This window comes from Sphaerodactylus townsendi, linkage group LG11 (genome assembly GCF_021028975.2).
Source record: "Sphaerodactylus townsendi isolate TG3544 linkage group LG11, MPM_Stown_v2.3, whole genome shotgun sequence".
Classification (NCBI taxonomy): Eukaryota; Metazoa; Chordata; class Lepidosauria; order Squamata; family Sphaerodactylidae; genus Sphaerodactylus; species Sphaerodactylus townsendi.
This window is the reverse complement of record NC_059435.1, coordinates 33,755,888-33,900,066: the sequence shown is the minus strand read 5'-3', so window position 1 is coordinate 33,900,066 and position 144,179 is coordinate 33,755,888. Positions and strand designations below refer to the sequence as shown.

The 144,179-nt window shown below is 41.4% G+C and overlaps 1 protein-coding gene across 5 annotated transcripts; it reads right to left on the bottom strand.

The window, feature by feature from the left end:
• Positions 1–42,907: 42,907 nt before the first annotated feature.
• On the bottom strand, positions 42,908–143,455 carry NEK10 (NIMA related kinase 10). Of its 5 annotated transcripts, XM_048511656.1 has the most exons (39): positions 143,426–143,455; positions 142,661–142,757; positions 137,465–137,575; positions 137,107–137,167; positions 135,826–135,959; positions 134,544–134,642; positions 131,013–131,097; positions 129,153–129,194; positions 127,992–128,070; positions 127,601–127,668; positions 125,786–125,865; positions 123,804–123,890; positions 122,663–122,887; positions 120,224–120,363; positions 118,704–118,765; positions 116,603–116,680; positions 115,226–115,290; positions 113,580–113,682; positions 113,071–113,199; positions 111,508–111,645; positions 107,942–107,987; positions 107,002–107,123; positions 105,636–105,738; positions 94,616–94,691; positions 86,902–87,031; positions 85,646–85,716; positions 82,861–83,074; positions 81,696–81,879; positions 80,011–80,097; positions 72,239–72,287; positions 71,283–71,320; positions 70,632–70,772; positions 70,001–70,005; positions 62,582–62,707; positions 51,410–51,520; positions 46,820–46,928; positions 45,163–45,215; positions 45,015–45,070; positions 42,908–43,769 (listed from the first exon to the last, which is right to left on the bottom strand). In XM_048511656.1, exons 3-39 carry the CDS (start codon positions 137,536–137,538, stop codon positions 43,721–43,723), a joined length of 3,519 nt encoding a protein of 1,172 aa, XP_048367613.1. In that variant the 5' UTR covers positions 137,539–137,575; positions 142,661–142,757; positions 143,426–143,455; the 3' UTR covers positions 42,908–43,720. The 5 variants fall into 5 exon arrangements, with proteins under 5 accessions (XP_048367613.1, XP_048367608.1, XP_048367610.1 ...); XM_048511651.1 differs by lacking the exon at positions 70,001–70,005 and having other exon boundaries at positions 62,582–62,682; XM_048511653.1 differs by lacking the exons at positions 70,001–70,005; positions 70,632–70,772 and having other exon boundaries at positions 62,582–62,682.
• Between the last annotated feature and the right edge of the window lie 724 nt (positions 143,456–144,179).

The following is a 144,179-nucleotide window of genomic DNA, read 5'->3' as shown; positions in this document are numbered from 1 at the left end:
AATCGCACATTAGATCATGCAATGCTTTTGTCGCACCTTGTTACCAAATACACTAGGAGGTCCCAAGATGTAGACTTTTATGCTGCCTTCATTGACCTGAAGGCAATGCCTTTGACACAATATCAAAGAGAGCGATCTCTGGGTACTAGAATTGACTTCACACAGGGAATAGATAACAAACTTTCCTCTATCTGATAAGGCAACTCTACGCACTGATACAAACTGTAGAAGTTAAAGTACTTCCGTGAGAGGGTCTAATTACAGATCTTCTATTCCAGCGATATAATGGTGTTGAGAGCAAGAGTTATGTGTACCTAAGCGCCAACCCTTTTCAACCTTTTCCTGAAGCGACTTACCATCAGCCCTTAACTTGGGAATCAATATTGGCCATGCTCCCAAACTAGGGACAAGGCATATTTCAATACTGCTATATGCCGCACGACACTTGTCCCTTTTATCCCGTTCTAAGGTCGGGACTTAATAGACTGCTGGAATAGGTGTGGAGAATACTGTGTAGACAATTTGGCCTTGTTATCAACTACCAAAAAACCAAGATTTTTAGTTTTTGCCAAAGCGCTATAAAAAAAAGCAACAAAGTGGGCGAAAGTTAACCACGGTGCCAGTGGGAGAGGCAGGTCAGTCGATATAGACAATACCTGGGAATAATTTTTTCCTATAATCACTCCTGGATTTACCCCATAAAAAAGCTGCTATGGCAGCGGCTACTAACAGCTTTCTATGCCATTTGTGCGCTTCTATTATTATGGAAAGGGCCATGCCCTTGTTCCAGCAGCAGTCAAAGTTTTTTAATTCAAAAATAGGAAGCTTCAGTTGCTATATGGTGTTCCCTACATTTGGTTGAACGCATGATGGATGACTCTTTGAATATGGTTCAACTCAAAATTTTACTTTCGTAAAATCCATGGTGCCTTCCAAATTATAAAGTATGTTATCGCAGCTCTCTCTGCTTAGAACTGGGGCCAAAATTCATTTGCAGTCTACAGGAGCTTGGTCGAGAGCCTTTAAATTCCCTGGCTGCACTTGCATTATATACACATAATGGGCACTCTCTGGTTCACCTAATACTTCATCAGATACCCAGAGTGAATTCCATGGTTCTCGCTGATAGAGAGGGAAGATCGAAAGAGTCAATTGGGTGTACCCCTTGACTCTCTAACTCTAACTTTAACTTGTTCCGGAGAGTCGTGATAGGATTATTGAAACAAAGGTTGGTGAGAGAATGGAACTGTTTAACTCTGGCAGTGAGGAAGACTTTGTTCACCTTTGCATCTATCGATCCCCTTGCAACATAAACAGAATGGCCTCCTATCTGTATCATCTGATCCTGATCAGAGAAGAGTTTTTTCTTTCGCTGAAGCTGCAATGTTTTCCCTTCTGCCATACTCACAGAGGTAAAGATATAACAACCTAGAAATGTGCAAAAGGGTGTGTTCATGTGGTGCAAATCAATTAGAAACATTAACTCACCAATTATTCCGTTGTCCTAAATCGGCAAGTATTAGAGTCAAATACTCCAGGTTGCTTTCTATGATACCTAGCGAGCTGGATGAACTAAGCAGACTATTGTTCTTATTAAATAATTCTGATGCTACATTCTGTGAAATGGCTGCGAACTTTCTGCTGGAAATATCCCACAAGCAACAGTATATATGAATCAACTTAATTTGTTATATGTTGCAAGTTTGTATTTTGATGCGATTTAGATGTGATTTTATACTTTTTATACTGTTTATGCCAAATAAAGGCTAAATGAATGAATGTATTAAGAACATGAGAACATAAGAACAAGCCAGCTGGATCAGACCAGAGTCCATCTAGTCCAGCTCTCTGCTACTCGCAGTGGCCCACCAGGTGCCTTTAGGATCTCACATGCAGGATGTGAAAGCAATGGCCTTCTGCGGCTGTTGCTCCTGAGCACTTGGTCTGTTAAGGCATTTGCAATCTCTGATCAAGATTGGTATCCATAGATCAACTTCTCCTCCATAAATCTGTCCAAGCTCTTTTTAAATCTATCCAGGTTAGTGGCCATCACCATCTCCTGTGGTAGCATATTCCAAACACCAATGACATGTTGCATGAAGAAATATTTCCTTTTATTAGTCCTTATTCTTCCCCCCAGCATTTTCAATGTATGCCCCCTGGTTCTAGTATTAGCTATGACTCCTTTGAACCTGTATTGAGCAGGAAAATTAAGTTCCTTTCTTTCCAATTGATGGTGTCAAAGGAAAATCTTCAGTATGGTGGGATGTCCAGCTGCTTAAGCCTTTTGGAGGAATGAGAATGGAGAAACTTTTTCTGGCCAAAGAAGACAAGGTAGAGCCAAAGGGAAAGGGCAAAAGTAAGGGGTGTGGTTTGATGTAAAAGGGATGTACCAAAGGGGAAAGAGGGCCTAATTATAGTCTATTGTCCAGGACCCAGTCAGACCTAAAACCAAGCCTGACAGCCCCATCCAAAGGGAGAGGGAACCCACTCATGGGAATGGTGTGTGGCCTGCCACTGGATTTGTCCTCCCTGGGGCACTTGCCTCAGTGGAGGGGTGCAGTGTGACCTTCCCTGGTGCTGAAACACAATGCTGGACACTGTGCCAGCATCCCAGGGCCCCTGCTACTGCCACTGGTGTAGCAGGGGCCAGGCCAGAAGTGTGACCAGGGACGAGCCAAAGTTGGCTCCCTTCTGACCTTTGCTGGTGTTATGTCATTGGCTTAATAGTAGTGAACAGGTCTCTGTTCACTACTGGCAGACAGGGTGTGACCTCACTGGTGGGTGCTTGAGCATCCCTACTGAGGATATCAAGGACTGAATTTGCAAACTTCTTCAGGCAAATCATGTACTCTGCCACAGAAGCACGACTCCCAGAGACAACAGTCGATCTTGCAGACTGATGGAAGACATACAGCTATCCGAACCAATCGCTGGAGGCTTAGAAGACACATACAGGAGCCCTATTATAGTTCTGCAAGGGCGTATATATACTAGAAAGCTAAGTGCATATGCAAATACTATCCATTAATGCACAGCTCTGAAAATGAAGTGCCAATGACCTTAATGTGCCCTTCTGTCTAGTTTTCAAAAATATTCTGATCCTTGCATTCTACGTCTTATTTACCTCACTGTCTGAGCAGTCCCTTTCAACAGATTAGTTTCGTTTTCAGACAAGCCATTTATTTTTCTCAGCATTCCCCATTTCTGGTGCCTTTTTCCTGACATGTTTTATTCAGATTTGTTTGGCAATAAATGCCCCTTGCAGCAGGCTGGCATTCAGAAAAGGAGTGACGTGCTGAAGGTATGTGACCTGGGATGCCATTAATTCTAGCCACACCAATGCTCTCTCTTGCTCTCTCTCGCTCTCTGTGAGCGCGTGCATGCATACAGCTTCTCTCTATCCAAAAACACAGGCAGGATGATCCTGAATGCAAATGTTCAGGTCTGACAGTTTTCCCTTTTGTTTTCCAGATAGGAAAAATGAGGCCAGCAATTTCAATAACAAAAAAGTCATCTGCATTCATTGACAGCTCCAGCTCACTGGCCTGTGTCCCTGGCAACGCTACCAGCTTTATTGCTGTCTTGGTCAAAGATCTGAAGTTTGGCATATATTATTTCTTGGTGTCCTTTGTCTTTGGCAACCAACACTGTCTGAATAGTTTAACCAGTGTATTAAATAATGACAACACACATTTCAGGGAGGTTCTTTCAGCTGCTGGTTCCCCGTTCCTTCAAGATGCTTGAGATTGCATACCAGACGCAGCCCCATTTCATCTTCATAACAAGCCTGAATAGTAGGTCAATTGCTTTCTCAAGGCCAACAGTGCTGAGCAAGAATTTGAACTCACATTCATATCCTCAGTAACGTTATGGTTTGTAAGCAGAGCAAATTATAGAGGAAAAAATTATTTCCGTAATTATGCCAAACTTATTCTGGTTGAAAAAAACCAACGCACAGTTCAGTTGACTGATTTGATTATTTACCCTTCACTTCTCCAGGGGAGCAGAATGGGACTCATCAGCTGTTGGCAAGCATTAATTACAAAGCAGGATTTAACTCTTTCATTTTCAGGGAAGCCAGACTGGAATGACTCACCTGTGTTTGGCCCGTGATGTCAGGCGCCAGTGAAAGCTTTTATTGTTTCAGGTTTGGCTGAGTTTGAATCAACTGCAGGTGTTTGTGCCATGTCCCATTTATGACAAGAAAGCCAGCAACAGAGACAGACAGACAGACAGAGATGGGTGGATGACACATTTGGCACAGGCATGGAGCCAGGCTGGGTGCCCTATTGGTTTGGCTGATAGAGTCCAGCAGAGATCATGGTGAATGCACTTGCAAAAGGCACGGATGGGCTGCAAGTGTGGTCATGATGGATTTTGGCTCTGGTGTGGCTACCTTGCTTATTTATCAGATTTGTCCCAGTATGAAGCTTAGCAGTGGCATGGAGTACCCATGGGTATTGCTTGGACTGGGGAGCCTAGTGCAGCTAATTTGGGCTAGCAAGGTCTTACACAGAAGTGGGCCATGATGCTTTCAGAAGGATCTGCAGCCTCATCTATTTGGGGCTAGTGGGTCAGGCATGGACCAAGCAGTGAGTTATTCTCTCCGTGTATGGTAGAAGAGAGTCAAGTTGTCTGAAAGATGCACAAAACAGCTTAGGTGAGTACCCTGGGGTATCATTTGGATGGCAAAGGATTAACTATCAGAGTAGGCCTTCATCTTCAGTGCCTTCATGGTTCGTGAAGCCTTCATTGATAACCCGTAGACCTTGCAGCTGGTGGGACATCTTCAAACTTCATGAAGGCTTGGCAAAGAGGAACCTAAGCAGTGCATATGTGATGGCTCAAGGCTCAGAGCTAGAGTTGCCAGGCCAAGTTAGGAAATACCTGGAGATTTTGGGAGTGGAGCTTCAGAAGGGCAGGATTTGGGGAGGTATAGTAATCAATGTGGTATCATGCCATAGAGTCCACCATCCAAAGCAGTCATTTTCTCCAGTTGAACTTATCTCTGCAAACAAGAAGGCCTGATTGTTCTGCATTCCACCAATCTCTCCCACAGCAAATCTCTCCCCTCTCTTGCATGCCACCTTTTCCCTCCCCCCTCCCCTCCCTTCACTTGCATGCCACCCTTCACTCACTCCCCTCCCCTCCTTCCCCTTTCCTTGAATGGGGTTTGGCTGCAAATACCACAAATCTTTGATCCCTATAAATATCTACTTAAATAAACGTGCCCTTCTTTATGACACAACTGAAGGTGTTGGATCTCCTTATATTTAGTGTCTATAGGCAAAGGACTGGATTTTGTTTGGATGGGCAGCACTGTTACCTTTACTTAATCACACTGCATGAGGTCTCCATTGAAGCTTAAAAATAAGATTTGTGAAGGTATCCCTTTGGTCTGACTAAGCTTTGCATGAAATATCTGGGTTTTATGTGGGGATAAGTTTGGTAGGATTTATGATTTCAAATGAGTGATCATTAATATGAGCAACTTCTAAATGGAATGCAGTCCTTCATTTGACCTAGGAACATTATCATGAGATTTAACTTGGGCATCTGTTGAGCTTCACTGCATTTCAGACATATTCTAATTATCAGACAGATACAAATTTTGCACATGAAGAAGAAAGTTTTCATTATTTATAAGGGGTGGGGGGTGGGGGTTGTGCATCAAATCCCACTGTCACGCTGCAGTTAGAATCTTCAACTGGGAATGGGAAGACCTGGTTTCAAATCTCCCCAGCCATAAAGCTCAAGAGATGGGCAGCTCACTTTCTCTCAGCCTAATTCAGTTCACATGAATGCTGCCAAGAGCTCCATTGAGAAGGGGAGGGGCAGAAATTAGAATCTTCAACTGGGAATGGGAAGACCTGGTTTCAAATCTCCCCAGCCTTAAAGCTCAAGAGATGGGCAGCTCACTTTCTCTCAGCCTAATTCAGTTCACATGAATGCTGCCAAGAGCTCCATTGAGAAGGGGAGGGGCAGAAATTAGAATCTTCAACTGGGAATGGGAAGACCTGGTTTCAAATCTCCCCAGCCATAAAGCTCAAGAGATGGGCAGCTCACTTTCTCTCAGCCTAATTCAGTTCACATGAATGCTGCCAAGAGCTCCATTGAGAAGGGGAGGGGCAGAAATTAGTAAGTGAATGACAGCAACTTTAAAAGGGGGGGGGGAACCAAAGACTCAGATACAAAGTGGGAGCCCTAAGTAATTTCTGGAGCTCTTAAGTAGGCTCAGTTATACAGAGGACCAACTTTGTTTAATGCCCAACTTGTAGATCATGCGGGCTGATTTTACTACGTGAACTAGAATTAGGCTGTGCATATTTCTAATGTGAGGTGTCTGGGATAAAGTGTTGGATTGATTTGGATTGGGGGTGCACAGATTCAGTCATCCACTTACTGCAAAGTTTTTTGATTAAAACACTGTCGCTCAGAGAGTAGTTGTGATGATAAAATGTATGGTTTGTGAATGCATGAGTCTCACTGTAACAAATTCCTGAAGAATAAATTGTGACAGTTTAAAACATTCCTAGCATTTTTATTTAGAAGAACATTTTCCTGCCTCCGCTCCAGAAACCTTCCATTTTGTCCTGTTCTTTCAGGAATGGTGCAGGTCATTCAAAGATCTACAGTGTTACATAGAATTAGTAGAATGTGTTTTTCAGAAGTTATTGTACCCTGTTGTATTGGCTTTCAACAATAGGTAGGGAGAAGGAGAAGGAGAAGGACATGCACCAGTGAAAAGACAATCAAAGGTATTTTCTTGTTAATTAGTGATTAGGCAACTCCTTGTATTAGTCAACAATCCTCCGGAAGAACAGTAAAGAAACTGAATGTTCCAAAATATTTAGGGCTCTATTTGGTCACCCAGGTGTGTCAACTCAAAATGCTCCTCAATCTGTAACTATTCATCCAAGTACAAATTGTAATCATAGCAATTTTCATCAAGTTCCCCATGCAAGAAAACCATAAGATTTCCTCCTGTTATTTATTTGTTCAGCATTTTTGTCTTATCCTTCCTCCAACGAACTCTGAGAGGATACATCATTCTACCCTGTTCCATTGTATCTTTACAATGCTGTGAAACAGAGTTCAGACAGAGGGAGAATGTGTGTGACTGGTCCCAGGTCACCCAACAAGCTTCCACAGCAGTGCAGAGATTAGAAACTGGGTCTCCCACCCAGTTCTCCCATGCTAGAACTGAATATTAAGGGAGACCAAAAAAAAGTCTTACATCAGATATGATCAAGGCTATCAAGGTGTTCATCAGTAAGTGAAGCCATGCTGCATGAATGAGTACAGCAGGTGGCCTCTGAAGGATTAGGCAAAGAAAGCCAAGAAATGGAATTGAGAACAGCTGTATGAAAACTGACACGCCGAAGTAAGCAACAGGAATGGAAATTGCACAGCTGGTTGGGATAATTTTGCCAGTTTCTCATGAAAAAACCTTCAGTTCCATCCACAGCCTCAACTCTGTAGTGTCTTCAAACTCAAGCTGCGTTTGAAGCTCTCCTGTGGTTCAGGATTATGTGTTTGCAAATCTACGCATTATTGGGTGTTGTGCTGTCACTGTGCTGTAACATTTATCTGCAACTGGATCATCCTGTATGGATAACAGAATCCAGTTATGAACAGTTGCTATAATGCCACTGTAATACAATATCCAATGAGGTGAGGATATATCCACTATCTCTTCATCCTCTAAAGTTTCCCGCAGCCCCCTTCTCCAAGACTGCATACCAGAAAAATTGGGATTGTGGAGGCAGATATAATTATAATTCATGCACCTAGCACATGGTACCACAACATACCCATGCATTTGGCTTGCATGTGTGAACATGTTTTGTTGATTAGAGTTACATAACTGTAAGGGCCAAACTACATGTTACGTCTACCACCATGGGGACTTTCAGTAGGAAGCCAGCTGAGAGTTCCCCACGGCAGCTTAATTCATCTGCCTGATCCAGATTGGGACCATGTTATGGAAGAATAAGGAGCTCATGTTTCCCAAACTCAAACAGTCACACAAGAATTTAGGTCCCTGCAGCTATTCTGAATTGATCTCCCAAAGGGAGTTTTCATATGGCTTCAAGTTCATATGGTAATCACATAGTAGATGTAACATGTAGTTTGGACCTCAGAATAGAAGAAAACTCATTCTCACAACTGGGAATCTGACAGCACTAATGCAGAAAATTTGAATTTTTAACCAGACATAAAGTTAATTTGGAACTGCACATTTCCCCTCCCAAATGGTACAGTTTGTATCTGGTAGCAGATTTCCAAACTCCTTGCTCTCCAAAGCATCATTCTGCCCTTGCAGCTGAGCCAACTGAGGGTCATTTTCCAATCCTAGTGTGTGTGTTTTTTTTTTAAAAAAGAATAGGTTCTGTGGTTCTGTTCCTTTGAAATATCAGGCCGTATAAATCAGACTTGTTTGCTGCAAAGAAGCAAAACTGAAAGAAAGCTAAAACCTTCTGAAAAAGTTTAAAGCAATGAAACTGAGAGGTGGCTTCACCCAAATTATTCTGAAGTGTGATGTCTGTCAATCTGGTCATATAATCAAATGGTATATGCCTTCTTGGCTTTTGTAAAGTGGATATCACTCCCTATTATTTGTTGCTCCAAATTTTTGTTTCTTATTTTATTGCAGTGTGTACGAGAATACTGATCCACATTAAAGAACGGATTTTCTTGTCTCCTTCTGTTCATTACATTGCATCAAGTGTGTACATCCAATTGTGTTAGCATATTGCATGGCTCCCACAAATATTTATTCGGTACCTATTCCTTCCAGTACCAGCAGTAACGGGTCTCCTTAAATCAGTTGCTGGGGAGCACCGGCAGGATGATGCTGTTGCAGTCTTCCTGTTTGTGGGCTCCCTAGAGCTAGCTGGTTGGCCACTGTGAGCAGGATGTATAGATGGACCTTGGGTCTGATACAGCAGTCCTTATGCTAAGTATCATTCGTACTGGACTGCCCATACAATATCTACCACATCAACTTCAGTTACAGTAAATATGGCTTTTAATGATTGCTTTGAACATGCAATAAGGCCCAAATTTACATACACTTGTTCTCAGTATCTATGCATACACACAAGCTTTAATGATGCTGCACATTTGAGGAAGGATTGCTATGAATGGTTCTGTTCTGTTGGCTTGGTGAAGGTGATGTAGTTGAATAGGCCTATCTGATCATTCTGGTTATTTCTTTGGTATCAGTTTGATCTGCAGCCATGATCAGGTGATATTCTTTAGCTTCATGCGATGAAAAACTTCAGTTGCCCATTTCTGTACACTAAGCCTCTAATTTCTGAGAGGACGTTTTTGTCCTGGCCAGTTGGCAGTCTTATGCTTGGGTTGTCCTGAGCCCCTGCCAAAGAAAGTTGTAATTTTCCTTAATGACTGTAGATATTACTTCAGTAGGGTTTGATTGTTAGGAAATAGCTCTGTGCTAGGAAATAGCTCTGCCAAACCTAGATGCATTTTGGTGAAATATTCACACCATTTGGCTAAAATGAATGAAATGCTTTGTGCTGGTGTCTTGAAATTGTGGTAACCAGATCAAATGTGTTATTCTTTTTCCAAATTTGTTATTTTTTATTATTCTCTCAAAACAAAGACTGCAGTTATATTGTTTATAGGTCAATGGTAGAGTCCTGCCTGTTGCAACCATAATATTTCAAAGATCAACATTTTTCAAAACTTGGCGTGTACAGCAGACACTTGCTTCAAGGACCACTAATTTGCCTTCTGCTTTATTGTTACCAGTCTCCAGGTGAGGCATGGAGTCTCCAGGTGAGGCATGGAGATCTCCCAGAATCACAATTGATCTCCTGACAACATGGATCAGTTTCCCTGGAGAAACGGGTACTGTGGAAGGTAGACTCTGTGGCATTTTACCTGTCATGAGCCAGTCCCTGGGCAATGAGGACTCTAACGTAGAGCCTGAAGACACCATGGATCCAGAACTAGTTCTCTGTGAGGAGGAGCAGGCAACAAAGCCAGATCTAAGTCCTTCCCTGCCTGGTGCCATACAACTGGGAGAGCCATCAGGAACCTCAGATGAACTGAGTAACAAGCTGCACAAAGGAGGCAAAGACTACAGTGCTGCAAAAAGGAGGCCACGGCTACAGTGTAAAAGGAAAAGCATTCTTATTGCTGCTCAGTGTGGCAGAAGGCTCTTTAAGCTAGAGACATCTGCATCTGAGGAGGACCAAGTCTCCACAGATGCCTGGCCCCATTAACAGGGGTGCCTCACTTATGCCTGTCTTGGGCTTAGCTCTGCCAGGGTGCAATGAGCGTGCTTCATTGGGAAGCTCCACACACCCTCCTGTGTTGACTCTGGACTACCTGACTAAGCCTTTGCTTGCTGCTTGCTTTGTCTCTGGACTGTCTAGCCGTGCTTTCACCTGCTGGCAAATTTGACTCCGGACTGTCTGACTAAGCCAGCCTTTGTTCACTATCTGCTTTGACTCTGGGACTGCCTGACCACACCTTAGCTGAAACCTGCCAGCGACACAATATCCTGCTGAGGTCCTTCCTCTTTCCAAACCTCAACCCCCCCCCCCCCCTTAAGTTTTCACATCTAAATCTCCAGGAATTTCCCAACCCAGAGTTAACAAATCTACTCTGCTTCTGAGCCAGTCATGGCCATTTCAGTGTTACAACCTCTTAAAATCATGACCTTTGAAGCAGCCTGACATTTTGAGAAACTCAGCAAAGAGAAAATGTGCATTATGTGCATGAAGGAAGACATTTGCATGCCCTGTACTACATGTTGCATTCAGTTCACCAATGTCTTGTAGGGAAAATCTTGCATCCACATTTGTTGCTTAGAACCTGAAATTTGAGGATGCCCTTAAGAGTCCCAGTGTTCCCTCAGGTAGGAAAGACATCCTTTTCCCTTTGTGCAAACTATTTGCCATATTGGAGTGTTCTGTGAACATAACTGCATTCAAAGACTGTGGACTGAAGGCCATGGTTCATGCACAAAGAACCAGGACATTCTGTGCGAAGTTGCTTTCCTGTTGGAAAGATTTGTACAGCTGAACAAAAGGCTTTGTAACGAGAGTGCTTTGACGGCAGCCAATCTTTCACTGCTTAATAAAGAATGGAAGGGAAACAGAAAATTTCCCAACAATTTGGATGTTGCGTACATTCACAATGCATTTCCATCACTCCAATTTATTTTCATCCGAACTCTTACTTCTAGGTCATTACGTCTGGATAAGATGGTATTCATGCAGTCAGTGGTAATATTGGGGAGTGCATTCATCAGCAATCCACACATTTCTAGGCTTTCCAGTAAAGAGAATTAATCATTTGAGCCCTACACAAAAGTATTAGGTGATGGCATGCTGAAAAACGAAGTGGAAGTGGAAGACACAGAAGAAACCATTATGATGGTAAAGAGCGTCAGATGACTTCATATTTTACAACTCAGCACCTGACCCTGACCCAAGCGAGCAAAACTGTTGATCTATCTTTTCTTTTTATAAAGGGCTTTATTTTCCAGTTATTGTAACCATTGGAATTTCTCTCCAGACATCATCATTTGTGCGGAACTGCATAATGTATTGCCTTGCAGGTGTAAAAGAACTGGCAAGACAGAGAATTATGCTTTGCAAACTTCGTAAACAGAGTTGACTGCAGTGGCGGTATGGGAGAGGCTTTGGGGTACTAATATGCCCTTGCAATGCTACATCAACAGCTCTCTGTCAAGTTCCTTTATGGCCACTGTGAGCAGGATGTTTAGATCGCTAAAACGTTTAGGTAGCTAAAACGTAACCCCAGCAATCTCCCAATTACAATATTTATTTACTTACCTCATTTCTACTCTCCCATTCTCCCCTGTGGGGACCCAAAGCAGCATACATTGTTCTTGTCGCCTCCATTTTATCCTCATAACAAGTCTATGAGATAAGATGGGCTGAAAGCACATGATGAGCCCTAGGCCACCCAGCAAACTTCCATAGCAAAGAAGGGATTTGAACTTGGGTCTCTCAGATCCTAGTCCCTCAGTGTAACCTAGGAGTCTCCAACCTTTTTGAGGTGGCAGACACGTTTGGAATTCTAACACAGGATGCAGGATGCAGTTACAAAACAGCTCCTACATGAGGTGGAGCCAAACCATAGAATGTCAGAGAGTGAGTCATGCTAAGGTTGCCAGGTCCTCCCTGGTCACTGGTAGGGGATGGAAAGGTAGAGTGGCCAGCTCTGGATTGGGGAACTCCTGAAGATTTGGTGGTGAGGCCTGGGGAGTACAGGGACCGCAGTGCCATAGAGTCTACCCTCCAAAACATCAGTTTTCTCCAGGGAAACTGATCTCTTGTAATTCCAGGGGATTTCCAGGTCCCACCTGGAGGCTGGCATCCCTAGGTCATGCATAACTCTGATAATAACCCATCAGCTTCTATTTCAGGAAAAAAGTTTTGTTTCATAAGGTACCTTTTTAAACGAATATATAATTTTTAAAAAATGTTCACGTGCACACAAAGCTTACCTTTAGACTCTTGTGTTATGGTAGCAGGTGTTGCAGAAGCACCTTTTTAAAAATCTGCACAACTTACAGACATTCATAAGCCATACAGGGCTAACACCCTGTCTTGCCTTATCTGCTTTCTAAAAACACTTGGTAGGTGCTAGGAAAGGTGGGCCGGAGTGTTCACTGGCACCACTTTGGGAATCTCTCCTAACCTAATAAAGATTTTTAAAAGAAAGATTTAGAAGGCTAAAGCCATACAGAATAGGCCCACAAGAATAAGGCACAAAATATCTCTTGTTGTTACTTTGAGTTCTCAGCTAAAACCACTCCATCAATTATATACAACTCATTCTGGGCAATGATACTTCTTTCATACTCACAGGCCTCAGGTGATAACTTTCTTACTGTCAGCTCCTGATTTCTCAACAATACTTTAACCCAATGTACTATGTTAGGAGAAACAGTACCTCAGGGACAAGATCTTACAGCACAAACCCACATGCTAGCTTTGTCCCTCTATCTGGTCAGGGAATATTATGACTAGACCTAATCATGTCAACCATTTTTGTTATTTTACACATGAGCTCATCCTCCAATTAGAGATGCCAACCTAGCCTGGAATCCTCTGGGACTTTCCACTCATATCCAGATAGAGTTGCCGGGTCTCCACCTGCCATTGGTGAGGGATGGAGACCTGGGTGGCCAGATCCAGCTTAGGAAACTCTTGGAGATTTGGAAATGGAAGCTTCAGAGGACAGGGACCTTAGTGAGGTTCACCTTCCAAAGCATACATTTTCTCCAGGGGAATTGATCTCTGTAGTCTGGAGATGACTATAGCAGGGGATTCCCTAGTTCCTCCTGTAGGCTGGTTTCCGTAAATCCAGACTACAGAGATCAGTTCAGTTGGAAGAAACAGAAACGTCAGAAGGTGGTCTCTATGCCATCTCCCTCCTCTTCCCAAATTCTACCCGCAAATCTCCAGCAAGTTCCAAAGCCAGAGTTGGCAACCTTGCCTCCAACATGATGCCACCATCTGCCAGCTATGCCCTTCTGCAGTCTGAATAGGACAAACAAGTGAGTCCCTGCACAAAAGAATAAATGGATGCAAATTTAATACGAAAAAGAGCAACATTTGAAAATATGAGAGAAATTTCATTCTTCCAGGATCCTCTGTTGTTGACCCGAGAATTCACCTTTCTTCAAAAAGGTAAAGTTCAAAGGGAGACGCCAAATACATCCAAATGACTGAACTGATTATGTTCAAATAGCCTGGGCCTCTGTTATTCCACAAGTGCTTTTTGTTTGCACTCAGACTGTAAAAAATGTTCCTGGGCTATACCCAAGGCACTAGATCTGGGGTCCTGTTATTGCGTGTTCCTCTATATGTAAACATTCTCAACATATAGAAAATGAAGAAGGGTTCCAATATGCAAGATTGTTGTATGCAGTTTTAACTCCCCACAGGAAAACATTTAAATGACCCACTGTCCAAAAGTCTGCCTTTCATTTGTGTGAACTCAGCCATCTGCCTCAGCCGCGTGATATTTACGCCTGGGAAACAGCTAGATACAGCGAAAGCTCCCTGTGCAGCCTCATCCCGTGATTTTCCGGGAGCAGCTTGGCCTCCAGCACAACAAAGCATCAGCAAAACATTGCCATAAGGGCTCTTTGCAATCGTCAAGGCAAGTGGGGGATGACCCTGGCTTGTTCTCAGTCGTTTCCTGGAGAAGGTTCCTGTGAATCCCAGCACTGGGGTTCCATATTTTTGCAGCAGCTGTTCCTTTGCTACTGCTGCAAGCTTTTGTTTTCACTTTTAAAAAAATCTTTTATAGTTTTCTTTTTCCAAGCTGTACAATCCTTTTTTTCTTGGCACTCCAACTCAGGCTAATATTAAGAGGCCTGAATCGCCAAATGTTGCTATCTAATCTTCCCATTTTTAAGGACAGCTGAATCATTCTGGAAGGTCTCCATGCAATGCCTTGCTGCCAGCTGACTCACCTGCTTGTGCTCCATAGCTTTAGGTGTTCTGATCTCCGCATGGCCATCAGAGAATGCATTTTGCCAAAGAAGAAGCATATCAGACACCTGTTTCAAAAATCCTGGAGTTCAAAATAGCACACCAGATTTCAAGTGCAAAGGCCTGTAAAACAAGGAAGGTTCAACTGAATTCCAAATGTTTCACTGCATGATAAACCTGGCAGAGTTTATGAAAAATAATAAATCTTCTACTCACTAGTACCATGTAAAGTTCCTGGCCTTACAGCTGCCAACTTCCAGGTGGTGGCTGGAGATCTCTTGGTGACTGAGAATATTTCACCTGAATAAATGGCCACTTTGGAAGAGGACTGTATTGTATGGCTTTATACTCCACTGAAGTCCATCCGCTCCCCCAAAGCCTGTCCTCCTCAGGCACCACCCCAAAAATCTCCAGGTATTTCCTACCTGGAGTTGGCAACCCTATCTTACCATGCTAACCTGATCTTGACAGATATCAGAAGCTATTCATGATTGGCCCTGGTTAGTATTTGGATGGGAAACCTCTAAGGAATACCGGAATTGCTATGCAGATGTAGGCGATGATAAATCTTCTCTGTTAGTCTCTCCCCTTGAAAATCGTCATGCATCGACTGCAACTTGACAGCATTTTACACACACACTCACCCTCACCAAGTAACCTTCACTCACCTTAGAAGCTTAACTGTTTGAGTGTTCCTGAGAGCCAGCTGAAGCAAAAATGAATGCTGTACCTCTGGCAAAATCTAATCACATTAAGATCCACCTTACTTCTCACTGGCCATATAATTTTATTTAGGTTTCTTGAACCAGAAAATGCCATAAACTGCTGGAGATCACAGTAAGCAAAAAAAATAATGTATATTTTGTATGTAGAGATGTCAAGGAAAGTAACAGTGTGATGTACCAATGAAACTATAGTGATGTACTGTCGATGGCTTTCATGGCTGGATTCAACTGGTCGTGGTGGGTTTTCTGGGCTGTGTGGCCGTGGTCTGGTAGATCTTGTTCCTAACATTTCGCCTGCATCTGTGGCTGGCATTTTCAGAGGTGTATCACAGAGGGAAGTCTGTAACACACTATAATGAGTTTTAAAACAGTGGAAGCATATGCTGTCTATTCAAGAAAACACCTATCTGTCAAGAAAACATCTGCTTTAAAATTATTCTAAACTTCCCCTCAACCTTCTATTTACTCTGGAATGCCTTACTGGCAATAAAGTATCCAAGGATGCCTTCACAGGTACCAATTCGTTAGCATCTCTGTGTAGGAAAAAGAGAGTGCCCCACCTGCTGGCCATTAAAACACTTCACATTCCTTAATGATGAATTCTGGGCTTCAGAATTGTTTCCTTTTAATGGCTCAGGTACAAGTTCACACCATGTCAATCTTCCTCAGATTGGGTCCCCACCCCCCCGCTGCCGCCCCACTGTTATTCTTACATCCAATTAATAGTTTCTCTGAAAATTGACATTGGATTGGACAAGCAGGCAGTGTCCTGCTTTAGGGGTAGTCTCTAAAGTAGTCTGCTCCAGAGATGGTTTTCTACCCAAGCCAGGGTGGCTCAATGCATACATCAACAGTTCTTTTAGCTACTGGCATGAGAGCTGTTGGGTCTAGGGAATGAAGAAGAGAAGAAGAAGAGTTTGGATTTCTATCCCCACTTTCTGTCCTGTAAGGAGACACAAAGGGGCTTACAATCTCCTTTCCCTCCCCCTCCCACAAGAAACACCCTGTAAGGTGGGCCCAAGTTTACCCAGCTGGCATATGTTGGAGTGCACAAGCTAATCTAGTTCACCAGATAAGCCTCCACAGCTCAAGTAGGAGTGCAGGGGATCAAACCCGGTTCTCCAGATTAGAGTGCACCTGCCTTTAACCACTACACCACACTAGCTATAAGGTCACAGTTAGAGGATTGTGTTTAGCTCACAGGGACATATGGAAAGAAATGATTATTCATGTGTCCATGCAAATAGTAATGAATAAATAAAGTAATGAATAAGACAGCACATTGCTGGCATTGCTTGTGGTCAGTAGGGAAACTCAACTTTCTCATGGCTTTGTACCTTGACACACCTAAAAGCCTTAATTAATCACAAAAAAACTGGATACAGTTTCAGGCAAGCAATGGTATAATAATGCAATGTTAACTTTTGATCCTGGGTGATTTTCCCAATTATTACAGCTCATGGAGCAAAGAGACGATTCAAACACAAAGAAGACAACTTGAGCCAAGCCAGTTAACCTCTTCTATTGGCAGGGCAAATAACAATCATAATAATTCATGAAAAATGGGGTTGGTCGGACGCCTCCTATTATTCCTATTATTATTATTATCAGTATAATGTTACCGCTGTTTTAAAGATTTTAATAACTTATTTATTGTGTTTTAAGTTGTTGTACACCGCCCAGAGCCCCTAGGGGATGGGGCGGTATAAAAATGTAAACAATAAATAAATAAATAAATAAATGAAAGGTGATAGATTAGAAACCTATCCTGTCATTTGAAAAAATCAAACATGATGAGACAGATCCAAATAAAAAGATTTTCCCATAGATCTGCAACCAGCTGTGCACCAAGACCAGCCTGGAGTCATGTCTACAGGCCCGCATTCTTCTGGATCACATAGTCTTATTTGTAGCATACTGCTTCTTGAACCATGTAGGTTGGCCTGCCCTTGAATTGGGAGATTAAATGATATGTCTGTCCAAGGCCCTTTCCCAGATGAGAACATCCAGACATTTGGGTCTGAAGGCCATGTTAAATACAGAAAGCATTGGATGGAACAGATCAGTTCGACAGTGGCATATGTTTTCAGGTTAGCAGTAGCCCATCAATACATTTCTATTTTTTGAATGCTAATCTGAGAAATGGTCCATAAAAATGTTGATTTAGAAGTCCATGGGCGGTGGTTGTTATCCTTTGGGAGAGTGGAAGAGAAGCCATCTATTTCCTAAGGAGAAACTAAGGAGGAACAAAATAGTTTTAGCACTGGACATTTTTACATTCTCCAATGCCAACTAGTAGCAAAAAAAGGATTTGGAAATCTGCCATGTTATATCAACATTTTTCAGTGAAGTTGCAGTGACAGTATTGTCACAGTAGAACCCTGCCCCCAATGGAGACTCATTTTCCAAATCTGCATGAGCTACACCAAACACTTGTGTCAGGGAAGAGCCCTCTCAGAAGTGATAAGAGATCTTTTCCTTCACCTCCTACCAAGCCATATGCTTTCAGCAAGACTTCAGTATTTCAAAAGCAGAGATATCAAGCCTTGGAATAAACAGTCCAAAAGCCCCGATAGTTAGCTGCAGAGCAATCCTGTAGGCTTAGCTCGGCTTAGAGGTTTTATTTGCCTTCTTCCTGATAAAGCCAATCTGGTGCCTTGAAGGGTTAAAGAAGCCTACAGAGTATGGTTAAATAAATCTAATAAACACCAGTTAGTGTCAGCCTTTCCCATGCTAGTCTATTATTTCCTGCTTAAAAAAGAAAACACATTTTAAAGTTAATTTAAAATGACAGTTTTCATTCTAATCACATTTCTTAATGTGCCCAGAGGAGTCCCCATTGCCAGCCTGAAAATTTCTCTGTCAAGAAGCTCCATCCAAAGAGAGCTATCTGGGACTGGGAATTATGATACCACCAATTCATATTGCATTGACGTGCCAGGAGATGAGAAGGCCAGGTGTGGGGTTAGCTTGTCTGGATATTTGTAAGACATCAGTTTACTACTGAAATAAAGTTTGGCAGTGCAGAATGTGAGAGACTCGAATACCTGGTCCTGCCAGGTTTGCCCAGTTTCCACCTTTGTTGTCCACCACTGCTCTGAGCTGTGATGAGAGAAAAGTTAAAATGAACAAAAAACAGCATAATGTGCACTATGACAAAACTTCTGGCAAATCCAGAAGTGACATCACAATGCACCCAATGCCACTGCCCCCCACCCATTTCCCCACCCCCAAATCTCCTATCCATTGCTAGGCCTAGCTTAGTAGCTGGGTCCTTCACTCAAAAGCTTGGGACAAACCATGGCCTCTTAGCCTACTTTTCAGGCTGTTAGAGCATCTCAGCTATTTAGAGGAAACAAGAGACTGAAATTAGGTGAATAAATAGAAAACCTGTCCACAGTGTGCTTTCCATGGAAGCAAAGAAACTTATTCCAAAGTAAATTACTTTGCTTTTTACTTCCGTTATAGTGTGCCTTTCTTGCTGAGAGTTAAGGTGGATTGCATTAAAAGAATGCAATAAAATAAAATCACACAATTAGGTTGTTTCCACATGGGAACAGGTTTGTGTGATTTCACCAGCCCATACAGCACAGCAGCACAGCAGCAATTATACTTCTGCATGGCAGGTTTCCCCACAGTTCCCTGCCCCAGTCTCCTGCCAATATGATGATGATGAAGATGATGATGATGATTGTTGTGGATGTTGTTGATTTCACAGCTGCCAGATCTTTAGCTGGTTGTTTGAGCCTCACCCAGAGGGCTAGGAAGTTGTAATGTATCAGTGTAGTATTTGTGCGGATCCCAGCAGGGCTGCCTTCTGAATATGACAGATGTTAATTTTGTTTATTTGAAGATGTTTCAAGTCCTGCCCTTGTGTTTTCAGAATGGTGCCCAGGGTACCAATACCGGTGAGACAACCTCAGCTGGTTTGTACCATGGACGCTGAAGCTTGATTTTCAAATCGTGGTATTTAGTGACCTTCTCATGTTCTTTTTCAATGGCCCTGCTGTCACCGGGTACTGCTATGTTAATGATGGTCACTTTCTTTTCCTCTATCACTGTGATGTCAGATGTATTATGTGCCAACACTTTGTCCATTTGGATTCAAAAGTCCCACAGGATCTTGACCTTCTCATTTTCCATTACTTTCTCTGGACAATGATCCCACTAGCTCTTAGCTGTTCTTATGTTGTAATTCTTGCATAAATTCCAGTGGATCATCTTGGCCACTGAGTTGTGCCTCTTTTTGTACTCAGTCTGAGCAATCTTTTTTGCAGCAACTGAGGACATAGTCTACAGTTTCATCAGCTCTTGGCAGAATCTGCACTTTGCATCATTCAAGGATGTTTCAATTCTGGCCTTGATCAAATTTGTTCTAATGGCTTGCTCTTGAGCAGTTAAAATTCATTTTACAAAACGGTATAAGCAGTAATTGCAAAGAACCGCTCCTTCATATGCCACTATATTGCTTGTTCACATTTTAGGACAGCAGTAATGTTGGGGTGTTGTGGGGATTCTGGGCTGTATGGCCATGTTCCAGTAGCATTTTCTCCTGACGTTTTACCTGCATCTGCATCTGTGGCTGGCATCTTCAGAGTGATTCTGGCTGTGAAAACCTTTTACAAAGCAATAATACCAAGAAACCCATGTAACTTTATATTTACTCAGCTTTTTCTAACTGACTCCCTTTCTAGACCAGAGGTGTAGCAAGGGGGAAAAACACCTGGTGCACTGGTGCGTCCTCCATTCCCGCCCATGAACATCCCTACCCCATCCCGGAATGCCCCTGAAACACCCCCAGAATGCCCTCACCACACTCCCACAGGGGTGCGTGCCTGGTGCATTGCGCACCCCCTGTCCTCTTGGAGCTATGCCTCTGTTCTAATGCAAGAACTAAGGAATAAAAATAGCCATGTAGTAATGAAAGGCAGGTATGCTGAGAACTTTGTCACAAATATACTTATCAAACCAAATTACCTTGATCAAGCTTCCTTGTTTCCACAGAAAGTGAGCTTCAAAAAGCTCACCTTGGTTGTTTTTGTCAAAATTCATCTCGAGCGCTATGATGAACAGATCTGGATACGTACAGCAAGTGTTTGTACTACAAGTCCTTGGTAATAAGTAACAAATAAGTTGCAGCATGTGGCTACTTTTGCATTTGCACAGGTTACTTGTCCACAAATAAAATCTTCCAGGTTACCAGATAAGAAACATGTATCCCCTGGCATCATGTTTGGATCATTAAATTAATGTACTTGTTAAGCATGGAATCACTTGCGCTCCAACCCCTCTTTGCATCTGTGCAGTTGAATGCACGTTTTAAATTACCAATATTGGCTACATTGATTTCTGTACCCGTGCAGTCAGTAGCATCTATTTGAGATTAAATCTAAAGAGCTGATTTCAAGATTAGCTAGGGTCTTGGCCCAATGAGCCATTTAAGTAATAAGTTGCAACTGGGCATACTGCAAACTTTGACTAAACATAGTTGCCAAGTACATTTATCTTGTTCTGCTCACTTGATTGACATGAGATGAACTGAGGAATAGGGATGATCAATTAAGTTCAGCTTCAGAGGTCCTGATTCCTGAGCCTGCACCTACAGAATTTACGTAAGTAAACAGCAGATATAAGACTTCCGCTGTTGTGGCACTAAAGCATGGGAGACTTTCTCTCTTTGACCCAAACCATCTTTAGGATTTAGGCATTAGGTGAAAACAGTCCTCTTTTCCTGGACCCTATGCTTATTTTTGTTGTTTCTGTTAAGTTCCACAATCTTTTTAAACTTATGTTTTAATGGTGATTTATTGTAAGCTCGTTCTATGAACGTAGGGATGGTTTGTTTTATTGTCAGCTATTCTATTGCTTTTGATAGTTGGAAGCTGCTTTGGGTTTATGGTATAGTTGGTTGAAGGTTATAAATATCAATATTAGTATAAATAACATTTAATTCTAGTCTGTATAAAACATTATATAATGGGGAAGGTGCCTGTGGTCTGAAGGAATACTTCCTGCTCCTCAGCAATACTCTTGCTCCTATTTCTCTGCCCACAAGACTGCATTCCTTCTACTCTTCAGCCAGTTAGATTATTATTGCTAGAGAGCTCATTAAGGATTTTTCACTGATACTATACCACCCATCATATCTTGGGCCTGAAAGGGGAGAGCAAGGATGTAGGTAAAGGGGGGGCTTCCTTTAACCCCCCCATTACATGTCTGAAGCTCCGCCCCCCAGTTTGTGGTTACTTGTATATTTAAGTGTTTTTTCAGTTTTTGGCCTGCAGAGGATGCAATTTTTTGGCTAGCAGCACCAAAATTTCAGAGATTTTGTGGGAGGCTCTCCTGATGATACCACCCAGGTTTGATGAGGTGTGGTTCAGGGGGTCCAAAGTTATGGACTCCCAAAGGGGGTGCCCCCATCCCCCATTGTTTCCAATGGGAGTTGAAAGGAGATGGGGGCTACAACTTTGGGGGTCCATAACTTTGGACCCCCTGAACCAAAATTCACCAAACCTGGGTGGTATCAGAGGGAGAGTCTCCTAAAGATACTCTGAAAGTTTGGTGCTGCTAGTGCACTAGTCAATAACCCCCTGACAGCAGGCACCCCCCATAATTTCCCCAGATTCTCCTTTTAAATCCATCCCCTTTGGCATGGATTTAAAGGGAAAATCTGAGGTCCCCAGTTTAAACATTGAAAGTGATGCTGTTTCAGGGTGGGGGAGAATCCACTCTAAAACAGCATCACTTTCAATGTTGACACAACCCTGAGGGATCCCCAAGTTCTCCCTTTTAAGGTGGGTTTAAGAGAATCACTGGGCTCCCTAGTTTAAACACCATTGAAAATGATGCTTTTTGGGGGTGGATTCCAACATCACGTGGCTTGCCCATGGCCCCAAAAACTAATATTATTTTGCACTGGGCTCAGGCATTTTTTTTTTCCATAGCTTCACAGCCTCTGCCTGGGGGAGAGGGAGGGCAGGAAAGGGACCCCTGCCAGCTGCCGACCTGTGCAGCCCAGCCAGGGGCAGAGGGCATGGCTTGAAGTCTCTGCCATCCTGGCCTCCAGAAGAGCTGCTTTTATAAGCACTGAGGCCAGGGGAAGTGAGGGAGCCCTGAGGGAGAGTGGGGGCCCCTCTCCCAGGGGCAGGTGGGGCGTGGTCCCACCCCGAACCCACCCCATAAAAAATCTATACCTATGTCCCTGGGGAGAGGCAATTGGGGGCAAGCCACTGATGTGTTCTTTGATGCACAACAAGCACATCACAATTTAATCTGACTCAAATTTCCTTATTTGCTCAGGATCTGCCCTTGATTTTCAAGCTTGTGAAGCATTACAGACAGCAGCAAACCTAAGCCTGTCAACAAATGTTCACACAACAGGGAACCGATCTAAGCTCTCTGAGGAACACACCTGGACCGGATGTTTCATTTTTATTGCATTTGGAGAAGTGCACTTCTTTTTAAAAAAATCTCAACTCCTCTTGCAGTGAAATGAATAAGGGGTCACTTATTACTCTGTGGGCAAGTAATTAGAAAACACGCTTCTACTGGACATTAAACAAGAATACTAATGCCTATTCTCATGATTTAGTCAGAACAATTCACCTGCCTCAATAATATGCCAATATAAATCAAAGTCTTCAGCAGCCATTCTTGTGTAAATGTCACCAATAAAGGATAAAAAAGCTAGTTCTTTAACTGTTTGCTGATGATATTTGCATGAGAAAACTTGATTACAAGAATGAGGCTTTTGCTAAGCCTCACCCCCCGCCCGAGCCCCACAATTTGGCATTGTGGGTTTTTTATTCATTCCTTTCTCTCTTCCAAATCCTGTTCTGTTTGATCTGAAGCTACATCCCACCTACAGTACATTTTGTGATTTCTGAGGCTGTCACTCCAAAAGTATGATTCATTTGTTTTCATATTTTGTCATTTTTAATCCCACTGTTTTTAAGACATAGCTGGGAAATATGGCAGTTGATGGGAAGATCTACAGGAAGAAAGACAGTCACACCTTGTAGCTCCTTGGGAAAGAAAATGCAGGCTGTTAAATGAAAACAGGACATGTAGATCTGCCCAAAACTCTCTTCAAAGACTCCATTACAGGGAGTGTATTAACATGAACAACTGAAATGTCAGGCACACTTCTTCAATGTTCCATAACATTTCTGTTTGAATCACACTGTGTGGCATTAAACAGGAGTGGCTGCTTAAATTCCTGAGGGATTGTGGAGTTAGGCATCGTAGTAAATAGTGATCTGGGCTAGCAGAGCTTGGCATAAATATTAGCAGCATGGTCTTCGGCTTTTTCACAGTCAACAAAACAGCACACTTCAGGTCTGGATTTGTGTAAAGCCAGCCATGTCATGGTCCTGCCAACACAAAACAGAAAATTCTAAAGCACACACCATAACTGCAAATATATAACAATTCATAGTGGATCTGAATGCCGGTTGAAAATCTTCATGTGGATATTGCAAGTGATTCAGGAACCTTGAGGATTCCAAAATTTACCATTTATTGAATTGTGTACAAAATTTTCACGTAAGAGTCTCTATACAGGGCGGTTATTATCTGATCATAGTATATATATTTATATATACATTGAGGAAACAGAAGAAATGGAACAGGACCTCTTCTAGATTCTGTCTTTGGCCTGAATGCAAGACTTCTCCTTTACATTGCAAGAGTTCATGTACTCTGCATTTTGTGAAAGACTCACTGATGAAATTTTGATGAGTTCTATATGCATAACTTTTTGCATTCTGTTTTGTTTATTCTACATGCAAGATTGTCTTTATTTTTGTCTGTGTTTTTGACTTTGTAACATAAAGCACAGTGAATTGTCATATATTTGCTGACACTGTATGCTTTGTCATTTTTGTTTTGTTATGGCTCTGCCAACAGCTTTTGTAACAAAGTGTGAGGCCCTTTCCGCATGGGCGCTGTGTGGGGGTGTGTCAGCATAAATCATGCCGACACAACCCCCCCCCCCCGGACCAGTAGGGCTGCAGGCGGCGGCACAGCCTTCACACGGAGCTGCGCTGTAAGCTGAGCATGAACGCTCCGTCTCCCTGGCTTCCAGCGCGTACAGAGAGGCCAGAGGACCGATCCATAGGCTGGAGCAGTGGCTCTGGAGTTGCAGGCAAGGGGGGTCTGCAACGCGCCAGAAGCCAGGAGACGAGGTATGGCGTTCAGCAACAGTGGGAGGGGAATGGTGCCTTCCAGCCGCTGCCATTCACATGGCAGCGTTTGGAAGATGCTGCTTCCAAAAAACCTCGCTCAGGGAGCAAGGTTCGGAAGCAGCGTCTTCGCACCGTTTGGGGGTTAGCAGCACCGGCCATGCAAACCCTCCCCAGAGACACAGTTTTTAGCATCCCTGGGGCGCTGTATTCTGCCCGTGCGGAAACAGCCTGACATTCGACAGGAACAACCACTAAGAAGTACATTCTAGCATAGTGGAACTACCATAAATATGCCAAATAATGCTGATCCCATCAGTTCATGTAGATCAGCCAGTAGTCAACGACACTGGGATCAGAAAAGACCCCATACGGTCCGCAGCAACAGATACATTGAGCCCTTCGGGGATAAGGCGGCCTATAAGTTTAATAAAATAAAAATAAAATAAAAATACATCTATTCACTGGGATAGATCTCATAAACAGCAGTAGATTTAATCAGTTCCTTTCTCTTAGAGTGATCACTTCCTCCAAAAGAACTATGCTTCCTCCACTGGAGGAAGAAGTTACTGAATTCTGTCTAGAAGGATACTAAGAAGAGTGAAACAGAAGAGTGAAAACAGAAGAGTGAAACAATAGCATGTGTGTGCCATAGACTCAAAAACATAATGACAAATATCAAAAGTAGGGATGCCAGCCTACAGGTGGGCCCTGGGGATCTCCAGGAATTACAGCTTATCTATAGACTACATCTTCTGGAGAAAAGTGATGCTTTAGAAGATGGACTCAATGGCATTATACCTTACTGAGGTCCCTGTCCTTCCCAGGCTCAATCCCCAAATCGCCAGGAGTTTCTGGTTCTGGAACAGGCAACACTATCCCACCCCCACCACCCACAATCCCCTGCCAGTATCCAGGGATTCAATATTTTTTCTTGTTATTTTGATTTGCAAGTCTGTGGAATGGTTCTAAAGATGATACTGTTACTCTGGTCAGCTTGCTGGAATACTGAGTTGTTTGTTTCCAGAAACCTTTATGGCATAGGACAAAGACCCAAAACAAGATACAAAAAATTTAAAAACAACATACAAAGCAAAATTAAGATCGTTTGTTTATGACCATGCATAAAAACATGGCCATTTGCTCTAGAGCCGTGGTGGCGAACCTTTGGCACTCCAGATGTTATGGACTACAATTCCCATCAGCCCCTGCCAGCATTGCCAATTGACCATGCTGGCAGGGACTGATGGGAATTGTAGTCCATAACATCTGGAGTGCCAAAGGTTTGCCACCACTGCTCTAGGACATAGCTGGGTTCATTGTTTAATAGATAAACTGTCTTCTGCTGGTCTGTCCAGCACTCTAAGCCCATCAATAAGGTCAAAGGAACTTTGTTCTGGCCCAGTTATGAAGGGGGCAATAACACAACAATGGTGTACAGTTTCTGCAATTTTTACCGTGCAGATGCGAAAACACTCACTATGGGAAACACTGAGTTGAAGAGAAGACTTTGGACAAATGAAATGGTGTCCTGAAAACTTACTAATGGAACAGTAAGCTTCTTGGGAGTGCAACTAGTGGCATTGCTTTAATTATGATTGATAGTAAACAGATAACAACTTTGTCAGTGCAGAGGGGTGGTTAACAAGGAAGACCTACAGATTCAAATATGACACTGCTTGATTAATCTCTGCTCTAATGAGAAATATTGACAATTCAGTCTGTGAAACTCATTTATGCCCCAGGAGAGTAGGAAAGGTATATTGTCATGCTGTCAAGAGTAACACTTTACACAAACACTGAATCACCTGGGAGTCCTAAAATGACTACAGTATGCCAACTTGGGACAAAAAGATGTATATGTGGTTATTATGCTGCCAAGTGGCCTCTAAATCAAAGTGCTACCAGACTTTACCAGAAATCAATATAAAGGTTATTCGTCTACATCTACAGTAAAAGAAAAAAACATTCTTGCTAATATTTAGCAGGAGGAACTGTGGGCACATCTTCACTAACTCCCACCAGCACTGGAATTAAATTTCCACCACAATTGTACTTTTTTGTGTGTGAAATGTAATCTCCACCAGTGGGTGTCTTATGCCCTTTTTACTCCTTTTGTGATTATTATTTGGAGGAATTCTGCTTGCTGATTGATACATATATACCAGTTTTTGGTACTACCCCAAAGTATATTCAGACTGCTGAACACATTTCTGTAACTTACTTCATGATCTCATGAGGACTGTTCTGCAGTAGCTAATGTCATCAAACCCATCAGAGTGGCTGTATCCTCTACACTATCTATTCATATACAATGAAGTCAGTCAAAGAGTGACTCTGCTCCTGTCAAAATGAATTCCTAGTTTTCAGAATCTGTGAATCTTGGAAGGTCTCCCCTTTGTTAATCCAGAAGCAGGAATACTTAAATCGAACATATTGTGAAATCATTGTTATTTTTAATCCATCTCAGACTGTGAATGATTTAATTCTAAAGCAACATAAGTAAGTAAATAGTACTTAAACCAAAAAGAAAACAATAAATCAAGATACTATGAGTTTAAGTGAAAAATCTGGCTGGATCCAGCCTATTGTTCACATGCTGTGCCTATTCATACAGATGCTAGTCTTTGTACAGAATAATTCCTGTATTTCCCATCATGCTTCCTTCTCATTCAGAAACATTTTCTAAAAATAAACCAATCTCATTCACTTTCTGAGAACACACAGGATTCCAAGTTGACCCCAAAAGATTTAATGAAAATACATCATTCCAAAGCAAAAATATGACTCCCAAATGTCTACTTCTACTGCAATGGATTCTGATACTCTAACCCCAAATGTGTTATCATTCCTTGGAAAACTAACTTGCAGTACACAGCAGCCACCAGAAATCTCTAAAGTGACACCTAGACTATGTCAATTCTTGGAGCAGGCTCCTGAAACTCTCTGTCTGTAACAGTCTGTCTTCATCAGCACAGAAGCTGTTTTCTTTCTTCCCACTAGATAATAATACATGTGTCGTCCACACAAATGCCTTCATATGCCCTTTTCTTTCTTTCCATCTGCCTGTCACAAGCTTTACTTCAAAATAATAACTACTGCTTGTCACCAGTGACTTTTGGTTGAAGAATTGTAACCTAATGGGCCCTATATTTCAAAGTAAATTCATTAACCACAATAATTTCAGTTCTCATTGGAAATTCTACCCTAATCTTAAACTCCATGTTGTGTTGTATTAGCGCTTGCCTTTTAATACCGTTGAGGATAGGTATTAAAGATAGGACTGCTAACTCTTGTTTTGAAAATTCCTGGAGATTTGGGGACAGAGCCTAGGGATTGTAGAGTTTGGAGAGAGGAGAGATTTCTGCAACAATGTGATGCACTGGGGTCCATCGTTTAAAGCTGCCATTTCTTCCAGGGGAATTGATCTTTGTACTCTGGAGATCAGTCACAAGTCCAGGAGTTATACAGGGCGAGGATTGCCAGGCAGTGCCTAACAGCTTGCAGGTGACATAGGTAGCTCTAGGAATCCCAAGAAATTCTATGACAAACTATAATGCTTCCACTGATTACTAGAGCTACCCTGGAAGATACACAGACTAGCTCTAGGAGTTGTCAGAAACTCTGCTAAAACTATAAAGTTTGAGATTCCTATAGCTATCTGTTAGTCACTTCCAGTGACAATGCAATGGCAGCCCCATCTGGAGGTTATTAACCCCAGTTAAAGGGGTTAATTCATTTATTTATCAAAATGGTGGCACAGTAATAAATTAAAGAGGGCAAAATTTGCCGCTTTTGTGATCACTCAGGAGAACTTGCTGATAATGTCCTTCTCTGATGTCTATTGGTTGTTATAGCATCACGAGTGGAGTATAAGCCTCTCATGATTAAGGAATTAATTTACATGCTTGGACAGAATTCCATTTGCATCTGCATAATGCAGCTGTTAATATTCACAAACATATTCAAAAATAATAAGTCATGTTGTCATGTGAGTCTGAACTGGCCATTGATCCCAGAGATTCCCTGAAAAAATATATAGCATGTAAACAGTATCTTTGTTACTTGCAGCGTTTGTTCTACCCACATACCCATCTCTACTTTTTTTTCTTTTCGTGTTCAGCATATTTAGATGTTCCCAAAATAAGAAATGATCCCTTCTCAGGGGAAGGAAAAGTAGAGAACATTGTTGGGTGATATGAAGCTCTGAACTGCAGATTTTACTTTCCCTAACTATTGGTAATCTCCTAAAGAGCCAAGTAATTAGAGCTCCCTGGACATGCCATGAAGCTTGAGAAGATCCTTACTTCAAAGCAGTACCCCACACACCAAGTCTTGTAGCCTGCAGGCAGCACAAGTCTTGTAGCCTGTAGTCCGGCACAAGATGCCAACCCTGTGTGCATTGCTGAAGCACACACTTCATCTGTATCCATTTTCATACAATAGGCAGCATCTGTTACAACACTATACCTTTCAACACTTACAACATTAAACCTCATCTCATGGAAAGTCAGAAGCTCGGTTGTGACCAAATACCCCTCTTCTTCCTGTGGAATATTCCACTGTAGGTGTGGCTCTTCAGGAGCAGACCTACAAGCAGAACATTCCACTGGAAGAAGAGGGGTATTTGGTCACAAAGGAGCATCTATCTTTTGGTGAGACAAGGTATAACCATTAAAAAAACCCTGTAGCATAAAAACAGCACAAAAACTGAGCAACCTAAAATAATCCTGGTAAAACAGTCTTGATACCAGAATCATACCAGATGAACAGTCTGGCAACTAAAACAGAGTAGGTACGTAGGACCAGGTAAGCCTTGAGGAGAAGAACATTCCACAGTTAAGGTGTCACCATTAAAAAGCCTGTCTCTGGTTGCTACCTGCCTCACTCCACTTGAGGGTACAGATAGCAGGGCTGTCAGATGGAGACTAATGCACACAAGGGCTCAGAATTATTACGGTTGCCCTGGCTGCCCAGTTTCTGTAAGTACCTGAATAAGCACTGGAAATTAGCTCCAGGTAGCATTAAAATTAAAAGGGATGGTAATTGTGCTGGAGCAATCCTGCTAACACCCACACCCATTGAGAATAAACATTGCACTAATTGTACATTGTACTAATTGTTTATTCCAGAGTGAGGCATTTTATTCAATTAGCCTTTCCCTCAGCAAGACTGAGTGAAATACATAGCCATCTCTGTTTGGCCAAGTGGCATTTCCTTACAGCTACACATTTTACTCAAATGAATGTTTGTACCAAGGTTAATTTAGATATTTTTCCTAGAGGAAATGAAATCATTTAGTATAAACAGACCCAAAGTTCACTGTGCTGCTGTCCACTCAAGGCATGCCTGAAAAAACAAGCTGGTGAATCATCTGTGTGTGCTCGTGAAATGTTCTCCTCCTCGCTGCTATTACAGAACTGAGACATAGACACACAATCCATCACACCTTCCGAGAAGAAAGTGGTTTTGAAAGTGAGCCGCCCAAGGAGCAGGACCAATTGCTAACTACTTGGCATGTTTTTTTTCTTAGAAATTTACACACACACACACACACACACACACACACACACACACACACACACACACACACACTGTTCCTTTTGGCTGCCTTGAAATGAGATGGGGAGTTTTCCCATCAAATGAAAGTGGAATAAAAATGTTACTTCATAATGAATTTCTGGTTTGGTTGGAAATCTTTATTTATGGGACTGCCCATTATTACTGCAATAAATGCAAACCAGATTAATTCAGTGATATGAAGCATTTAGCAGTGAAAAGAATGAAGGAAAGTCAATATGACTGCTTTCATGTGATACATTTACTTGCTAGACCTCAAGCAACCATGAAGAAATAGGGTGAAAGTGACACCATTCAGATGGAACTTTTAGAATTGCTTCCTTCAATCAAATAGTTTTGTCTAAAGATACCTCATTATTTTGCCTTTTGTTAGGCTTGCCACCAGATCTGAAGATCATCTGTCATCTACCCAGTTAACTGATTAATCATTGTATATTTTTATATTTGCAGATTACCAAAACCTCAATAGCTTTAGACACACTCCGAGAATATTAGACTTTCAATTTTGGCTGACAGACTTACCTCATTCCTGATATACAAGGACCAATCTCCACATTACATTTTCCCTAGGTCAGGATAAAATATATGTTCTCAAGTTCCACACTTCCCAGTCACACTTAAGCCTGATTCAGAACCAAGGTGCAGAGGGAGATGGGGCTAAGACCTTCCCCTACATTATTTCCCCAATCTGAAATTATCTGGGACCTTGTTTGTCTCATTTTTTTAAAATAATGTAAAGCCCATCAGTACACGAGGCCCCAAGGGGCAGAGTGTCTCCCCAGGACAATTTCCAGTTATGAAAACTGTGTGGAGTGGAAGTTCTAAGTCTCTTCTTCTTACAGCTATAACCTGAATCAGATCCAGATCTGCCCAGGAAATGTAGAACTCCAGGACATATCTCCTGACCCTGAGGAAAACACAACTGCCAATTACGCACAATGTGCTTGCTGTGTGATGGGGGGTGAATGACCGTTGCAGCATGATTTCTTGTACTGACCTGTTTCCTCAAGCCCCACTTCCACTTTCTATTCTCTCTGTGGCAAGCGAGATCATTTTTAGCATGACTTTTAATTTGCTTCACTGCCAGGGCTGGGAGATTTGCCAGCGAGCACAGCTTTGCCCAGGAGATCTTCCCTCTGCCAATGGCCAGGCTTCCCTCTCCCTTGAGCCTCTTTGCATGCCTTTCCCGTCTCTTCTGCCTCTTCCATGTTGCTGGCTACTTTGAGTAACAGAATAGAAGCTCACTCACACAACACCAACTTCTAAATCTCTTGGTATTTCTAGATATAGATATAAAGAGAGCATGGAAATAACAGCTTCTGTCCTTCAGCAGGAGCAGCACCAGCAGCTGGAAGTGTTGTGTGAAGGGGAGTGGGCGAGAATATCTGTTTTTGAACAGTCCTCTTCTTTAGCAGCCTGTGGTCCAATAAATTGCTTTGCCTCTTTTATGGGAGGAGGGAGGATTATTTTTGGAACAGTAAGATCAACATAAATGCAGCTTAAAGGACTAAGCCAGCAGTGTTGACTACTGGGTGTAATGAGAACTGCTCCTCTTGATAGGCAGAGTTAAGAGAACCAGGCCTGGAGAGCACTCTGCAGAACCCCCCCCCCCCCAAAAGGAGGGAGTGCCTCCTTTCATTTAAAGAGAGAAATGCGAGGAGAACTCTCTGCAAGCCCACTGTAGTCCTGAAGTAACTATTCCATGCGTTATGGGTCAATATGACGCTGCCATTTTAAATGCACACAGGAACTGGGAAAAGACAATTCACTCCCTCAGACCAAGGTGAATCACTACAAGAACATCTGCAGTGATAAACAATGTTATTTCTCTGATGTGTGTATGGTATGGTATATTTCTTTCTGAACCCATAATTGGCCCAGTCATCCATTCCCATTCAACTGATACATGTTATATTTTCATATATATGCCATACATTTTTAAAAAATGTGTGTAGTGACCTGTCCTTGTTATTTTGTGCTTTCACATCCAGTGGTGAACTCTGCAGAGTATCTGCTGGCCAGTGCTGAAAACAGAAAGTCCAACTAGAAGGACCCTTGGTCCTTCCCCGTGAAGCTCTTCTTCTGAAGTCTCCAGGTGACTGTAGCTTCTTCAGAGTTGCTGCTCACAGTAAAAATAGGCAATTTCCTTTGAAAATATGTATTTGTTGGCTCCCACCCCACTTTTCATCTAATACACAAGTTTCTAAATTAATGTATGTAGATTGGGAGCAATCAAGGGAAAACAGAACTGACTGGAGGTTGAATTGTCTAGCCAAATGAGCAAAGATGGCATCTAGGTCATCAGAGGCCCAGAAACCTAGCAGTTTTTCTGAGCTGACTACCCTGCATAATGAATTCAGATGGAACATTTTGGATTTCTAAGTAATCAGGTGCTCCTGGTTGGAAATGCAGGCAGCTTTGGGGGGTAGGGTTGTAGAGCACTCTAGTAATTGTATCAGACAGTGGCATGATATGGATCAAGACCAGATAGCAGGTGAGAGAAGGAAACCAATGGAACCTTCATCCAACAAAATCCACTTCCCAAATTAGTTATCCTAACTATGCCTCCCCCTTTGGCTGATTATATACTGCTGCTCTGCCCCACAGCAAAGGAATGTTTCCTCCGGTGCAGAGATTTCTGTACCAACATGTTCTGTGTTACGGCACTGCAGATCCCGAAAGCCCCGTGGTTAGTGAAAGCAGGGAAATCCTGATGTTTTCCCTCCCTTCAGGATTTCTGCTCCTTCCAGTCTCCCCGCACCCGCCTCATGCTTCATGGGCATATCAAGGGGATCTATGGCTGGCTTTTGTGAAAAGAACAAAAGTATCAATATAACTTATAAATGTAACACAGAAATATCGATATAACATAGAAATGTCATTATAAAAATTTTAAGGGCTTTAAAAACAATGTTGGCAATCATGTGACAACTGGAAGTGACTTGGAAGTGGGGGCAGGCAAGCTGCACAGCAGGCAGTGGGGACCTCCTTGCATGAAAACAGAGAAATGTGAGGAGACTCCACTGTGGCCCCACTTTGGAGCAAACAGCCCTGAGGAAAACACTCCATTCATAATGGGTGTTTAACAACAGTGGTACTAAGCATACCACTGCATGCCATATTCCGCAGAATTATTCCACTCGTGCATTCATATGTATTATGATCACACATCGGAAGAATATTTTCTTGACAGGATTCTAATTTAGCCAGGCTTCACCCCTCTTGGGTTTTAGTTACACTCACAAGTAGAAATATGTCCTTTATGTACTGCCGTTTTTTCAGTCCTGTTGCTTGTCTGTGCCTAGAGCAAGAAGCCATAATTGCAGACCATTAACAAGAGTCAGTCTCTGAAGTTGTCAAAGTTCGTTTAAGTGCACTGACTATTGCTGGGTTGACACTGACAGGCCCAGTGTGTCTCCATCACCATAGAAACACCAGCATTCGGCTTTACCAGCTGTAGAATTGAGCATCTCACAGCAGGACTGGGAGAACTTGGAGAAGGCACTGACTGCAGTATTCCTTGAAATTACATTTGCAGCTGCTGGGAAACGGCATTCTACAAGGAGTCCCAGCAAACCATTCAAAAAGGCTGTGCCTTTGCTTGCAAATGCTGTGCAAGTCTACTGTGGCGAACAATGTTTGGTGGATACATCTGGCAAGGACCCCCCATCTGCAGAACCAAAACACCTTCTTTATGCATATGCACAAAGCACTGGAACTGACTCAAGTATTCAACAGCAGATGCATTTAAAAGTGTGGAAACCTCAGTCTGTTTTGCACAGTGCAAATATGGTTGATTTCTAAGGCCCTACTCCTGAAATATTCACAGCAAAGATAACACACCTATGGAAAACTTACCAAGAGACACAGACACATTGGAATGCCACATGTTGTGTACAGCAGAGATTTTTGGCTGGCTGAGCGTGGCTTGCCTTCCTCAAATTCATGTTTCAGAAGGTATGCTTTCAAATTAGGAGCTGTGTGCTAATTACAAACTCTAGAGCCCCATAAGTCATTGGCTGGCTGGGGCCATATTGCAATGCAAATGAGAGAGAAAATCTGATTAAAAAAAAAACTGATTCCAAAGTGACAAAGTAAACTCATTCAACACATACTTTCTCATGTGAACAGAACTCCAGCATTATGGATTATGCACCCACTCCACCTGAACCATTTGGAGATGCAGATTATTTACATGGTTATTAATATAATCTGCAGCAATTACAGCAGGCAAACATATAATCAAGAAAGCAAAGGGATTCTTTCTGAAGCACCCTTGCAAATTTAATCTGTTATAGTGGCTAGACTCACAATAGGCCACCTGGGGAAGAAATGGCTTTCTTGTTCAGATTTATGAGGTAAAACCCTGCCAGCTTCCAAGAAGTAAATATGATTTGTAATACATAACTAGGTCACAGACAATGTAGGCAACAACACTGGGAGAATCTGAGCACTTGAACAGCCAACTTTTCTGTAGAACTATGTTTCAATCCAGGAGTTTACATCAGGTACACGCCCTGAGCCCTTCGACACCACCCTGAGCCCTTCGGGAAGGGCAGTATATAAATTTTAAAAAATTTAAAAAATGAACTCAATCACTTACCAAACAACTGCCTCATTTATTTCTACGTTGTATATAGCATCCCATCAGCTGTGTACAACTTATCATACACATACAATGCACTAGTATTCTACCATTTGGCAAAAGGAGAAATAATTAAATTAAATTAAAAGTCAACATGTGTGTGTTCTTAACAAATCAATACATCAGCTTTGTATTTTGCTACATGCATTTTGGTGGAATGCATGCTGTATGTATATGCTGTCAAGTCACTGCTGACTTATGGTGACCTTGTAAGTTTTCAAGGCAAGAGATGTTCAGAGGTGGTTTGGCATTGCATGTGTCTGCATGGGCTAAGAGAGTTGTGAGAGAACTGTGACTGGCCTAAGGTTACCCAGCAAGCTCCATATGGAGAAGCAAGGAATCAAACTCAGTTCTCCAGATTCAAGTCTACCACTCTTAACTAAACTACACTCGCTCTCTGAATGCATACTACATGCTTTTTCCCTCTTAGAGACTCAAGCAGAAAAAGATATACAAAGTTTTCAGGTTCACTCTCTCCCAGTGGCAGTTGATAAAATGGTTGAAGTTCTCTGACCAAATGACTGAGACAAATAAATGCCCCTGCTGATGAATGTTAAGAATTGAGTAAGGAAGAATCTAGTAGGAAATTGAGTTAATTGAAATATAGTTTAGAAGGCTCTGGATTTGGAGTGGCATTTTTTTCTAATTGCAATCAGACAGATGCCTCTGGAAGTTCACAAACAGGCCTAAAAGTAATAGCCACCTCATTTTGGTCCTAAACTGAACTAGAGAATCCTCAGTGGTGTGTGCACATTGGAACATACAAGCTCTTCAAGATCAGATAATTCTCTCAAAAGTGGCTGGATTTATGAAGATAACTTTTATTGTGTGGCCTCAGTTGAGGATCTCTGGAATTTTTGCTGCCAATATCTTGCATACGTTTTGTTTATTTAACAAATATTAGAATTATAGTGCTTTGTCTACTAAGTGCAGCAGAAAGTCAAAGACAAGAACTACAGCCTAAGAACCTTGCATCTGAGTAGCAATTCTCTTTAAGAACATAGTGAGACCAGTTGAGGTGAATTCAGAGGAAGCTATGGTGTGTCTGATTCTCTTTTATCTAGGCCAAGTCCAGAGAAACCAGAGGGCTGGCTTGGCATCATTCATCTGGTGTACATCTGTTCACTAATCACCACAATACGGTTAGCGGGCAGTCATAACTGTAGTCTCTTGCCTTCAAAGTTAATAGTTGCCTGTGTTAGTAACTGTGGCTGTTCAGAAAAGTGCTTGGCAGCATTTTCTAAAAACCAAGAGGGTGACCACATTCCTTACTTGCCTATTCCAGAACTTGAGAAATGTCCACAAAAAATGAGATTGTGATTATCACAAGAAACATCTGCACTGAAGACATGACAATGAACTTTTATGATATTTTATGTTTTGATTTGCAAGCCCCCTTGGGCAGGCTCCCAAGGAAGCAGCAAACATATTTTTTCCAAATAAATAAATATGATCAAACCTGCAGATTCCAGTTAAAAGGGTAAGATGCCATGATCTGTCCTAATTTCCAGGGTATTTTTCAGTGGAGCCCTCATAGAGTATGTTAGAGTTAGTTTAATATTGGCATGGGTTATTAAGCAAAGTCAGCTGAATCAAAGGAATAATTTCTCCACAAGATGCAACAGGAAAAATAGTTCCTAGTGATAGTACCAAAAAGCATGGATAAAGTATTCCTAAGGTACTTTTTATAGCTAAGTGCTAAACTCCCCCCCTTCAAAAGTGGTAAGGGAATTCCCCACTGGAACATTAGCTTTACCAGTCACTATCACTTCTGTCTTGTCTGCATTCCGTTCTCACTTGAGGTCCCTCAGTCATTTCACCATGGCATCCAGGATAGAAAGTCACTTTTGGAGGTGTAATAAAGGATACAGCTAGATATCCTCAGTAAACTGATGACACAGAGTTGCCAGGCTTTTGTCTGGAACACCTGGGGCACTTTGGAGGATGACATGGCACAAGTTATCACATATCACAGGCCATTTCCACATGGCACAATTATACCGGGTTACAATTGGTATCTTACTATCCGGGTCTATTTTATCCCTGTTTCTCCCTTCGCATGACTGCCCGTTTCTGTGAAGGATTCGAGTAAAGACTGGGAGGAAATACTCCAGTTTGTTTTGCATGAGCCACAGTCTTTTGTATTCACACCACAAGCATATTCTCGCATGCGAAAACTTCCCTGGTGTCCCGCATTCTGATTGGCTGTTGTTTTGGGGTGGCAGCTTGTATGAATGTCTCTGCCCTGCCATTTGAATTGCTGGCCCACAAAAAGGCTGTGCTTCTGATTGGTCGATGCACAGCGAGCGGGAGAAAATGAAGCCCCCCCTTTTTTCCAGTTCTTGATAGTGCCCGGTGCAGGCCTCAACACGGCAAGCCGTAGCAAAAAAACAATGGGTTACAGCATCACATCACATTCCCACTCATGTTCTCATTTTTTTTGGAAAATGAGAGACTCCCCCTCCACCTCCATGATATGCCTACTAACGTTTGGACCAAAGTGCTCATCTCCCTACCTATGCACTCCAAGAACCAGTACATGTACAGAAAAGAAAATGGGGACATTTTGGGACTCCACTCCTCAATACCATGAGCAGAAAACGTGTTTGAGGGAACATTTCGGGAGAGGCAGGCTCAGCAGAGTTGAAAACTGACATGGTGTCAGGTGAGGGGAGTGGGGAGTGGATGGCAGGGAGATCAGGTGGCTGGGCAGGAAAAATAAACTGGTTCTGCTCTCGTGGTGTTTGCATGGTAGAGGGTTCAACTCAGGATTTTTTAAAAGAATTGACAAATTAGTGATTTTTTAAAATCCTGGGATGAGGGAAGCATCACAGGACAAACCCACTTTAGGACCAGGAACTGTGCAAACTTCTTGGCCAAACTGGGATATTTCCCTTGCTGAACTGGGGATATTTGGATCACGCAGAAATGACTATAATGATATCACTTCTGAGTAAAGATCCAGAAGTGACATGACCTTATCAATCAATGCTCTAGAAATTTTCCCAGTCTTTATCAAAGATAACACCAAGATGGGAGCAATTCCTAGAGCATCACTCAACATGGTGATTCAATTCTGGGTTTTCACCTCAAACTGATGATGATTCATTGAGTGATACCCCCTCCCCATTTTTTTTATTGAACACAGGTGTGGGATAGGTAGCAAGACCAAGCATTTTCACTCTATAAGCAGCAACCATTGTTATGATTACACCTAGGCCCAAAGCTATGGATGGTCCCATTCAAAGATCAAAAACCAGTATTTAAAAGCATTGGGGAAAGAACAGAGCCAGAAGCTAAGTTTCAAGTCCCAAGCTGCTGACTGTGCATCTGCAGTAGCTTCTGGAAGTGAAACCATTGCAGTGGTATCACTGATATGTCCTTGAGTGACTGTTCACCAGAGCAACTAATGCAGTTGTTCCAAAATTAGACATGAAGACAGATTGAAATGGATCAATGGCAGAACTTCTGAAGCTGCTCTGACATTCAACCACCTGACCCTCAAAGGATAAGTCAGAGAACAGCCAGTAACTAGCTTCAACCTCTTTACATGATGATGAATATTTTTCATATGAATCAAACACTTGTAGCCATTTATGCACTCAATACTTATCCAGTGGCTGAGAAGCAGTCAAGTCTTTGCTTTGCAGTGGAGTTTTCATGTATACATCATCCCTCCATGAGTTTTTTTTTGCTTCCCTATCCCAGCCCATTTGCTATTTTGCCCATCCCCACCTTTTTGTTGTTGCCATGCAACATTTCATTTGGGAGGTTGCCTGCCATCTTTTTGGGGGGGTGGGGAGTCTTTTGCCTAGTGTTAGATTAATGAAACTGCGTTGTTAAATTCACAATCCTGAAATTGTGGCCAGTAGTGAAGTACTGTGGGGTGGGCAGGAAAAGGCAGGTAGGAGCGAGAAAACCTGAGGAAATCTCCTTCACTTTCCCAGCAAAGGTAGAAAAAAGGGCACACTTAAAGATCTTTTGGCAAGCCTGGGGATTCTCTGATCTGAGAGCCGGGTGAGTGCAGAAGAGGGGAAAATGTGTGCATAACTGAGAACCAAACCTGATGGAAATGCATGCTCAAAGTGAGGGAGACCACATGTGCGTAAATGACCACAGACTATAAGGTTCATTCTTAGACAAGCTTGTAGTGAGACTTTATAATACAATGATATGCATAGCCAGAATCAGTTTCTAGATTATAAAGACCTTGGAAGCCTGAGCAGAGATCAAGCAATTATACTCAAAATAACATTGTATTGAAAAAGGAAACAAAAACTTCACCGGAAAATCAACCATTTTCTCTGTCAAGCACAGAAAACATTTTAATTTTCACCCTGTCAGCCAACAGACAATGCTGTGATAGCACATTGTCTGTACTGTAATTAATAGCCCTGTATAGGGTCAATCTTAAGCATGATAACTAGAAAGTAAATTTGCTCAGTACAGTGGGGTTACTCTCAAAAAAGTAGGCACAGTCTTGATGTCTGGCCAAGAAGCTTCCAGCTTTTTGTTTAGGATAAGACCAGAAATATGGAAGAAGACCAATCCTATGTTCTCTCATGGCAATTCTTAATTAATTCAAAACATTTTTCATACTGTGTATCAGAGATTCAAACATATACCTATTATTCGTAGATATTGAAGAATCAATTCACAATCATTTGTAGGCCCCTTTCCTTTCTCAATATTTGCATGATGAAATGGGTGGGCTTGAAAAATCTCCCTAACACTGCATGATTTGAACTCAATTCAGAAAAACATATATGTGCTAACTGGCATCAAGGAATAACAACTGGTCATTTTACTTCATGGAAATCTTTTCAAAGTAATACATTACTACATACTTGTTGATGTGAAAGGACACTTTGCATGACCCTAGATTTGTCATGTAAACTGAACCTTACACAGAATTTTTAAAAAATCACAAATTACTGCCTGGAGACATCCTTTGTCTGGGTGGTGTTCATTAGTCACTGTCTTGATTCTAGTGTTTTTCAGTACTGGTAGCCAAATTTTGTTCATTTTCATGGTTTCTTCCTTTCTGTTGAAATTGTCCATGTGCTTCTGGATTTCAATGGCTTTTCTGTGTAGTCTGACATAGTGGTTGTCAGGGTGGTCCAGAATTTCTGTGTTTTCAAATAATATTCTGTGCATAGCTTGGTTTATCAAGCTGGGCTCACTCAGGTCCAGGGGCTTCTTGCCTGGTCACAGTGCTTTCCAAATCCATATCAATATCACAGGTGGCTCTGTACACATGGTTCTGAGTATGGAGATCAGGCATGAATTTAGGGTGAGGCTTATCGATTTTAAGGCCTGAAATCTCACAAAACTGCTTCCAAAGAGAAAGTAAAAAGGATAGTAAAGATGCTACATATACTCACAGAAAAAGTCACAAATGTCAAAGAGTGTGAATGTCTTTTTCTTGATGTTCATGGTCCATCAAATGGGGGAGAAAATGCAGCATGGGTATACAGTGTTTTTTTAAAAACTAAACTGAGAAATCCAAGACAGAATCCATACTGTTGAAGTGTCTGCATCTTCCTGTCTTTGTAGACCACATTAATCTTGTGACACATGAAAATATTAAACCATGACTAAGATGACTGTGCAGAAAACCAGGGGCAGGGTCGGCCCTCACAAGGCCAGCGTCAACATGCAAAGCAACCTCATGTTCACCACCACAATCCTCCCAAGATTGGTTAGATTTGAGTCCAGTAGCATCTTAGAGTCCAACAAAGAGTTTCAAAGGACAAACCTTCGAGAGTCAAAGCTCCCTTCATTAGAACAGAAGGGGAGATCTGAGTCCTTGCATCCTAGTAAGAAGGTGCAAGGGGTGTTGTAAAAGAATGCTTGTGAAGGACGCAAAGGTACAATGCTTATTATAATTAGCTTGTTTAAATCAGAGGGAAACTGCTGGGGGGAGGGGTAGAAAATTAGCATCGGTAGTGAGATTAAAAAGCCTATGTACTTATCCAGCCCTGGGGGGGACCATTAGCCTGAATTTGTGAATTAACACTGAGTTCAGCAATCTCTTGCTGTAATTTCCTTTTGAAAATTCTTTGTTTAAGGTCTGCCACTCTTAGGTCAGCAATGGAATGACCTGGAAAATTAACATGTTCTCCAACTGGTTTGTGAGTATTGTGGTTCTTAATGTTGCATTTATATCCATTTATTCTTATGTGCAGAGACTGACCTGTTTGTCTGATGCAGAGAGTGGAAGGATATTAATAACATTTGATGGCATATGTAAGGTTGGAAGATAACAAGCTAGTGAACCTGATAGGAGGTGACAGGTATTGTTAGGTCCAGTTATTGAGTTATCAGTGTGGATAGAGCTGGCATCTTGGTGTGACTGGCAGGATAGGTTCTGCCTCTCCCCAAGAGGAAAACATAGCGCATCTCCAAGGCTGGGCCCGCTGCCACAAGGGCACTAAAAGGGCAGTGGAACCCAACGAAGGTTGGCTCTAGCCCCGGGAATGTCCCTACCACACTAACGCAGCTGGGAGCAGAGCAGGAATGCTGATACAAGGCCTGGCATTGCAGCTGACCATTGCAAGGTTCTGCTGCAGCCAGGGGCTGGCGCATTTGCCCCTCTATGAGGGGAAGAGCCTGTAGCACCTTCACGGGGGACCTGGATTGGGCTGCTTGTCTGTGTCTTGCCAGCTTTAAGATTAAGGGAATTTATTAGTAATTAGGACATGCCAGGCTGTAAATATGAAGTAACAGCATCAGTGGGCAGAACTATCAGAAGTCGTTTATGGCCTAGGCAGCTGCCTTGTCAGTTTCTCCTCCCTTCACAAGATAACTCTTGAAATCAAAGCCATTACAAATGTAAATTTGTCTTCTCGCCCATGATTGTGGTCTCTACTGTTCTAAAAATAGTAAAGAGCTATGATTGCTTTGAAATTCCCAAGATGATGAAAGCTGAGTTGTGAAGGTTGTCAGTATAATTACACATTCCTGTTGTGTGTTTTTTTTAAGCAATCAGTGTACTTTATTATTTGCAATTTTAAAAATGTGTAATCACACTTGGAAATTGTTCCTATTTCACAAGACACTACAGATGGTACTTAAAAAGCCAGAATCATTACCCAAGCCTTTGGTTTATGATTTTTAGTGGCAAAGGAAATGGGAGGTAAAATTATACACACGTAAAGGTTCCTAAAGTCACTGATGTATAAGCAGCCCAGACAAAGTAGAGCTTTGTGGAATTTATGGTATGTCATATAGTTTACACACAGATGAGAGAACAAACCATGCTGTGATAATAAAATATAAGACAGGAAGAAACAGAGGCATTTCTGTGTCAATTTAACTGGAGTTGGAGGGAGTGTCACAGAGAAATGCGCATTCACACGGAGGCAGGTATACAGCAATAATTGTTACTGTTGTTTGCAGGAAGCCCTGCATGTGAGAACATCCACCAGAACTATTTTTATTCCCACAGGAAGTACCCCTGTTTGTTGGTCCTTGGGTGATTTTTTTGCTGTCCATTAACTATTTCACACTGTAGGCAGGTACTAAGGTCCACTAGTGTGGGCCATGGTCTGCAAGTATAAATACCGACTTTGGGACCTGGCTGCTCTTGGCAGCTGCCCTCACAGCATTCTTCCCTCTTTCATTCAGACTTAAATGAAGCTAATACTGCTGGAATACCAGTATAATTTAGGTCCCTCCGGGGAAGAGCGGTATATAAATATAATAAATAAATAAATAAAATCTGAAGAAGCTCTGAAGTAGTTTTAACAACACAGACGTGTGACATGGTGCCCTGGCAAGTACTACTGTCTAGATCTCAAATGGTTTTTTTGCCACCAAACTTAATCATGTGGATGAGGCAGATGGCAATGTGTTATGCTCTGCCCTTACAATGTGAATGTTTCCTTTTTTGCCCAACAATCTTTGTTTCTGCCTGAAGTGATCTGCACATTTTATTATGAGATTAAACTGTGCATTACTAATGTATTGCCTGGAATTTTAGGTGGTATTTGTACTGCAGAAACAACGTTTGTGTATATATTTTCTGCACTATCTCCTTCACATATCCAAAAACTCACAAGCAACCAGTAAGTTAAGCATATTAAAAACAACATTCACTTGTATCTGGAAATATTTTATCAAATTGGTTATGATTCTCTATAAGGGATATGCCAGAGAACCATACATATATTCAATATTCATTGCAGCTGATATTTCTAAACAGATAGCTAAAAAGAAAATAAAGTCTTAGTAGCAATAAATCAAGAGACTATACATTCATATTGTCCAGACACATATTTATATTTTTCCAAAGTGCATCAAGTGCTACAAACACAGTTGCATTTAGCTATTCATTCCCTTCCATAGCTGTGTGTGTACTCATATACTTTTGCATACATATGTACGCATCAGAAGTTTCTTATACAATTACAAACCATTTATCTATTTATAGAATATATACATGCTCTAAATTTCAATTCTGACATTTAACAATTATTCCTGGATGCTGTGCAAGTTGCAAATACTGTCTAACACCCTATCCCTGCAGTGGAAAGCAAAGGGCCTCATATATGTAGATAGCTTGTTCTTCAAATGAGTTCCTAACTATTTTTAATTCTGATATAGCAAAGGCATTGCTTCCCTTTGGAATCTTCCAATTTTCTTCTTTATAAAAGATAAACACTCTTAATATAAAAGATAAAATATCTGATATAAGCAAATCTAAAAACCGTAAAATATATTTCCAGCAATCCTGAGTATTTAACAATCCATTGCACATTATACAAAATAGTAAGAGTTCCTTTGGGATTGCTAAGTTGTAATGCTTAATGTCCGAATCAGGAAGAATTTTGCACACACAGTATCCTGCCAGACAAAAAAATGTACTGGGAAGAGCTCCTGCTGAAGTTGCAAACTGCAGTTGCACTGCTTGGAGGACTGGGATTGGTAGCCTACCCCACATATCTAAATGATCCCGCCTCCTCATGCTTTGAACAAAGTACATCCCTTTGGCAATGAGATAATGAAAACCTGAAGTCAAGTCAGTTAAGACCTCATTCGAAAATATGTCACTCTGGTCAGAATATCAGATGCTCATCTTCTGGCTGGATAATTCCTTGTCCCGCATGGATAATATTGATACCTAAAAAAAGTTAAGAGTGTTTTACAGAATGAGAAATTCTGTAGCATTTACAGGCATTTGAGAAAGGCTGAATCTATGTGCTAACAAACAGATGTACAATGGAGATGTTAGCAGAACCAGGGGGTGGGGGGGTGGGGAGGACTGGTGAAAAGAATACAAACCCTGGTCCTATAAGCCTTGGGTTGTTTTTGCATTCAAAAGTGACAAGTGAAACGCCAACCTGAATTCTGAAAACTGACCACCAATGCAACCTGGACTTCTTAGTATAACTACCACTAACATTACTAAGAAAGGTTGGTGACTAATACCTCTAGAAGCCAAATTGATGTTCTTTTGGTTGTCAGCCTTGACAATTTCTCGTTAAAAACAATAAGCATCATCAAACTCTATGGGAAATTCAAGGAAGGTGGTACTCACAAGATGCTGTGTCCCTTATTGAAAAGTGAGTTGTTAGCTCTCTACTTTATATAAATCTGATGGGGGCAAATTTTGATTTTAGTATGAAATGGCAGTTTGGATGCCTGAGGATCTGTTCTTTGTGTTTTCTTTTCGTCACTTGAGTAGAATCTCATTTAAACCAGTTGAACAGGAGACATCCAACCTCTCCTGTAAATGTAGCCCAGTCACTTTAAGGAAAGACTGAAACAATGGCAAGCAAGATGGAGAGAATAAGTAGAACAGTGGCAGATATCAGCACAGCCACTGAATGATATATAGGTTGTTGGATTTATTTGTTTGTTTTGCAAAAACTGAATGCTTTCTTTGAACTATTTCTAAATTTCATACCCACACCTACTCTCCTCCTTATGCCAGGCCTCATCACAGTTCTGCTTGTTGTATTACATTCAAAACCAAGTATTAGCTACACTAGATCTTAGGCCTGGCTTATTTTTCCCCCCATCATTTGTTTTTTCACAAGGGCTTCTATAACTAATCCATGTCTGTCAACATAAATAGGATGGAGGTGCCTTTCATTTCAAAATTGCTTCTGCTGGAGGAAGAGATATTATCAATGGAAACTGCTACAAAGGATGTGCTGTTCTTCTGTTAGAATGAAGCGGCTGTGACCATCAAACTATTGGCAAAAATATGCGACACCACTTTTATCCAACATAAGCCTACATAGCATAAAACCATGCATTAAATTATAACAGTAATAGAAAGTCAGAGTTACAAAGTAGTATACAAAGTTGCGCTTATCTAGCATACCATATTTTATCTTTTTGTACTGAAGCCCAGTTTTACCTGTTTGAGGTGAAATTGTAATACCCGCATTCTTCTAGAACCTCTTCAACCACAGTCTAGAAAATGTAAGAATGCTGAATTTCAGTAGATGTTAATAGAGAGAAGCAGAAAATTAACAAAATTGGTGAACATAATATTAACATCTGACCTGCATTTGTTCATATGTTATTCCTTCATCCACATCAAAAGTGCTAGGAAGACCTACAAGTAAATTATATAAGGATAATTTATATTAGAATAATGCTGGATAACTAGACATTCCTATTTCATAAACAGAATAATTGTAGACCATTTTTTAAATTTAAAAAGTGTGGGGAAAAACTACTGGGTGAGCTTGGCCCAGTGAAACGCTCTCAGCCTCTGCGCCTCACAGGGTTGTAGTGAGGATGAAATGGAGGCAAGGAGACTAACACAAACTGCTTTGGACCCTCACTGAGAAAAAGGTAAGGGGACAAATGAAGGAAATACAATGTCCTTAGTCCTTAGTCAGGACAAGGAGTTTTCTGACTTGCCTCCCAACCCGTTCCAGTAGACAGTGAAAGATGGCTTTCAAATACAATATAACATTACTCTGCTTAAAGAATGTACTTGTAACAAAGCGTAAACTATAGTACCATTCTGCAATATATGAACCTAACTCCTATTAACATAGCCTATCTTAGCTGGCTGAAAAGCAGCAACTATCATGGCAAACTACTGCTATTTCAAATGAAGGCTGGACAAAGTGACATCACAACTTGCCACAACCATATTGTGTGCCCACTGGAGAAAAGAAGACCACTGTGTGCCCTAAGCGGAAGGTGGAAGAGAAGTCCGGGCCAGGGTTCCCATGCCAGCTCTCAGAAAAGACTAACAAGGAGAATTTTACTGATTGATTTTCACTTTGTAAACCATCCTGAGCTCACTGGTACACAAATGCAGTACATTAATTGAGATTATATAAATGCAGTAAGTAAATAAGAACATCTTCTCTATTAAGACTGTAGTTTGAATGACATAGTATCAAAGTCCACAAAACGTATGGTTCTTTCAAAACCAGTTCTGTTAGGATGATTTATACACCAGCTTAAATGGGGTCATAAAAAATAATTAACTTCCTGCTTGCTAGTCTTTCTCCTCCTCTGATTATTCTGAATGCTGTTGTTAAAGTAACATCTCAGCTTTTTGAGATGACTGTGTCATCCTTCTTGTTAAGATTTTATACTCATAAGAGCCTACTCAGTATTTCTGTATAAATGCTCCTGCCTATATCTCATCTCTCATTCCCCTCACAAGTGTAGCTACTCTCAGTTTCTTGGCTTTTCTTACCCAATCCTGTTTTTTGCTCTGCTGATATATCTTGGTAACCTTCTTTCTCTACAAAGTGACCTTAATGTGAAATCATTCTCACTAGACTCTAGGATGTATAAAACAAAGTGCATACAATCCTGAACAGTGCCCACCTTTTTGTCCTACCAATCTAGCACAGGATAAAAACCAAACAAATAAAACCCACCTATTTATAACTACCATTATGGGAACAGGGCAAACTTGGTTCAACCATGGTCAGAATACACAAATTCCATCTCACCAGGTCATCACATGGGATAAGTTTAAGGAGCAACTTTATGATTCTATCCCATATGCATTAATGGACTTGAACACTGCTGACTCGGGACTGTATATATTGTCACTGTTAAATATTTACTTATTTACCACATTGCAATGACTGTTTGTAATGGTAATTTGGCTTAATTAGACCTTGCAGATGTCAATAGCAGAAGCCAATGGAAAAAGTTGAAAGCTATGGTTTTTGCTGAACTTACCTGACCTGTCTTCCGGGACAAATGTGTTTCCACCTGAGGAGTGAAGCAGTAAGTGACAATCTGCTGTGAAAAAGTTAGGCTCAATCAGCTCTGGAGAACCTTGAAGTAGCTGCAAAAGTCAAACATGAATATAAACTTCATTCCTTTACCCTGTCAATATGATTATAGATAGCTACTGATCTAAACAACTCTCAAAACTCTTCAGAATCTAGTTAAATCAAAGACTGATAATTTGTTCAGGATGAAGAACCACAGTTGATTTCAAGCCTGCTCCAGAAGACCCAAACCAATTATGTGCTGTCCTTATGACAAAAATTTGCATGTTTTGCAAGAACAACCAGCAGCTCTCAAATGGTACACGGGGGTCCTCAAAGGATGGAGATCACAAGGTGTGCACGTATATGGCATGCAAACCACCATGGAAAGAGAGACCCCTGAAGAAAGATGAGCCTTCCTTCTACCAGTTTCCAACACACAATTGTATTGAATGTCCCCTAACAGAACATCTTCATCAATTTATATTGCATTTGTGTCTGTGAGGGGGTGAGACTGCTCTTTGACTTGCTGAATCAATCCAATTTGATTTGGGAATCGCTGCCTTTTTTTTAAACAACATCTTGGGTAGAGTTTTAGGAAGGATAAGAAACTTCCTGCTATATTCCTTTTCTAATGCCAGTATTGGATGAATGCAGCATTTCACACATCCTTGTAGTCTGGACGTTGCACACACACAACTGGATACAGGATTCTGACAGGCAAAACAGATTACGGGTGTTCAGTTGGGTCCCATAAAGAAGAACAGGAGAAAAGAACTCAAAAAGTCTGAGAACTGGTAGGTGCAAAACTGGTGGCATACCCTTTGTATTGATTCCACAGTCCTTTTAATTCTGGAATTATAATCCTAATTAAATAGGAAGAAATTTTCCTCTAAACCAGATTTGGCAGTGATCCTGGAGGTTTTTTGCCTTCCTGTGGGCATTGAGCAGGGGTCATTTGGGGGAGTGGATGTAGCTGTTCCTACATTGTGTGAAAGGCTGGGCTAGATCAGTGGTGGCAAACCTTTGGCACTCCAGATGTTATGGACTACAATTCCCATCAGCCCCTTCCATCATGGCCAATTGGCCATGCTGGAAAGGGCTGATGGGAATTGTAGTCCATAACATCTGGAGTGCCAAAGGTTTGCCACCACGGGGCAAGATGATCCTTGAGATTCCTTTCAGATCTTTTTCTATAGATGGGCCACTCATGGCTAACAAGACAATTTCCAGTTGGATTTTCAAGGGTGGTTACAGGCCGGCTTAGAGGAAAAATTCTTCCTGACCCCTGAGTGGCAATTAGCATTATCATGGGCTTGTAAGAAAGGGCCACGAGAGTCGAACACTGATCCAGCCTTCCTGCTCTCCCTTTTGTAATTTGCCTAAGTTTACAGAATCAGCACTGCTTTCAGGTGGCCATCTAGCGTTTCCTCAAAAACATCTAAAGATGGACAAATCACCACCTCCATTGAGGGACCACTTTAACTGTCAGGAAGTTCTTCGAAATATTTAATTTCAAGCCATTGGTTCTGGTTTGATCTTCTGGGCTAAAAGAAAACAACTCCGCTCCATCCTCTAGATGACAACCCTTCAAATACTTGCAGATGGCTACCATCCTAACTAATTCCCTCTTCAGTTAGGCTGACTGGAACAAGAAGTGATTCTATTTGTATTTTTAAGTTTTATATGCTTTCATCAAAAATATGCTTGCATCTTAATGCAGTTTAAAAACATGTAAGGAATATTTACCAAGAAACTAAATAAAATATTAACAAAGTAAATAAAATATTAACAAAGTAAATGACATATTAACTAAATATTAACTACATAAACTATTAACAAATAACGAATATTTAACTTTTGAGAAATCACGTCTTGGAAATATAAAAATGCTCTAAAGGAAAAATGAATTAAAATTGAAGCAGGAAAATCTGTAAGACATACCTGGATGGGAGGGAGGCACTTAACAGAGGTGGAATTCTCTTTTCATCTATAAAACTCTGCCTGCATGTTTTGTGCTAAAAATAAAATAAAACTTTGATCTAGGGCTAACCTGTCCTCCTTTGTTTGAAAAAATAAAGTTTAGTGCTGTGATTTTCACAAGAGCTTATGTGTGTTAATCACTTCTCATGAGTGAAATGCAGAGGTGGGACCCAACCAGATCTCACCACTTCTCTAGAAGTGGTTACTAATTTTTTCTGAGTGCCAAGAAGGGGTTACTAAAGCAACCTCCCTGCCCAATAGGGATTGGAGGTGCGTGTGTGCAGCGGCGCAACTGTTTGAATCCCACCACCATCGGAACTTGTTATTAAAATTTTTGGATCCCATCACTGGTGAAATGCTATTTGGTCTGAATGTTTGTTTGACAAGCATTAAAAGCCATGGCCCTATGATAACAAGGGAGAAAAAACTCCTCTCAAAAATGTATCTCAAATGCAGCCAAGCGAAGTCCAAATGGTTAGTTTCAGGGCCTATATGCAGGCCTGATTTTCATTACAGCTGAATGCTTAGCAGGACCTATTGACATTTGTGCAATTTCAGCCATTTTGATCCCTCCAGGGTGCTCAATCCTTTTGAAGTTGTCTAGAAAAGTGACAATGGTCAGAGCAGATGAAATACGGGAGAAATTTCTGATCTTCAAAATGACAGGCACTGGCTGGCAAAGCATTGGCTGGTCTCAGCCAGGTGAACAGATCTCAGCAAATTTAAATTGGGAGATTTTCATAATATTGTACTGACAACCACAATCTACAGTCTTGAGCTTAAAGTGAGTATTGTAATTTTTTTAGTCAGAGTTAAAAGGTCACAACTGAGATGCTTTGAGTGGGTTTCAGTGTTTTTGTGGGAGCAGGGGAAGAGAGGGCTATTTAACCCAAGCAGGAAAGGAAAATGATTGAGGGGCACCTGTTCTATATTATGGATCATATTCCTCTGAGAAACCTCTGTCCCTTCCTGTTAGGCCTCGGCCTGCATACTACAATTTCCAGGTTGTTTGTTCCCATTAAATTTTAAACCAGATCCCTCAAAACGAGAACAGAATGAGTGATTAAAACAATGGTTGGCATTCTAGTGTCCAGTCCAGGAGCAGCAGTGGCGTAGGAGGTTAAGAGCTCATGTATCTAATCTGGGGGAACCGGGTTTGATTCTCCGCTCTACCGCCTGAGCTGTGGAGGTTTATCTGGGGAATTCAGATTAGCCTGGGCACTCCCACACATACCAGCTGGGTGACCTTGGGCTAGTCACAGCTTTTCAGAGCTCTCTCAGCCCCACCTACCTAACAGGGTGTTTGTTGTGAGGGGGGAAGGGCAAGGAGATTGTAAGCCCCTTTGAGTCTCCTACAGGAGAGAAAGGGGGGATATAAATCTAAAAATCTTCTTCTTCTTCTTCTCAGTGGGATGGATACTGATTAAAATGAGCAGTGATTTGTGATGATTCTTCCCTCCCATGACATCCCTCCAACCAGTGGTGGGATTCAGCAGGTTCGCACCACTTCAGCAGAACTCGTTGTTAAAATGGTGCTTGTAAACAACCAGGTGTTAAATTATTTGAATCCCACCACTACCTCCAACTCCCCCTTCAAGCTGCCTGTTGGTGTCCCCTATGCCCCGGAAGCAGCACTTCTGGGGGTGTTTCTGGTTGTAACAGAAAGAGATAGGAGGATGTCATGCTACTGTGCACAGACACAGTTCCAAACACTGTTCCAAACACAGAAGCTTTAGACAGAGCATAACCCAGTGTTTCATACATCAACAAATAGCTAAGCCATTTCCTCCCTTTGTAAGGGCAGAAAAAGTTACTTTCTTGATTACTTCTGTGCCAACACCCTTCATTGGAACAGAGTACACATTTTAGATAAGAAACTATCACACCTCAAATGGCCTTTCATCCTCTCCTATCAGATGCTACATTTAACACACACACACACACACACACACACACACACACACACACACACACACACACACACACACTGACACACACACACACACACAAATTCCAGCAAATTTTCCAAATAAGTTCATGTAAAAATACTGGTAGGTTAATACACTGTTTTGGAACAGTTGTTTGACTGTATCCAAAGTACCATTTTTAGGCAGATGAGATCTTTCAAGAGGCTGGAAAGCAATGATATGAAGGGCTATGGCAAGATTATCTAGCATCAAAATGCATTTACATTCTTGTCAGTTGAAGAAAGGTGTTCATGTTTAGAAGTCAAAGCTCTCCACCTTTCAAATCCTGACTAGATTTCCTTTCTCATCACCCTTTACATTCTTCCTTGTTCATCTGCAAGGTCATCTGTTGTTACCCACAATAGTCAGAGATTTGCTTCCGTGAATGTTAAATGCATTTTTATTTCAAGAACAATCAGATAAGCATTAATTTTCTTCTAAAATGATTTACAGTATAAACCCTGACAATGGAGAAGATGGTTCAGGAACATGGAACATCTTACTTGATCCGTAAAAGTACTGCCCCAGATCTCCTGTAAACATATGGCCCTCATTTCAGGTAACAAAATCATGATCTCCCAAAAACAACCATTAGAATACCGCACCTTTTTAATTTCAGACTTCAAGTTACATGGATTGCTCTGTTGGCTGAAGAGGGACTTCTTGAATCTCTCAATGACTCTTCTTTTCAAGTTGCAATGCAAAGTTGGTGGAAGCTATTTGAGAGTGAAGAAACAATTATCACAGCTCAGTCTCTACTCTTTATACAGGAAAAAAGGTGTTACAGAGAAACCTTGAGTGCTTTAACTGCTGCTAGCTAGGAAAGAAGACAACAAATAGGATGAAATAGTTTACTTTTAGGGAAAGCCCATTCTTCGTTTTACTCAAACTATTTCTATATGATCATTTCTATTATTATTAGGCAGAAAACAATTGTTACTCTCCCTCCTCCTTGGGGAGGGGCAGTGGCTCATTGCAAGACTATTCGCTTAGCATGTAGACAGTCCCAGGTTCAGTACTCCACTTCTCCAGTTAAAAATGACCAGGTAGTAGATAAGGTGTAAGATCTCTGCCTGAGACCCTGGAGAGCAGCTGTCAGCCTGACTCGACAATACTGATCTCGATGAACCAGCAGCTTTGTGTGTTCATTTGCACTCTTACAATGAACACTTGTACTGAAGTTGGAGAACTAAGGAAGACGTATAGTGGGCTGCCCAGCATTATCTAGTGAGGTCACACTTAAAGGGAAAAATTCAAAAGCAGTGTGATGCAGCGATTAGAGTATAAGACTAGGAGCTGGAAGACCCACATTCAAATCCCTACTCTGTCATAGAAGCTCGCTGGGTGACCTTGGGCCAGTCAGACAGTTAGCCTAACCTACCTCACATGGTTTTTGCGAGAATAAAATTGGTAAAAGAAGAACAACATAAACTGCTTTTGGCTCCTGTGGCAACATATTACCTCTAGATCTAAAATCTTAGAAAAATTTCACACCCTTCAAGCTTCTTTTCTATACTTCCATACTTGCACGGTCTCAGGGTGCCACCCAGCATTCAATTGGCCTATCATGAGGAGATGATAGGCTCAAAGTGCCATATACAAGGCTTGATGAAAACAACTCAGAAACAGATTTCAGTTGTCTGCATAGCTTGGGTGTGTGTGTGTGTGTGTATGAGAAAGTTTAGCAGTTACAAAGTAGTTTCCTTGTTTAATTCAGACATATGGCATGGAAGAGAAAGGCCTTTAAACTTCTCTCAGTTTTTGACAGGAACTTTACCCAAGCCCTACCTATCTTTCAAATACATTAAGTCCCTAATGGACTCCCTGCCTAATAAACAGACCTCTTAATCCATCTTCTCACCAACATCCAACTCTCAATCCTTTTCAGTTTGTCAACGGTGAAATAGCATTCCAATACACCCTCTGAAAGTGATTAGTTGAGACTTTTGGAAGGGGTAACTTGAAACTGTTTCTCACTGTTCCCCTCTGAGGAGAAAATAGAGGTACCCTCCCCCAGTACTCCATTTTTTTTTTAAAAAAAGGGGGTTGTCTTAGGCTGTTTCTGCATGGGCCACAAAAAACCCCAGTAAAATGATGGTAAAGACAGTGTCATGGGCAGGGAGTCACTGCAGAAATGACACTGCAGCAATGCAGCAACGCTCCAGTGGCCCCACAATGGTGTATTCAAAAATCGCTCAATGATGAAGTCTTTTTAACAACGGTGCTCTGCAGCCAGCGTTGTGCAAAGCGCCTGCTAGGAATTGGTGCCGCAGAGCCCGCCCCGCACAATGGCAGCCCACACTGGCCAATCCTGGCGCTGAACACCCGTGACATCTACCCTGGGGAAAAAAGAATGCCATTTGCAAAGCGCAGCGGTGCGAAGTGCTGCGGTTCAGCCGATGCACTACCTGTCCACGGAGCACCTGCCCATGCAAACGCTCCGTTGCTGCAGCGTTGCCAATAATACTGATGGCACAACACTGTAATTGGCTGTGGAGAAACAGCCTTAAATTTGCATACCAGTTATGGTTATGTCCCAATTTTTTTAAAAAAAATCTTCTTATGTAGAACATTTTAGAGGTTGGTAGATAATATTCAGGGCTGTCTTCCTTTTGTTTACTTGTGATCTTCTTATGTGTTACTCTACAAAGATACCTTTTTATATGCATTCCTTCTCTATTATAAGAGCAGTCACTTCCATATGCTGCCCCTTATACCTAGAATCTCCCATTTGGATGGTGCCGCCTTTGCTTCTTTAAGATCTCTGCTCTGTAAAGCCTTGGTCTTCGCCCTTTAGCCTCCCCACAACACACATTCATGGAACAGCATTGCCCCTGAAACCTCAGCAGCCAAGCCTCCTCCACTGCCTATTGGGAGCTCCTTGGGATGAGGCACTATCTTTTTTTTGCATGCGCTCTTATGTTACCTTATAAAGAATCACGTACAGCGAGAGTGTTATACCAAGAATTTAAGAAGCTGCAGGCTTATTTAATAAACGATTAAAAATTACTGCAGATTTTAAAGAGCTTAATTAGGCAAGACAGACAGAACCCTTGAAGAACAGACTTTATGTATTCCAAAAATACTTCTGCTTCAGCAAAGAAGTAGGGAACCAGAATAAAAACCAAACTCTTCAACATTAAGTTGTTTTTTGCTTTTAGCTATTTTTAAGTGACTCATCTGGGTTTTTTTTTAACAAGCATTCATAAGGTCAACAGCCTTGGGTATTAAGTCTTTTTAGGCAGGACATTATGTTGATTGATATACATGGATTTATATCAGTTTTGGTACTGTTTCCGGATAAACGCTCTTTGAGCACATTTTCCACCATGATTGGATGGGCAAGGAGCTAGAAACAATCCTATTTCCTGGCAACATATATCCCTATCATATAGTTGGCCGGAAAAATACAACACTCACACGGATAATGTAAAAACATGCTTTTACATGTACACATAAAGTATTTTAGGGATAAACTGAACAACCCAACGAATGTGTCAAGCAACCTTAACAGAGCAACCCTAGGAACAGTTGCACCCTTCTAACTCTTTTGAAGTCTTAGGCTAAGAGGAAGGCTTAGAGGAATATGTCTGTGGTTCTGACAGCATTGATAATCCGCACTAGATAACTTACCATCAAGAACTGACCTTCAGGATCAAAACCAAAGTCTCATTTATGCTAAGGTTTAACCTTGAGGAATCTGAATAGGTGAATATGGTTTTTGCAGCTGCAAAAGAAGGGTTTAACTCAGAAAGTTGCAGGGAGTTCCACACATCAGAAATTATTTTATTTATTTACTAAATCCCTGCAGTTTTGCTCATAGTTCTTCTCCCTTTCCATATTTTTATCTTCGCTACAGGAATATTAGAGTGATTAATTCTAAGTCACTCCACAAGCTACATGGCAGAGCAGCAACCTTCCCAGTCCTAGTCTGACACTAACCACTAAATGGTAAAGATGCAAACACTGGGTCATTACTGACCCACAGGGTGACCTCACCTCACAACATTGGCCAATTCCCCACAGTCAATTAATCACGTGAAACTCACAAGAAATATCAAGGACTCAGGAAGAACTCCCCATTGCCTGATTGACGAACAAGGATTCATCCCGGTTCTGGCGCTCATTCTCCCCCTTATCCTGCGTCTTTGTCAAACATGCTTGAAAGTACTACTTTTTCAAAAAACACGTCTTCGATCCAGTTTGGAGGGGAGGATCAGGGGGGTCTAATCTTGGTTCAAATTTCCCGCCATGGAGCGTGACCCAAATGCCTTACAACCAATCAGTGTGCGCGGTTCTGTTCTCGTGAGAGCACGAGAGAACGAGAACCAACCAGAAACTTGAAGACGTGCTGACGTTATGATGACATAACGTCAGCACGTTTTTGCAGGAGAACAAAAAAAGGTCCCGCCCCAACATGGCATGACAGCCAATCAGAAGAGACCCGCCAAGCTGATCGCGTGGTAGTGGGGATTGTTACATTTCTTGAATCCGAGATAGGCCTAGATGTCTTCACTGGAAACATGCTGCAGTGGGGAGGTTGAAACCTCGATGAAAAGGTGCAGTTTATTTTCAAACTTGGTTTGATCTAGATTGAATTTCCCGGTGGGTATTCGGCCATTTACAAGGCAGGCTATGTTTTACAGGGTAGTTTGCCATTGCCTTCCCCAGTCATCTACACTTTACCCTCAGCAAGCTGGGTACTCATTTTACCGCTCTCAGGAGGATGGAAGGCCAAGTCTGTTAGAGTATTTGGCATCTATGTATGTTTGAGTTTTGTAGGAGCAATACCACTTGCGTCCTTGGGATAATGCTGAGCAGCTGCCTAATTGAAGTGACTTTTACCAGCTGTTTAATTGGGGCTTGGCTTCTACATTCTTTCTACTGCTACTTCTGCTACTATTGCTACCTCTCTCTCTCTCTCTCTCTTCATGCACGTTACTGTGTATGATACTTCTTTGTGATATTGCTGAGTTTTATGCCAGTGCTTATGAACTCAGGTTTTTTTGCTGCTTTCTTTTGTGTATATGTTTTGTAGCCTGCTTTATCTTTTTAAACTCTCTCTCTATAAAAAAGAGGTAACTTTCTTAACAACTCTGCTGCGTGTGTTATTCCACTCTGCTAAGGATAGGTTATGTGAGCAAACCTTCTATCAGGTTTTGCACCCAGGTTCTATCAAAGTCACCCCTGAAATCAACTTCCGTCAGGATCAAATTTAGGTCCTGAGCGTAGTATTGCAGCTTACCATTCTGTGGCCCAGGGCTCTATACTATATTAACTACTATATCACCAGAAAACAGCTTGCAGCTAGATCCTACCAAAAATTAAGCACTGACCAAATCTCAACTTGTAGCATTTGACAAGGAGCTGTCATTGCCGGTTTTATGGACAGGATGATAACCTACATTTATCAATCAGGATATTTGCCAAGCAGATATTCTAACAGCTGAAAATGCAATATGGGTGGGGGAAATTAGTTGCCTGAGCACATTAAAGGGGTTGTTGGTGGTAAACAAGGGCCAGTTGCCTGAAAAAGAAATTGAACAAAGCTACCTCATTATTTCCTTTTCATTCTTCCGTCAGTTTGCAGGGACTCAGATGTCAGATGAGGGGATATAACGGTTTACATAATCGTTTTTAAAAAGCTTACATGATTTTTTCCCTTGGATCCAAAAAACCTGTTGCCATGGCGACTGAATGGGGAAAGGCTGCTAGTAGCCAAGATCTAACAATGAGAACTCTCCCCTTATGAACTTCAGCTTCTGCTTGTTAGAGATGATCTGCCACCGATAGCTTTAAATAAATATCCTACATGTCTAAAAGTGTCCTATCATGTCAGCAGAGACTACAGAAAGGCAGGGAGGAATGTAATACTATGAGCAACTGGTCAGTCAGCTTGAGTGCTTCTATGTTAGTAGTTTAAAACCAGGCAAGAATGAAAGTATGAAAGACTTCCTGATCCAATAGGATAGTTAGGAAATTAGGTAGGTGTAGTCTTTAATTATATGAACCACAAAAGGCTTGGTAGTTAGTTGGTAGATAATACACACGAGTCACCTGCCCAAATATTTACTGCCATCAGATCACATGAGCAGGAAGATCAGGAAATCCAAGTGTATTTTACATGGCTTTGCACTGTGGATAGTGTTTCAATCCGAACCGCACGTGAAGTAAATGGACATTTGATATTACAATCAGAGATATGTGAATGTTCGCAGGTGCTTTTACTTTCATTTTAAAACAATACAGTTTTTCCAGCTTTCCTCTTTGCAAACTGTCACTAACCTACCATACACATACATTTAACCCTCTTCCCAATAACACAATTTAGTTTCTTTCTCCCTTGCCCTGGCCCCCTGGCCAAGGCATTAGCAATTTCAATGCTAATTGAGCACAAGGGAGATCTGAATTCCCCAGCTTATTTGCTTTCTCAGGCTATCCCCATGCCAGCAATCTGTACCCAAGGCATATATGATCACTGTTAAATTTACAGTGAGTAAGGGAGCTGGCAATCTATCTATAGCATCAGTAGGTTCAACAGTCTGGGGAAGGAAACCTATATCCCCTGCTTTCTCTTTTCCATCACAACTAGGAAGAAACAGGGAGGTGTGATATTTTTTATCGCACTTTTCTGTCTTGTGGGAGGGAAGGGAAGAATTAGACAAATGCAGAAGTGCAATAGGTCTGTCTAAACAATTATCCTTTAGATTTCAAAGGGGAAGGAAGCATGGCATAGTCCAATTTTATCAGATCTCGAAAACTAAGCAGGCTCAGCATTTGGAATGGGAGACCACCAAGGAAGGCTCTGCAGAGGAAGGCAATGGCAAACAACCTCTGCTTCTCACTTGCCCTGAAAGCCTCTTGCTGGGGTAGCCATATGTCAGCTGCGACCTGACTGCATTTATGCACATAGATTTCAAAGTCTGCTTGAGTGGACATTATAATCACATCAATAGCATATAACTTTGGTTCTTTCTCCCCATTTTGCAGGGAAGAGGAAGAGCACCATGTCTCTCTTTCTGAGTTTCCCCAGCTGAATAGTAAAGAATCATAAACAGAAGTACTAACTCAGCATCATTGGCAGATTTGCTATTCCTGTCTGACCAGACATACTCAGTGACTTAACATATTCAGTAAATACTGGCATTAGTGAAGGTAATATTTTTGATCTTCTTTGGCCCATATTATATCCTAAAGATATGTTAGTTCCATCAGCAATATTAGCCATTTAAAATGGAAGAGGTTAACAAATCTAAGTCAGAAAAGCCTAAAATCAATTCTGAATTTTCCTGTTTAAATGTGAACAGGTTGTTCAGGCAAATGGAATTTCCCCTTGACAATAAGTACCTCTTGCCAGATGCTAACTTGGCATTGAAATATTAATGGATTTCAAAAAATACTAATTCAAAATGAGCAATTTTTAACAATCATGAAACGGAAACCTCATTGGCAAGAAGTAACATCTACCTGCCTAACCTATTTCACAGAATGACAGATATTAATTTCATATTAATAAACTGTATATTGCTCTGTAGTCGTGCACGCGGAGTCACCGTAAGAACGAGACGAGACGCGGAGATATCATCTGGTGGAGAGAGCCAGCAGCGGGAGCGCGGGGGTCCATGATCCTGGCAACTCTGCCGCGTGCTAGTTCCTGACACCTTTTATTAGGAGTTTTCTCTGGGGTGAAGGGGTGGATCAGTGAGGAGGCCCGGGAGGAAGCTGGCGGAGAGCGAGGGAGATCGTCCAGGTGATGCATGATCTCATCGGGCTGGTATGTGCAGGAGGAAGCGTCCGTGTCTGGGCCTAATCCACGCCTGGGGGCAAGGGCCCATTATCCCTTTGTCTGGGACACCTGGTGGCTGTGAGCCAGGTAGTTCATGACCTGTGACTCACCGGGGGGGTGGGTGGGGATGGGGGGAAGCCCGAGAGTGCGACCAGAGAGGCGTGGATTGGGCCGGCATGCCAAGCGCTCTGCCTACGGTTCTGCTGGGTCAGCGGCTCATCCCTACATGCTCTATAGAGCTAAACTGTATATTGGAATAAATGTCAGTCTGGAGGAGAGTTGACTGCAAAATGCGTCACAAAAATCTGCACTTGTGCTGAGCACAAGAGGAAACAAATTTCTTATCCCAGTAGTAGAAACTCATATGGAAATATGGAACCTTGCCTCTTCAACAGGGTTATGTCAAGTCCTATTTCCATGCCTCTTTGGAAACATTTCAAAACATTCCCAACTTGAACCTTAAAAAGAAGCCACTCGCTTAGTTCACACAAACTTAGCTAGCTAGGACTCCCTGAAGACATCAAGAGCTTCATCAGAATACCTTAATATTGGCAAATGGCTCCATTCAAGGTCCAGGCAATTAAACTGTACATTGGAGTTGCTTCACACTTTACACAAGGACTGTATATGCCTATCGTTATGGGCTTCAGCTCTTGACTATAATCAGTGAAATTAATAATCAAGGTTGTGGATTATAGGATTAAGCAATTTGTAGGAAAGGCACTACATATTAAGTGAGTTGGCCAGGCCAGCACAATCTCTGATCAGCAGCAGGAAGTATTTCACCCATTCAGAAGAGGGACGTTGACAAAACTTGATGAAAAGGATAGTTTAAATACAAAGAAGTGAAGCAAGAAATCTTGCAACACAGTATGTGATAACGTTACCCTAGCAACAAAGTGGTAAAAAAAAAGAAATGTTATAAATAATGAATAACAGGATGACCATAATAATGTAGGGAAATGGCCAGAGATGATAAGAGAATGTTGAGAAATGGTATGAAGGTAAGAGATGTGGTTTAAGTCCCATAAATGAAGATGCATGTTCTGAAGTGCACCAATTCACCTGCATGTTTAGTAAGTGTAGTCCCAATTAACAGAAACCATAAAAGGAGATTAGAGGTAGGTAGCAATTAAAAGACATAGTTCTGGGGAAATATCTCGACTAGCTGTGTGAAATAACCACACCTCTTCCAATTTGATTTGAAATGTTATTTTGGTGATCAAATCTGAAAACAATTTAATCTGAGGCCCACTCAGGTCATGATCACAGTATCAAATCCACAGAATCCTCAGCCCTGACACCTCCCTCAGTTCTCTAGCCTCCCATAAGGCCCTTTCCTTTGAAAAAGCAAACACATTGTTGGTGGCTACTTTGAAAGCAAATTCTCATTCCATCCCTCTCTTCTTCTTCACCCTTTTTCTCTTGGAATGCAGCTTTAACTATTACACTTCCTTTGCAAGTAGGGCATACTGCCTGGGTTAATGTTGTAGCCAAGTAAATGCAGAGAAAGGGAGACCTTCCTCACCACTGCCTCAGCAGCCACCACCGCTCTGCACATTGGTGAGCAAATAATAGGAGGGAAAGGCAGGGGTTCTTTTAGGGCTTGTATTACAATCCACACCCAACAGCTAGGATGGAGAAGCTTGAGATACTATGTAATTACAAACTAGATAGTTATGAAATTTGCCAACATCACTAATAGTGATTCAGACGGCAAATGCTCTAACCGCCAATGAGGAGGCTTCGTGTGCTTTTAAAGGGCCCTGTTGGTTTTCGTGGCATAGGGAATATTTAGGGACATTCTCCCCATCCTTTGAAAAGATTACTCCCGAAGGAAGAGTCACCACTGGGACATCCACCAGCGCTACTTTTTAGTCCTCCATGGCCTCCTCGTTCAGAGCATATTTCTCAGGTGTCAGACTCAGGGGGGTACTGTTGCTGGGAGAAGCCCACTCCTTTTTGATGATCGTATCAAAGGGATCTGGAAAGGGGCAGCCAGAAATACATTTAGGTGGCTGCTTGAAGGTTCTAACAAGATTAGCCAAAGCAGAGTTCTTAGTATACTAGTTACCCTCCTTTAGCTGGTACTTGAGGATACTAATAACCTTCTTTAAGAGCCTTAGGTAGTGCCACCTAGCAAACAGTTTGGTGGAACTGTCCTAGGATTCCTCCTCCTTTCTAGACCACTCTCCCTCTTCCCTATCCAAACCCATAGCTTTGGATCTAGTGGAAAGGGAGTTCTCAAAGTCCAGCTCCAGCTCACAACATTCCAAATGTTGAGATTTTTTTTGTGGGCTTTATTGTGTTACCTCAGGGTGGGTGGGTGGGTGGTGTCGATTGAATGGAGCCTGCTTCCTCCCGATCACTGGACTAGTTAAGTGCAGGAGATCTCACTCTCTTGGCTGCTTTTTCTGTAAATTCCTGTACATCTGACACTGCTCTGGCATGTGTTCTGTGGCACAGGTCATGCTGGGCCCAGGAAGTCCTCTATCATCTCCAAGGGTCCTGGCAGTGGATAGTCGGGTTCAGTTTTTGCTCCGGTTGATTGGAGCTACATACCCCCCCTGCAACGATACACTGATTGCTGGTCTCTTTAAGACCTGATGATCCTGGCCTGGGGGAACTTTCCTTACTTCTTTTTTGCCACATTGCAGGAGTCAAGGAAACTGGAGTAGAAGAAGAATTGCTCTTCATTTCAGCCATGAAATTAGGGTTGGTAGTTTCTCTTTCCTCTGAAGATGCCAGTCACAGATGCAAGCGAAACGTCAGGAGAACATGCTACTAGATGCCATACATGCCGTACAGCCAGAAACCACACAACACCCCAATGATTCCAGCCGTGAAAGCCTTCAACAATACAGTTTCTTTTTCTGTTCTCTAACAGTGAAGCTTAGAATAGTGACCTGTCTGAACTTCAGGGCTATCAAAACTGGAAGGACTTGCCCCCACAGGAGACTAGCAAGACATCTGCACAGCCCTGCTTGAACGGTTGGAGGCATGACCTAACCAGCCTGGATGACAGAGCCCCACTGAAGGAAAACCACCAGCATTCTTTGCTCAAATTACTTAGTTCAACTTCTTCAAAGTTGGAAGACATTCTAGATTTGCTCTGATTCTGAATCATGATTCTGAAACTTTTAAGACAATAATTGGAAATCAGAATTTTATTTAGATATAGTTTACTGGAATGTTATTTTGTGTTTCTTTTGATAAATCTGAAATTACTGTGATTCTCAAACAAAACTGCCTTTTAACAGTTCCTTGTTTTGTACCAGGGCAGTCCACAGTCACCCTTGTTTTTTATTATTATTTATTATATTATTATTTATTAGGCAATTAAGACAAAGTCCAAGAAAGTTGGGACAGATGCTTTAAACAAAAATCCACTCAGGAGATCTACTGTATAATATCAACAATAAACGATATTTATGACACAAAACCTAAAATATTTTTCTGGCTTTACCTTCAATAGATAAAGGTAGTAAAGGTACTAAACAAAGACTCATAAGGTTCTTTAGAGTCCTGTATTCTTTGTCGGTTGGACTTAAGCTACTGAAATCTTCTGCAGCCCATTCTGGTCTAGCTAAATTTGCACCGATAGTTTAACTAATGCACATATACAATTCAACTAATGCAGATATACCACTAATTAAAGGATTCTTCTAGATGATTAACCTTCAGATTGTGCAATACATTAAATTTAGGCAATGTCTGCAGGAATATTATCATCACTCTAATTTTCAAGACTTATTTCAGAAATAATAGTTGGAGGACCTACAGCAATTTTGATATTTTCTAGGGCTTAACATGTACATATAATATGCAGTTCTAGGGGCAAAATTCTTTTAAAAAGACAAATAAGATCTATATTTTGGGCAAATATTTATGTTGATGTTGTATTTGATAAAGCAGCAAGGGTATAACAGTTAGGAGCAGAGAAAAGGTCCTGTTGTGCAGCCAAAATTCGCCATGAAGGAAAATAACATACCTGGGTGATGTAGATAACCTTGTGCAGCTGAATTAAAATCTGTTGAACAGGATCACTGATCTGACGCACCTTCCGTTGTGAAACAGCGATGCCTGCAGATGCTGAAGTTGATAATGTCACAATCAGCTGGGAAACCCAATATTTTTTTTCAGTTCAGCTCAGAAATGCCCACAGAAGTGACAGGAAAGAGAAAGTGAGGACAACATCTGGATGTTGCAATTGTCAATGGGTGTTTGTATTTCTTCCCTCTCTTATATAAGTAGATATTTAAAAGAATAAATCAAAAATTCTAAAAATACAACATCTTCCCATATTTTACTCCAATGATACATCAAAGTATCTAATTCTCAGTATGGCCCAAAATGTGGATACTTAAAGATTGGAGCCCTGAACAGACAAAACTCAGCTTTCCATGAAAAATGGCCCACATTAGCAGAAAAATCTGAAATTTCAAAACAAATACACAGTGTGTGTGTGTGTGTGTATTAACCCCCACAAATAATAGAAAAATTGCCTGTAGCTTTAAAAAATGATTGGCCACTGTGGCTGTTGCTAAGCAACTATGAGGTATTACTAGGCTTCCAGCCTTGGTTTCTGTCACTGAAAGGCAGTGGAAAGGTGCAGGACACTTTCCTGGGTTGTTTTAGCTTTTAGGGGAGGACTCATTAGGGACAGGATCAGCAGCAACCACCAGGCAACTGGATACCATATGACTTGCGGGATTCAACCAGGCCTGGCTGCTTGCTGGTGTTTAACAGTAGCCACACCACGTGTAGTGCAGTGATTAGAGTTTCACACTTGGACCTGAATAGGGTTGCCATTTCCACCTTAGGAAATACCTGGAGATTTTGAGGGTGGAGCTGAGGAGGGTGGGGTCCGGGGGAGGGGAGGGACTTCGATGGAGTACAATGCCTTAGAGTTCAACCATTTTCTTCAGGTGAACTCATCTCTATCAGCTGTAATAGCAGGACCCTTGAACTGGAAGACTCTGTGTGAATTCCCAATCGGTTATGGAAGCTCACGGGGTGACCATGGGCCTGTTACACATTCTCTGCCTACCCTCAAAGGGTTGTTGAGACTATAAAATGGAGAAGAGAATTATGTAAACTCCCCTGGGTCAACTTTCCATTGTAGAAAAAGGTGGGATATAGTAGAAGTAAATGAATAATAAATACAGCTGAAGAGATTTTGGCTCATTCCGCACATGCAGAATAATGCACTTTCAAACTGCTTTCAGTGCTCTTTGAAGCTGTGCGGAATGGCAAAATCCACTTGCAAACAGTTGTGAAAGTGGTTTGAAAACGCATTATTTTGCGTGTGCGGAAGGGGCCAAAGTCATTTTTTTGTATAATGAATCTATTTTACCTCATTAAAAGTTCCTGCATACAATTGCTCTTAGCTGTAAAAAGTTACAGAAAATCAAAAGGGGTAAATTCCATTGTGTTCATATACAGATATCAAGTTACTATTAATCCCCTGTAAGTCACTGTTACTTTAAATATACATCCTGTCAGGAGATTGCCACTTCCATTCCTGGCTGAAGAAACTGTTTGCTCTGCTTTATTTCTTTGGGAAAAAAATTATGCTGTCTCTCCAGGGAGCCTGCTGTAGTAGCTCACAAACTAAAACAATAAAAACATTAAACATTAAAACTTGTGAACTAAAATGTAGCATTAAAAAACAAGCAAGAGCATAAAAACATAACGATTGAGCAGCTCAAAATGAATTCAGGCTAAAAGCACACTATAAAAATGGCATTAAAAGATCCTCCGCTTAATTAAAATCTTTGGTGAATGGAAATATTTTTCCCTGGCACATAATAGATAGCAGGGTAGGCACCAAGAAAACCTTAAGAGGAAACAAATTCCACAGTTGCCACTGAAGAAAAAGACCGGTCTCTGGTTGCTACTTGTCTCAACCCTGAAAGCAATTATATAGAGTGTAGGTCTTGCAAAAGATGTTAAATAGCAAGGTGGGCAGAATGAAAGGGGCCTCAAATGTGGGCCTGATGCCATCTCGGTGCTTAAATGTAAAAACAGGCACTTTGAATTGCTCCCAGAACAGATGGCCACAGCCCTGAGCTTATAAAAGTAAAGGCCCCAGCACGGAGCCTTCCAGTTGCTTCTTTGGGAGGGGAGGGCAGAAGGGACTGCTGGCTGCCAGCTCAGAGCCGGCAGCCAGAAAGGGGGCGAGGCCTGGGGGGGGGGTTCTGGTTTCCTTGGCCCTGCCCATGTCGATGACAACATGGGTGGGGCCGAGGGCACCAGAAGACAACAAAGCATCAGGACTTCCTGCTGTCTTGCTGTCTTCCTGGTCACGTGAGGGGGGGGGGCGGTTTTGTGCCCCCCACATGACCAGATCAGTGGTGCCTGGGGACAGAGGGTACCCTCTGCCCCTGGGCAAATATGCCACTGGGAGCCTGTACAGATCTTTCAGCACTGGGGTGATACTATCCTATATCCTGCACCTGACAGCAGCCTGGCTGATGCATTTTTAACCAGCTAAAGTTTCCAGACCACTTTAAATCAAAACCCCATGTAAAGCATGTTACTATAAGCTAACCTGCATATAATTACAGCCTGGGTCACCACAGCAAGAAAATAAGACTAGTATTATAATGATATCAACAGAGTCAAAAGTGACAGAGGAATAATGCCTTCAGTGAAAAACAATCCTCTTCTGAAGTAACACAGAGAATATTTCTTAGAAAAACTTTGACTTTTTAGATCTATTTTTATTTATATTAATAACTAGTAATATATTAATAAATATATTGACATTCATCATTAATTTTTATTGAATTAATTTTAATTATATTCCAAGCATGATTTTATTAAATATGTTTTATCATAACACATTTATATTAAGAAAATAGAATTTTGATTATGAGCACGTGAGTCATTTTTAGAAAGAAAAACTAACATTCCTTTTTTTTTAGTACATACACCCCAATCAAGCAACCTGACTAGATGTTCTGACAGCCACACTGTGCTGCATGCATGAGAATTCTCTAAAAAAAGAGGGTGGGACTCAGAAAGAACCAGCCAACTCTCTTAGCTGACCTGTGGATTTCCCCCAACAGTACTTAGGAACATGCAAAAACCAAACACTAAAAAATAATGAAGAGGCCTTCATGTATCCTGAGAAAAACATAGCTATGAGAGAGAAGATAAGCATGTCCTCTCTGTTCAAATATAGTCATTATACTAACAACAACAATGCTGCTTACATTAACTATTTGCTACTGGTACACAGTGCCTACCTCTGCCAGCAACCTTTGGGTTCACGGTCACGGTCGCCCAAAATCAAATGTGGGTGATTCATTGAGGGATGTCGTAGTTTTGTTATTGATTGCTAGATGGAGTGAGTGACAACTGAAGGCTGTGGCAACCTATGGGGGTCAAATCAATTGTTTGCCCATTTCCTCGCCCCCTATCCCTTGTTCTGTGTTAGGTGCCACTCTAACAAACTCTGTGTTTTATAGTGGAGTGTTGGTACTGTATGCGGTTGTGATGCCTCGGCTCTGTTGGTGGGTTTTCAGTCAGGTCTGTGGAGAGGTGTATAGGAATGGCACTTTTGATGAGTCCATTTGGACTAAACTATTGATAAGACTCTGAATGGCTGCTGTAGTCATTATACTAATGGCACCTGCAGTGTTATAAAAGTTCAAAGCTAAAATGACCCAGGGGGCTTAGTACAGCTGCTATACTTGGCTGATCTAAAGATATTTTTGGTACTGATAGTATGGAAACAAAAGATTGCTAATACTGGTACATTAAAAAAAACCCTGAGAATTCCTTTCGGTCTTTCTGAAACAAAATTCTCCTGTTGCTATCTTTATCTCCCTCATGATTTCTTTCAATAAAATTTCTGATAAAGTTCCAGGTAGATGCAGCTTTTATAACATTTAAGTTGCTTACCCCAACAGAGTACTAATGCTCAGCCATTCAGCAAAATGCACTTTTACATATTATACATAGTGAAGCACTGAAAAGTTAACTGTACTTATGTGCTCACCTCTTGATTTAAAAAAATTACCATAACTCATCTTTGCTCTTGGGGAGCGGGGGGCAGAATATTAATTGAAGTTCTAAGAACCAGTGGAAAAAAATAGAAACAATACTAATTCAACCTGCGCACATTAAGGAAGAGCTGAACAAAAATAGGTAATAGCAATCATTCATAAAAAAATATACTACTTTACAAAAAGTGACAGAAGCATCAAATGACAGGAAAGGTTCTAATATTGATAACATATGTTGTAGGGCAGTGATGGTGAACCTATGGCACGGGTGCCAGTGGTGGCACTCGGAGACCTCTCTGTGGGCACACACACACAGAGTTCATCATGTGGGGGGCGAAAAATCCCCCCCACACACATCTAGGCTGGCCTGGGCCACTGAGCACAATGTGCGCACACCGCAGTGAGCAGGGAGAACTCGGCTGGTGGGCCTGGTGCCTGTGCTCCGGGTGACTGCTGCCCGAGGGGGGGGGGGTGCAGAGGAGGCAGAGATGCTAGAGAGTCACAGAGCAGTGTGCGCAGGACTTGCTAGAGACTAGAGCAGGCTGACCCCTGCTCAAGCGGGTGGGGCGTAAAAAGAGGGAGCTAACCAGTTTTTTCTAAACTAAAACCTCAGCATTCAGGTTAAATTGCCGGGTTGGCACTTTGCGATAAATAAGTGGGGTTTGGGTTGCAATTTGGGCACTCGGTCTCAAAAAGGTTCGGCATCACTGTTGTAGGGCATCTCCAGGGGTCTCAGTCTCATTAATTCCTTAATTTTAACAGAACAGTAGTCATGAGATGGGTATTTGTTGTCATGATTTTCACAGTAATGACTTGGGAAAGAAAGTTTTTGTACCTCAATGCTTCATAAGTGCATGCCAGCTCATGTCTCATGTAACATGAGAAAGATGCCCCTTTGACTTTAAGATGCATGAAAAACTGTGAAGTTAGGAACAAGCACCTAGCAGGGGTCAATCAATCCAAAGGCTCTTTTTCTTTTTAGGACCAATCTCTCAAGTGTCAGTATGCACCTCAGGAAACTTTAAGCCATCTGCTTTCCATTGTGAACAGAATCTGACAAACCATCAGAGAACGTTGAGGGCCAAGCTACATGTTATTCACATGCGTGTAAAAAACTCTCAGCCTACTTATTTGATGAAATGTAGCACTGGAGGGGCAACTTTGAATGGAAGAAGAAGAAGAAGAAGAAGAAGAAGAAGAAGAAGAAGAAGAAGAAGAAGAAGAAGAAGAAGAAGAAGAAGAAGAAGAAGAAGAAGAAGAAGAAGAAGAGGAGGAGGAGGAGGAGGAGGAAGAGGAGGAGGAGGAGGAGGAGGAAGAGGGGGAGGAGGAGGAGGAGGAGGAGGAGTTTGGATTCATATCCCCCCTTTCTCTCCTGTAGGAGACTCAAAGGGGCTTACAAACTCCTTTCCCTTCCCCCCTCACAACAAACACCCTTTGAGGTAGGTGGGGCTGAGAGAGCTCCGAAAAGCTGTGATTAGCCCAAGGTCACCCAGCTGGCATGTGTGGGCGTGCACAGGCTAATCTGAATTACCCAAATAAGCCTCCACAGCTCAAGCGGCAGAGCGGGGAATCAAACCCAGTTCTTCCAGATTAGAATGCACCTGCTCGTAACCACTACACCACTGCTGCTCCACTATGCCACTGCTGGAGAAATAATTGAGTAGGGAAGCAGCTTAAACCTACCTGCAGCCAACACTTTTCCACTGCAACTTTCCCCCAACCTGCTTTTCCTTCCCATTTCAGGACTCTTATTTACAAAAGTAAATGCACACTCCAGTGCCACAGAAGTAAAGCGGGGAAAGGGGAAGATTGTAGTTTATCTGTGAAAATTCATTGCTCTCAGTGCTACATTTCATCAAATAAGCAACCATATGGGGTCTTAAAAACACCTGATTATGCATAATGTATTAGTGTGGCCTTGTTTTCACTGGAGAGATGAAGGGAATCAAACAGTACTTTTAACTTTTTCTCAGCCCTGCGTGAGCAGCCAAACTGTATAATAAAGGGAGAGCTCTGCCACAGTCTCTGTTCTTGATTCTAGTCAGGAGATTTAAAGGCCTTTAGCCCATGCCTCAACATGGACAGATGCAAATTACTGGGCAAAGCTACTGGTCCTAGAATTCATATCTTGGTAAAGTTAGTTGCTAACCAGGAATCCTGTGCTTTTTTACTGCAACAGACTAACACAAAACTATAAACTTTGTATTTATTGTATCTTACTGCTCCTGTATCCTCCACTGCAGGAATCAGAAACCAACTCAAGGATTTTCGGTTCCATCCACGGTGACAGTCCCCCAAATATAACACTTTGTCTGCCTTATCTTGTCTCAACCAGTCACACTCAGTATTTCCTACAACTTGGCCAACTGCACTCCCGCATCATTCCAATCTTTTTAGGACTACCCTAATTATATAGCTGATAGACTTAAGTTGACAGTCCTTCTTGGCACAGTAAAAGCTTTGTTATCAGGCATCTATGGGTAATGGGGATTGTCAGTCAATCGAAAGGGCAAATAAATAGGGCTTTATGCCAAAATTGGTGATTTTTTTCTCCATATGCAAAATTGAAGCAGACGAATTATTCTCTACCATTTATAAAATGAAAATATATTGTAATAGATTAGCTTTATCTTATTTTAATCCCAAATATCATGCTTTTCCCAGGGCTGGTTTGCCCAGCAAGCTATAGTCATAGATAGTATAGGGCTGGCTTGGCCCCTGGCTGTGGTACCGTGTCATATTTGCAATCACAGTGCATAAAACCAGCAGAAATAGTCCAAACTCAATGCTCCCCTTTAACCAGAGGTTATTGGGGAAAAATGGTGCCTGGAGACAACATTTTCTCTGGGTGCTCACCCCACCCCCCACGCTCGGGGGCAAGGCTTGGAGGCTACGAGCCCCACCCCAGGCTCCATGAAGGCAGCTCCTGGCATCCTCAGGGCCTGGGGAAGCCAGGAGCCAGCCTGCATGGAGACTGGGGGTGGGGCATGTGAGGCAGGGCTTGGGAGTGGGGACACCCACCCCCAAGTCCCATCCCTTGGCCTCAGGGTAGACCCTGGGGATGTCAGGAGCCAGCCTGCACAGAGGCCAGGGTAGGGGTGGGGCTTGGGGGTAAGAACACCCACTGCCAAGCCTTGCCCCCCAGGCTTCGTGCAGGCTGGCTCCTGGCATCCCCAGGGTCTGCACAGAGGTCAAGGGGCAGGGCCTGGTGGTGGGTGGCCCCACCCCCAAGTCCTGTCTCCCACCCCACTCCTGAGCCGGTCTGCAGGGAGGCGGGGCTCAGTGTCGTGTGGCTGGAAAGCATGCCATTTGGGTCAGGCCAGGCGCTCCCCACATGACCGAAAGGCATGCACTCGAGGACATATCCCTATAGGCTGTACACCTCTGGCTTTAACAGGACCTGGGAGTAGATTGGTGCAGTGAGCCAGATGCCTGGCAAACTTTCCTCCCTACCACCCCTAAAAGTGAGGCATGGGCCTGCTGTTCCTGGGTAAATTGCTCCCTGTGAGCTTAAAAACTTGACTTTTTCAAGTGCCAGAAATAGGTGCTTCATGGCTATCAGAATTCTTCTGGCTAACTGAAGGAAGATCTGCATTGCCATATATGACATAGGCTAGTTTTACATAGTTGTCTAAATAACGAAGTGTCAAATAACACAAATTTTACTATTTTGGGGGGGGGGGGGTGAGTGGTGTGGGTGCAGGAGATTTTAGATTGTGTTGTGGTTTTTAAGATGGGGTTTTATTGTGTTTTTACTGTCATGATTTTAATGCTGTATGGTTTTTATTGTAACCCACCCTAAGACTGTGGTAAAGAGTGGCTAATAAATGTAAATAAGAATAAAATATGATATGATATTGTAATCATATCTTTGGGCTCCAGATTTGAGCAAAAATTCTAATACAGACCTAAAGAGTTTTTATTTATGCACATTTTCTTTTTCGTTAAAAAACTATACTAAGTCAGCTACAATTTTTGGCTCTCTAGTAACTGGTTTGTCTGCAACACAATACTATTAAGTACTACCATGATCTTTCAGATTGCGAAGAATCACAGCTGGAAGGCTATGGGACTTCCACCCTGTCACTAACGAGTCCTCTATTTTCTTAACGTTGCCCCTGAACATGAGCGAAGGTGCTTTCAGAAGCAGATCAAAGGGTAGCAAAGCTGAAGAAATAAAAGAAGAAACTGAATATGAAACTATTTTTTTAAAGCTTTAAAACAAGGTGAAATAGCAAGATAAATTCGCCTTCACGTCAGAGGTGGGATCCAGCAGGTTCTCACAGGTTCCTGAGAGTAGGTTACTAATTATTTGTGTGTGCCGAGAGGGGGTTACTAATTGGTGATTTTGCCACGTGATTTTTGCCTTAGTTACGCCCCTCCTCTCAGCAGTAGCGTGCAGAACTTGAAGCAGTCTAACAGGAGGTGCACCGGAGTGCGTGGCAGCCTGCGCCTGCGTGCATTCATTTCCCGCCCAAGGACCAGCGCAGTGGCTGCGTCCTTGCCACAGCCCCGCCCAGGAATGCCCTGCCCCAGAATACCCAGCCACGCCCCATTGTGCCCCGCCCAGCCCCATTGGCGTTATGCCACAATTTGAATCCCACCACCATGGGAACCTGTTACTAAAATTTTTGGATCCCACCACTGCTTCACGTATGGTTGCAGATGCAAAATTACCTGGTCTCGGCTTGGTTCCTGAAATGCCAATAGAATCTCTGTAAAACAGAAAGAATATTGAGAAGAAATCTAATTCTAAATGAGATGGGCAATTGTTGTGTATGTAATTCAGCCCACCAGCTGTTTCTGTGTTGTTCTTGCTGTAAATTTGAAAACAGAAAAATTTCAGTTGCCAAATAGCCTTAGCTTCTATTACAGACATGACATAAATTATCAGCGGCAAACTGAGGCTGTACATCTGAATCCAACAGGGCTTCGAAAAATGTTGTATTGATCATGAATCCTAATATCATACAAGTCAGCCAGACCGAAGTACTTCATTCATGTATTACAAAACTGCCTTACAATTTTAAGGTGACAGTCAATTGATAAAAGGTTTCTACCTTGATAGTGCAAGGTCACACATGCTATTTTAATACACAACGCCGAAGACTCCCAACTGGAAATATGTTACTCTCTATAGCATATGAGTATGGGGAAAATAAGCGTGCTCCAGATACAATGTTCCAAGTGTCTCTTTGTGTAACTTCCAGGCTATTGTAATGCATTTAAATGAAGTTACAACTACTTTATAAGTGTTCTGCTACTGCATCATATTAAGAATCATACTCAATCAAAAACACATATATTAAATTTCATATAGCTGAATATTTAGGGACAAAAACCTACAGTTTAAATTACACTAAAAAAAAGAAAAAGAAAACACAACCCAAAAGGCAAATTTGGCTGACTTTTTTTAAAAAGAAGAAGAAATATCTTGCTATAATTTGTACATGTTCTTCATGCCCAGGGAGCCTCATGTGATATTCAAGGGCCAGTTGCAAGCCAGAAATCTTGATGTGCATTCCATAACTTTGCACATTTTTAGAGCAGTGATGTTGGGCTGCATAATGGCAGAGCTCAAGAATAAAGGTGGCCAAAAGTACCACATCTTAAATTTCACATCTCGCACTTGCCTTGCTTGCGGTTGCCTTTCAGAAGCACTGAAGCTTCGTTTAATGATACCTGAAACAAAAGCACAATAGCGATAAATGCTTTGTGTTGAAAATATTTTAAAATTCTATCTCCCAGCAGTCTTGCTCTGTCATAGCAACTTCTGAAAGGGGTAATAAAAGACAGCTCTGAATATGAAACGTATGGAGATGTGAACATTGCTAAATGATTCACTGAGGCTAAACATCATATTTTAATCTGACTTGCATATTACATGAGCATTCGACTTGCTTGCTGTAGTGTGTCTCTGCAAGCCTACCAGATTAATTACTCTCATTTGTAATTGCATTTCTACCCTTGCCCTTCAAGACTGAATTTTAAAAAGAGTCTTAAAGAATTTTTAAAAGAACAATATGCCGTACTATTTAAAACAAACCATGTTGACTATTTGCTTAGCAACTCTACAAACCTGAAATGAGTACTCCACTTTCTACGTCCCCCAAAAGATCACCTACCGGTATATATATGTTGCGAAGGTCGGAATCTTGATTTTTTCCCCCTAACATTGATGCAGCTCTAAAACGTATGTATATCCATTTATGGACACTAAATTGCCATTTCTGACAAAAGAACCACAGCCTAGAAGAAACTTTTTTTTGTTAACCAAAATTTCATTCCTAGTCTGAACATTTAACACAATTATATAACAGATCCATTTTGACAACCTCCCTTTGCTGTATCACCAATTATTTTTCACTTCATTCCTTAACTAGCTGCCATTTAATTTATCATGTATGGCTGTCTTTTCCTTTCATCAGATAACTCCCTATTGTCTTCTACCAATACGATAACCTCCTGTTAATATATGTAATTCCAAACTTTGATCAATCAGATTTTAATTAAATTACAGACGTCTAAAAGTAACAGCTATTACCAACTACAGAAAAGAAAGAAAAGAAACATAGAAACACACAAAGAAACTTACGTTTGGACGAAGATCATAAGATCACTGAACAGTGGAACAATTCATATAAATGCTTATCTAATGGTTGATAGTGAGAACCTATTTGATACAGGTTTGATGAGATTGCCCCCAGATCAAAGTAAGTACTGGGGGGAATAATAGCAACAACAGGAAATGATTTACGGGTGGATTATTCACTATCTATATTACCAAACAGAAGCAAGTGGCTGAGCTTTCTATTGTTAATAGCTACTAAAATCTTAGTTGTTCAGTTCTGGAAGAACAATGGGACAAAATGGGCTAGTCTTCATGACACCCTTCTGATTTGTGAGATTCTAACTTCAAAAATAAGATCTAACTCTATGCCATTTAAACTAATACGTCCAAACAATACATTGCAATGCACCTATGCATAAAGTTAATATACCTTCACTGCAACAATTGCAAATTACAAACATGCACATACAAACAACAATCATTCATTGTGCTCATAGAAACAATGACTTACAAAATTAGATCAGAAATCAGGTAAAGCAGAAGTTTTGTTAACTGAAGAAAACACCAATGACAATATTTCAGAGAATTACACCTAAAGACGACAATGCAAAGTTATGTGAATATACAAGAAGATCAGTTAACAAAACCTTCCTCTTCCTTACCTGTTTTCTAAGAAGTATTTGATAATTTGGTTATCAATAGTAGAAACAGACTTGAAACTCTATAAACCTTATGGTTTAATTAGAGTATTTATAGTTGGAATTCTTTTTTACTGATATATCTGTCAAGAAATTCCTAGAATCACTTGGTAATAGGCACAGATACAGATTACCATGATGCTGATGTCTTCATTAATTCTATCTTGGAAATTATTTTGTTGTATACTGCAAATAAAATCAGGTAGCTGCTTTACCTGCTTCCTTGGGGCTCATTACAGGAGCTACAACTTGTTGTACTACTCTGATTCTGTAGCAGTGTGGGAGATACTCCCCTTTGGTTGAAGGTAAACCAGAGGTGAGTCATTGTTTAAAAGGTACAGAGTAGAGAGCTTGTGTTTGGGTTCCTTTCTTTCTGCCAGGATTCCTTGGCAGGGTGAGTGAACAATACATACACATACAATCCTTTTCCTTTCTGGTTGTTGTGGGTTTTCCAGGCTGTGTGGCTGTGGTCTGGAAGATCTTGTTCCTAACATTTCGCCTGCATCTGTGGCTGGCATCTTCATGTGTCTAGTGAGAAGGGAATGTTTTAGTGGGGTATATATTGTCCATGTCCCAGAGTGGGGAACCAATCAGTAAGTGTTTGGGTGTAACTTGCTATGCAAAGGTGTGGGTGATAGTATTGTATTGCAGGTGGGGTTTTTCAGTCCAGGGAATGATTCACATTTGCAGTAGCAACAGTCTTAGTGAATGCAAACCCTATGTCTGGGTGGAGTCCACTGACCATGAATTTAGCATGTCATTGGCCTTTGATGCTGGTGTTTTTAATTACTGGTAGCCAAGTTTTGTTAATTTTCAGAGTCTCTTCCTTCTTGTTGAAGTTTTTTTTAATGTTTATGGATGTCAATGGCCTCCCTGTGTAGTCTGACATAGTAACCTTCCGAGTTGTCCAGAATGTCAGTGTTTTCAAATAGAATATTATGTCCAGTTTTGTTTAAGACATGTTCTGCTACTACACTTGGTGTAGCATCTGCTGCATTTTTCTGGTAGGTTTGAAGATTGTTTGTAGGTTATGTTTTTTCCCTATTTGATCTGTGATTCCCTTGGGATATGGGAGAAATATTTTTCCTGTGGGGGGCTGTTTCTTCTCAGTCCTCTGGGTTTATCTTGGTCTTAAAGCTCTTCTGATTTCTGTTGTGGAGCAGCCATTAGCCTGCAGAGCCCAGTCTAGATGATTGATTTCATCAGGGAGGAGGTGAGGTTCACAATTTTGTTTTGCATGATCTGTCAAAGTTTTGATTATACCCCTTTTTTGTTGTGGGTGGTGGTTGGCATTTTTATGTAGATTGTGTGTATAGGCTTTTCCTTTCTATTTTGGTGGGTTTTCCTCTGATGGGAGGTTAATGGGGGAATCATTTTTCTGCATTTTGAAGGCAGGGGCTCTTTTTTATGCCGGACCTTTCCTCAATTTTGTGTTGTCATTTCCCAGTGTGTTGGTTTCAAGATCAGCACAGGATCCAAGAAAAAGTGTGGCAGGTCCACAACTGTTTATAGAATGTTGAAAATGGCTATAGGTATTTAGGGAATATGCTAATTTCTAAATAATGTTTTTTGGCTTCTTTATCTGGTACTCCCAGCTCTTCTTCCGGGCAGCTCAGGGTGACAATTTTTCCCTTCCTACTTTATTCTCACAGCTACTCAGTGAGTTAGGTGAGTCTAAGACAGATTGACTGGCCCTAAGTCACCTGTTGAATTTCATGGCAGACCGGGAATTTGAACCCAAGATCAGATCTTAGCTTGATAAGTTTAACCACTATACAACACTGTGTGTCAAAACATTCTCCAGACCTTTCCTTGGAATACAGGCTGGATTATAACAGAGTATTATCCATAGATGTTGTATCTAAACAGGAAAGTCCTGTGTGAAAAAAATAATTCATTCACATCCATTATTTTATGTGTTACAACATGTCCTATTTGTTCTTGTAGCACAGCTGTAGCTGTCTTTAAAACTAATTTCAGAGCGATTTTCCAAGTCTTGAAGCAATAGATGGGGCAGACAGAATCTGGTTATTACCAAGATAGGATGATTAATAACACCTTCTGGGAATCAAGGAAATGGAGATAACCTCCATGTTCACAGATTTTAAGTAATGAATCCAGGGCAAGGAACTTGGTCTCATTTGTGTCCTGCTGGCAGCTTGCCAAAGGATTCTAAGACACTCGGAATAAAAATCAATTGCAGAGAAAACACTGAACGAACACCTTTTATTTAAATAATACCTCACTACTGATGTCAAGGGCTTCCTTGCCAGAAACCAATACACTTAGGTTTACCATTTTTCTACTCAACCTACAAAGGAACAAACAGCATTTGCCTGTTCTATTTGCACTTTTCAGGAAGGTACCATCAATTAAAAATTATCCCAGCATCTTCTTTTATATTGTGAATACATTGGTACTGAACTATGAATGAATTCTTCTTTATTCTTGTGCTTGAGTGTAGTTTTCTTTGGAGCTCTGAGGTTCCAATAGGTGTTTGAAAAAGGCTAAAACAGTTTGCAGTCCTCAGGCCTAATGGCTTATTTCAGGGGCTCATGTCCTGATGCCTGTGATTTTAGAAAGTGGATGGGGCCGAGTGGGGCTCTTGCCCAGCAAGGATTCTTACTGGCAAATGGAGATCTGATTGGGTGCATAGATTTAAATAATATTGTTTCAGTGGCACCTGCCACCACAGTGTTGGTTATATTCTCTCACTTCTCTTTCCCAGTAAACTTTTTAAAATTAGCTGGGCTTCCTCTGTGTGTGTGAAGGGCCAGGGGGGTTCTGAGTCCTTTGGTGGTTGCGCTTACCACCCTGTCTCAGAATTCCAGTGGTATCCACAGGCTCAAAAAGGCCAAGGATGCCTGGATGAGGCGATGCAGGTTCCTCTGCCCCTTCTATCACATACTGTGTCCTACCTGTCTGTCCTTTGCAACCACTTAGTTTTGTCCCTTGGAACATGGGAAGTCCACTCGGCCAGGCCAAGTCATAACAGTTTCATTTGCAGACACCTGGTTAACAATTCAGTTTTCTGGATTGATTACAATTAAGGGCCAGAGAAGACTAGAAAGTGAAAATGGCCCTGAAGCAAGCCAAGCTGAACAGCCATTATGGTGCTAAACAGTGAGCATTAAAACACTTATGGCTTCTTTTTGCAAACTGGTGGTGGTACTGGAGACATTTGGTGAACAATTGCCATTGCTGATGAAGGATTTGACTAAGGAGGCCTCTTTAGGCATTGGTGGAGTTGCTGGGTCTTGGATCTGTTTGCTCCTGACCACTAGTGGTCCTCTGGGACCGTGGCCCACCAGGAAATTTCCTTGTAAATTAAATAGTCAATCCAGCACTGATTAGGACTAAGGACTGGGGATGTCTGCGCATCCCTACCCAGAGTGAGCATGTGCAAGATCCCAATTTAACAACAGAGGCTGAATCTAGAAAAAATGTTTTCCCTATCCCTGGAAGCCAAGTCTGCTTTGCAAAGACTGTGTATGCATATGTGGGGGAGCATATTACCTCTCTTGGGCTGTTTCCGCACGGGCGGAACACAGCAACCCAGGGATGCTAAAAACAGTGTCCCTGGGGAGGGGTTCGCACAGCCTCGCAACCCCCGAGTGGCGCGAAGCTGCTGTTTCCGAACCTCGCTCCCTGAGCAAGGTATTTTGGAAACAGCGGCTTCCAACCGCTGCTGTGCGAACAGCAGCAGCTGGAAGACGCCATTTCCCCCCCCCCTTTCCCGAACGCCTACCTTGTCTCCTGGCTTCCGGCTTGTAGCAGAGCCCAGGGGACACGCCCCCCTGGCCTGCGACTCCAGAGCCGTTGCTCCAGGCTGCGGGGGCGTGCCCCCTGGCTTCTGCGACGAGCTGGAAGCCAGGAGACAAGGTAGGCGTTTGGCGACGGCGGAGCCTGCATGCGAACAGTCTCGGGGGGGGGGTGCGTCAACATTGTTTATGCCGACGCACCCCCGCACCGTTGCGGTGCGGAAAGGGCCATAGTTAGCAATTTGCTTTTTCAAAGCCTGATTCATTGACTGCCTCTAGTATGACAGATGATGTGACTAACATAGAGATAATGCTACTGGCTGTCCAGTAGATTTAACAGAATTGAAAAGACAAAGGACTATTAAGGATCATATGGAGGCAGGTTTATTGGTAGCAACAGAACAGGAAAAGAAAATGGGTCTACAGTACCGACAGAAGGCTATGACTCCCTTTCCCCACCATAGCAAATCCTTGATAATAGTAAACAGAATACAACAGGTTCCAATAATACTTCAACATTTACCTACGGGTGATTCAACACATGTGACTTTCTATCAGTATTTCCTTAGTTCTGCAGTGTTATGCTATAAGAACTGCTGTCTGAAGCTCATGAGCTTGATAGGTTTTAAGTTTTGGCAAATGGGTAGCTGGCATCATTTTTTTTTACATTGTATGAACAAATACTACAGCTGAAGCTGCATAAATAAATACTAAACAGTTTAACTGTCATAACAGAATGAAAGACACTCACCCAGTGTCACTTAGGGTTCAAATTAGCAGTCTGACATTGCTGATTTGACTTTTACAAAAATAAAACTCATAGGATATTCCAATCTTGGATCTCTTACGTTTCATATAGTTAAGCCCCGAGAGCTCTTCAATGTCAATCCACTGTCACACTACTCAACAGGACAAACAGGGATGGGACTCATATTTCTCCCAGTCTATTTAGATTTCAAGATGTGGTACTGTGGTTTGCCTGGCTCATGATTTTTTTAAACAGAGGAGCTGCATTATCTATCTAACCTGGCAACTTTAATAATACTGCAGGACAGCGGGAGCGACTAACGGTTTAATCTTTAGCAGGACTAATGTAATAATTTTGTGAGATATATATATATATACACACACACACACCCACACACACACACACACACACACACACATATACATATATATATATATTCATTAAGACTCTCTCCATTTCATTATGGCCAAGTGATTACAGGCTCTCCTCCAGTCTGCTCTGAGACATATTTGTGATCCCTCAAGCCATGGTTTCATTAAGTTAGTAGCCAAATTTTGGAGAGCACAGCTTCACATTAATTAAGTGTACCTGAAACTTACTCAGACATCTTTCCACCTAAATGGTTTAATAGCCATTCTCCAATTATTTTTATAATCTCAACATAGAGAGCATATTTTCCATTTTGCTTATACTATCTTTTTTTAAAAAAAACCTGGTAACATGCTGACCTACCATTTATAATAAAAGGCAATGCAACATATTGATTTTATGTTGCTAGAACCATGCCACTGCAAACCCAGACTCATTCCTCTCACTTTGTCTAGAATAAATCTGTAGGATCCATTCAGGGCAATCCTATTGAAGGTTTGCTCAGGAGTAAGTCCCATTATACTCACTGGGGCTTCTTCCAGGGTAAATGGGCACAGGTTTTCAGGCATAGTCTCTCAACTGTGCCGAGCACAGTCTAAAGAAGTAGAAAAATGCTGCTGCCATGGTAGAGTCGCCAGGATGGGGTTCGCCAAGCCTGGGTAACTAGCATCCAATCACATAGTCACAGAAGTGCAGTCTTGGAGCACCTTGGGAAAGAGTTTTCTATTGAATCTGGCTACCTGACATCTGACTCTTGAAGGTCTACTCCCTCTCTTTAAGGCTGCATTGACTGGGCCCTTCCAAATCCTTTCTGAAAAAATCTGAAGTAACTCCTACAATACCACCTATAACTTATGCAAATCATTCTGGTATTGCTCCAGCACTTGGTGTTACATAGTTCGACCAAACATCAGTGTGGTATAGTGGTTAGAGTGTGGGTCTAGGGGGACTCAGATTTGAATCTTTACTCAGGAATGGATTTTTACTGTGTGACTTTTGCCCAGTTATTCTCTTTCAACCTGATGCACTTCAGAGGGATGCTGCTGGTAGGATAAATGGAGGAGAAGAAAACAATACTGTAAGCAGCTTTAAGCCCCCACCAGGGTGAAAGTAAGTTATGTATATTAATTTTTATGTATTTATTTATTGACATTCATAACTATTTAAAAAATAAAACACATTTAACAAAACTGATGAATTTCTGATTTACAGCAACAGAAAGTGGAGTTGTTGCTTCATTTTAAATGTTACTGCTTACCAAATGCTGATTCTTTAGGAGGACTTGAACTACAGCAGCTGGAGTTATATGATACGTCCAGTTCATCGTCTAATTCTGTGAAGACATCTGTGCATAAAAAAACAAGCAGAAATAAACCTTTCAATCGAACCCTAAGCAGGACACGAGAAATACTGAAATTCTGCTCATCTGTAGCTCCACTATCTTCTTAATGACAATTTTAAAAATAACAACCATGTCTAACTTTCTTCAGCAGGGTCAAAAGTAGTTTGGGAGAACCCCTTTTCAACCTGGAGAACAGGAGAAAGGGTTTTGTAGTCCCTCTCCTCCACACTAGTCTCCCTTTAACTCAGGTCCAGTGTCTGCATTCTTGGTATATAGGTAGGGAGACAGAAAGAAAAACACACACACATTTAACAGTAATTGGTTAAAATGATCAATAAATAACATGTAAACATGTCATTTGTCCTGATTCACTGAGGGAATCCCCACGGTCCAAAAAGCGTGCGATACTCACGGCAAAAGTCCCGGTTTGGGCGAGGAGTCCCATGGCTTCAATGCCCAACTGGGCTCCATCCTGGCTCTGATGCACGCTCTCCCCCTCAGCCCACGTTTTTCAAAAAACGGCAAGGAATTTTAACTTTTTGAAAAACACGGGGTGAAGCCAAATTGGTGGGGAGTGACGTGGAACGTTCCAGCCAATCAGAGGGCAGTGGGCTGTGCGCAGAGCACGCACTGCCTTTTTGTGTGTGTGTGTGTGTGCTGGTCACGGCTACGAAGGAACGTAAATGCGAAGCTATACCTGTGAGCTTGATTGAATTGTTTATGCGTGACTACGTTTGAATGTAAAAACGTGAATAATAATATGAATTTTAAAAAGGGAGGAGGGGTATTGTTCCCGCCCCAACACAACACAACAGCCAATCACAACGAGGAACAAAAGCTCCGCTGAGAAGATTGCGCGTTTGTGGGAAATGTTGCATTGCTGGAAATAGGGATAAACTTTGAGGTCCTCAATAGAGGCAGGCTACGGTGCGGAGGGAGAAACCGCAATAGGGCCTTACGTGGCCTTACATGGCCTGGGACCCTCGTACCTCAGAGACCGCATTACCCCATATACCCCTACTCGGCCTCTGCGCTCAGCAGAGGCCAATTTGCTGGTGGTTCCTGGCCCCTCAATGATGCGGCTGGCCTCCACACGGGCCAGGACTTTCACAGCCCTGGCCCCGGCCTGGTGGAACAATCTTCCTCCAGCTGTCCGGGCCCTGCGGGACCTTGGTGAGTTCCGCAGGGCCTGTAAGACTGAGTTGTTCCACCGGGCCTTTGGAGTGTCCAGTCGCTGAAATGTGCGCCCCCCTCTCTCTCTATATTCGATTACCACCATATGCTACCCTCTTAGAGGGGAGTCCGGCCGTTCCCTTTCCTTAGGGAGGCCTCTAATTAAATTGGGTTTTGGGGTGCCTGATATCTTTGTATTGACCGCTGCTTTTAATAGATTTTAATAGATTTTATTGGTTTAATAATTTTACTGATTGTAATGAATATTGTTGTGCACCGCCCAGAGCCACCCGGGGATGGGGCGGTCTACAAATTCAATAAATAAACAAACAAACAAACAAACAAACAAATAAATAGAAAAGTGCTGTATTTTTTGGAAATGGGGTGTACCCAGTTTAGTTTCCCAGTGGGGATTCCCCCACTGTTACCTTTTTCCGAAGGTTCTAAAGTGCAGTTATCATCTGAAAGGTTTTCGTTGCAGGCTTTGTCTTCATCTTTTCCACAGGATGGGTGAAAGCTTTCAGTCAGCAGGTCAGCATTTTCAGAAAGTTCACTTTTAAAACTGGCTGCTCCACTGCTGCTGCTGCTGAGGCTGGACTTCTCATAGTGTTCCTACATAACAGGAAATACAAACAAAATACATTTTTTTAAAAAAAACTCAGCAAGTTTCAAGACTCTTTCAAAACATGATGGCTCAAGCCTGTTTGTGATGTACTTTATCATCTAGATGCAGGCCAACCTGCAAAGGGATTGAGATAGCATTTAGCTATTCTTCCACATGAAAGCACCTGACAGAGGAGGATTTGAACGATGTGAGTTTTAGATTCCATGTTGGTTATGAAATGGCAGTTCGCTCTTGATTTGCCAGCTCTCTGCAGGACTTTCAAAATAATGGCCTAATACTATTTGATCCAATATTCTGTCATTGAGTCACCAACTGAAAGAAACAAAAGTGCATCTGCAGTAATCACAGTTCTATCTTCTGTGAAGAACAGAGGGAAGAGTTTTGGATTTATACTCCACTTTTCTCAAAGTGGCTTACAAACTCCTTCCCTTCCTCTCCGCACAATAGACACCTTGTGAGGTAGGTGGAGCTGAGAGGCTTCTGAGAGAAATGTGACTAGCCCAAGGTCACCCAGGGAGTTGTGTGTGTAGGAGGGAGGGAAACAAACTTGGTTCACCAGATTAGAGTCCGCTGCTCATGCAGAGGAGTGGAAAATCAAACCTGGTTCTCCAGAGTAGAGTCTACCACTCTTAACCACCAAACCAGGCTGGCTTTACTGCAGATTACAGTCCACTGCTCTTAACCACTACGCCACGTTGTTAAGCAAAAAGGTGCACTAAGGCAGATGTACACATTATGTGTTGTTGCTCTCATCAACAACCCATGTTGTATGTACAGGTGTGTGCTTGTAAGCAGATGTGAACTTTGCATCATCTACAAGCTAAAGGAACACAAACAGGCTGGTGCTCCAGCATGCATACAGAATTTGTGTATTTCCAATTACATGGGTGAATATGACTGTTTTATGATCTGATTCATATAACAGGAATTATTTTTATGAAATGAAGTGACCAAATAGATATACTTACCTGAGATAATACAGCAAGCTGGTGATGACATGTCACTGCATTCCTATTGGCCTCCATGAAATACCTCTGTGTGCGCCTCCTCTCACGCTCCAATTTCCTCTCCAAGACAAGCTGGCAGGTTGATAATCCATCTAAATACTTCATCATGGCATCTGAGATCATTGAACTGACTTCTACAATGTCAGGACGAATTTCTGCGTCAGGGGTCAGGCATCTATAGGAAAACCTCCATTAAGCAAACAGTCCACAACAAGACAACCTACATTTACATGGATCCAAATCTCACTGCCATCAGTGCAATTTACAACTGTGAAAGTATGTTTATAAAGTGATTCCTATAAAGCATTACACAGGAATAGATGCTTCTATGGTAGGTCTCAAGCACAACAGTACTAACGGAAACTAGTATGAACATAATGGCATAGTAGCAATAGAGCTGTTGCTGATGGTGCCCACCCATGTTCCCATCTCTCTGGACTCCCACCCATCACCTGGCCCAATCACCTGGCCACAGTTGGCAATACTAATTCAGGAAAGAGGAAGACCAAGGCAATAGAATGAGATAGGTGTGCACACGTAAAAGACAACTACATGATCTGAAAATAAACCAGAGTAAGGAAGACTCCTCACCAGGAGATAAAATGTCCCTGTGGATCTGGGAATGTAGAGACAGTAAAACATGTTCTTCTCCACTGTCAGTTTCACAAAAACACATGCATCAGTTTAATTTTGATGCTGTCGCATAGATTTCCAGGTCATATGGAACAATTTTATATCTCCATGTGGCTTACAGACAGCAATCCTGATATAACTTATTGTGTGGCCAGGTTCTGCGTAACAGCACTCGAAATACATCACAGGATGGTCTGCGCGACACAGTAGGCTTAGAACTATTGCCTTCAATTCAACAATTTCAGTGTTTTTTAATACCTAATAAGGTGGAGGAGACTAGGTCTTTCCTCCAGACTAGCTCCTTGATGACACCAGAGTAGCCAACTGCCGGAGCCACTATCACAAATCTTCTTACCATTATACAATAGAAACAAGACAACAAGTTCACTTGCTAGTGTTAACAGCCAAAAATCAATGAAGAATTAGATTCTTCAAAATGAGGAATGAACAATATGAGCCATTCTTAACCCAGGGTTGCCAGCTCTGAGTTGGGAAATTCCTGGAGATTTTTGGGGTAGAGCCTGGGTGTAACCTGTGGGGTACAGGAAGCCCAGAAGGGATGTGACACCATAAAGTCCACCTCCAAAGCTGCCCCATTCTCCATAGGAAGTAATCTTTGTACTCTGGAAGAACTCCATGCCCATCTGGAGGCTGGAAACTCTAGAAATCCAATATGATGCATAGGTTCCCTGGCAACTATAATCTGGGCTGAAGGACTGAAGTAAAATACATCAAGCTGTCAGGAAACTTGAGTAAGAAAGCCTGAAGAGAAAGTGATGGCAGAAATAAGACAGCCAATGTGGTGACTTGTTAGTGTGCTAGACTAGGAATGGAAATCTCCCTTCTGCAATGAAGCTCAGTGGGTGGCCTTGGACCATCTAATCTCTCAGCCTCAAGTCCCCCACTGATTTTGTTGTGAGGACAGAGCAAAAGATGGGGGGACCAGGTGTGACATCTTGAGCTCCTTGGAGGAAGGATGGAATAAAGCTGAAACAAATGAGTAAACAAACACAGCAGGAATAGCTACAGTGTGCAAGCTAATCTTATGGTCAGAAATTTCTTTCATTCTAATCTTAAAGTTTCATTTCTGTCAGGAAAAAAATGCTTTTCAAGGCCATTAAGAAGCAGACAAAAGTATAGGCATGACTAACCAATTTTGTTTTGAACCTATTACACTTTCATAGAAAAGGGGTGTTTTTTTTGCTGTGGTTTGCTTTTGAACTATTCCCCTCTGGTGTGTATGTTTCCTGGCATGTGACCATCTGGCTTGCTTGACCCTGCTTCCTGGATTCACCCATTGATCTGAGGCGTCTTCTGTTTGAACGCTGCTTATCAGCTTGGATTGCTGTAGGAGCCCTGCTGCAGCTGTTGCTATCCCCAGCCTCTGAGCCTCCTCAGTGTGGGTTGCAGCACACCAACCTCACCCAGCCTGCACAAATCTTCTTATAACATTATTTGTCTCACACTTTTTGTTGTCAGATAGTGCTGGAAACAAAGTTCTAACCCAGAACTTCATAGAAGGCCATCAGCCCTTCTTCCTGTACAAGCAAGCTTTCCTCATTTACTTCAGTGTGGTGAGGTTCCACACCTTCCATACATGTATTGAGACATATCTCCTATATTGAATGGGGAAGAACTTTTGCTGGGAGAGGGAGTTCAAAAAATCACAGGATCAGAGCAAATCACTTCATCTGTCTCATGACTGCCAAATTTGTCATTATGCCTCCCATGACTGAACTCTGCTGTTTTCTGCTATGGAATTAAGAAGATTTTACAGACAGAATTAAAAAGATTTTACAGAAATATCTGGGAGTGGATTATGGAACAAAATTTCTGCTAATATAAGGGGGGAGCAAATTTTTTGGCAGGAATGCTGTTCTCCTGCTAGAGACCTTAGACTTCTCTCTCTTGGCCTTTCTGATGGGTCCCCTGTCCCCATGCAGCAACATTTCAGGAAATACAGCAGGGATGCAGCAGGAGGGGGGAGGTAAGGAGCTACCACTCCATGGACAGAAATTATTTTTACCAGCAGATACTCTCTGCCTAATCCAAGCCTCAATATTGTTCAAGTCAAGTAAGTCATCTCATAGCCAAACATGCACTAATTACTTACTTTTTAATGACAGCTGACACCTTTGCAGAATAGACACCTTCTGGGACAGGCTCATAGGTAGCCTCTACGATCTGCAAAAAAGTGCATTTTTGTCAAAAGCAGAAAAACAGTGTTTTGAGTATTAGATTATTATTTTCCTTTGGGAGATCATAACAGACATCAAGTGAAAAAAAGAGAGGACTAGAAGTATTTATGTTATCGAGCAGCTGGTTTGGTTTATTTGATGGTAGCAGTAGTATAATATCACTACTGGGTTTATCTAATTCTGTATAGGGCATCTTATGATTTATGTTCAGATTATTATGATATATTATTTCTTTCCTTTGTCTTCTGATATAATTAAAACAGTTGTGTTGATTTGGTTTTTAATTTTTGTCTGACCTGTTTATATCTATAAAAATTAAAAAAAAATTACAAAGGAGGAATTAGTAGGCTCCTATGGCATTTGAATGAAACAAAACAAAAACATGTGCACTCATCACACCAGATGGCTCATGTAGACCTTCAGCCACCAAAGTGACAGCTATGTTGGAAATCGATCTAAAATTCATCAGCATATTCTTACAATGATTCTATTCTCATCTGACTAACCTCCTACCCATTACATGCCTGTAAGCATACCATTCACTATATATCCATTATAGTACTCACAATTCTGAAACACGTGCACAAACATGACTAAGGCAAAATCTTTGTAGAGGAGGAATATTATTTTTGTATAAAGCACTTATACATTTTCTGCACTAAGAAATGTCTGAGAAATTGTATCTCCATGATTCCTCTGTCTTTTAGAAAGTAATTAAGACCTTTTTTGGTTTTTCAGAATGACTAGCCAATCTCAGAAAAAATAACAGCACTGTAACAGAAACAGATGTAATTGCCTGATGTGAACTAGGCCAGAACAGTTGCAGAAAAAGCAAGCATAAAAATATTTATTTACCTGTTATTAAAATATTAGTACCTGAGCTTATGATCTTTTAAAACGTCTCTCAGGGTAACTAACAAAATTCATAAGCACCTTGATACAAATTAAACACACATAAAATAGCAATTCACACTGAGGTCTTATCACCAATATTCATATTGTACTGGGTTAGAAACTTTTATTTGTTATTTTAAAACACATACAGACATTTAAGTGCAAAAAGCCAAGCATATGATGCTTAATTTCTAGAGCAAGTGCAGGAAAAATCCTGGTTCCCTTCAGCCAGAGATGCAAAGGTTGTGGTGTAGTTTCATCTAGCCAACCTACGTACTTTTGTTGCTAAGGAGAGCATGTTGGTGCTGTAAAAAGGAGGACTAAGAGTTGCCATCTGATAAAGGACACATCCTGCAGCCCAGACATCAGCCTTCTCTCCATATGGTTCGCTCTTGACAACTTCAGGGCTAAGTAAACACAAGCAAAATTCAATAATAAAGGAAAAGAAAATGGCACAAAAATACTCTCCACATGAACATCGGAAAAAGAGGCTGCTAATGATATCGCAAGCAGATATTCTTGAAAAATACACAACATGATTCAGACTTCGTGATGCAGTCATTTGCACATCAACACGTTTATGTCTATACAGACTAAATATATGGCTATACAAAACAAGTGAGTATTAAGTGTTCATATATCTAGCTGTTGTGGGTTTTCTGGGCTGTGTGGCTTTGGTCTGGTAGACCTAAGGTAGCCTGAATCTATGGCTGGCATCTTCCGAGGCCTGTCATGGTAAGATGTATTTCACTCTGTAGCACATCTCACCATGACATGCCTCTGAAGATGCCAGCCATGGATGGAGGCAAAATGTTAGGAGCAAAAACTACCAGACCATGGCCACACAGCCCGGAAAACCCACAACAGCCAGTTGATTTCAGTCGTGAAAGACTCCAACAGTACACTGTCCATACATCCGCTGAAAGATGGAATTTTGAAAAAATGTATACAGGATTTGTTAATATACCACTAACGTTTAAATAAATGAGACTCAACCACATCTTCACTATATGTGTCATACCTGCACATCTCAGCAAGGTCTAATAATTTAGGTTCCCATCAATCTGTACCATGCTCAAACCGCCCAAATCTCCCTTCTCCATTTATCTGGTAGGTAGCTTTTATTCTTATTCATAGAAAATGATACTTCAACTGGTCTAGAGGCTGGAAAAAAATCTTCTGGTTATAGGATTCTATAATTACATAGCCCTTTTCAGGCCACTATAAAAGTAATCAATCAATTCCCCCCTCCTTTCAATTCAACACATTCAACTATAATATTAATTCAGGCCTGTTCTCAGCTACTATGTCTGATCAATTAATACAGGATTCACTCATCCATTTTCTTGAAAATGTTAATTTTTATTAGAATTATTAAAACCCTTAATTCCTCTTTATTTCAACTCACTGAAAATAAAGAAGGTTAAAGTTAATTTTTTAAAGGAATGCATCTTTACTCAACAAGAGATTAAAGTGTGGAAACTGCTGGCAAAGGACATAGATGGACACAGGCATAGATGACTTTAAAGGGGATTAGACAGATTAATTTGAAATAGCTAAATTGCAATACTTAACCTACTCCAACTTTGAACAATACTGACATAACACTGCAGAGCATGTGTGAAAGGGAAAAGTCAGAAAAAAGATGGAAGAAAATGCAGAAAATTCACACTCATGGAAGCTTCATCATCAATGCACGTGCCTCTAAAACTTGTAACCACCAAGAAAACAGTGCAGAGAATTCTTGCTGTGTGGAAGCAACCCTAGTTAAGTTAAATAAAATGGAGTCTTATAAATTGCAAAGATGGATTTGTATAAACTGTAGCGTAGGACAAAGACTGTGGTCTTGGAATTGGTATGTTCAGATTTTGAGCTACAGATTAGGATTTACACGTGAAGTAATAAATGAGGGTACATCCTCCATTTTTCCATATATTGTGAAAAATTGTATCTAAAAGGTGACCCATGTTTTACTGAGAAGTGTTTATTGGCAGCGAATGCCAATTTGGTTCTGGCATCATTATTATTACACTAAAATCTGTGGACTGTGTTGACATAGAGGAATAAATTGAGAAACAAGATGGTTAAGAATCTTGTGGAGAAACAAGATTACAGAATTGAAGTCTCATCACAACATTGAGTACAGTGTTAAAGAGGCACTACTTATGAAATGTACAATTAATATACAAGGCTTTAGATACTTAAGTCACTTGGGTTTTCAACTTTATCTGTTTCCAAGTCATCGATCAATCTTTTACTTGAGCAGGCAGATCTTTTGCCAGTTTTCTGGTTAAGGCACATAAGCATACAGAGTGTATACAGAGAGTTATACCCTTATATTCACTTCAGTGGACACAAAAGAGGATAACTCAGATTACACTGCCTTACAAATAGTTACAGCAAACACAAAGCCACATTAGCTGGACATTTTGTAGTTTCGTTCTTTTTTAACAGATTGAGCCATGTTCTATGTTTTCTCCAAAAGGACTGAGCATCTGTTCTTCTTATACGGAAATCATATTTTTATTTAATAACAAATCTTCTTGCATGCTAAACTCAATTTTAAAAGACATTTGGCTACTGAACACGTTTATATCAACATAGAATTTTAATTTCCCATGTATTTTGTCAGGATATTTGAATCTTGAAATGGCTTGGAAACATACTTGAATATATAAAACATAAAATTAGAGACTGAGGAAGGAAAAAAAGAAGCAGATGTCCCCAAAAGGCTCTGTCATAGTGCTGTTTATAGAACAGATCCTTTTACAGACTCTTTTCATCCAACCCTTGATGATTCTTCATATTTAAGTCTTAATGCCCAATTTTGTTTAATAAGGATGTGGAGATAAACCTCTTTTTTTTCAAAAACTGAATCTTAATAAAGTGATGGATAGTATTCTGCTTGCTCTCTGATTCTCTTACAAGAAACAGACAACAAACTGGGATTAGGTTTTGTAAATATTAGTTTCTCTGTGCAAAGGTCATCATATAAGGGACTGCTTGAGTGATATATTGGTAAACCCAAGGATTTAGTAAGACACTGAACGACAAAGGCTGAAAGAAACTAAGCTCAGGTCAAATAACCTAGCTGCATTAATTCAGTCTGCCAGAACCAGAATTCTAACCTAGCTGCATCCTTTGGGATTCAAGTGTCAAAAACATACAACCTTCCTTATTCTTGGGCCCACACTTTTCAAGGACATGGTGACTCATCAGATTTAGAAATGCTATGCTGAAAAAGTAGAAAGCAAAGTTCAGTTCTACTTGCTAAGCTTTTTAAAAATCATATCCCTATGTCTCTTACTCTTTTCTAACTGTATGATCTAGCTTTCTCTTTGGCGGATTATACACTGCTGCTCCCCTGTGCAGCAATGGAACATTTCTTTAGTGGCAGAGATTTCTGTACAGATGCACTTACACTTATAGTGCCCAAGATCCCAAAAGCCCCATGACTAGTGAGAGTGGTGCTGCCCCTTTTGGTACCCCCCCCCAACACACTCCTTGCTTCCTGTTCTGTGAGACAGGAACAGAGAGAGAACTGTCACAGGGAGAAAGAGAAGAGAGGGAGGTGGCAACAGAAAGCAGCAGTGAGGGAAGAACTAAGTGAGAGCGGAGAGAAGAATCCCATGGGCCGCACAAGCAACCCACCAGCGTTCCACTAAGCTGACTCTGCCTCCTTCCTCAGAGGACAGCTGGATCTGCTTCTTTTGTTTGTTTGTTTTTTTAAAAATCCAGCAATATTGATATAACAGCAACAGCAATATGATATAACAGCAATTTAAAAAGCTTTAACAAATCTGGCAATTTTGCAACTACCAGGAGCAACCCAGAACTGGGAGCAGGCAAGCCACGTAGCAAGCCACGTGTGTAAACAGAGAAATGTAAGGAGACCCCACTATGGCTACACTGTACAGTGAAGAGCCCTAAGGAAAGGGCTCCATGGATCCTTCTGCTAGCTAATGGAAGGAGCCCTCTCTCTGTGCAACATGTCTCACATTAGGAGCAACTTTCACTAAGGAAAAGCACCTTCCAAATGGACCGGATCAACAGGGTCCAACCAATTTACACTAGGTGATTTTAACTTTCATTCAAGTCTGGTAAGTGACCCATCATCTCAATATTTTGCTTTCATCCACCTTTTTTCTATGATGTCTTGCATTTGGGCAACCAATCAATATGAATACCTTTTCTTAGACCCTATTATGCCTTGCTCTACTTCTGACTCTGCAGTGATTCCAATTTTTACATTATCATTAGCACCTTGTCCTTTTTGCTCCATTTCTTCCGTGCATTCTATTCCTCCACCCACTGCTCTAACTCCCATTACTTTTGGATTCATTTCCTATGATTTACCTTCTGCTGGACAATGCTATTTCTCTAAGCTTATTAATTCTCTGTTTTCTACCCTTGAACACATTTTGATTTGCTTCTCCACCCATCTTCTTGAACTCTTTCTTCAGGCTCTTGGACAATTCTTTGTGGATAAAGTTTCTACTAGTCCTATGTCTATTCTCATTTTTTCTACTCCTAATTACTTCATTGACAAGTTTTCCTCTTTTATCTTCATGTATCTTTTATCTTCATGTATCCCTCTGTCTCTGTTTTCCAACCAGCTCCCCATATGCTTTCTAAGCTGAAATATCTTTTCCCTATTATTATTCCTTAATGATTGCATATTTTAATCTCTCAGTGTCACCCAGCATTTTCAACCCTTCTTGTCTCGTACCTACTGTTTTCCTAGTTTCAAACCAAATAACGACTATTTGCTTAAACCATACTACCAAGCCATATGCAAGCTTTATTAGGACTTTACTGGAGTTCCCCAGTTTTTCATGATCTTGACATATCCCAAGGTTATCTTTCAAACATCATTATCAGATGCTGAGATAGACAAACACAAATGCTTCTTTGGTCTGGGGGATTTAAAATGATGAATTCTTATTCATTTTTAATGACCCATGAACCAGGAGTCCTGCTGTTTTACACATGATAAATTTTTTACTTCTGTGGATTGTGAGAGGACATTCTCACAATCTTACAGGAAGAAGCATTAAAATAACCAGATAAGTTCAACATTCAATTTCCCAAGCAAATCCCAGAAAACAGACTGAAACCCACCTACCCCCAACCATTTTGGTATCAGCAGTTATTCTTAATATAGTTACAAACTACAGATTTTTTGGAAACTTTCAATTGCCTTTTCAACAGTTGCTCAAACCAACGTGTGAAACTCTGAAGACATACAAAAACAGAAATAACCAATCTGAAACAAAAATAGACAGAAAAGGATAGAAAAACACAGGAATAGGCAAAGAAAGCAAGAAACTACAGCAGATAGGAATCAGAGGAAGGAGAACATTTTCAATGGATGCTACATGACATACACTTATGAAATAAAGTCAGCAGGGCAAATGTTCCCCACAGAGAGACCTTGCACCTTACAGTGGCTAAATTTATATCACACATGGATGGAAACCAAGAGCAACCAATTGCTACAAATCTCAAAAGAACTCAGAAATGCGTATAAAAGAAAGAATTTTAAAAGGCCCCAGTCCTAGAATTGCTAAGAATTTGCTCCAATAGTGTTTGCCAGCCATGCCATCTCCAATTATCAAAATGACACATGAACCTGCTTGGAGACTCTTTGGTTTGGCACCATAAAGACTCAAGGATCTGCCAGTCAGGTTCTTAACAGCACAACAGCTGGGCTTGCGAAATTCTCTTTATGACCTACCCAATAGAGATCCCCAGTGTGGAACCCACAAGTACTTCCTACGGCACTTTTCAGAGGCCACTTCTGCATGGTCCATTTAGACTGGCATGGGGCCAGTAAAAATGTCATTGGGGGAGAGAGATGACACAGCTACTGCTGCTGCAGCGCGGCGGTGGCAGCATTCCCCCCCTCAATGAGTGAGTCTTGTGGAAAACACCGGCTTCCATTCGGTGTTGAGTGAACAGCACCGGTGGAAGCTGGCATTTTCCCCACACCAGCGCAGATCCCTCTCACCTTGTCCCCCAGCCACATTGCTCTGGAGAGGCCAGGGAACATGCCTCCTGGCCTCCAGCCCTGGAAGCGTTGCCATGGCCTGGTGGCGTGTCCCCTGGCCTCTCCAGTGTGATGGTGGCTGGGAGACAAGGTAAGAGGAATCTGTGCCGGCATGCCCGTGTGAACACGGCCCTGTGGGCCTCTGGGGTACCGGAGCCATTCACAGGGCACCGTGCGAACAGCCCTGGGGGGATGCACTGGTGTCAGCTATGCCAGAGAGTGGCTTTGGCCTTAGTAAGTCTGGGTGTGTTACTGGTTGCTCTTAGTCAAATGAAAGTTTTTCCACAGCTGCAGCAGCCAGTGGAGGATCAGGAAAACTGGTAGGAACCTGAGTTTTTCTAAGGCCCCTTCCGCACACACAAAATAATGCGTTTTCAAACCACTTTCACAACTGTTTGCAAGTGGATTTTGCTATTCCTCACAGCTTCAAAGAGCACTGAAAGCAGTTTGAAAGTGCATTATTCTGCATGTGTGGAATGAGCCTAAGTCAATGTGTGGATACATTTCTTCTTCAGGCATTCTTTCCTTTGATTCTCCAGTCTCTTTCTCTCTTCCCAACTGGGTTTTCTATTTCTTTTTATTCTCCTTACCTTCTTTTATAATTTTTGTACAAAAAAAGTTTCTAAAAACCACTATCACATGAAACTAAAAAAATATTAATATGGGAATCCAGGGAGCATTTTAATTTATATGAATGTCACTAAACAGAATGTCAACAAGAATGTTTGTCAGACAGAGTAGAGACAGTTCTGACATTGACAGACCAATGGTCTATTCACTGGATAAAATGAGACAGAGTGATAGCATTACATTGAGAGTCGTGGCATTACACTCCTGATCTGATTGACTTTTGCCATGAATTTCTTCTGCAAAGTTTTATTTGGGATTAGAGTCCTGAGACTGTTGCATGAGGGAAGTTGTGTTCTTGAGCAGAAGGCCAAACCCACCTTCTGCAGGTTCCCTCCTCTCAGTGATTGGACCACCCTTCCAACCAAAGTACAGATCTTAACAGACCATTGGTCGGACTCTGAATATGGCAGCACATTGTATTTATTAATATGGGAAGCCATATGTGGTCCTATCCAATTATTTTTCAAAGTAAGGGGGCAGGTGTTGCGCTTAGTTCCACCAGCTAGGGCAGCTTCTTTGGAGTATAACTCAGCATGCCCTGTCAAAATTCCAAAAGTGCCTGCAGGCTTAAAAAGGTTAAGGACTCCTGATTTAGATACCTTTGGAGTTGCTTCCAGCTGCCCTCCATTTTTGTTTCCCAACTAGAATACATGGAACATGAATGAGAGTTAAACACATTTCCTTATAACATACTGAACTTGGATAAACAATGTATCCACTGAGCAGATGAAAGCCATTTAAACAAAGCAGTGTTTTTGGTAATTTGATAACAGAGATCAGTTCTCCTGAAGAAAACTGCAACAGAATTTTTATTTGTATGGTTAATGTCTGAAAATTTTTGGCAATTTTCATTAAGATGTTTGTTGTATGCATTACATTTTTTACATTGTTTTCTAACTCTGTAATCTAGCTTTATTGCATTGTTTATTCTATATATTATACTATTCTTTCCACTCATCTTTAACTTTGTAACCTTGTCCTATTGCATTGTTTGTTATATGTATTATGTCTGCATTCTCTAATTTTGTAATCCAGTTTTAATGACATATTATTCTGTTAAATTATGTTATTTGCTTTGAGTCTCAGTGAGGAAAATGGACTATAAGTGAATAAATCAATACTTTGTATTCATTTTCTTTATTGTAGTTGTTGTATCTGTCTGGACACTTTTTTCCTATTCTTTGTTTTCCTTGGTTTCAATGGACAACACACTTCGGCTTATAACATCTTCTATACAATTGGGCTGGACTATAAGCATCATAGACTTATTCAACGAACTTCCCATCAAACTCTAGAACTAATATTGCCTTACCAGGAGTAGAGAATAGTTCCAACAATTGATGTAAGCTTGCTATTTTCTTGTTTTTGTTTTGCAAGACCAAAGTCAGCTGCAATAAAGGTGAAAAAATTAGTCAGTTTTCCCAGGAATGAACCTAGCGAGGTAACACTTCAATTTTTAGTTACTCCAGGTTGCCAATTAGTAAAAGTTTACTGACACTGAAAATGTTGACTCATGTTTACAGTTTAAACCAGGTACATTATTTGCCCATTTCCCCCCATCTGCCCTTATGATTTTTTGTTTTTTGTGAACAAGTTGCAGCCCCCTTGGTGTGACTCTGTAGGGCAGTCATGGCGAACCTTTTCGAGACCGAGTGCCCAAATTGCAACCCCAAACCTACTTATTAATGGCAAAGTGCTAACATGGCAATTTAACCTGAATACTGAGCTTTGAGTTTAGAAAAAACGGTTGGCTCCGAGGCATGCATTACTTGGGAGTAAGCTTGGTGGTAGTCAGTGAGCTGGTGAATCATGACCCTAGGAAGGTTTACTCAGAAGCAAGCCCCATTGCCAGCAACTGAGCTTACTCCCAGGTAAAGGATCACGCTTTAGTTCTTCGCATGAAAATCAGTGGGCTTTAACAGCACTTAACAGGGTTACCTACACTGCTTCCCCAAAACTTAGGTCTAATGGTAATAATCAAGCCCAGCGGCCCAGGCCAGCCTAGATGTATGCGGGGGGGGGGGACACTCTATTTGCGCGTGTCCACAGAGAGGGCTCTGAGTGCCACCTCTGGCACCCATGCCATAGGTTCACTACCATTGCTGTACAGTTTTAAAGGCAAGAGAAATTCAGAGATGGTTTGCCATTGCCTGTCTCCTCATAACAACCCTGGCATTCCTTGATAGTCTCCCATCCAAATAGTAACCAGGTAGACCAGGCTAGCCTGAATTATCCAGGACAGCCTTTGCGTTTAATGAAGTATATTTCAATCTAGGTGGAACCAGGTTTCCTGCTTGAGTGGGAAATTTCTCAGAACTGCTCCCCGATATTCTACCGCTGCTTCACAGCAAGTCAACGGGGAGACCTTGCTAGCATCACATGTGATGCAAAACCAGAAGCAATGTCATCATGTTGGGTGATCCTCTACAATTCTCCCACAGAGTTTTGGGGGAATCCAAGAGCATTGCCCTGTCATGAAATCATCACTTCCAGTTTTGTGACAGAAGGAATCCTATCCTTAGCCCCATGTTTCTCCCATCTATCTCAATTTGATCTATCAATGTTAAGGCAGTAGTCTGTCAATACCAATATGTTTACAATTAGCTCTTTGCTATGCTGTAGGTCTATGCCAACAGCGTGGAATAGAAATCTACATTTTAAATATATATCAAAATCAATTTAGGAAGATTAGAACTGAACAGATGCCAAAGCTAACACATTAACTATGGCAACACTTACTTAGGCAACTTTGACTCTAATCTAAGCTACATCAGCTACTGTTCTTGGCAACAGCTGAAAAGCAGTTACTCCCTGAAGTCAAATCCTAGGGTAATAGAGCAATGTGATCTCTGCAAAGGCCACATAAAAATATCTGAATTGTCAGCAGAATATTATATTTCAGCTCCTTATCACAGGGCAAAATATTAAATTAATCTCTGTCATAAGAAGGAAAGTGATAGGATAGCGAGGAAGTTGCTTCTCCCTTGCCTGCAGGTATTTCCCTTATCCACTTTCATGTTGTCCATCCTTGTCTGAGCCTTGCAGGACAAGGATGTGGGTTGTTGCGGCCTGTCTGTTTCCTTCTCCAGTGCCAGTATCAGCACTGCCACCAGTAAGCAGGGCCACCAGTAAGTCACTTCACAGGCGCAGAAGCGCAACAGAAAACTGTGCACTTGCATGTCGCACATTAGCTACAACAGTTCACATTTATCTGACGTTAAATTATCATTTGGTGCTGCCTCTATAACCCATGCTCAGGCTCTATATTAAAAGCCACATGATTACCAATGTCTACCTTCATCACAGTTTTTGAGCATAATACAATATATTACATTTACTCCTACAAGGCAGAAATCTATACTGTCTTGCTGTGAGAAAGTCAAAATCAAAACCGTTGAACTTATTTCCGTAGGTAATAAGTTCCATAGGTTTAGGCTGTATGGGAAGGAAGAAGTAGGATCTGCATTTTAGACATCAAAACCAAGTCAAAGGTTACAGCAGAACCAGGGATTAAAAGAGAACTTTCTTGGTCTCCACATACTGCTCAGACCAATGAATGTTCCTTCTATGTAGTTCAACCCAGCCAGTTTTGACCTATTAATTAATCCAAATGCCAAACTTCTCAAAAGGTCATTTTATATTAAACCATGATCAGCAATATACATATTTAATTTCTAAAGGTCAAAATTATCCCCCTTAGTTTAGGACTGGAGCTCATAATGACCCACAAGAATGGAAACATAAGACTGGAAAATGGTGTTATCAACCCTGGAATTGGCCATCAGAAGTGAGAGCTTCACATTACATCATGGTGAGGATGACCTTGGCAATGCTTTAATCACAACTGGGTTTGCATCCTAATAATATTGTAATACATCCCTTGTCCCATTCTCCTCCCACCCATGAAGTCAGCATGTAAAGTAACTTCTATTCGCAGCATTTCAGGCACTCGCTATTAAGCAAATTAAAAACAGAACAGATGAAACAGAACGCTTAAAGGGGAATACTTTGGTGAATACTGGTAGATTCTTTAAAGAGTATCATTCTGAACAGTTACAATTAGTTTCTGTTATTTCACTATTTCTTTCCTATGTTCCTGTCGACCAACTGAACAAGCTGGCAGGGACTGATGGGAATTGTAGTCCACAAACATCTGGGGCACCAGAGTTGACCACCCCAGTGTTAGAGCCTTTGAGTCAGGATTGACTACTCAATATATTTTTTGCCAGGTCAGGTTGACAGCCATGTCTGGGAGGGGCATGCTTCCCAGATGCAAGTGAGCTCTATTCTACAGAGGTACAACAGGCTTCATCCCGCTCTCTGGGCCATTTTTCTGATCTGAAACAGCTCTGAGGGGTTACTATTTGACCTATCAGGGAAGCTTAGTATGTACTGATAGACACAAGTGAAGTCCTTTCTCCTGACCCAGCACTGTCCCAACTGAAACCAATCTCATATATGTCTACAAAGAATGGAACTCCCAGACCTCAGCTGTCAAATCAGTCAGGGAATGTAACTGGGAAAAATGCATTATATAGTTATGGCCACAGAAAAGCTGAATACAAAGTTGTGTGTCACTTTTTTGTGATGCCTTTGCAAGAAATACAACAGGGCTGTCAAATGCTTCTATTTGCCTTTTCATGGGAAAAAATATTTCACTTACTAAATTGTCCTTCTGAGATACACAATTAGAGCCAACTCAAACATTCAAGGGACATGTGCTAAAGTCTTCTCTTGGAACTGCTAGGAAGCGGCTCCTAGTCTGCCTTATATTATGAGAGAGAGTTATAGAATTCAAGAGCTGAAAGGGGGCTTGTAGACCAGGTAATTCAACCCTTCACCTGGTTCTGTGTAGGAAACCTTAAACCAAAACATGAATGAAAAACTTTCTACAAGCTTTTCTACAATTTTCCAAAAATTTTCTGAATTTTCATTCAGAAGCTGCCACAATTGTCAATTTTACTGGGTGAATATTTTAAAAAATCATAAATTTTTGATGTAGGATGCTTTCAAACGTGAATCTTGTAATACAATCTGTAATACTAGCCCTGTAGAAAGACTATAACAAAAGGCCACATGGAAGTTTGAAATACTATTTCTATTTTAAAGATTCTGTTACGTCACAGAAAGGCAGAAGTCAAAACTTAGGCATGTGCCAGAACAAGCAACCCTCTCAAGTAGAATTCAAATTAAGACTTAAGATGTGTTGTTCATTCAGTGACCTTTTGGACAATTTGTTACTTTGAAGCTTTGCAGCTGAAAATAACAAGAAACAACATTTGTTAATTGTTTCTCACATTACATGTATAATAGTCACTTGGGATGGAAGGGCATTTACACTTGTCTGCAGCAAAAGGTGAGAACAGATGGAATGTTTCAAGTATAATTTGAACGTGTTTCTGCTGCCTTGAAAACCACCAGGCATTCTTTTGACCCACTGTATTTATTTATTTAATCCATTTATACCCCACTTTTCTCCCTAATGGGGACCCAAAGAAGGTTATATAATTCACCTCTTCTCCATTTCATCCTCAGAACAATCCTGTAAAGTAGGTTACACTGAGAGTTCGTAACTGGCCCATAGTCACCCTGCAACTTTCCATGGCACGGGGGGGGGGGGGGATTTGAAACTGGGTATTCAGTCTGACATTCTTAACCACTATACCACACTGTCTCTCTCCAGCGGCAACGGGGGGAGTAGTTCTTCAAGTTTCCTCTCCATCAGGAAAATATGAAGTGTTATGAAGGTTTACCCAATGTTACTCATGTCATTGTGATGCCTCTCCTCTAGTCCTAGGAGAAATTTCGGACAATTTTTAAAAATAAAAATAAAGTCTATGCATTTTAAAGAAAATAAACCGGACAACTTGTCTGATGTGAGGGAAGCAAACTAAAAGCTTATCAGTTTGACTTCAAGACCCACAGACATGCATAGATTCTGGTTTCATATAGTAAACTGGTTGTGACCAGTATTATGAAGAAGCTGGCCTCACTCTCAGATTCTGAATAACTGAAAAGCAGCATGGAAGCAGAGTTGCTGCCTTCTTCTGAAACTTGCTATTGGCAGTACCAAAGCCAGTTTATTTTGTAGTGTGATCAGAAGACATCCACTGATTTTGTTTACATTTGGGTCTATACAATACATCCAAGTGTATTATGCCTATATTATGGCTCAGGGTCGCTGGTCCTTGATCATTTTAATCAGTGGTGTAGTGCCCACAGGGACAGGGGAGTCAAATGACCCCAGCTGCAATGGCGGGGGACCCCTCAAAATCGCCCCCCCTCCTCCCCGCACTGACCCAGCTCGGAAGAGCTGGGTTGGCATGGGGGAAGGGCCTAAAGAAAGAGCCGGCCTGCTGCTGTGCCGCACGTCTGAGTTGCTTCCTTCCCTATCCAGGCCCTTGGGGGCAGGGGTGGCTCAGATGAACACTGCTGCAGAAGGCCGGCTCCTGGGCTGCCCGACACGGCGTCCTGCCCCCTGCAAGCCGGCTCCTGCTGTCCACAGGGCCTGGAAAGGATAAAAGCTAGCCTGCAGGGAGGCGGGGGCTCGGTGGTGGGCAGCCCCTCCCCCAGCCTTTGTGCAGGCAAGCTTTTGCCCTCACCAGGCCCTGGGGACAGCAGGAGCAGACCTGCAGGGAGGCCAGAAGGGCAGGGCTCGGCGGCAAGCAACCCATGAGCCGGCCTGCTGCTGTGGTGCAAGTCTGAGCTGTGTCCGCCCCTGAGCCATGCGCTGAGCCCTGCCCTGAGCCCCGCCCCCAAGCACGGGGTTGGGGGGTGCCTGGAGAAGGTGTTGTCCCCAGGCACCATTCCCCCCAATACACCTCTGATTTTAATCTATTGTAATAATCAGAAGTGTGGCAAAATACAGAAAATCCACCAAAGCAAATTCAGCAATTATTCAGGCATACCTTAAAACATGTAAGAATGGCGCTTGCCTGCCAAATATTGCATCAAATAAGCGCTACTTTATTGTCTTTCAGAAAACTCCCACCATAATCCTTCAACAAGTAATCTAAAGAAAACCAATTTAAGAGAGGCTTTTATGGTACTCATAATAAAAAAAATGTATTTTAGACCACTTGGTAAGATATGCAGATAAAGTAAAAGGATTCCCAATAATGCCACAGTTACAGTGGACAAAGCTGGATAAACTTCATGGTCTTCCCATCTCTCTCTCTTGTTTAATGCTTATGTTACTCAAGTACTAATTTTGGGCATGTTGCAAAAGCTGTTCCAATCTGCTGCCGAGAGAGGTTGACTAGGTACAGTAACGAAAGGCAATCCAAGAGCACCATTCAGTGGTTGTATGCTTCAGTACAGCCTGACGTTTTTTTTCTAGAAACACAGCGCATGAACGTTTCTCACAGTGTAGAAACAGAATCATTTTAATGTCTTCTTCTATGAGACTGGTGTGGCTACTCAGTTCTGTTAGCAGGGAACATTTTTCCAATCTGCATGTGCATGCTGAGATGAGAAAAGATGGATTAGATTTAGATGAAAGTGGAATGAAAATTGGAGGAAATGACATTCACAATTTCAGATATGCAGATGACATTACTGGCAGAAAACGGTGAAGGCTTGAAATGACTACTGATGAAGGTTAAAGCAGCAAGTGCCAAAACAGGATCACAGCTGATCGTCAAAGAAGGACAGAGCTCTGAAGGACCTGAAGGGTCCTCTAGTATAACCCCTGCACAATGCATGAAACTCACAGCTATCCCCTATTCCCCCAGTGATCCCTGCTCTGTGCCCAAAAGGCAAAAAAACCTCTAGGATCTCTGGGCAAGTCTGGTGTGGAGGAAAATTCCTTCCTGACCATAAAATGGAGGGTGGCATTACACTGGGTATATAAGAAAGGGTAATGAGGACCGAGCACTGGCTCGTCTCTTTCTGCCCTCCTCCTCACAATCTGCCTGAATTCATAGTGAACCATGGAATCAGCACTGCTGTCAGATGGCCATCTAGCCTCTGCTTAAAAACCTCCAAAGAAGAGTTCATCACCCCCTAAGGAAGCCTGTTCCAGTGTTCCTGACACTCTACTTGTCGGGAACGTATTCCTAATGTTTAGTCAAAAACTCTGTTGATTTTATTTCGAACAATTGCTTTTGGTCTGACCTTCCGGGACAACAGAAAACACCACCACTCAAGAAGATTAAAGTAATGACTACTGGGGAATTACACAACTTCAGGGTTGATGATGAAGAAATTGAAAATGTTTCAGTTTTTCTTCTCCTTGGTTCCATCATCAACCAAAAGAGAGATTTCAACTAATAGATTAAAAGGAGATAGAGGCTGGCAAAGGTAGCCATGGAGGAACTAGAAAAGGTTTTTAAGTGTAAGAATGTGCCGCTGGTAACCAAGATAAATATAATTCACATCACAGTATTCCCTGTTACGATGCATGGGTGTGACAGTTGGATAATGAGGAAAGCTGACAGGAAGAAAGCTGATTTATTTGAAATGGGTGTGAGAGGAGAGCTTCACAGACACCATAGACTGCCAAAAAAACCCCAAATATTTTGATTCTAGAACAAATGAAGCCCACACTTTCCCTAGAGACCAAAATAAATAAATTGAGACTATTGTAGTTTGGTCACGTGATGAGAAACAAGAGTCACTGGAAATGTTGAAGACAGCAGGAAAAGAAGAAGACTCAATGAAATGGATTGATTCAACGAAGGAAGCCATGGGCCTTAGCTTGCAAGTCCTGAGCAAGGCTGTTAATGATAGTACATTTGGAGGTCATTAAATCATAGGTCACCATAAGTCAGAAGTGACATGACAGCACTTCACACACACACACACACACACACACACACACACACACACACACACACACACACACACACACACACACACACACACACACAATAATTATAAAATGGGCTTCCTAGTATCAATGAAATAAGTTCTTAGAATTAGAATGTTTTCTTCCATTAATCAATCCAATATATTTTCAGGCACGCACACAAACACTCAAATGTACACTTTCAGCAGTGCCATAATGTAGCTGTTTCTGTTTTCATATGTTTTATGCTTATATATAACAAAGAGTACTATTCTTTGCATCTGAATGATGCTTCTAGATAGGCTTAAACCAATACATGTGAGTGATGGCTTTTGATCTGCATATAGATTCCATTCCTTCAACTTTCAGCATTATTTTACTGTTTCGGTGTTTGTTTATTTCAATTTTCCCCCTGATGTCACCATCCCCCCACTTCCAGACAATCATAAGGCTGGAGGGATGTTGCTGATGTGATGCAGTAACTGAGACATAATCAACTCCCACAAGTGACATCCTTGGGTCATCTTTTGTCCCAACCTATGTATTTACGTGTAGAACTCTGTCACGCTTTTTGGTCCAAAGACTCTGAAAGCAAATTTAAATAAAATATAAAAAGCCATAAAATATTAAACTATTTATCAGTGAAGTACAATGAAATACAGTCATGAAAAACATTTGTGTAAATGTGAGCCAGTGTTGTATAATAAACTAGGAGCAAAGCCCATTGTGGGGGAGATTAAATGGGCCCTAACAAAGAGTGGGGGAGCAGGCATTTTCCCCTGAAAGTTATTGGGGCCACAGCACCCCGCCCTGATCCCAGTGTGACACTTGCAACCTACCTGGCCTTGGGTCTGTGGCTGGGGGGAGGGAGAGGTCAAAAAGGTCTGGTTTGGGATAGGAGGGAAGGTGAGGATTAGGGGAGAGTAGAAAGGAGTTGCTTGGGGTAGGGGAGCATTGGAAGGTGTGATCTGGAGTGCGGGGAGGTGGAAGGTGAGTATTGGGGTAGGGGGAGAGATGGAAGGTGGGGTAGGGTGGAAAAAAGGGGCTCTGTTGGCTGGGCTGGGCTGCTGGGGCTTGCTCCTGGTTTAGGGAAGGTGGGCAGGGAAGGGGATGGAGTGCCACCCACCCATGGCCAATGCTCGCCAACTGATGAAGTGTTTGTCATCATGACTTTTATTGGTAAGGATAGAATGTCAGACTAGGGTTCAAATCACTCAGCTAAGAAGTTCACTAGCTAATCTCTTAGGCTAAAGTATCTTCCTGGGTTACTGTGAGGTTAAAAAGGGATGGGGCAAGATATCGGACAAAGAATATGTATGTAGTCCTAAACTCTTTGGATTATGGAGGATTAAAACAGTATAAATAAATATGCTTGGTCAGATGGTCCAGTCCCAGCCACAATGCAAGCAGGCAGACAGTGCACTTACCAACCCGCTGACATGCTCTAAATAATCACCATTAGAAGTAGGCCATGTAACACTGTTCGATAAGTTTCTAAATTACATTTTATTCTAAGGCAAAGTAAGTACGTGCAAAGGTCTGTCACCTACTTAAGACAGAGCCAGCATGGTATAGTTACAGTACTGGATTGGAGATACTTGGGTTGAAGACCCCTTTTAGCCATGAAGTTTACTGGAGGACTTTGGGCTAGCCATCATTTCTCACCTTCATCTCACCTTACAAATCAGATTTGTATGGAAAAAATGGAGGACAGAACCATTTATGCTGTCCTGAGCTTCTTTCAAGAAAGGGTGAGATATTATTTAAATGAATAATAGATTGAGCTACATACATTCAAATAAAGAGTATAATATCTGAGGTACTCGAAAATGACAGAAAAAAGAACAGATGAGGTCTAAATGTTTGTTGGCACTTCAAAGACAATAGTTATAGTAGCTTCATTCTAATACAGCTTATTGGGCTTTAGGCCCCTCTACATCTTTTGGAAATAAGGCAAGACAACAGTTCAATTCCAGTTTATAGCATTTAGCTACTAATGGGAGAAAGCATTAAAACTGCCTTTCGAAGTGTTTTGTAGCAAATGCACAGTTACTTAAAACACAGGCTCTAAAGCTCATAATCACATTTCTTTAATTACTCGTAGAGCCTAAATGGGAAATAGGAACATTCAAAAAGATCTTCTGCTCCAAAAGAAACAAAGTTAATGTTGTTTTCCCAAAGTGCTTACTTGTTCTTTATCTAAGACATCATTATTAAATTGCTAAGACATACCAAATTGACTCACATAACCGTCTTTCACAGATACAGCTGACTCAAATCATCAAATTAATTGAATGCAGAATTAAGTTCCAGAAGTAGCAACAATAGCAAAGTTCACCCATTCTACTTTTGCTGAGTGTAGATCCCACCCTGATGGTTCCTTTCACATGGACAGTAACCATTCCACATTTTTGAACATTCCGAACAGCTATATAAAAATGCATCAAATAATGGGTTGGTATGGTATGCAAAATATAGAACAAGGCTGAGATAGTTCAAGGTGTTTATCTCCTTGGAAAGATATAGGCTGAAATATGGGAAGAGTGCATCCCCTCTAGCACTGTTAGAATCAATGTCGATATAATGGAATCATGATCACAGAATACACAGTTCTCTTCCATACCACAGCCCTCACCAGACTCCAGGAATTGACTGTTGATCCTATCCTGACACTGCAAAGTCACTGTTTTCCTTGGAGATCAGAGTTCATGTAAATCATAATCAGAGACATATAAGGGCAATTGTTTCCAATTGTCTTCTTGAAACTTGGAAGCAATTGAAGTATGAGCCAATTCAGAGCTGATGTAGTGGCTAGACACTCTTTGGATTCTGAAATCTAGGTTCAAACTACTATTCACAAGCTCCTCTAGATTTGAATTCAGTAGCGCCTCAGAGATCAAGAAGGTTTTCAGGACATAAGCTTTTGAGAGTCAACGTTCCTTTTGTCAGATATAAGCTTTAACTCTCAAAAGCTTATACCCCAAAAATCTTATTGGTCTCTAAATGCTACTGGACTCCAATCCAGCCCTTCTATTGCAGACCAACATGGCTACCCTCTAAAGCTCACCTAACAACCTCAGGCAATAGATTCTTAGCTTAACATACTTCTCAGACCTTTATTAAGTCCATAAGATACACCACTGCAGAAAGGAACGCTGGCATAGAGAATGTTTAATAAAATTATATTAACTTACTAACTAAATGGAGATGATCTTATGTAAGTGATCCTGGGCTTTTGGGAGGATGGAGAGTATACAAATGTGACATATAGAGGTACTGGACCAAATCTCTGTTCATGAGCAAAGTGTTTTCTTTCTAAGAAAGGAATCACATCTATAACCCTGACAAATTTACTTCTTCTTATCGACACAGAAGCATGCACAGTAAAGAAACATGCAAGCAGCATACAGAAAGGCTTGAATATGCAAATAAATATTAGAAATGGTTCAATGTTTTCATTTCATTTATTCCAAATTTACTAGCCCAGACTGAAAAGAAATCAATTTCTGCTGAAACCTGCTAGCATTACAAAATTAGAACTTACTGATTGTTACTTTATCCTTATCTCCCAGCATGATATTGTTTGGAGTGAGGTCTCTATGGATAATTCTCTTCTCTTTGTGCAAATACCGAAGAGCTAAACACAACTTTACAACAAAGAAAAACCTTTACATAAATGCACAACCTTATATATTGGTGACTATCAAATAGTATGCTAGAATTGAAGAAACAAGTTTTGTGGGTGGTTACATGGAAACTCTAGACACAATATGGCATCAAAATTGTAATGGATGAGATCATTTCTAGGATAGTATAAAGCTGACTGAAGACCATAGTTTATTTACCCAATAACCACACTGATAGAATCCTCCAAAATGTCCCAGGTATATTACTCATTTCATGCACTCTGACTTTCAATGCACTTTTATCTAGGATGTACAAAAAGCAAAGCTGGCTTGGTTCTAACAGTCCACTATGTTGCTGTACATCCCCAACACTCCAAAGACAGTAATGCTTAACAGGAAGCTTTGTCAGTTTTCCTCCTCCTGTCAAAGGCAGGAAATGTAACAAATAAAACTTTGTCCTCAATTTTGCAGAAAAGCCAACCAAAATCTTAATGTAAAGTCCAAATAACATTTTTAGTTTTGCCAAGTAAATGGTATTCTGAGACTCTCCTGAGATTTTAGTAAACTCACTGTAGATAAAAGGGTTGGGAGACCAGTATGCTGCTGTGGTTAGAGTATCAAACTAGCACTTTGGAGACCTGGCTTCACCTGCCATGAAAGCTTACTAGGTAACCTTAGGCCAAACACTTTCTTCCGGCCTAACCTATCTCGTTGGGTTTGAAAATAAAAAGGAGAAGGGGCGGCAACACTGAAAGCCACTTTTAATCACCACTAGAACCTGCAGTCTGAAAACAAAGCAACTTAACCTTTATTTCTGTATTCTGGCTTGGGAAGGTTTGCCTGACATCATTGGCCATGCCACAAATGCATAAAAGCCCAGCATGACATATTGTGTCAAATGCATATCTTTCCAATTGTTATGAAAAATTTAAAAAGGATTTCAATATGCCTCAAGCAGCTTCTGTAAGGCTTGGACCCTTGTGCAGTCCTTCTCATCCAAATGATGCCTGTGATAGCTACATGGCTACATTATAGTTATCACTTTTGCAGTGACTACAATAGCTGCAAAATGAAATATGGTCTCCCAGTAATTAAATGCTATGGCATGAATGCTAGGAAGGCAGTTGAGAACAGCAAACTTGAATAGCCTATAGCAAAACCTTTCAGGATCAATGACCCAGTTTTATTCTATTATGGGAACAATACACATAAATGAATCACTGCCCTGGGATTAAACTCTGCACAAACAAAGAAAATGTAATTAACATAAATTCAGATTCTTACTTGAATGAATATATTCCATATTCTATCTTCAGTGAACTGCTGTTGCTTTTCCTTCAAAGAATGAAAATGTTCTCCCAGTGGTGCCCCTTCTATGAGCTCCATGACTATGTAAAGCCTGTCATCTATTCATAACAAAATAAAATAGCAGTAGCAAAGCAATATTCTATTTCTGCATCCAGTGACTGACTAGGAAACACCATCCTATAAAACCTGTAGAATCCAAACTTAAGGATTTCTAGGATCAGAACTAGTCCACTGGTATGCCTGGAACAAATGGTATGTGGCTCCATGTGGCCTCAAAATGTAAGGCTCCATGGCCTTCTCAAACTAAAACACCTTTTTACAAGGGTGTGTGTCTATTGCATAGTGTATTGGGCTAGTTACCACCTAAAATAGACCTCCAGTGGCAACAGGGATCAAAGAACCTGTTGCTAGATTCATCATTTAAACGAAATCACCCAAGGCAAGGAGTTCTGACCTCAAGGGGGTCCCATCTCATGTAGGTTAACTGGTACATCAAAAAATCAAAAATGGATTTGATACCTCCAAAGGACACACAGCTAGATGTCTCCCTTGCTGTATCTTTTAATTTGCCAGTTATCCATTTAAAAAGCAAAAGATTCTTTCAATCTCTAATTTTCCATGTAGACCTTTGAGAGATCAAGCATGTCATTTTACAAATACTGTCATGGATTTAAGAATGCACAGGAAATCATTCAAATCACTCATAATGGTGTCAATTCAAAGACTCTAAATCCTAAATATACGGTACATTAAAATTCAGCTAAATGACCCTGTGTCATCTAATATCTAGAACTGGAACAAAAGCTTCTTGATGATGTCAAGAAGGCTTAGATCCTAGTTTTTAAATTTTGTATTAAAATCCTTTTTTATGGTAACAAATTAGGTTAAGAAAATAGCCTTGTAAATATATACTTACTTTCTAAGAATGTTCTGTAATATCGTACAACATTAGGATGATAAAGCTATAATAAAATAATGTATACAGTTAAGGTTAGATGGAACATTGTTGTTTATAACATCTATTAAAAAGCTCCAGTCATGGCAAGATGTGGAGAGAAGCATGCACGAAATGCCAGGTGTTTTGGTTCTGCTAGTGAGCTCAAAGTGTTGTGACAGGAACTTAGTAAGATAAGAACATCTTATTGTGTTTTAGAAAAAGAGACTGAATTTATACCCTGCCTTTCTCTTCTGCAAGGAGTCTTCTAGTGGCTTACAAACCCCTCCCCTTCCTCTCCCCTCAACAGACACTTTGTGAGGTAGGTGGGGCTGAGAGAGTTCCTGAGATAACTGTGACTAGCCCAAGGTCACCCAAAAGGCTTCTTGTGGAGCAGTGGAGAAACAAATCCAGATAAGAGTCCACTGTTCATGTGGAGAAGTGGGGATTCAAACCCACTTCTCCAGATTAGAGTCCACTACTCTTAACCACTACACCATGCTGGGTCTCTTCTTTATACTGTTTATTAACACTTTACAGTGTCCCTCAGTACCCCTTTCATAAGGTTTCCCCTGACCTTTACTCAGGGACATATTAACCCATAGTCAGGCCCCTAGGCTTTCAGGTACTTTGGGCCCCCTCTGGCACTTCAATTTTTCAGTCCACTACAGCTGACCACCTGATCCTGGTATGGTAGTTACTAGACCACAACACATAGCCCTATATCCATTTTGAGGGTCTTCTCAATTTTACTCATTCACACATAATCAAGGTCACAACTAGGCTGTATTGCTTATGGAAGTATAATAAGGGAGGAGGTGGCATGACGTCACCACTATCTCCCTCTTCCCCCTTCACACTGACTCAAATCTCACAAATCTCAAATTCCGACAAATCTCACCTGACTACAGCTGTGCCTTGCAATTTGCTCTCAACTGCCTCATACCCTTGCTCAGTCAACACCTGTCAGAAAGGCCGAAGCTTTAGGGCACTGTTAACAGTGCCTCAGCAAGATGACAGACTGACAGACAGACAGACAGACCCAAACATGTTCTCTCTAGATATAAATATATACACATAGATGAATCTTTGTTCAAAGAAAAGTAATACAGCAATCAACATTCACAATACAATCCTAAATATATACAATATACCTGGAAAAAGTATACTTGAAATGCACGAGATTCCATGTAACTGTATTTACCTATGGACATGATATCATAAACCCTATAAGCTGCTATGAAAACTTGTTCACCCTTACATCTTTCAATACCCCTATATCAAAACAGGATGGCTCCCTATTTGTATTTTTTGACTAATCCAATGCAGAGAAGAGCCCTCACACTTGCTCGCTTCAATGTTTTCCCCTCCGCTTTATTGCATGGTAGATTTAACAACTTGGAAATGAGCGAAAGGGTATGCTCTTGTGGTGAACAACAAATTGAAACATTGGCACATCAACTGCTTTGCTGCCCTAAATCTGCTAATATTAGATCAAAATATTCCAATATTCTTTCTAGGATACCTAGTGAAATGGGAGAATCAGGTAGACTTCCTTTCCTTCTGGACAATTCTGACAATGAAACTTGTGAATTGGTTGCACAATTTTTACTGGAGGTGATGCACAATCAATAATTTATATTTTATCTTAAACCTTTGTATTTGTATACCTTTTATCTCAGGTTTTTTATTGTGTTATGATTATTGTTATGCCAAATAAAGGCTTATTATTATTATAAACCCTATAAAAAGGTTGTGTATTTTTGTGATCTTAGAAAGAATTAAGATTTTCTTTACAAGTCATCAAGTTGTAGTCCAGAATTAAAGTTTACCATGCTGGTCACCAAGATTAGGAGCTGTCTGTGTCACTTCAGAATTCATAGAAAGAACTTAGTATTAATGAGTGATCAATTCAGATGGGGGAAAGGGAGGGAATGCATGCAAAAGGAACAAAAAAGTGTAAACAGCTATGTTCCCTCTTTTAGGGCAAATAAACACTTGAAGACCAAAGGTGGGAACTGTTGTTCTGGTGCACATGTGACTTGGCTTCCATATGCTACAGTGCTGTTTATCTTAAAGCTATGGCTACAAACAATGGAACTGGAAGCGTTCTTTTATGGTCCCCTTAGTTACAATTCTTTACATGAAAACCACAAAACAAACAAGTAACCAATCTTAACTGGGAAATAAAGTGAAACAACTCTATTTTGACAGAATGTTAAAGCTGAAAAAGCACGTTACTTGCAGACCAGATCACCTTCTTCAGGGGTGTCAAATATGTAGCCCAGGGTCTGGATCTGGCCCCATAAAGGGGCTTATCAGGCCCACGAGTCAGCTGAGGCAACCCACCCAAGAAGGGGCAGGGGGTTGTCGAAGCTGGCTCACAGGCCTGATAAGCCCTCTCAAGGCAGCCACCCCAACCAGATGCAGCCTCACCAACCCAGGTACCCCCCAGTGCCATTCTGAGGACAGCTGAGGCAGTTCTCCCCCCCACCCCACCCTCGTATGGCCCAGAATAACCAAGTCACATTTATGTCATATCCAGCCCTTGTAACACCCCCGTGTTACAGTGTCAGACCAGGATCTGGGAGACCCATGTTAAAGCCCCACTCTGCCATGGAAGCTCTCTGTATGACCTTGGACAGTCACACACTCTTAGCCTAATCCAAATCACAGAGTTGTTGTGAGGATAAAATGCAAGAGAGGAGAATATTGTAAGCTGCTTTGTGCCCCTCTTGGGAGAAAGACAGGGTATGAATGAAGAAAATAAATATATTGATACATGTGTAAGCTTCATTAATTCCAACTAGCTCTGGGTTGGTCCACGGTTACTAAGCAACTGATGTTCAACTCAGATAGTGCTGCTAGCCCCAGTGAAAACAGATGACAATGACTTCTTTAAAAATACTGTATTTAGCATGAAGACTACAAAGAGGAACAATCCATGCTGAAACATCTAAATGGTGATCCATATTCTTAAAATCCATACCCCTACAATTATGGGGTTTTAAAAAGACTTTTAAAAAGGTTAAAGGTTTCATAGTTGCAAGAGTTACAATGAATGTTGAACATAAAGGAATTACAATACATAAAGTACACCAACAAAAGAGTACCTGTCGAAGCCTTTCACGGCCAGATTCAACTGGTTGCTGTGGGTTTTCTGGGCTGTATGACCGTGGTCTGGTAGATCTTGTTCCTAATGTTTCACCTGCATCTGTGGCTGGCATGTTCAGAAGTGTATCACAGAGAGAACTCCAGACACAGGGTATAACAGACGTCTGACGATGCCAGCCACAGATGCAGGCAGAACATTAGGAACAAGATCCACCAGACCACGGCCACACAGCCCGGAAAACCCACAACAACCAAAAGAGTACTGGTTTGCTTTCTCTTGTCACCATATGCAGGTGGACACTGTATAGCAAATGTCAGCAAGCTGCTTTTTAACTAGCATTTAACATCCTATTCATGCTTATTTGAAAGGAAAAGCATTGATTTCTTAAAACTGATTTCCTGTTTATTAATAATAACAGCAAGCATAAACTTACCTGTTCTTTTATTATAGTTAATTCGGAGACAATGTTCTTCACACTACTGTCTCGGTCTTTTTTATCTTTTCCAAATGCTGGATTGTGTAAATTGATCTCTTTCATTGCTAGAAGGTTTTGGCCACTGTGTTTTCTAACCTAGGAGGAAAAACTGAAGAAATCAAAGAAAATACTATACTTAACTGAAACTAACTGCATTTTGTCTACTCGAAGAAAAAAACATTTTTAATACTTAATAATCTTTCTGGCAGGAACTGAAGCACTGTAGTAAAAGGAAAAATACTGCTGTATGAGATGCATGTAAAATTGAATAACCTAATGGCAGATCTGCATAGAAATTGAGCACTTCAGAATTTATGCAGCTCCACATTTGCAGTGCACTGCAATGCAGTTACTCCAGAATAAAACTGAAATCTATGGGCTTAGTCTGGAATGACTCTAGTATTGCACTGATGGTGGCTAAAGGAATACCACTTATAGCAGGGGTCTTCAAACTATGGCCCTCCAGATGTTCATGAACGACAATTCCCATCAGTCCTGCCACTTAGCCATGCTGGCAGGGGCTGATGGGAATTGTAGTCCATGAACATCTGGAGGGCCATAGTTTGAAGACCCCTGACTTATAGCATACGTACTGCACACTGCTCAAGTCGTTCACATACATTATCTCAATACTGGGCCTAGATTATCAGAACGCTGCTCAGTTGCCTGATGGGATCTAGTGACTTCTTAGCTGAGGTACGAGTGGAAGTGAAAACTAAACAAGATTTGATTCCAGTAGCACCTTCAAGAGTAGCAAGATTTCCAGGATATAAGCTTTACAACCCAATCCAGTTGGGGGGGTAGCTCCGCGGCAATGGGGGACGATGTGATGAAGGCGGGACCGTGCTGCCTCCAAATGGGCTTCAAGCAGGGCAGAAAGGAGGGAAAAAACCTCCTATTGTCCAAATAGCCCTACAGGCTACATAGCTTTACACCACACTTTCCAGAGGTGCAAGTCTGTGGCCGCAGAAGAGGGTGTTCCCAGGCTTGAAAATTGCCTCCACTCATGCAAACATCCCAAGCCTGCCCCCCCCCCACCCCATGTGCACTTGGACACTTGCATAGCTCCATGGTGGCAGCCACTTCCAGTGTGGCTGTTGTGGAGCAGAGCAGCGCCATATTCCAGCATCTTTGCTCTCTCCGACAACGTAGGTGCCTATTATGCTGGTGGGATAGGCAAACGCACTGGCATAGCCCTCTGCTGCTCCCACAGGCCATGCCGCCCTCCTTCATCTGGATTCAGCCCATAAAGAGTCAAAGCTCCATCTGACAAAAGAAACTTGGACTCTTGAAAGCTTACACCATAGAAATCTTGTCGGTTTTTTTAAAAGCTACTGGACTCAAATCCTGTTCTTCTACTGCAGAACAGCATGCTATTCACCTGAAACAGAAAAACAAACTATAGAGAGGGACTACAATGTATTGACTATCTTTATTTAGAGAAAATGAGTAAATCTGCAACAACAGTGTATGAAGATAGACTGAAGAACATACTTCATATGCATCAAAAGGCAATGTTACCTTGTAAACACTTCCAAAAGCTCCACTGCCAAGGTGGTCTAATATTGCATAGTTGCCTATGAATTTCGTAGGTGCTTTGTTCTGGTTTATGTTTTCTATGTTTTCAGCAATTTGATCAACTTCCTCCTCCTAGTTATGAAATAAATTAGAAACCTTAGTGTGACATTTGCTGATAAGATGATGGTTCTGTCTTTTCTCATAATTCTAACTTACAAAGCGCCAAACAGCATCAGACTGCACACTTCAGAGACCACTTCCTCCCTTATGTACCATCTCAGTCCAACCCAGAACACATTCTGGAATGCATCATTTCACTCACATGCTCAGTTCAGACAGGAAGCGCATATATGGAAAAAAGCAATATTGTTTGTGTGTTATAGCCTAGCAACTCTGTTCCCTGGAGACATGCCAAAGCTCAAGCATTTCCCCAAGACTCCTGTTTTGAAACCTGATTAAGCTGAAGAGTTTTAGTCTGAACAAGCAGCAAATATTTACTACATACTACTTACCAATAATGAATTTAGCTTCGATACCAGCTCTTCGTAAGCACTGATCTCTCGAACGTAGTGCCCAATATCAATGAAGTTCTCAAACAAGTCTGTGGGCAAGAGTCTGTAAAAATGTAAATCAGTAGGCTTGTAGACTGCCAAGTCAATTTTGTACCAAATTACACTGCCCACACTGAAAATAAGTGCTTTGCAAAATATCTGTTCACATCTGACCATAAGCCTTAGCAGAAAACTAGTTGAATGCTGAGGCAATACACACTTTAGTAGACTCCTCAAACGAAAGAAAAGCTGGCCCACAGACAGAAACTACACACTGTAGTCCAATGAGCTGTTAAATGGGCTGTTTATATGTCAATGTACTATTCTTCCAGGATAAATATCATACGTTAATGAATTGTAATTGCATCAGTCAAAAGAATGAGAAATCCAGAACATAAAAGTTGCTCAGCTAGCTGTTTCAAAGCTGCCAGTGTTCAATGCATTTACAGTTCGTATTCAGGCTTACAATACAATGAAATAAAGGTTTGCTCCTGTGAGGAAAATTTTGCAATAAACATGGATTATTGAGATCTCTGAGGCTGGATTACCGGTAATATATAAATTGCTAGGAATATTCATTTATTTACAGTAGGTTTTAAAGGAACAAAAGGCACCAAATAGACAAAACAGAAACCTGGCTGAGGCACAAAAATTTAAACTGGTTATATGATTTCAGAGAGTAGTTAGGCTTTTCTACAATGCTTTCAGACACAGACCTTTATTGACTACCCACTAGGTTGGATCCTCTCTCACACAAAGGATTCTACCCACAGAGTCAGATTAAATTGTACAAGGTCTGCTCATCACCAGAGACAGGCCTAACAATTGAGCACCCGCTTTTCTCTCACAGATAAGAGCTAAACCACTCTGCCAGGCAGAGCTACCCTTCATTCTCTCTGTTGTTTTTCCCGAGCCAGACCTGAGTTGACACAACTCTCTCCCTGAGGCAGAACTCCTACTTCTGTCTCCCATGCTTCCTTGCAACATTCTTTCCCCTTCTCAAAGGTGACTGGATGCTGCAGCTGCACCTATGGGCTCATCTGAGTGGTTGATTTTCCCTTCAGGGGCAAGACAGCCTCCTTTCTGTCACAACTCCTTAATCAGCTCCTATCATCACCCATTAATTTGGGAATTACTGTTTTATCATATTTCTAATTGAGTTGGATCAGTTATATCTTTCTACTAATTGAAGTTTTCCTTTGCTGAAAAAAGAATCCTTGCTTAAAGGAAGGAAGGCTCCAGATCCACACTGACACAAAGCAGATTTAATGACTGACGAAGGAATAGATGCAAATATTTTTAAATACATAAATAAACAAAAGTTACAGTATCACTATGGAGATGCTATCATAGCTATCAAGAAGGATCTGGGCGGCAGCATAACGTTTGAAATGGTCCTAAAGTGTTGTTACACTTTCTCCGCAGCGGCATAATGGAGTACGATGGCATATTTTACCACACATTTTCATTTTCAGTTCTTCCAGCCTGAGAACAGCGTCTATAATTAAGACTTAAGTCTAATGATAAGTATTAACTTGTGGGCTTCTTGTTGTAAAGCAAGTGCACTTTTTTAGAATATAATCGCTCCTCATATTTCATTTGCATACCTTTTGAAAAGATGTCTGTTCCTTTCCATGCTGAAAAGAAATCTCAAAGCTCTAAAGGCATAACACTGGAGAGGAGAAAATGCATACATTAAAGATAATTCCATGCCACAGGATTACTAACTGATTTCTATGCCTTCGGCCTGAACGATCTGTGCTAGCAGCATATTGAATAAGCAACTGCTTGTAACCCAGGAGGCCAGAAAGCTTGATGTGGTACGATGAAAACATTTTTATGCTACAAGAACAGTATCGATTGTAGCTCACAGGAAAAAATCAAGATGTGCTGCCTCACAACAAGGCACTTACACAACTTCTTGCTACGCCTACGCACTCCCCTCTCACACACAGAGGTTGAATAAAACCTTCCCAGCTGGATCAAGGTCCCATTTGCCACCATGGTCGAATGAAGGCACTTTGGTTTGTTGTCCTCTTCCACCCCACCCTGTAAACTGAGATTCTAATCTTAAATCCCAGTTTTAAATCCTGGCCTTCAGGGATAAATCCAATTCCAATTTGCCAAGTTTTTAGTCACGCGAGGAAAGAACAGGATGGAAATAGCAGGAATGATGGAAGCATGTGCACATGATAGCAAGCTGCATCCATGCATTATCACAGTTTTTACAGCTTGTTATGTCTGACGGGAGTCAAATTGACTGTAAAGGCAGTTGCTACCAGCTGTATTTTCCTTTGCATGTTTTAGTCCCATGTAAGCAAGCCACACAAAAATGTCTAAAAATTAGCTCTCACAACCCGTAAATCCTGATTACTGTCTTTGTTTCTAATATTCCTGATTGCTCTAGCAGAAATATTTCTACATTAGAAGGCCTACGGTCTTCAGAACTTTGCTATGCTTTGAAAATGTCAGCAGTGGGATTCATTTTGTTGCCTTCAAGTAACTTCCTGATTTCCACAAATTACTGGTGAGTTGCAACAAAAAACTATCAGTAATCCTAGATCACATAATAATCAATATTACTTGCCCATATCTTAGGCAAACTATTTAAAGCACTACATGGAAGGTCTATTTTATCCAACAAGACAGCATCTCTAAGTCCAACAACATAAACTACTGAATAAAGGCACCCTAAATGTCATATACAGAAAACTGAAAAAACTACAGAACTACATACCAGATTTAAAAAACTACAAATCAGAACCCATGACAAGAAAGTCTAAACAATCCACAGGAAAACATTTTAATTTTAAGCCCACAACCAGAAATATTTCGGGTGGAGCAACCATCCAAGGTCATCAGAAATAAGAGAAAACTTTAAAAGGGAAAACGCAAGGAACCTTATATTAAAGTGACAAACAACACACCACAATGTATCACTTCCAAATGCTGTGGAAAAAATGTCAATAAAGAAAAAAGATTACCTGCAGTAGATTTGCTTTTGGAACACTCCTTTGTTTATTTGGTAAAATTAGCTTTGCTATTGTATAGACTCCATTTTCCTGAGAGAGTACACATTAAACAAGATAGATTTAGAGCAGAATCGACAAGATAAACAGTACACTATGAACTTAATTGTCAAGCTCGAGCAAGAGAATCTATCAATCTATTAACTTGAAACCAGTCATACAAATCAATGAGTGCAAGTGGATGTTATGGATTTTGCAACAGGGCCAAAAAGAAGGAAAGGGCTGACGCATCTGCTACTTAATGGTCTTACAAATATTCTTATCATGCTTTACACGTAACTGTTTCCCACGTTGGCTTTAGAGGGCCCCCAAGAATGAGGGGGTATTTTTTTCTGCTCTGCTTTCTCTTCTTGTTGTTTTTATTCTTCTTCAATCTCCACCTATCAACCTTCATCCTGTCCATACAGTCATTTTATCATTGTTTCCTCCTAATGTCAACTTGGCTCCATTTAAGCCAGCACCTTACTGGTTGGAGAAAGTACAAAAAGAGCAACCAAGATGATTAGGAGCTGGAGCGCCTTCCTTATCAGGAAAGGCTGAAGAGTCTAGGACTTTTCAGTTTAAAAGAGATGACTAAAGCTGTTTTCACATGGATGGAAAACAGTGCCTAGGGACAATAAAAAACACCATCCCTGGGGTGCTGTTCTCACAACTGAGACAGTAAACCTCTGAATACCAGGGCCAGGAGTCAACGTTAGGGGAAAGCCTTGGACTCTATGCCCTGTTGCTGGACCTCCACAGTAACTGGCTGGCCCTGTGTGAGAAAGGATGCTGGACTGGATGGACCACTGATCTGATCCAGCAGGGCTCTTCTTGTGGTTATCTTTCATGCCTTCCTCCTTCCTAAAATTTACAGAATGGCCACTGTACCCGCAAGAATCCTACAAGCAAGATGCTATCCAATTTTACTGAAGATTACATCAAACATGCATTCCTTATTCTTTTCATATTTCAAAGACTCCTCATCTGCACTATGTTGCAGTCAACATCACATATTCAAATATCCAGACAGCTAGGAGGGTGCAGAACATCAAATCCCTACTCAGTCATAAACACTGGGGTATCTGGGGCGGGGTGGGGGGAAGATCCCTCTAGTTTTATACTATTGGCTCTGCTGCCCCCAACTCCATATTGGGTTGGAGGTGGAGCTTGGGAGGTAGAGACAATAGTATAAAGCTAGAGGGATTAAAGCAGCTGGCTTTAGTCTGAGCCCAGCTGGAGTGAGGCTTGGATCCAGCTCTAAGCTGCAGGCTGCAGCTTAGAGTTGGATCCAAGCCTGGCCCCAGCTGGTCTAAAATCGGCCCTTGCTGTTCCCATCTCCAAGTGGAGAACAGGCATAAGGCCAGTCTCACACCCAAACTCCATGAGGAGACTGCGGGCAAAACAAGCATGGCTCAGTGGCCTTCAACTGTGCCTTTACCAGCAGGGGTGGGGTGAGGTGCAGCTATAGGGGATGGTGCGGCCCCTGAACTAGCTCCTGGCTCCATTTTAAGTTGATCTGCCCCAGACCAGAAAGCTCTCCGGGTGACCACTTGGATCAGCCACTCTTTCTTAGCCTAACCTCTCCCATAGGATTGCTGTGAGGTTACAACAGAGGAATGGAGAACCATGTGTGAAGTCCTGAGTTCTTTGGATGATTAAAAAAGTGATAAATAAATATTTATATTGATTACAACTATTAATTGCACAACACCTGTCAAGATGCTTGCATATATAGTTGCATTCCAAACCAAGTAAGAGTGCCTTAAGAACATTAGATGAATTTGAATGAAAAGTATATCATTCTTTTTTTAAAAGATATTTATCTTGTCTTCTTCCCACAATGGTCATCCAAAACATCTTAAAACATCATATTGCTCTCCTCCATTTTAACTTCACAGTAACCGTAGCAGGTAGGTTAGACTGACTGACAATGATTGGTTAACGTGAACGTGAAGTGAAGTTTCATGGTAGAATGGAGATTCAAACCTGGGTCTTCCAAATCCTAGTCCAACACTCTAGCCACTACACAACACTGCCTCTCCCCACCAAAGGTATCAAGATGATGATTTCTTACCTGAATGACCTGATGAGCATTTGTATCATTAAGAACCAACTCAGTAATGGCAGCACAACAAGCTGGAATAAACATTACAAATATGAATTATCTGTTTGCATCTAAGCATTATTTGCCAAAATAATCACACTAGGTTTAAGTGAAGTGAATGCCAGGAAATTTAAAGCATGGATGTGACAATAATATGATCGGATTGTGTAACATACAGATACACTTATTACAGAGCTGTAATTGGCTGCAGTTTTTTACTGTAAGTACATGCAGGGGCAGACAGCTCTACAGGAGCTCATAATGAAATATTAAAAGAGTTGAAATCCTTCCTCAGCATCTGACGGGTTTAGACATGAGTGGTAGCATGAGGAGTTAAGTTTTCCATTGCTGTAATTAAACAGGCCATGCTGGCAGGGGCTGATGGGAATTGTAGTCCATAACATCTGGAGTGCCAAAGGTTTGCCATCACTGCTCTAAAACATGAATTTGAGCAGTATAATGTCCAAGTCCAAGAATGGCACCTTAGTGGGTAAAGCAGTAGCATCCATGATGCCAGCTCTGACATTTCCACACTTACCATCATTTGGAGTTCCAATCTAGCTGTATTGTTCATGACATTGTCTCAGCTATTAGGCAAGCTCAAGCATAATCTATGGGGTTAATGGTTCACTTCTGCAAGGTATGGTCTTTTACAAACCTTTTCTATGTAGATTATTGAAAAGTATCAGAGGTAAATTCATTGCTGCCTGAGGGAAGTAGCTAATACCCTCTTGCTATTGAAAGAACATTTAATGCAACAAACATTTGTGTGTGGAATAAAACATTTATTAACAAAATTGGTTCAAGGTAAACAAAAGCGTATATGAAAGTAATACTATGGGGGTCATTGATCTTATGGTATGTGTACTGGGCAGCCAAAAATCGCTGTCCCCCAGTCACCTAAATTTTTCTCAGCATGCCTGCCGATGAAAAATTATAACGCACACTGGAGCAGCTGTGAGATTCCAGATGGGCGGTCGCCACTTCCTGAAGACTCTTTGCTGCCAGGGGCGCAAGCCATCTAAGCCCAAGTCTGGGCAGGTGACCCCTTGGCTTGCTACACCCCAAACCTCGTGAGGAGCTTTCCACCACAGCGGGTATTCTGCCCGCTGCCCCCCAGCTAAAGATCTGTCCCCCTTGCGCAAACCGCCGTATAACAACAAGAAAGCGCATGCACTAACACAGACCAAAAAACAGGGAGAGGTGGGTGGGAAACACGGGCGCTTTAGCAAATGGGGAGGTGGGAAGGCCGGGCTCAGGCTTAAATAGGCCGCCTGGCCCCACCTCCTAAGATGACGTAAAGGTTAAGCCGCCACGTTCGGCCACTGCTCTTAATGACCTCCCAGGCCCCCCTCAGTGCTGGTAGTTCAAAGCCTCGCGAGCCTAGAGGAGCTCGCAAGGCTAGGGGGAGGAGGCAGCCCCATGGAGGCTGTCCCTTCCCCATCAGCAATGGCAGCCGCGGTAAGTCACGGCTGTTCCTTATGGTGTACCTGCTTGAAGGGAGAAAGTATTTTCTTGTATCTCATGGGGACTTAAATCTTCTGACAAGTGAAGTTGTTGGATTCTCCCTGCTGCATTTGCACTAGATAAACTCCCAATGGAAGAACGATCTGAAAATAGATTTTTCTCCCTGGAAAAGTGCAATCACAGTAAATACAACACTTAGCATATATCTATTAGCCATTGTAATGATTAGAGGCTATTTTCCTCTACATTAAAAGAACATCAGTACTCTATTTATCCTTAAATACCACCCTGACAATCTGCATGAATTTGCTATTTCAGACAAAGTACAATATGATGAACGCCATTAACAATTTAGCTCAGTCTCTTTTAGTCCTTCAAACAGTGTTGGTATAAATGTATGGATCGTTAATTTTTTACCTTCTTACAAGGAAAAAAATAGCTTGGTTCTATGCAGGAAAAAATGGACCCCAGCATTAAGAATGGAGAAATAAAATGTAGCTGCCAATCTTCTTTTTAAAATTGTGGCAGATTAGACTAAAATATATAATTGCACAATAAAAATGTGTTTGGAAAATACTATCTTACAGATTTATCACTATAAAGTAATACATTTTAACAGATAAATATATTTACACAAACAACCATGTTAACTAGAAGTTCAAATGTTTGCAGCTGAAAAGTGTCAACTGTGGAGTCTACAGCTATATCTAGTTCATTCTGCACATCAATATGAAATAAACATGTGAACTATATAAATACCATAAATATACACAATCCACTAGAACGTTTGAACATTGTAGGAATGATCTCTGTACTCCTAGGAATTTGCTTTAAAGAAAAATAACTATTCATTCACAAATGTGAACCTTGCTGAATGGGACTTTTCCATTTTCCCTCCCACTACAGACAACTGAGCCTCTCTCTCAATGATGTTCCTAAGACCCGCCTCCTGGAATAACACAGCAAGCAAAGTGGGAGTCAAAATTGGGAAGGAAGCACTGGTGAAAACCACTGCCCTTTTCTCTAGAGATGGAGGTGTGGTTCAGTGGTAGAGCATCTGCTAGGCATCTGTGGCGGAGCGCCAAAGGGATGGGGGGGTGCATCGTGCACCGGGCGCACGCCTGGGGGGCCGGAAAATGGCCCCCGTCCCCTCCCCCTTTTTCCCGCGGGCCCCGGTGTTCTCGTGGCACACAGCTGTTTCTTTTCCCATACTTACTCAAGCATTCCTTGTTCATTATTTTTAGTACCCTTGAGGCTGTGCTGTTTATTTACAGCCTGAAAGCTAAAAACTGCCTGAGGAACTACAGTTCCCAGGAGACCTTGGGGTTCACAAGGTCTCCTGGGAAGTATAGTTCGTCAGGCAGTTTTTTCCCTGAACTGTGAAGAGGCCGCTTTTTTCAGCCTCAAAAAGTAATAGAAATAGAAAAGAAACGTAGGTAAGTGTGGGAAGGGGGGCGGGGTGTGTGTGTGTGTGCTGCAGGGGGGCCATGGGGGCAGAAAATACACACTGCGCACTGGGCGCAGTTTGGCCCAGCTACGCCTCTGCTAGGCATGCAGTAGGTCCCAGGTTCAATCCCCAGCATATCCAGTTAAAGCATCAGGTGGTAGGTCATGTGAAAGAACCTGAAGAGCTGCTCCCAATCTGAGTTGATAAGACGGACATTCACGCAGTGACGGTCTGATTCACTATAAGGCAGACTCATGTGTTCATGCACCCTTCTGTTTACAGAATGGATTGTTTGAATACAAGCGAAACATTTCTCATCATGTATGAAAAATGCTCTCCTCTTCAATAAAGAGAACTGGGAAGCCATCTCCTAATTTTCACATATTATTTTGTGGGTATGACTAATGTTTTAGCAAGATGAATGTTCAGAGGGTAAGGAAAGCAGTGGCAGAACGGCAAGCCAGTGCTGCTTTCAGAAAATGAGCTTCAGATGAACCTAGGACTGCACACTGCCTGCTCCCCCGCCACAGCTTCCTGGTTTGGAATAAACTGCAGTTCATTGTTAAGCACATCAAACAACTATACTTTACTTCTTGTCTACAAATAAGGATCCTAAATAATACAGGCTGCAATCTGAATGAGCCATTGTCACGGTCACTGGCAGCTGTATATGCCGTTCAGATTTTTGCGCTGTTTTGCTACAGCAACATTGATGAATGTTTGAAAAAGCAGATACGGCAGTGTGCTGTTTCTCCCATAATAGTTGGTATATTAACACATTTTGCTCTTACTTTTCTGATATACTTGAAACTCTTAAAACCACTAAAACCATTCCGTTAAAAGTCAATACTTTGGTCCCAGTGGGAAACAATCTTCACATAAAGTTGAGCAGATTGCTGGGGAAATCTGTGCTATTTTTTAAGTCTTTGACTGTGACCCACTGAAGATCATTCTTCATAAAATCTGAAACAACATGTGGATGGCCTGTTTACTAAGACCTCCCTCAGAAACCTACCCCTCTAGAATATGCAGGAGCTGTTTGATACCACCCCAAATACGAATTTCCACGCTCGTGTCTGGGTCTTCGCAAACCTGGACCAGAATCCAAACAACACTCCAAAGCAGCTTCAGGTGATCTGAATGAAGCAAGGTGAGCAGGATGGGGACACCCTCATACATTTTGACTTGCTCTTTCACTTGAGGTTCCACACATAAGAGGCGGAGCAACTCTGCAGTCAGCCTGAAAAGAGACAGTCAATCAGTGATTATTGTGTAGGTAACTAGAACACACCTTGCCTGTTAAATGATTGTGGCATTTACACTCTGCAAACGATACAGTAGACCTTTATGGATTGAGGAACATATATAAAGCACTTCGTCTTGATTTTCTTTTTCATTCACTCAACAAATACCAAACCCTTTCTTATACAAAAAGGAAGGTTAATAAAGGTTAATAAAGATAAAGAAGACAAAAGGAAGTAATTTTAATGCTGAAGTCAAGACAATCTTATTTGTAAATACTTTAGCAACTATATCAACTGAAAGTGTTCCTTTCAACTTATTTACAAAAGTCAACCAAAGTAAACATTGATGCTCACGAACTTTTCTTCAACTAATATCAATTAAAGAGGTCCTATTTAAGACAGGATATTTTGTTCTCACATTAATAATGGAAGCAACAGCAAGGCCAAGTGCCACAGAAACCAGTTTCTTTATTGAGCTATTTCCTTGAAAGTTACACCATCCTAAAATATAATAAAGATATTACATTTCTTGCTTGCACATTTAGGCTTAAGGCACTTTCAAGTGTTGCTTCAGGGTTGCTTCAGGGTGGAGTATAATCCACCAGGAGCTACAATTTATAGGCCCCTTCCACACATTCAGAATAATGCATTTTCAATGCGCTTTCGATGGCACTTTGCGGAATAGCAAAATCCACTTGCAAACAATTGTGAAAGTGGATTGAAAGTGAATTATGCTGAATGTGTGGAAGGGGGCCATAGGGTATGACGTCTAGTCAATTCAACCAATGGACCCAAGACTTAATGCACAATTTTAAAAAAGGATTTGTATTTCCCCTTGAAAGTGCTTTACAGCCTCCTGCCCCCAATACAAATGTAAGCTTAAGACAACTTGCTGCTAATTTAATGTCCTACCTCTTACACAGCAAGTCATAGTCATGGAGTATCACCAACAAGTTCTCAACAACATTGAGCTCACTTATCCTCTCTCGGCATTCAGGACTAAAAGGAAGAATTGGTACATATTAATTCTGGAACTGCATTAAACAAATATTTCCCAAAATACAATATCTGCCATACCACAATTAATAGTATCACACCACTCCTTGGATTCTAAGGGTATCTGGTGCAAACAAAAGGAAATCTCCCCTATTCCCCAGTTCCTCACACCAACTGTAGTCCTCTCAAACCACACACCACTATTCCAAATGATTCCATCATTCTCAGGAGCAGCATATCTGAGGCAAAGGGTTGCAACAGGAACATGGAGGCAGGAAAGCCCAACTGCATGAGCAGAGTTCAACTTGACCTGCTTTGGGTCTAATGCTATCTATAGATGAATATAGTTAGACACAGCCATCTTTTATCCTCAATTAGACCTACATCTTCTCCTTATTAAAGCCTCTGATCTAAATGGTTTTTGTCCATGCAGGTCCCAAGATCCTCAGCACAGGGAACCTCCCTCCTTCCTTTTTAAGCAAAAGTTTGTTGAATCCGGTCAACAGTTAAAATAAACAAACAATCATTTATGTTTGCTTCCATTTTAGTTTGCTTCCATTTTAGTTTGCTTCCATTTTAGTTCTGGGTATAATTCAAGTTACTGATTTTGACTAAAGTCTTAATTGGTCCGGGACCAATGAATCTGAAGGGCAAAGTTCTCCCTGCATGAATCCTCCTACTAGTTGAGATGAATATCAGGCCATTTCAAAGATCATGCTAGCATCTACCACATATGCAGTACAATCACAGAAGAATCACAGAACCCTTTCCCTAGACATGTTTGCCTGGCACTGTCTGTATTATCCTTCAATCACAAGTGGAAGATTTCTCCCATTCTCCCAATTAGTTTCAGTCTTATGTAGTACTTTTATATTATGGTTCTTGATTTTGTAGGGGATGGAGTTTTCTTCATTAAGAGTGTTTCCTTGAATTTTTAACTGCTATTTTAACACCAGTTTGCACCCCATTCCTGAAGGGGGAGTTAGATGCCTGGCGGGGCCAGGATTGTGTAGGGCTACTGCCCCCAAAGAGGACTGCAGAGATGGGGGGCAGGAAGAAACAGGTACGTTCCCCTGACTGCACTGAAAGACCCATATGCAGGCCAATAGGCTGTACCACTCTTTCTGCTGGCATCTATGCCAGCAGAAGGAAGCGTTCCCTGATGAAAGGCCACAGGCACCATCCCCAGTAATACCCTTATTGGCACTGGAGCAGGCTTCTGTACTAAAGGAGCACCAGCACTGCAGCAGCGTTGGCTACCAGGTGTTGTGTGGTGAAGTGTAAATGCCCCTGGGTCAGCATGGATGCCACTTATGTTGCTCTGAACGGCATCTATGCAGGGGTCACGCTGCATCCAGGGCTGCTCCCCCCTCCACCTCAGAATTACACTGTAATATGATTTCCTGCTATTCCTGTTTTAATTTGAAGACAATCTTTAAAATATATACACTCTTTCGTTTAAAGTGCGAGTCGCAAGTGCTAAAAATGGGAAAAATAATACCGATGAAAAAGTAGACTAATACTTGTTACTAACTTAGTAGGCCTGTCCTTCGTCACCTCTCTGGGTGACATGAGCTGCATAATTCTAGAGCACCAGCTCTTTACATGTTCTTGTCATTCAAACTCTGAACCTATAATACAGTTAAGGCTAAACACTTATTCCCTGCTAAAGCTCGGGCTCTTACATTTGAACTAATATTGTGACCTGTATTTGGAAAACTACAGGAATCCAGCACAAATTCAGGAGAACTGTTGTAATATGCACTTTTATTACACAGGCAGCAAATTCCATGAAACTATACTGGAGGCTATCCTGACCCTGAAGGAAAAAATAGCCACTCAGCTGAGCCTTTTGGAGAGCTGCTGCAGCATCTAATCACCCCTCCCGCTGAATGTACCTTTCTGCCAAGCTAGTGAGAGCCAGCAGTGCACCCAGAAGAACATTATTGTCTCTGGTTCCAAGTAAATTTACTAAAGTCTGAAAAAAATTAGAACAGGTAAAGGTAAACAACATTATCTCTTTGGTAATCAAAGAAAACATACAAAGAAAGCACATGCAATATAGCACTCTTTTAGGTTTCCTTGTATCAATAAGGGTTCTTAATTGTGACCCCGACCAGCCTTGGTATTTTCAAAAGTAATTTCAAATACGGTTACAGTTTTAATTACTCATCGTATATTAAATGAAACATATACATATCTGCTATCCATAAAAGTAGATAATTGCTGAAGCAGTTCTTTTTTAATTTTAAAAAGACGTTTATTTCAACATATATTACAAATGACACAGTACATAACCATTACATTTTTTAGTTATATACATTTGTCAATATCATCCCATATTGGAAGGTTCATAATCTTTATTTGTTAAATCATTTATAAGGTTGACTCCACCATCTGTCTTACATAACTTCAATGTTAACTCATAGAAAAAAATAAAATAAAGTATATTTTATGGCTAATATTAAATTTGTCAATAATTTTACAGATGTTTATCATTACTTAACCAAATGTTCTAAACTACCATTATTATAATTTACAGTATATTATCAGTATATTATCAAATTTCTAAACTACCATTATTATAATTTACAATATATTATAATTAGAAGCAGTTCTTATTGTGGGGGATGGGGGTAGAAAAGAGAGATCTAGAACAGACTCTTCACAGTCACTTTCCAGTGACAACCAATTAGCTCTCTCTCTTATCCCCCTTTCACCCCCTTCTACAACTTACCTCTCATTTTAAAGAAACACACTACATTTTATGTCGTTATAACCTCGTATTTAGTTCTTTCCTACTGAGTCAATGGGGCTCAGAAGTGCTTAACTTTGGTTGGATCAAAGACACAGGAACTTCTGAACCACACAGAGGAAGGTGCCCAGACACAAACTGCAAAGCTATAGATGTGCGCTCTCTCTCTCTCTCTCTCTCTCTCTCTCTCTCTCTCTCCCTCTCTCTCTCCACCCAGGAGATTCAAGAACCACAAGTATTGGTTATACTCTAAGGCAGCTGGAACAGCATAGACAACAACAGCAAGTGACTAAGTACAAATTGCCTCCAGGCAAGAAAATGTGAGAAACTGGAAGAAGGCTGCTAACTGCTCCCTATAAATTTATTCTAGTATACCCGAGACAATGGGAGTGAATAAACAACAAATGAAAAAGCACTGATATTCAGCTGGATTGACAGCTCCCTGACAATATGCAAACTTCACATGTGATACTTTGGCTGAATAACTAAATAAAATGAAGACATTATTTACTGTTTCAAAGGATCATATAAAAGTACACCATACTGTGTTCCTCAGAAAGACAATAGTAGAGCTGTATAGTCCTCTGCCACAGAACAAACCATCTTTGCTGCACAATGCTCTGCCAGGGTCTGAGTGTCTGCCTAGCTCTGCTCCCCCCATCCATTTGATAGTTGTTCAATGAACTATAAATGCTCTTCTATCAAAGTATCTTGTTCAATAATGCACACAATAATGGTTTTGACAAAGGCAGTGCACAGAAATGATAATTCTCATTTCCATTTGGGACTATATTCTGATGCGGAAGCATACAATTTTCTCAATTGCTGCACCTCGATTGACTGTACTATCATCTTCCTGTGGAACAGAATATACCCTATAGTTAATCTGCCAATTTATGGATCAATCACTTATGGACATCAAAGGAGCTTATCAGTTAACCAATGACAATAGACTTACTTTATGCGCTCCACTGGCTGTAACCCACTCTCTTTGTTCTTTAAGAGCAGACAGTTTTTGAAAAATATCTGTGGAGGCAAGGAAACAATCAATCACTCAGCTCTCATAAATGTTTTTAAAGTAACCGTAGAAATCCAAAACAGCCACGTGCTCTACTTAGTAGATTTCATTATGAGATTAAAAATTCATACCACAAAATATGTGAAGATAGGAGGACTCACAAATGCAGCAATTATTTGCTTTTTAATCTGCTGCTGCTCAGTTGCACTGTGAACAGCATCAGCTGCATCGCATCACAACTCAGGAACATTTTAACAATTCTATCAACCTTTATGTACATTTCACCTGCTAGTAATAGATACACAAAGTGTATGTATCAATCAGAACTCACATGTCAAGTTGACCAGTTTGTCTACATTGTGCTGTTCTTCTCCATATCCAAGATAGTCGTTCGCTACTATTTCCATATACTATAGAGTGGGAAGACATGAAAATGATAAAGCAGATCTAAATTCAAAATAACATATCTGTGTGTGAGCAGCAGAGGGCACACTAGTTTCACATCCTGCTGCATGTAGCCTTATGAAACAAAAATTACAGTATTATGACCACATAATAGTTATCACAAAGGATGTTTTTACAGGCTTAAATTAGAGGTTCTCAAACATTACAATTCAATTTGTTTGAATTGAATCAGGAACATACAAGTTGGGCACATTAACCCACTGAAGTCACTTTTATTCAAAAAAAATGGGGCATTGCTCTTCTGGAAGCGGCACAGCAGAAATTCAGAAAAACTGACTTGATATTCCCTCTCTCTTCCAACACAGTTCGACATAACAGTAAGAAGTCATTCACCATTCACCAACTACTAAATAATAGCACTTCAGATTGGATTATTGGTTGCCTCTTACCAGTCATATTATAATACAAGAAGAGCCCTGCTGGATCTGACCAGCAGTCCATCTGATCCAGCTCTCTGTTTCACACAGCAGTTAACGATTGCCCTAGCCTGCCAACAAAGAGAGCATACAGGCCAAGACCCTCCACGATGTTGCTTCCTAGCACTGCTTTCAGCATTGTGTATGTATTATAAGTACAAAATCGATGTATATAAACTATATGACACACTCAAGTACCACTGAAACGAAATAAGATAGCTAGTGGATTGTACTCGGTTTGAATATCACTTAAGCATCTGCTTTCTCTCAATCTGCCCATGAGAAGTTGAACAGCAAGCACATGCCAGATGGCCCTGCCCTGCAATCTACATTCTCATTCCATCCATCACCAAAGCAGATGCCCTGTTCTCTGAACTAAGCCACTCGGAGTTTAATCAAATTACAAGGACAGTCACTGCTGCAATCCAGTTCACCTACAACTGTCATTGTTTTATATCCCCCTTGGAAACATCACATGTTGACATAGGATCATATAGCCTTCTCTTGAAAAACAAACAATACTAGTATGTTTTAGAGTAACTCCAGTTCGTGTCTTTACAAAACTAGGTTAATGTACAACAAAAGATTTGTGGCAAGACAGAAAACTGTACCTGTGCTAAATGTTCAATCCCACCCAGATTGTGCAGTGTTTCCTAGGGAAAGAAAAACAAAACCCCAAAAAAGTTAAGCATGCCATACTTCTAAAAGACTAAGAGTGCCCTCTCACCTTCAGTTGCCCTCCAGTCTAGGTTCACTGGTCTTGAAAAGGTCTAGTTATTTTAAGTTAACAAACAGATCAAGCCCGGTCATAACTATATTTACTTTAAAGTCTTGATAAGTTCAGCGTGACTCTGTGGATAGAAAGCTTGAGTGTCTTCCACAAGCAATCACACCCTAGTCATACCTAGCAATCTAGGAACAAAGACTTTACTACCCACTGTGTAGCTATTTTCTACCCACAGTTACCTATTGTACAATTATCCCACAGATCATAATGCTGATTTAGTATTGCAAATCATGTTCAGCCACTGCCTGATGGGTGCAATGTGTGAAAAATAGGGATTTATACTTCCTCACTTCAGCTTTATTTCAGGTCTCTGCAAACACTCATTTCTATGGTGCTGTTTTAAATGTTAAATGCAACAGAGGGTAAGGGGAGACAGTGGACTGGAACTGGGGGAAGAAGTTGTTATCTTTGCCCCAAACTATTTCCCTAATCCAATGGTGTCACCCTAAACAGAGCCACACATGCTTAAGTCTGTGGACTTAAACAGACATAGAAGGGTATAACTCTGTTTAGGATTGCACTGTAAATTTCATTCTTACAAATTACTAACTGCTTCAATGGGAAAAAATAAAGCACTACTTGGGTATATTTTCCTCTGTTGGGCATATAGCATCTTTGAGCAGAGGGTGATTTAGGAAAGGAAAACTTTTAAGGCAGTTGAAAGAGTTAAAAATACACTAGAGCACAGGTGTCAAACTCGCGGCTCTCCAGATGTTATGGACTACAGTTCCCATCATCCCCTGCCAGCATGATGCTGGCAGGGGATAATGGGAAATGTAGTCCATAACATCTGGAGGGCCGCGAATTTGACACCTATGCACTAGAGCCGTGGTGGCGAACCTTTGGCACTCCAGATGTTATGGACTACAATTCCCATCAGCCGCTGCCAGCATGGGCAATTGGTCATGCTGGCAGGGCTGATGGGAATTGTAGTTCATAACATCTGGAGTGCCAAAGGTTCGCCATCACTGCACTAGAGCAACATGGTTCAGAATCCATGTTGTCTTCCTATCAGGGAACTTTAACAACAGGGGGAGGGGAATGACTAGGAGACCCCAAACCATCAATGAGCAGTGGATGAGCAGGCTTGCATAAGGGCTCATCTTTCCTGGGTCACAAAGGACCATGTTGAAAGGAATGTTCTTTGCTCACAGACAGATGTTTTCAAATGATCTGCTATACACCTCAACTTGGAAATATTCTGTGGGAATTAGTCACTGTGGAATTTGTTGGAAAGTGAGCTCAAGATCCTGTTTACAGATAAACTGTAGTGTTTCATGTAATGTTTCACATGGAGATGTGATATAGGGTTTTTTTTAAAGAATTGCTTGGAAACATCTCAGACCTGCTGTGTGGACTTCCTCCATTAAAAGTGAAACAAATGACCATTTATGGTACTATAAGTAAACATGTGGAAAGGTGCTATGAGTCAGTGGGAGATCAGAGTGCATTTCTATGCTTTTACAGCTGTTCTGTCCTAAAATGTTTGGAATGTAACTACCCAAACCAAACAGCTGCACTGAATTTTATAAATGACATGTGTCAAATTGCTAGTTTAGCATCAACTTCAGCCAATCTTAAACCTTAGTATTCAAATTGCAAGTTACAGGTTCACTACTGGAAATACTAACACACTACGTTCAGGTCTTATGGTCCAAGGGGGGAAATCCATATGCAAACCAACCTGAAAGCATGAATCTCTCATTAATAATCTTATACATATTAAAACTCTCAGAAAATGGATGGATGAAGCTCTGTTAGTCCATTCCCTGTAACAGATAGAAGCAATCAATTATCAGCTCCATGCAAATTAATTTCAACTGAGCAACTTGGTTTGACATTTTTTTAAAAAAAGCTTCAGTGTTTAATGAAAATACTGGAAATCTACTTTTGATTAATTAAATGCACAATTAACTAAAATCCAAATATTTTAGATTGATATCAAGGAAACAGATATACACATACAGAGTGTTTATATTTTCACCTCTCATTCCCCCTAGAAATAGATATGGTTGATTAGTATGACAGTCTGGCTCTATCCTGGGAATTGAGCCAAAGGCTAAAATTAACATGATAAAAATAAAGGCTGTTCTGTAACAGATACAAGTAGGCTCCCAGAACAGAGTTATTTGGAACCATCTCTTGGGACGAAAAGCCAATCAGTACCCAATGGCTTTTGTCCAGGTTCCCACCACAGTTGTCTATTCCCCAATGCTATCACTTGGTTTCTGCATGAGTTGATCTTAAATACCTAGCCAAGGGGCTCACAGTGTGCAATCCTAAGAATATTTTCCTGGGAGCAAGCCTGAGTAGGATTTTAGGTAGACCTGCTTAGGGTGCCACTGTAATTTAACTAAATATAAATACCACTCACTTCACTGTAACCATGATGTAATGTCTACTCTATAACATATCCCCACAGATTGAGGCAAACTACCCAATATTGCATTCTGAAAGTAGGGAAGTTTTTTTTAATTGGAAACTCATTCTTAATTTATTGGCCATTTTTGAAGAAAATATTATCAGTATCTGGATTTCAGGTAACATTATGGGCATAGTTTTGCTTTAATATTTTTAATATTGATAACAAAACACTGCTGTACAGTTCATTGTTCCATATGAGATACATTTAGTATTAAGGAGCATTTTTCATTTGAATCAAGCCTATAATAATAAGTACAGTGCCATTTTTACTCATAACTTAAAAGGTAAATATTTGTCCTGTGTTTCTTTCTTAACACAGAACATCAACCATTAATTTAAGGGCCAGGATCCAAAAAACAACGTTAGTGCAATCTAAAACAACAAGATTTTTCTCCTATGTAAATGTGTACATATAGGATGTATCTTAGGTTCATGTAGGGAACCTGGGGTGGCATACTGAAAATCTGAACCTTTGTGTCTGTGAGGCACTGGGAATGGATTACTGCTTGGGGGGAAAAACCCTTTCATAGTGCTTTAGATCCTGTGTCATGACCAGAAGACCACTGAACTCCAGCATTTCTAAGAAAATATAAAAATAGGGTGCTATGTGGTTTCCGAGCTGAAAATATAAACGTAGGTTTTTAAATGTTTACATCAAGTTTAGATTTCATTTAAAAACTTCCAAAAACTTGCTATACAAATGGCTAGGGGACAATATGTTCAATCTTCTGAGAAGTAGGGACTGCACTTAGAGTAGGGATCTACAATTAGATACCACTCCTGGTGGCTTGCCCCACTTTGGAATGTCAGGGGTCACCTCTTAAACTTCCTGCCAGATGTGGACAGCAGTTACCTTCAAAATGTTCAGTCAAATTCAAACTCAATTTCTTGGATCAATCCCAACAATGAGAAAGTGAGGTCCCATGTCTAGCCAGCCCAGGTTGGTGAAAAGTGTGCCAAGTTCCCCTACAGCCTGGAAACTCCAGCAACTGCTTTGCAGGCTCCTCACTTTCCTCAACACCTGCTGCCTTGGACTTCTGCTGCACAGACTCCTTGCAATTGTAAGTCACTTGTGCACCTTGGATCAGGTAGTCTACCCCATCCTTCCCTCTTCTTATCTCATCTCTCATGATCCTATTCTCATAGTGTGTGAATGTATGTATTTGGCAGGGGTCTGCAACCTGCGGCTCTCCAGATGTTCATGGACTACAATTCCCATCAGCCCCTGCCACCATGGCCAATTGGGGTGGTTTGCCCCAGGCGCCGCACTGCAGTGGGCAGGGCAGGGGCAGGAGGGGGGGCACGGGCAGTTCATGCCCTGGGCGCAGTTCCCCCTCCCTTCTGGTTTGCTTTGATTGACTGCTAGTGAATAAAGACTTTATTATTTTAATAAGTTGATCTCTGCAACATTTTCTCTTGGAATACTGCTCTGGAATACAACCGCCACATACTCTTGATTAACCAAAAGATCCCTTGATTAACCATCTGGGAACCATGTAACAAGCTAATTCCCACCCACCACCCATCTCTGGTCCAAGTGAGGTAAAAAAAATCCACCAAAAACTAAACAAGGAACTTGACTTCCTTGGCCAATGCAGACATCGATCAGCTTTACAAAACCAGGGAATTGTGTTATCAAGAATTACTACAACTGTGAATGGTCTCTATACTTTTTCAATCACATTTGAATTGAATAATTATGTCTGTTTACAACTGTTTTGTTCATAACCTCCTATATACACACAATACCTGCCTGATGAGGAACAGTTACATGCACCTGATGACTAGTCCACCCAAGCTTCCACTCAAAATGTATTATCGATCTCTCAGAGGTACATTTGATAATCATATTAATTATACCACTACTAAAGGGTAAAGCCATTCAAAATATAATAACCAACAGAAAACAACTGAAAATATTGCTTTCTACCAGGAAATTGTTGTGGTTTCTCTGGAAATTGCTCTCCTGTTGCTGTAGACCCATTTTACTACTTTTGTATTGCCTGAAGACTTCTCCCAATCAAAACAAATGCAGTTTAAAAATTCCATCTCTTGGCCAAACTATATGTGCACAATAAATATTTGTGATACGGATGCCATCACATTCAAAGCCAAAGAATATAATGTACTGAAATGACAAGAATTGCTACTTTACAGTAGTGCAAACATTAGGTTCTGTCATCAAGTACCTTTGAATAGTAACTGATAAAAAGTTAATATTGCAACTGTGGATGCAGCAGGGAAAAGAGGTTCTTTCGAAGCAGAAAGCATGCCATCAACAAAACAGGAATTGTATTTTAAATGACAATGTGTACAAATATCTTGGAGAGCACATGTTCAGAAGATGACAGCAAAACTACAACTTTTCTGGAACGAGAGAGGCTTAACTTTAAACTCTCAAATTTAGACTAAGAATAGTACAGAACAATAGCAAGATTTTAATTTTGGGGCAGGACACCCTAGGTACATTCTATCTTAAAAGCCTTTGAAGCTAAAAAATACCATCAGTATTTCGATTTAACAACTTGGTATTTTGTAACAGCAGCACCCTATGTGCAGTGGTGGGATTCAGAAGGTTAGCACCACTTCAGCAGAACTGGTTGTTAAAATGGTGCTTGTAAACAACCAGTTGTTAAATTATTTGAATTCCACCACTGGAACCGGCTGTTAAATTATTTGAATCCCACCACTGCTTATATGTCCATGACTACAACTCAGTTGTTCATAATAAGCATCTCCAATTCCACTGGAAGTTTTTCTACCATCTCTAAAGGTAGCCCATGTTTCATACCTGCAAATAAGCCGGTTTTTAACCAAGGCTGCAAAGATATCCTGAAACAACTTGTGTTGAGGATGTTTGCTAAAATTTCTCTCATTCTTGTAATTCATACTAAGGGAACAAAGGCAAAGACAGAGTTGGAAAGAGGCACAAATACTCCTATGCATAACATTGCAGAATGCAGCAGAGAAATGCAACGTAGAAAATAAACGTCAAATGTCTACTTCAGTAACCTGGAACCAATCCACGTCTCATGAACAGGGAGATTACTGAGCAGCCAACAGTGTGATTCAGTGCAGCAAAAGTTAGATTTACACCATAGAAAATGAGCTATGAGCCAATGGACACCCTAGGCAGCTTTCTATGAAACCATGAAATTGTCTTGTGAATCAGACCCTTGGTCCATCAAGATCAGTAATGCCTGCTCAGGTTGGCAGGCTCTCTAGGGTCTCAAGGAGAGCATTTTACATTTCTTCCTACCCGACCATTTCAACAAGAAAGACTGGGAGCAATGCCTAAATAAATAGGTAATTCCAAAAGTCTGCAGGGACAATTAGTGACAAACTACTAATAGTAAAAACAAAACCAACAAAAATTAGGATCAGTAGGCATAAAGTCAATGGCAGGGTAGAGATTTGAAGAGGCAGATATATCTTCCCTGAACATTCCAGTACCCAGTGCTGGTTTTAGCTCAGCCAGGATAACAGCACGAACAAACTGGACATGTCCCCCAGAATATGGCTCATAAACGACCTGCTCTTCTCCAAAAACAGTGTCAGCGTACCAAAATGGTCAGCTGCTGAGCACAGGGGAACCCAAGTCTGCATTTGCTCACTATCCAGTCCAGCAAGTAAAGCAATGTTACTTCTTCATTCAGTAGGGCAGAATCTTGTCCGCCAGTGATTGTGGATGCATAACATGTACTAGCCAAGAAAGAAAGAAAAATATGGACTTGTTGAAGTCTAGACTGAGTTGAATGTGCTGCCTGAAAAACACTGGCTTCCTTGGTAATCTCTCCTGAAAGGTCATTGCAAACATTCACTTTGGAAATTCTGTGTTTCCTCGTGTATGTAAGACAATAGCACAAAACACAGGAACGTATAATCCATCTTCACTTTCATGAGAAAAGGTGGACTACAAATGAAATAATAAAATAAAAATGTACAGTTAGAATTCAAAGGCCTTTAGGAATCTCGTAAATTCTATAACATGCTTGATAGCAGGTGAAACGAGGATGGGACGAGTTTTGAATCAAGTTCACACTCACTCGCATAATACAACTTCAACACTGTACCTAAAGTTTTCAAGCTCAACAGCTTCAGTCGATTCTTGCCATTGACTTCTACATCTCTCTCCACAAGCGTTGCTGGGATATTGCTCAGATTTTATCATGCTATTTTTAGCACTTTCAAAGTTAAGGGCTGGCAGCTGCAAGGCAAGAAAGATTTGACATAAAACAAATGGTATAATTAACCAGTCCAGAGTGACGTAAATGATTGTTACGGGTCTCTCAGATAACCTAAAGTAAGATAATAAAGGAAAAAATACCAGTGTTTAGTTGCAATCACTCTAGATGTAAGTCCAGCAGCAATTTAGAACCCTACAAGAATTTCAGGGAATACGCTTTTGAGAGTCAAAGTTCTCTACATCAGAGTCAGATAAGAATCTGCCTAATGTCTCTTTTCCATGTCTGTACTCAGATATGTTCTATATGTTCAGGAAAAAGGGGCATAAAAGTGGACTAGGCATTCTTGAAATGGAGGCTGAGCATACAGAGAGCATCCTGAGCAGAACGGTCTGCTTTGTTTTGCTGAGCTACTTCCAGGGTATAGCTGAGAACTCCACAAAAATCAGACCAGCCTATATTGGTGTTTGTCAATTGTTTCATTTAACAGCTGCTCCAGAAAAGTCAAGAGATATTATACAGCAGAGGCCACCATACGGGAGCATTTAGAGGGTACAGAGTATTTGACCAGTGACAGGATTCTTAACAATTCAAGAAAAATCATTAGACTTCGGATACGATGACTACATTAGAGACCAGCTAAACTGGCAATTTTTAGATTCCGCTTTCCAGCAGCAGACCCCTCATGTAATTCCTCTGGAAAGGCAACAAAGTTCCATTCTACCATTAGAAAATTTAGTCTATATCCAACTCACTGTGAATAACATACCACCTAAATTTCTTCACCTGCTTTATAGGTGGTTTGTGTCTCTTGCACTTTGTACACACAGAGATAGACCCTGAACACAAGATATTCTAACTTTACCTTCACAGTTTCCTAATCCTAGATTGATATATTTATTAAAATGGACCTTTTACACTTCACTACAAAACTATTGAAAACAGGAAACAGATATGGAAAGGAATACAGTTATTCAGCTTTTAAATGTCCCTGACAATGACTAAGCAAAACAAATTATTCTGCAAATAAAACAAAAATTTGAACAGAATGGAATATTATGCCTTCCATTTTAAAAAGTGATGTTTTACCCAGACAGAACTGGACACAAACATGCAGATTGAGAATTACACATTATTTTTATGAATACAAAATAATAACTGTTAGAATACCTGTTGCTTGCTTGACTGGACATGGAGAAGTTCCAGAAGCCTTTTAAGATCAGAGTAATCCCTAGGAGAAATCATAATTGTGCATCCATTAACGGTCTATCATCAACATGTACTGGAAATTAATTTACACTGTTTCGCTGGAAAGGAACCTTTCTGATATTGCCTCAGCAGCTGACTCTCCTTTCCTCCTGTATTTGAACAACCCATTGTTTCAGTCAAAATAAAAAGGTCTGAATAAACTTGGTGACCAGAGTAACCACGGCCATGTACACATAGCATTTCAGATTAAACTATTCAGTTTGGCTGTTGGTGTAAATTCCAGCAAGTCATAGCTGACATTCAACATAAAGTATAGTACCTAGCACTGATCCCCTGAGGCTTGTTATCTGCTGGCTTTTCTGTAGGTTTCACCTTCTTGTGTTGATCAGGCATTGTATAACTTCAAGGCATCAGGCTTAATAGATCATACCTTTAAAGAGAAAATCTGAAGTCATTGTTTTGTCAACAAGTGAAGGGACTGTGCCAGGAGAAATCTTCAACAACTGAAGATGAACACAGGGCATTCACTTAAGCCAGCCACTTCTCAGCTACCGTGTTTCCCCGAAAATAAGACAGGGCCTTATATTAATTTTTACTGCAAAATATGTGTTAGGTCTTATTTTCAGGGTAGGTCTTATTTTTTGCGCCCCAGAGGGTGTGGGTGTTCCGGGGCATTCTGGGGGCGGGCAGGGGTGTTTCAGGGTATGGCGGAGGCATTCCGGGTGTGTTCTGGGGCATGGCAGAGGCGTTCCGGGGCGGGCGTGGGTGTGGCAGGGGCACAGCGCGGGGGCTATGCTGGGGAATCTCTACCTAGGGCTTATTTTTGGAGTACGACTTATATTTCAAGCACCCTCCAAAAATACCAAAAAATCATGCTAGGGCTTATTTTTGGGGTAGGGCTTATTTTCAGGGAGACATGGTAGTGAAAGGGAATCACCAGGCACTCCCTTTGAGCTGGATCATCACCCAACGGAAACCTAGTTGCTGTGTGGCATGGGAGGATGGTGTTGGGTCTCAACACCTCTTAACACAATTCTATGCAGGATTTTTCTTCCTTATACTTTAAATGTTTGAGACCAACCTATCTTAAGGATGCTCCTTAACAAACCTGCCCATTAGCTGAAATATAATTTAAATAAAATTATAGCAATCATATATCTTCTATCTTCAGTAAAAAGATCTCAGATAGTAAATTTAGAGAAAGTCCTTTATCCTGAAAAAAATGGGTGTGCAGGGTGGGATCAGGAGCAGCAAGGTAAGTCAAGATAACAATAGGGCAGCCTTGGCAGTGTACCCCAGAAAAGCTCAAAAGTTGAGGGAGGGGCAGTGATCAGTCCTGGAAAGAAGAACAACAGCTCTCTAGACCCAGACGTTTTAAGGATGGAGTGTGATTGTGTAGAACAAGGAACACAGAAGAAGAGGGCAGAGCTCAGCTCAAGGGCAAAGTGGAAAGCTATGGCTATAAAAAGAGAAGAACAGGAAATGGGAGGAGGCTAACAGGAGAAAAAGCAGGAGGTAGGCAACAATATCAAGGCTCTTCTCTGGAATGCAGTATTAACCTGAGGAGAGTGAAGAGAACCACACCTCAAGTGCCTGGATCAATGAAAAAAGCTACCTGCATAAGGAAGCAGTGACTCGACTCGTGATTAAAAAATACCATGGTCTCCAGGTACAATGTTCTCCTCCCTCAGAGGGTGTGTTACCATGCCGTCCTGGCATAGTGGGGGCAGTACTTATTCACGGGTATCCCTGCCCACATGGCAGCCTAAAGGGTGATGCTGGCATTGCAGAGATGGGGAGTTCATTCTCTGGCAATAGCCAGTCTACCTACAAGGCACTTCCAGGAATTTTTTTTCCTTTCTGTTCTCACGCTCTCAGCTTGCTTGCCACAGCAGCACATTTTCAGCTCTACAGCCAAAGAAGAATGTGTCCTCAATACGATACAGAAGCCCTGTTGAATGGATACTCATTTCCAGCCACAAGAGGACCCCTGACGACATTGCCTCCTGTGATTGTCTTAACCCAGATACTCCTTTCTTCTCCTGACCACCTTATAATGCACTCTATTGTTTCTCAAAAAATTGATCCAGACACCTCCAAGAGGTTATCCTAGGTCAGGACTTCCCAAAGGTCATCCTGACACCCTCCCCAAAGGGCCAATCACCCAGTGCCATTGACACCTTTCTGTCTTTGTCACTGTGCCCAACGTGTTGCCCCCGGAACCAGATGCTGGCCGTTTGGTTCTGAACCCCGGATCTTTTTCATGTTGATTACCTATATATGTGTGTGTTTGTGTGTGTGTATGCAAGTGTGTGTGTGTGTGTGAAAGAGAGAGAGAGAGAGAGTGTATATATGTGTGTGTATCACTGGCGTAATGCCCATTGGGCAAGGTGGGCAGCTGCCCAGGGCATCACCTTGTGGGGGGACATCAAAATGCTGGGTTCGTTTTTGGGTATTTTAGTGGTTTTTCATTTTTGGCCTGCAGGGGGCGCAGTTTTTAGGCTAGCAGCACCAAAATTTCAGCGTATCATCAGGAGACTGTCCTTATGCGACCCCCCAAGTTTGGTGAGGTTTGGTTCAGGGAGTCCAAAGTTATGGACTCCCAAAGGGGGTGCCCCTATCCCCCATTGTTTCCAATGGGAACTAATAGGAGATGGGGGCTACAGTTTTGAGGGTCCATAACTTTGGCCCCCCCTGAACCAAACTGTACCAAACTTGGGGGGTATCATTAGGCCAGTCTCCTGATGAGACCCTGAAAGTTTTGAGACTGTGCCTTCAGAAATGGGCCCCCCACAGTCTGCAACCCCCATTGACAGCAATGCAGAAAACTCAATGCAGAACAAAGATTCTTGGGCAAATTTCTAGGATGTTCCTGCAGGGGGTGCATTTTTGGATGTATCGGCACCAAAATTTCAGGGTATCATCTGGAGCCCCCATCTCCTATTAGCTCCCATTGGAAACAATGGGGGATGGGTCACCCCCTTTGGGAGTTTATAACTTTGGACTCCTTGAACCAAACCTCACCAAACTTGGGGAGTAGCATAAGGACAGTCTCCTGATGATATGCTGACATTTTGGTGCTGATATGTCTAAAAATGCACCCCCTGCAGGCACCAATGTCCTGGTGCAAAAAATTTTTTGGTCGTTGTGGAGTGGCCGCCCATGGGGGCATCTCAACCCAGGTTTTTTTTTGCCCAGGGAAAACTGCAATTCTTGCCCAGAAGGCCTCTGCCTCATACTAAGCCCCTGGGTGTGTATATATGGTAATAGCCTTATATTATTGTGTGTGTGTGTGTGTGTGTGTATATATATACATATACATATACATATACATATATACATATATACATATATACATATATACATATACATATATATGTCAACTCAATGCATGGGAACATAAATTGCATGGGAATGTCAACTCAATGCATGGCAGCTGTGAAAAAGGCAAACTCTATGCTGGGGATCATTAGAAAAGGAATTGATAATAAAACTGCAAAGATTGTCATGCCCTTATATAAAGCAGTGAAGATGCGACGCGCGACTTGGAGTAACTGTGTCCAGTTCTTGAGTCAGCGCGCGATTCTCAAAAAAGGATATTGAGGAGATAGAAAAAGTGCAGAGAAGGGCAACAAGGATGATTGAGGGACTGCAGCACCTTCCCTATGAGGAGAGGCTGCATGCCGCTTTGGAGGACTCCTTTTTTTTTTAGTTTGGAGAGGAGGCTGGCTGTGGGGGGATATGATTAGAAGCTCTACAAAATTATGCAGCCATGAGGTAGAAAATGCTGACAGAGAGAAATTTTTCTCTCTTTCTCACAATACTAGAACCAGGGACATTCATTAGAAAATGCTGGGGAAGAATTCCAGGACTAATAAAAGGAAACACTTCTTCACGCGAACGTGTGATTAGCAGTGTTTGGAATATGCTGCCACAGGAGGGTGGTGGTGCATGGCCACTAACCTTTTTATAGCTTTAAAAGGGGCTTGGACAGATTTTATGGAGGAGAAGTCGATTTATGGCTACTCAATCTTGATCCCTCTTTGATCTGGAGATTGCAAAATGCCTTTAACAGACCAGGTGATCGGGAGCAACAGCCGCAGAAGGCCATTGCGTTCACATCCTACATGTGAGCTCCCAAAGGCACCTGGTGGGCCACTGCGAGTAGCAGAGAGCTGGACTAGATGGACCTTGGTCTGATCCAGCTGGCTTGTTCTTATGTTCTTATGTTCTTATGTTCTTATGTTCTTATACATATATATATATACACATATACATATGTATGTATGTGTATGAATATGTATATGTATATGTATATGTATGTACACATTATTGAGAGACTGCATCTCCATCCTGGGTAACAGGTGCTATAGTAGTTCTAGTGCCGTGCCTCACAAAAGAACATGGCAGAGCTGGAAAATGTGCAAAAGAAGACAACCAAGGTGATCAATGTGTTGGAACATCTCTTCTATTTAAAAAAAGGCTAAAGTGTTTGGAGATTTGCAGTTTAGGGGGGGAAAGACCACTGGTGGGGGGAGAGACATGAAAGAGTTATGATTTGGAGAAAGCTGATACAGAAGATTACTTCTCTCACTCCTACAAGTTTATTTATTCATTCAGGAGATTTTTATGCTAGAACAGAGTAAATACAATAGTAAAAACAATGGTGCAAACTCACTACAAACTATCAATGTAAACAAAACAGAAAACAGCACATAAACAGACCAGAAGCAGACCATAAACAACTAAAGATAAAACCCTTAATTAAAAGAATGCCTAAAAGGAAATGTTTGGCTTGACCAGGGAGTATAATACTAGAAATCAGGGGCATCCAATGAAGTTTTGGTGGTAAATTTCACTAAGATAATACTCATTTAAAAAATAAACTGTAGAATTCATGGCCAGCAAACGTAAGACAGTCATGAGCTTTTCAAAAAGGACTATGTTCCACAGAAAGATGATACTAGATTATATATTCCTCTGCCACAGAACAAAGCATGCCAGACTCTCTTTGTTGTAGAATGCTCTGCCTGGGTCCTAGTGCCTATTTAGCCTTGCTCCTCCCATCCATTTGAAAGTAAAATTTGTTTTGGCATAAATGCTCTGTCTTGTATCAAAGTATCATGTTCAATGATGCACGAAATAATGGTTTTGACAAAGGCAATGTGTACAAATGAATAATTCTCATATTCCAATGCAGAAGCATACAACTTTCTTAACCACTGCACCTCAACTGACCAAACTGCCATCTTTCTGTGGAACAGAGCATAGACAGATTCATGGAGGAAAGATCCTTGAGCGGCCACTAGCCATGGTGAGTAAAGACAGCTTCCATAGTCAGAGGCAGTGAACCAATTCCAGTACTAGGCATTAACATGTTGAAGGGCTTAGCCTTCATGCTTCTATGGGCCTTCCAACAGAAGCATGGCAGGATTTTATGGAAAGTTCTTCTAATATGTCAGACACCATGCACAGATATAGCCTCCAAAATAAAACTACACTAATCCAATTGTACCTGTTTATTCCAAATATTCTTCAAACAGTTAAAACAGAAGTAGTGCTCTGGAAGAGGGCTGGGAAATGCAGAGATGCTTGAGACAGAATTTGTATCACTAGCAAAAGGGAAAAAAAGAACAGGTTTTGCTAGTGAGGTTACTCTGAATACGGTTGGTAAAAACTGATAAAGCCCAAAACTGCATTGTCACTTTCAGGAAAAAAATGTTACATGTGTGCAAATGTATAGCACAGAGATGGACAAGTTCATACTTTAAATCTAACTCAGAAGTTACAGATTCTAACCTGGAGGCCATGCAGCCCAAACCTATGCAATGCATGTTTACCCAACAGGGTACATCTCACTGAATGAAGCAGGATATACTTCCGAATAAATGTGCATAGGTGTGATCCCAGAGTTTTGTGCACTGGCTGTAGTTACACACTGGTGTTATCATAGTATAATGTAGTATGTTAAACAAACGTTCTGCACATGATCAGAGACTGCATCGTTTGGTCTTCCAAGGTTGCGCCATGTCGCTGAAAACGGGTCTGGGGCTCTGCTCACAACAAGGGGGACCGAGCTTTCCTATCCGTTCTGGGATCCAGACAGAAACCGACAGGTGAATATGCACCCTGTAACGGCTCCTTGGCTATTCTACTTATCTGGCGCAGAGGGAAGGGGTGGGGCCGCTGCTCGTCGGTATCTGTCAATTGCATGTCGAATTCCGGCAGCAAATAACTGTCCGATTTAAGATCCCCCCTCTCCAAAAATCAAAACACTCACCCCCGCTTCCTCCACCATCACCAATGAGTGACCTAACGAGCTAACCAATGAAAAGGCGCTTTGCCCAAGGTGTCGGTTTCATCGGCCAATCACTACGCTCCCCAGTGGCAGAAGACGACGCCCCAGGGAATGGATAACGCCACTGCTGTCACCATGGGAACGGAAAAGCCACTCCAACCCGGATGCTGCGGTTAAAAACGACTCTCGCGCTCAACGCAAGAGAGGGCGAACGAGAGAACCCGGAGTTAATACGTCACCAGACAAGGCAATTCCTGATTGGGCGATGCAACTCTTTTTCTGTAAAGAGCGAAAGGGGCAAGGTAATCTGATGCCGACAGTGTGAGGTGGTTGGGGGCAGGGAGCTGTCACGTCTTTTCCCCCTTGGCTACACGAAACGAATGCAAGAATCCCGATTCAAGACGGATCAGTTTAATCTCGTTTCTTAAATGCTTACACTGTTTTTCATTTCGTGCTCTCAAAATGATTGTAAATAACACAGCCGTCCTAAAAAGTTACAGGAATTAAAACAGTTCTCCAGGGAACACACAGCAGCCACAGCCAGCCTAGAAGCCGGTAAGATTTCGGCTGCTGAAACGTCCCACCAGATGTGTAGAGGACGGACAAAATTAAAGAAGGTGAAGAGCAAGGCAACAGTGGATTCCGCACAGCATATTTAGAACTAGTTCCACTCATTATAAACGAATCTGTTTCCCCCTTTAATAAATGAGAAACGAATTAATTTACAATGATTGCA

Excerpts from the sequence above, each read along its gene's own strand:
- NEK10 (XM_048511656.1), bottom strand. The coding sequence starts at position 137,538 with ATGCCTGATCAACACAAGAAGGTGAAACCTACAGAAAAGCCAGCAGAT. Across the intron at positions 118,766-120,223 it reads TACTTTCTCCCTTCAAGCAG|CTTGTTGTGCTGCCATTACT; the intron begins GTACACCATAAG and ends TGTTTATTCCAG. Across the intron at positions 94,692-105,635 it reads TAAGGATAAAGTAACAATCA|CTGACTTTGGTCTTGCAAAA; the intron begins GTAAGTTCTAAT and ends CCTTTATTGCAG.